The 112571-nt window shown below is 53.7% G+C and overlaps 7 protein-coding genes and 1 pseudogene across 8 annotated transcripts; 2 read left to right on the plus strand and 6 right to left on the minus strand.

Moving 5' to 3' along the window:
• Positions 1 to 500: 500 nt before the first annotated feature.
• On the plus strand, positions 501 to 18189 carry ERFL (ETS repressor factor like). The gene is made up of 6 exons (XM_008160243.3): positions 501 to 517; positions 13488 to 13567; positions 16420 to 16654; positions 16984 to 17179; positions 17299 to 17416; positions 17741 to 18189. The coding sequence occupies exons 1-6, from the start codon at positions 501 to 503 to the stop codon at positions 18187 to 18189; spliced, it is 1095 nt and encodes a 364-aa protein (XP_008158465.2).
• An 809-nt stretch (positions 18190 to 18998) lies between these two features.
• ARHGEF1 (Rho guanine nucleotide exchange factor 1) lies at positions 18999 to 38933 on the minus strand. Its single transcript, XM_054710750.1, has 30 exons — positions 38879 to 38933; positions 38576 to 38663; positions 34400 to 34445; positions 34229 to 34312; positions 33669 to 33782; positions 32091 to 32189; positions 31855 to 31897; positions 31402 to 31645; positions 30971 to 31000; positions 30625 to 30724; positions 30387 to 30483; positions 28910 to 28945; positions 28556 to 28693; positions 27710 to 27812; positions 25335 to 25480; positions 23466 to 23612; positions 23152 to 23234; positions 22877 to 23002; positions 22635 to 22749; positions 22423 to 22523; positions 22180 to 22257; positions 21889 to 21964; positions 21620 to 21787; positions 21021 to 21108; positions 20797 to 20883; positions 20390 to 20460; positions 20218 to 20304; positions 19698 to 19861; positions 19513 to 19615; positions 18999 to 19267 (listed from the first exon to the last, which is right to left on the minus strand). Exons 3-29 carry the CDS (start codon positions 34430 to 34432, stop codon positions 19532 to 19534), a joined length of 2742 nt encoding a protein of 913 aa, XP_054566725.1. The 5' UTR covers positions 34433 to 34445; positions 38576 to 38663; positions 38879 to 38933; the 3' UTR covers positions 18999 to 19267; positions 19513 to 19531.
• An 819-nt stretch (positions 38934 to 39752) lies between these two features.
• On the minus strand, positions 39753 to 43184 carry CD79A (CD79a molecule). Its single transcript, XM_008160235.3, has 5 exons — positions 42925 to 43184; positions 41166 to 41486; positions 40828 to 40946; positions 40278 to 40346; positions 39753 to 40148 (listed from the first exon to the last, which is right to left on the minus strand). The coding sequence occupies exons 1-5, from the start codon at positions 43001 to 43003 to the stop codon at positions 40035 to 40037; spliced, it is 702 nt and encodes a 233-aa protein (XP_008158457.2). The 5' UTR covers positions 43004 to 43184; the 3' UTR covers positions 39753 to 40034.
• Positions 43185 to 46711: 3527 nt separating this feature from the next.
• RPS19 (ribosomal protein S19) lies at positions 46712 to 54669 on the minus strand. The gene is made up of 6 exons (XM_008160236.3): positions 54575 to 54669; positions 54084 to 54154; positions 53712 to 53812; positions 48323 to 48506; positions 47749 to 47803; positions 46712 to 46779 (listed from the first exon to the last, which is right to left on the minus strand). Exons 2-6 carry the CDS (start codon positions 54152 to 54154, stop codon positions 46753 to 46755), a joined length of 438 nt encoding a protein of 145 aa, XP_008158458.1. The 5' UTR covers positions 54575 to 54669; the 3' UTR covers positions 46712 to 46752.
• Positions 54670 to 66946: 12277 nt separating this feature from the next.
• On the minus strand, positions 66947 to 72694 carry DMRTC2 (DMRT like family C2). The gene is made up of 8 exons (XM_008160244.3): positions 72470 to 72694; positions 72233 to 72387; positions 71871 to 71947; positions 71432 to 71603; positions 71161 to 71287; positions 68624 to 68684; positions 68305 to 68467; positions 66947 to 67151 (listed from the first exon to the last, which is right to left on the minus strand). Exons 1-8 carry the CDS (start codon positions 72691 to 72693, stop codon positions 67039 to 67041), a joined length of 1092 nt encoding a protein of 363 aa, XP_008158466.2. The 5' UTR covers position 72694; the 3' UTR covers positions 66947 to 67038.
• Positions 72695 to 74438: 1744 nt separating this feature from the next.
• On the plus strand, positions 74439 to 79555 carry LYPD4 (LY6/PLAUR domain containing 4). The gene is made up of 6 exons (XM_008160245.3): positions 74439 to 74515; positions 75144 to 75407; positions 77813 to 77958; positions 78125 to 78268; positions 78734 to 79057; positions 79287 to 79555. Exons 3-6 carry the CDS (start codon positions 77892 to 77894, stop codon positions 79526 to 79528), a joined length of 777 nt encoding a protein of 258 aa, XP_008158467.2. The 5' UTR covers positions 74439 to 74515; positions 75144 to 75407; positions 77813 to 77891; the 3' UTR covers positions 79529 to 79555.
• A 6620-nt stretch (positions 79556 to 86175) lies between these two features.
• Positions 86176 to 87020, minus strand: LOC103303231 (stAR-related lipid transfer protein 4-like; annotated as a pseudogene).
• An 11771-nt stretch (positions 87021 to 98791) lies between these two features.
• On the minus strand, positions 98792 to 106724 carry LOC129147044 (carcinoembryonic antigen-related cell adhesion molecule 1-like). Of its 2 annotated transcripts, none has more exons than XM_054710028.1 (5): positions 106661 to 106724; positions 105440 to 105796; positions 101279 to 101557; positions 100590 to 100844; positions 98792 to 99209 (listed from the first exon to the last, which is right to left on the minus strand). In XM_054710028.1, exons 1-5 carry the CDS (start codon positions 106722 to 106724, stop codon positions 98923 to 98925), a joined length of 1242 nt encoding a protein of 413 aa, XP_054566003.1. In that variant the 3' UTR covers positions 98792 to 98922. The 2 variants fall into 2 exon arrangements, with proteins under 2 accessions (XP_054566003.1, XP_054566004.1); XM_054710029.1 differs by having other exon boundaries at positions 98987 to 99084.
• Between the last annotated feature and the right edge of the window lie 5847 nt (positions 106725 to 112571).

Raw genomic sequence — 112571 nt, forward strand, 5'->3', positions numbered from 1 at the left:
CCATATATCTGCGCACCGAGCCGGGCCGGGCGGCCGCGAGGGCGGGAGGCTCACGGCGCGTGGAGGAACCCGGGGAGGAGGAGGAGGAAGAGGAGGAGGAGGAGGAGGAGGAGGAGGAGGAGGAGGAGGAGGAGGAGGAGGAGGAGGCCGCCCAGCCCGGCCCCGCACCCCGATCACCGCGCCGCCACCCGCCCAGAGCTGGGTCCCCAGCTTCCCGCGTCTGGGTCTCTCTGCGCGTCTCTGTCGGGCGTCTCTCTGCACCTCCCTGTCTCTGCTCGGCCCCGTCTCTGGCTGTCTCCGGGGTTGAGTCTCCCTCAGTCCCGGTCTCTCAGGGACTCTCGCTTCCTGCCCGCGCCCCCTCTTGCTGCGCTCCCACCCCCACCCCCGGGGCCCCGGGCCCCTCCCTTGCCCCACCTCCGCCCCGGCGCCCCCTCCCCAGGATGCCGCGGGGCATGGCTGTGGGACCCGAACTTTGAACACTTCTCTCCGGACCGGGGCGGATGCGCAAACCCTGCAAGTGAGTGAGAGGCCGGCCGCACAGGGGCGGGGATGGGGGGCGGGGATTCCTGTCCCGGGCCGGGCGGGCGCCGGGAGTGCTCCCGGGAGACCTGCGGAGGGGCGGGGGGGGGGGGGCGGGGAGGGGGGAGGCTGCGGGAGCCCGAGGCGGGAGGCGGGAGGCGGGAGGCGGAGGGGGGGTCGCCACCCGGGCAGTGGGGGCGGGTGGGGCCGCACCATCCCTGGGGAGGCGGGAGCGGGTGGGGAGGCTGGAGGTGCGCCCTCGGGCCAGGGGGCCGGGGGATGTGTGGGAGTTCGGGAGAGTGGGGCTGGGAGCGACTGGGGTCTGAGTATTTGGGAATGGGGCTGGCGGGCGACCTGAGGGCGAATGTGGGCTTTTGGCGAGAGCCCCGGTGGGGTTTAGAGGGCGCTGAGGGCTTGGCATTTGGGACCTGGGGCGCAGAGCCAGGGGACTGGGTGTTTGGAGTTGAGAGCTGACTGTTGGGGGCTGGGGATCGGGACGGGGGTGTGGCTATTTGGGGCTGGGTCGGTATGGGGGCTTGGATTTGAGGTGCTGGGAGGTCTCTATTTGGAACTTGAGTTCAAGGCTGCGGGTCTGTAAATCTGGATCTGGATATTGGTGCGAGGGGTCGGAGGGGCTGTGGGAAAGGCATTGGGGCCACTGTTGGGGTCTGCACAAGTTGGGGTGCGGAGCGCAGGCCCAACCCTGACTTTCCAGGCCATGCCCTCCGGGGTCCGGTGGCTCACCGGGCCGCCCGCTCCTCGCTGTGTCTGTCCCTTCCCGCGCCTGTGTCCACTCGGAACCCGCCCAGAACCTGTCTCTGTCCCTTTGGGTCCAACTCTTAGACCGTCTCCCAGAACCTCCTCGCCTCTCTCCCCTCTGCATCTTTCTCGGCATCTCTCCGTCTCTCCGTCTCTCGCTATCTCTCGGTCTCTGTCTCCCCCAGCATCTCTGTCTCTGTCTCCCCCTCGCTGGTTTCCGCTCAGATTAAGCCGGGGACCTAATTCCAGGCCCAGGATCGAATTTTCTGGCAACAAAGGGAAATAGCGAATCGATCGGTCGCTCTGGAGATTAAGAGACAAGCGGCGCGCGGATCTATCACGGCTAAACGCCCCCTCCCCCGCCCGTCCCCCGCCCTGCCGGCCGCCGAGGCCCGACGCGCTCCGAATCGCCAAGCAGCCGCAGGAGCTCGGGCGCCCGCAGCCAGGCCGGGCCGAGCCCAGAACTAACCGGACCGTGTGCCTGCTGAGGACGGGGCCCGGGAGGGGTGGGAGAGCCGGTCCCGACCCCCCGGGGGGGGGGGAGACAGGAGAGGGGAGGGAGTGAACCCCAGGCAGCACACCACCCGGAAGACTCATGCTGAGCACACCTGTGGCCTCAGGTAACACCTTTTATCCACACCTGTCCCCCCCCCCCCCCCTACACCTGCCACAGCAGCGTTCCTCCTCCAGTTCCCACACCGGGCCCTGCAGGTGACATTTCTCTCCTTCGGCCTGCCCCTGGCCAGGAACCCCTGTCCTCTGCACCGCTCCCCTCATCTGCCTCAGTGGGTATCACCTATTTCCTCTCACCGGCCCCCTCCAGGCAACACTTGTGGCCTTTACTCCTGCCCCAAAGATACCTGTGATCGCTCAGACCCGAGCATGGCCTCTCTTACCTGCTCTCCAGGTCACACCTGTTCTCCAGAAGCCGCCCTTTCCGCCTGAAGCCCGCGTCTGTGTCATTTCATATCACGTTGCCCCCTTCCTACCTGCGCCTACACCCTCCCACCCGTCCCCTAAAACTGCACACACACACACTTGTTTCTCACACATGCATATTTCTTCGCACCTGCCTCCCCCTCAAGCAGGAGCTGTTTACCATATATTCACACACACACACACACACACACACACACACACACACACGCACACCTTCCTTTGCACATAGCATTCACACGTGCATCCTCCTGGCCTGTTCTCCAGGAGCCGTGTCCTCTCCCACCCTCCTGGCTCTCTCCGGACCTCCCCCTGGCCATGCTAATCTTGTCTGCCCTCTCACCTGCCTTTCCAGAAGCACTTCCCACACGTGTGTCACCTAGGAACACACCTGCTTCACACCACGCGCGCTGCCCGGCCTAGCTCCCTCCCACTCCCACTGTTTTACATACATGTACGTACCTCCAGCCGTCCCCCCTGTCTTTCCCACTTGTCTTTGCAGGTGGCCCATCCCAGACAGCACCTGCACCCATCGCACCTGCCTCCCTGCCCAGCACCAGCTGGGTGCTCCAGGTGCCTTGGTCCTTGGGGATCATGGATGTCCTTCCGTGTCTCTCTCCGGCCGTGGCCTCTTACAGCCCTCGTCCTCTGAAAATCACACCTGTCCACCCGCACACTGGCCGCTCGCCTGTGTCTCACTCCTCACTGTTTCTGTCGCGCTGTCTTTCACAGCCCAACACCACTTCACACATACACAGGTTGGGGCAGGAAATCCGTCCTTGGACACAGGTATCTGCCTCACCTGGGTACCTGTGTCCCCATACCTGCCCCTCAGGTGCTGTCTGTCTACTTCTTTCCCCACATACCTACTATCTCATGTTTCTCGCTTCCTCTCTCTTGCTGCACGAGGTCACACCAGTACCTCCACACACCTGCCTGTTCCTCACCTGTCTCCCTCAGGCACTGTCACCTGCTCTGGTCCCAGGTTCACTCGTTTCTGCAGCAGATGGGTACTGAGCATCCACACTGCCCTCCTTAGCCTCTCTGCTCCCCGTGTCGCCACCTGGTCTCTGCCCTGGCCTCCCCGTCCTGTCCCCACAGGGAATAGCTACTCCTGGTCACACTTCTGCCCCACAGACAGGCACCTGACTCCTGACACGGGGTCCCCCTCTGTCCTTCTCCTTCCCCACATCCGTGTAACCCTTGCCCCTTCATAGCTTTTTCAAACCTTGTGTACCCATGAGCACCTGGTCTCCGCTATGCTTACCTTCACTACCTGCTCATGCAACCCGTCACTCGCACACCGTAGGAGGCAAACCCGCAGATCCCTCACACCTGCCTCCAGCCTGCTCCCCTCTGCAAACACATGTCTCTTTTCACAGATCGTGTCCCCAGCCATCTTTCTCCTCAAGGAACACCTTTTTGGTGAGCATAAGTGACACCTGCAGCCCTGGTTACCCATGCTACACCTGTTCCCGGCCGTCCACACACCTGGCCCGCTGCATCGCACGGAATCCCCTGCATCCGAGGGTCTCAGACCTCAGCGTGTCAGAAACACGCGGAGGGCTTGTTGGGGCACAGAGGCTGGGCCTCCCCAGAGGCTGGGCCTCCCCCAAATGATCTGGTGCAGCTGGTGTGGGTGGAGCCCGAGACCCTGCATCCCCAACACACTCCCTGCCGCCGCCCGCGGGGACCATCCTTGAGGAGACCTACTCCTGGCACCTTGCCGGCTGCCCCTTTGTCACCCCCGTCTCTGTGCCAGGCACTGCTCTCAGCTCTTCACATCCGCTGCCTCATCTCATCCCCACAAGACCCTTCTGGGGGTGGTGCTTACTCTTAACCCCGTTTTACCGAGAAGGAAACTGGGCCCAGAGAAATGGAGTCACTTCTTGGGGGTCTCAGACACTGGTAGCTGTTGGAGATTTAAGTCAAACTGAGGCCATCGGACTTCAGTCACCCAGGTGTTCTCGCCTCCCACACCTGCCCCGCGGGTGACCCCCTTCCTCCGAAGACTCTGTCCGCCTGGTCACCCACCGGGGCCACACTTGCTTCTCCATCACCTGCCAGCTCGCCCACACCTCAGCCTTATGGGCTCCCTCCCCTCCTGCCCTGGGACACACCGCCCTCCCTGCTGTCACACCTGTCACTGCCCCACACCGACTCCCAGCCAAGCTTGTCACCCGAATTTCCACTCCTACCTGCTCCCCACCCCCGGCCGCATGGAGCCAGCACAGCCACCTGCCACCGGGCACCCGTGTCCCAGACACACCTTGGTCTCCGGAACCACCGCCTCTTCACCCGCGCGTGTTTCCTGTGTCCATCGGCCTCTATCCCCTGCTCTGTCTCCCTCGGCCCATCTCTGAATCCGAGTCTCTTTTTCTGTGTGTCTCTCTCTCTTCCTCTGGCTCTTTTACTCCCTCCCAGTCTCTCTGTCTCTTTTTCGGTGTCTCTGTATCTCTTCCTTTTCTAGCTCTCCGACTCCCTTTCTGGGTCCTGCACTCTGTCTGTCTCCTCCTTTCTCTTCTCTGTCCCTTGCTGTCATCTCTGACATTGCACATATCGGGGGACTTGAAGCTATACTGAGCCCTATTTGAGTCCAGGCATCAACATTCACCCCTGTGAAACCTGTCTGAGCCTCAGTTTCCACGTCTGTGAAATGGGCACCGTGACAGTTGCTACCTCCCAGGTCGTGGTGAGGATGAGGTGCCGAGGGCAGCGAGAGGTCCCAGGCTAGATAGGGCTTGCTCTCCCGTCTGTGGGTCCCTCTCTGCTCCTGTCTCTTTCCAAGGGCTGTAGCCCCCCCTGGCTGTCAGTGGGAGTGTGTGTGGCAGGGGGAGGGGGGAAGGGAGAGAGAGGTGGGCAGAGGCATCCCGGCCAAGGCCTGGGCATGGGACCAGTGTGGGGCCGGGGACAGGGATCGATCCGCTCGGCGGCAGTGCGCGGGCCAGGATTGCATCTTGTCACAATAATTTATTGCTCTCATCCCGTCTGATCGATGGCGCTGAATTAGCACCGTGCGATGCCCCTGGAGCCCCAAGCCTCCCCAAGCCCCCTGGACCCGGCCCTGCTCCGGCCCCGTGGGGTCCCCGCAGCCAAGGCACCCCGTTCCAGCTGGCCCAGACCCCACCCCCGGGCCTGGTGGGTGCTCGGCCTGCCCTCTGTCCCTTCCCCTTCTCACCGTCCCATTGGCCCCTCAGGGTTGCCTTCCTGGGCCCTTGACCCCATGTGTCTGTTCCTCGTTTTCTCTCAGGCACCCGCTTCTCCCCCATTTCCGAGCCCATGTCTTCATCCATTTAAGTCCCCGTTCCTCTCTGCTCCTGTGTCTGTCTCCCATCCACCTGTCCCCCTGGCTCTCTGCTCCATTCCTATCTGCCCGTCCCTGTCTCTCTGCCCCCGTGTCCCAAGTCTTGCTGCCCCACCTCCGTTTCTGTCCCGTATTCTCTGGCTTCCTGGTCCCTTTGAGTCACTGTCCCTCTCTTCCGGTTTCTCTGCCTGGCTCCATTTCATCCGAATTCCATTGAACCCGTTTTTCCTGAGCACATACTTGGCACCAGGCCCCGTGAACAGGACGCACAGCGCAGTCCCTAGGCCAGTGATGGCGAACCTATGACACGCGTGTCAGCGCTGACACGCGTAGCCATTTCTGATGACACGCGGCCGCTGAGGCGGCACATGCCGAGGATGAAACATTTGCTGCCCTGAGGATGAAACATTTGCGAAATAATGTTTTTTTCCTCAAAGTGACACACTACCCGAGTTATGCTCAGTTTTTTGGCGAAGTTTGACACGCCAAGCTCAAAAGGTTGCCCGTCACTGCCCTAGGCCATCCCAGCCAGTGCTCAGCACTGTCTGTCTCTGGCGGAAGGCGTGGGCTCAGCAGGTCCAGCCAGCCAGCCGGGCAGCCTGGTGGGCCTGGGGGTGGGGATGAGGAGGAGGAGAGAGCTGGGATTGAGGGAGCACTTGTGTTGGGAAGAGGTGAGAGTTCAGGATGAGGCAGGTTTAGGTGTGGGAATGGGACCGTGTGGAGGTGAGGAGAGGGGGAAGGTTTGGAGTTGGGGTGGTAGCCCTGAGCTGACAGCCACTCCCCCCCCCCACCAGGACTGCTGAAGGGCCCTGAACCCAGCCTGAGATCAGCCGGCCTGCCACTCTCAGGCCTTTCCCACCTTCCTGCCTGCCCCCTGCAGCTGCGGCTCTGCCTCGGCCCTAATCCCTCAATTTTCCGCATCTCTGCCCCTCCTCTTCTTCCCCCCTGACCCCGGGTCTCTCTGGCAGCTCTCTCCCCTTCTCCTCCAGCGCTTTAATTCATTTTGTCAAGCCTCTCTGACTCAACGCCTCTTCCAGGGGCCCCTGACGCAGGTCTCCCGCCCCTGTCTCTGCCTCTATCTCTGCCTCTGCTCCTCTCTCTGTCCCTCTCCCTCCATCTCTCTCCCCCTCTCTGCGTCTCTGCCCCTCTCTGGGTGTCTCTCCTCTCTGTCTTCCCCTGGCTCCCTGGCCCTTCCTCCCTCTCTGGGCCTCTGGAGGGAGGGGCGGGGCTCCCCTGCAGAGGTTGGAGGAGCAGCCTGGTCCGCAGAGCGGCCTCCTCGCCTCGCCTCCCTCTCCCCTCTCCCCGCGCTGTTTGGTAGGCGGGGTGCGTGGCACTGCGGCTCCCACCTCCCTGGGGACGCTCTCTCACCACCCCCACTGACACCGTTCCTCGCGCTGGCCACAGCCCCGGGGACATCCGTGCAGAGCCTGGGACTCAGGGAGAGAGACAGAGACCCACCGCCCCAGACAGATGCCTGCTGGAGGGAGAGGCTGGAGCGGGGTGGGGTGGGCGTGAGGCCTCCTAATCACCCTAAACCAGTGTCACAGACACCTCCTCTGGCCGGGAGCCTGTGCCTCGCCGTCTGTCTGCACGCTGTCCCTCAGTCTGTCTTGCACAACCCAGCCTTGGCAGAGGTTCCCGTGTGTGTGCGTGTGTGCTGCGTGTGTAAGCTATGGTGACTGTCCATGTGCGTGTCTGTGATGTGTGACACTACGTATGCGTGCGTGTGGGTCTCGGCTGTCCCTGCGTGTGACTGTGACTCGTGGAGACGGGTGTGTTCCTGGGCGCCTTAGGTGACTGGCCTGTGTGCGTAGCAGAGCCACGCGTGTCGTGTGTGTGAGCGTGTGTGTGACCGTGTGAGTGTCTGGTGTGACTGACCGAACTCGAGTTGTGCCGTGTCTGGCGTTCCCCAGCCGGGTGGCCAGGCCGGCAGCCCCGGGCTGAGGGCCAGGGGTCAGGGCCTTTGTCCCAGGGAGCCGAGGAAGGCCTGAGTGACGCCGCCCCAACAGGACCCAGGAGCCCGCTGGGCGGGTGTGAGGAACTCAGTGGAGAACTGCCCGGGAAAAGGCCACAAAAATCCCCCAAATCTGTTACCCGAGCCCGAGCCTGCGTGTGAGCTCCTGTGGCGGCGTGTCTGTGATAAGGCGTTGCTGTGTGTCTCTGAGCCTGCGGGCGTGTGTCTGAGTCTCACATCAGACGTGCACGTGTGCGTGTGCGTGTGCGTGTGCGTGTGCGTGTGCGTGTGTGTAGTCATTTTGGGGAGTGGGATGTCACAGGCTGGGTAAGGAGGGCCCGCTCCTGATTCCCGAGTGAATGATGCTGTGTGACCAGCCAAATACTGGAGGCTGCGTGTGTGGTTGTGTATGTGTGTGTGGCTGTTGGCTGGTGCACGTGTGTGCTCCGTGTGTGAGCTGGTGCCTGTGATGTGTGGGGCTGTGTTTCTGTGCTGACATGTGAGCGCAGCATGTGTGTGGTGCCTCTGTGTGTGTTCTGTGTGCCTGGGTGGGGATGAGCCAGTTCTCAAATGAACCAGCCTGTTGGGGGTGGGGGGTGGGGGGACAGTGTGTGGCCTGGAGAGAAGTAGTGAGGGGTGTGTGTGTGTGTGTGTGTGTGTGTGCGCGCACGCCTATCCCGGGCACCCTCACCCAGGGTCGGGCCAGAGCATTTCATTGATGTGAGCAGGGGTAGGAGTGGGGGTGCCTTCAGGGGTGTGTGGTTGTGTAAGTCCTGGCAGGAAAGTCCCGTCACCTTCCTGACCCTGTCCTCCCCGCGATGGGACTGGGTTTGTGTATCCACGGACATGGCTCTAATCTGTATGGCCTGGCGTGCGTGTGAGCGTGCACACGTACGGAGTGTGACAGCAGGCAGCCAGGCTGCATGTGGTGTGGGTGTCCGGAGAGAGTGTGTGCAGGGGCTCCACTGTGTGTCTCTCCGTGTGCACGGCTATGGCCTGCACGGGTGTCTGTTGTAGGGAGGGCTGTGCCCCCGGGTGGGCACAGGCAGCGTGTCAGGGTGTGTGTGTGTGTGTGTGTGTGTGTGTGTGTCCAGGCGTAATGTGTGTGCCTGTTGGTATGTGTGTACGTGTGGGGGCGGCGGAGGGAGAAGGGTCTTGGGCCGCATCTCTCTCCTCTTTAGACAGAGCCCTGGAGAAGATATGAAATTTAAAAAAAAAATCAATTTTCATTCCACTTGTGCAGATTGTGTTAAGGGGAGCTGGGGGCTGGGTGAGGGATGAAGGGGCTGGGGGGGGGGGGGTGAGGCCCGAGGCGGCTCCCGAGGCGGCCGGAGCAGCTTAGAGAAATCAAAACAACTGGTTAAACCCCAGCCCGGGGCCCCAGTGAGGGGAGGCGGAGAGAGACATGGAGAGACAGAGAAGGACAGAGAGAGACAGAGATGCCCAGAGACAGAGACAAGGAACAGAGACACGGGAAGCAGGTGTCCATCTGGAGAAGAGGCGGCCAGAGAGATGGAGCCGCCAGACCGTCGGTGAGGGAGACGCTGATACCTCGTGGGGTCTGAGGGGCCAAGAGACCTGTCTCTGGAGAGACAGCACCAGAAGCAGGCCCGAGACAGGGCACAGCTCACATGCATGGGTGCACATGCAGAGACATGCACAACGTATACTCATGTGCTCACACAGAAACATGCAAACCTCACACACATAGGCACACAAGAAACAGCGTGCACCTTACATGCATGCGCACACACGCAGAGACCGCATATCTTACATGCATGTGCATGCACACAGGGACCATGCATCTTACATGCATGTGCATGCGTGCAAAGACTGCACATATTACAAGCATGTGTGCACATGCAGAGATGGCATACCTTACACGCATGTGTGTGCACATAGAGACTGCACACTTTACATGCATGTGAGTGTACACAGAGGCCACACACTTTACATGCATGTGTGTGCACACAGAGACTACCCAGCTTACATGCATATGTGTGCGCACACAGAGACTGCACAGCTTACATGCATGTGTGCATATGCAGAGACTGCACACGTGTGTGTGTGCGCACAGAGAGACATGCTGGAGAAGGGTGGGGTGGATGGGTGGACAGGCAGGCAGCTGGGCAAATGGCAGCAGGAGCAGCGGGGTCCCAGGTGGGGTTCCCTCTGAATGCTCACCCCATCCCCACGCAGCCCCTCACCCAGATAGCCAGGGGGTGAGTGCCACTGTGCAGACAGGTCCGTGTGTGTGGTGCGCATGTGCATCTCGTCTTCATGCGATGCAGCACATGTGCACGCAGGGTCTCTAGTACTTGCCTGTGTGACTCTGTGTGCTTGCATGTCACTTGTGTGACTGGCTGTGCTGGTGTGTGCCTGGGCCCGGGTGTGTCTGTTTCTGTGTGGCGTGGCGTGGCGTGGCGTCACTTAGGTCTGTGTATCTGCATTGATTGTGGACCGTGGTGAGCAGTTATGTCTGCTAGTGTGTGTCTGTCTGTGATTTGGGACTGTGGGTCTTTGTTTCTGTGGGAATGTCTGGGATCATGAGGTGTGTGACTATTTTGACAATCATGTCTGTGAGTTGTGTTTCACATAAGGCATGTGTGCCTGAGTTGCTGTGTGGGTCTATGTGATGTGTGTTGGTTGTAACAGTCTTTGTGCATATGATTTTGTTGACTCATGCATCACACATCTGCGTGGTGTGTTGTGTGACATTGTGGTGTGTGTCACTTTGCTGACCTGGGTCTGTGTTGTGTTGTGTGACATTGTGGTGTGTGTCACTTTGCTGACCTGGGTCTGTGTTGTGTTGTGTGACATTGTGGTGTGTGTCACTTTGCTGACCTGGGTCTGTGTTGTGTTGTGTGACATTGTGGTGTGTGTCACTTTGCTGACCTGGGTCTGTGTGTTGTGTGTGACATTGTGGTGTGTGTTATTTTGCTGACCTGTGTCTGTGTGTTGTGTTGTGTGACATTGTGGTGTGTGTCACTTTGCTGACCTGGGTCTGTGTTGTGTTGTGTGACATTGTGGTGTGTGTCACTTTGCTGACCTGGGTCTGTGTTGTGTTGTGTGACATTGTGGTGTGTGTCACTTTGCTGACCTGGGTCTGTGTTGTGTTGTGTGACATTGTGGTGTGTGTCACTTTGCTGACCTGGGTCTGTGTGTTGTGTGTGACATTGTGGTGTGTGTTATTTTGCTGACCTGTGTCTGTGTGTTGTGTTGTGTGGCATTGTGGTGTGTGTCACTTTGCTGACCTGTGTCTCTGTGTTGTGTGACATTGTGGTGTGTGTTATTTTGCTGACCTGGGTCTGTGTGTGACATTGTGGTGTGTGCTGCTTTGCTGACCTGGGTCTGTGTGTTGTGTGTGACATTCTGGTGTGTGTTATTTTGCTGACCTGGGTCTGTGTGGTGCTGTATGACGTTGTGGTGTGTGTGCCTGGGTTGGTGTGTGGGTCTGTGATCTGCTTGGCAGGGAGAGGAGGGAGGCAGCTGTGGCCTGCCCAGCCCCTCTCTAACTGCTGTGTGCACACGCACACGCACACGCGCACACACATTCAGTGCCGTGGCTGCGGGCGGTGGTGGAGATGGGGGTGGGGGGTGGAGGAAGCAAAATAAAATTAAAAATTAAAGCTTGCCCGGAGTCCCCATCCGCACAGCGGCCGTGGGGAGCCGCAGGGGGAGCAGCTCCCCCTCCACAGCCACCCTGGCTGGGCTGTCTGTCTGTCTGTCTGTCTGTGGAGCTGTCCTACTGGACCCCTGCCCGCCCCCACAGCCCCGGCCCGAAGGCCCCACTCTCTCCATCGGTCGATCAGTGATCAATGGGGCCAGGAGGGCGCCAGGGGCAGGGCGAGATCAAAGGGGCCCCCAGAGATGGACACTGGGACGGAGACGGACACGGAGACAGAGATAGGAGACGGGATGGGGAGCGGAGAGACGTGGAGGCCAGAGACATAAAGGCAGAGCGATGTGGAGACACAGAGCTGGGGGCGGGGGGGGGGGGGGCATGATCCAGAGACGGAGATATGGGGATCGGGAGACTCAGAACTCCAAACCTGGACAGTCCGGCAAAAACGCAGGGAAGGGGACAGGATGGGAGGAGGCAGGGACGTCCAGTGGGCCTGACAGGACAGAGGCGGGAGAGAGACCAGAGAAGTGGCAGGCAGAGACCACGAGACGGCAGAGACGTGAGAGAGACAGCGGGGGGGGGGGAGCGTGGGAGCAGGGCCTGGAGCGCCGATCCCACGGCTCCTCGTTATAACGTGTCCGGAGGAGGCGGCGGGGAGTTGAAAGCAAAGGGAAGAGAAATCAAAACCAACACGGAAATGAGAGGGGCCAATGGGGGGGGGGGTGTAGGGCGGGGGAAGGAGGGAGGGGACCCAGAGAGGCAGAGAGAGCCGGGGATGTGGGAGAGGTGGACAGGGAGAGGTGCGGAGTCGGGGTGATGGAGAGAGATGGGGAGACAAATGGGAGGGAGATGGAGAGAGAGACAGACAGGGACAGGGTGGGCGCAGAGACAGAGAGATGGGAGAGTTAGAGGGAGAGAGAAGGAGGAAAGAGGTGGTGGAGAGAGAGGGAGCGAGAGACGGAGAGATGGCAGAACTGGGGAGATAGGGGGAGAGACGGAAGGGTTGGGGGCGGGCGTGGAAGACAGAGAAACAGGGCAGAGGATTGAGTGGAGGCAGAGAGACCGAGAGAGATGGAGAGAGAGAGAGACTGTGATAGGGAGGGAGTCAAGAGAGAAGAGAGAGAGAGAGAAATGGGAGAGAGGGTGGGAGGAGACAGAAGGAAAGAGACCGAGTGAGGAGAGAGAGATAAAGAGGGAGAAAGTTGGGCAGAGGGAGACCGAGGGGCGGACGAGGTGTGGGGGTGGGGGCTGGCCCCAGAGGGCCTGAGCGGGAGGGGATGTGTGGGAGGGGCCTCAGGAGACTCTGGGCCATGGGGCTGGGGTGAGGGTGCGCGGGTGACCGGACAAGTCTGGGGGGAGTGAGCTATCTGACAAGTCCTGTCTGGTGTCCACGGGGGAGGTGGGCTTTAGCGGGGAGCAGGGTGCCTGTGGGTTTCCGAGGAATATGTAAGACCTTTGGGGAGCAGTGGGGGTCTTAAGAGGATTGGTGTATTTCAGAGTATGCGGGCTGAAGTGTCTAAGGCGGGGTGGGGAGGGGACGGGGTGGGGTGGGGAGGGGGGGTGGGTGCCTGGGTGGTGGGTATCTGAGGGGCGGGGCTGCCAGAAGGGGAAGGTTCTGAGAGAGGGGCCAGGAGGGGTGGGGCACCTTGGGGAGAGGAGGCATCTGAGGAGGGGGTGTCTGCGGGAGGGGGAGGCAGAGCCGAGGGAAGGAGTGCCCGAGGGGGAGGCAGATCTAAGGAGGAAGAGGCGCCTGGGAAGCAGGTCCAGGTGGCGGGTCCGCGGGCTGCGCCGCAGGTTGCAGGAGGGTGTTGGGGGGGGGGGCACCTGTGGGCGCTGGGGCTGCTCTGCGTGGGTGGGCGGAGGGCAGGGCTGGCCTGTCCCCTCCCAGCCCGTGGGGCGGCACCCGCCCTGGCCGGCTCTGGGCAGGCAGAGGAGAGGGATGGGGGTCAGCGGGGGGCGGGGTGGGGGCGAGGTTCCGAGAGAGATAAACCTGGGGCAGCCACAGAGAGACCGAGGGAGAGGTCAGGCGCGAGCCGGGGACGCAGGGACGGCGGCAGGGACCGTGTGGGGCGGCGGGCGGGCGGGCGGGCGGGCGCGAGAGCCGGCGCGTGAGAGTGAGCAAGTGAATGGTGAGGAGCGAGGAGGGAGGCTGGGAGCACCGGGTGCTGAGTGCTCCGGGCAGAGAGGGAGGCTGCCGGGAGGCGCCGGCGGGAAGGATCGCGGCACAGGGTCAGGGAAAGGGACCGGACGAGGGCCAGAGAGGTGCCGGGGCGGGATGTGGGGGGAGAGGCGGCTGGCGTCGGCGGGGCAGGTCTCGGCGCTGACCCGTCTGTCTGTCCGCCCGCCCTGTCCTGTCCTGTCCCCGCGTGTCTGTCCCGGCCTCTCCGCAGGGCTGGCTCCACCATGGACTGTAGCTGCGTCTCCGACCTGCTCTTCGCCCCGCCCGCCCTGCCGGCTCTCTGGACCCCTGGTAACTGGCCCGGCCCCCTCCCCCACCCCAGCCCTCAGGCCTTCCCGGCGGCCCCTCCGGGTCTCTCCCGCAGCTCCCTCTCCCTCCCGGGTCTCTGTCGGAGTCTCCGGAATCCAATTCCTTAATGAAAAACTTGGCTGAAAACTTCACAGCCAGATGTCCCTGCACCTGCCGGTGGGATGTGAGGGTCTTTGGGAGGGTGGGTGAGGAGGGGTGGAGGTCCAAGAGGAACAGGGATTCAGGGTCCTGAGGTCCCGGGGGTCTGCTGAGCACATCTCAGCCTGCTGTCACCAGGGAGAAGCGGGGGGGGGGATGGCCTCAGGGGTGAGCCCCTCCGCCTGGCCCTTCCCTGCCTGTGGCATGGCCCGTGGCATTCCTAATGGGGTCCCGGTGCTGAGGGTGGGCGCCCTGGGCCTCAGCGCTGGTCCCTTTCTTGCACAGGCACTGATGGAGGAGGGGGGGCGAGGGGGGGGACCAGAGGGCCATAGGCCGGGGGCTGTGCACAAGGGACAGACAGGGTCATCCAGACGGGGGCTTGGAGACCCGGCCCAGCCGCCGGAGGCCTGGGAGGGCGGCTTGGACGCTCAGGATGGGGACGTGGACAGCAAGACCGGCTTGGGTGTGCATTTGAGTGCGAGTCACACGCCCCACAGATGAGCAGTGTGTGTGTGTGTGTGTGTGTGTGTGTGTGTGTGCAGAGACCTGTGCCTGGTTATTTGGGGCTGTGGAGTGTCACACTTGAGTGTTTCTGGAAGAAGGGTCACACTGGGTTGTGTGTGTGTGTGTGTGCATGTGTGTGTGTGTGTGCATGTGCATGTGTGTGTGTGAGCGTGAGCTGGTGTGCCTCGCTACCTGGGTGGCTCCGGGCTGGGCGTGTCGCACTGCTTTGGCACGTCTAGTGTGTCTACATTTTAGGACTGGGGTGGGGTGTCTGCCAGCTTGCCGAGTGCACCTGCCTCCGGGGGGGAAGCCCCTGTGCCTGGTCCTCACTGGCCTGTGGCATTCCTAATGGGTGCCCGGTGCTGAGGGTGGGCGGCCCCGGGCCTCGCCTCAGTGCTGGGGCCGTGCGTGTGTGTGTGTGTGTGTGTGTGTGTGTGTGTGTGTTTTCTTGCATCTGTGCCACTGAGTGTGACTGAGTGTTGGAGGCTGTCTGTCACAGTGTGTGTCCTTGTGCTGAAGTGCGGGGTCCTCTCTCTAGTTGTGTGTGTGTGTGTGTGTGTGTGTGTGCCCGCGCGCGTCAGCAGTCACCACACATTGAGGACGTGCATTGGAGGGCTGGTGTGTTTCTGGGTTGGGTTGTGTACTTGCCTGTGTGTGGCCAGTTGCGTGTCATCTTTGGGGTTGTGTGGGGTGTCTGTGATAGTCGCGTCCCCACTAGGATGTGTCCTGGGCAGAGCCCCCATGTTGATGGGGCCCTTGGTCTGAGGTAAGAAAAACCCCAAATGGAGTTGAGAGAAAACTCTCCCTTTGGGGAGGAAACTGCCTGGCCTTCGGGTCCCGGCCTCAGGCAGGGAGGCCTTGGTGCCCACGTGTATACACCAGGCAGCCTGGCCTCCCGCCCCTGAGACCCTAATGAGCCAGAGAGGGAAGGAACGGCCGGACCACACAGCAGTGGACACAGGCTCGTCTCCCAGCTCAGCGCCGCCTCCCTCGCCCTCGCTAACCTCATTCCCTTCCTTGCACGGCTCTCGGCTCTTTACAGGCCAGTCTGCCTTCTGGTTTTTTTGTTTTGTTTTGTTTCCCTGCCTTCTGTTTGAATGCCAGGGCCTGGGTCTCTGAGGAAGGGGAAGCGGAGAGAGGATGTGCCCAGGAATGAGTATAGGATCTGGGGCTTCCTGGACGGTGAGGTTGAGGGGTGAGCAAGCACATTCCATTCCCCCCCAGCATCTGGGCGTATTTGGGCCGCGGGGTGCAGGATGCCATTGGAGTGTGGGAAGCTGAGTGAGCTGCGGGTGTTATAGAGTGTGGGTGCCTGGGGGGGGGGGCTGTCATGGTGTCACCCCGTGCGTGCGCGTCAGGTTGATACGTCTGTCTCGATGCTGCCTGTCTCCCGCACCCTCTGTCGCATTGGATCTTTGGGGGCCTGTGTTGGTCGCCGTGGCTGGTTGCAGTTCCGAGGGGCCCGAGGAGATGTGTGATTGTGTTGGGGCGAGTGTGCAGTGTTGGGTGCTGGTGTGGCACGTTGTGCTGGTGCGCTGTGCCCAGCAGGCGTGTGCCAGGCTGGTGCATCCGTGTCCCACGGTGTAGCAGGTGCCCTCGCGGGGAGTGGACGTCTGCGTGACATGCTGCACCGTGTGGGGAACTGCAGACACACTGCTCTCCGACCGGCGCACGGATGCAGGGAGGGAACCCAGCGGCGTGAAAGGCATACATACATGACAGACGCGGAGACGTGTGCGCAGGCCCAGCCTGGATGTGTCAGGGTGGGGTTGGCCACGAGGGGAGCTTTGGGGAGAGATGGCACAGGGAGGCGGGAGCCGGCAGGAATGGGGCTGAGAAATCAGAGACCAGAGACCATGGGAGCAGGCCAGGGCGGAGGTGGGGTGCCACGGAGGGAGAGGGCTCATGCCTTCCCTGCAGGCTGGGCCTCCCCAGCTCCTCCCCACACTCAAGGACAGGAAGCTGGGCCTCCTACCCTCCACCCAGGACGCTGAACCTGGGAGAGCTGTGCCAAGACAGGGACCCAATGCTGAGTTCTCTCCTATTATTGGGAGTCTGGGGACTAGAGAGCCAGTGGGGTATGGAGAGGAGGAATTGTCCCTGAAGATGCCTGAGGCTGGACAGCTGCTCATCTGGGGAGGGCGGGGTGCCTCTGGGGTCCAAGCAGGGCCACTCCTGCCTGCTGTCCCCAGGGTTTGCCTTCCCGGACTGGGCCTACAAGCCGGAGTCGTCGCCTGGCTCGAGGCAGATCCAGCTGTGGCACTTCATCCTGGAGCTGCTGCAGAAGGAGGAGTACCAGGGGGTCATCGCCTGGCAGGGGGACTACGGGGAATTCGTCATCAAGGACCCCGACGAGGTGGCCCGGCTCTGGGGCATCCGCAAGTGCAAGCCGCACATGAACTACGACAAGCTGAGCCGGGCCCTGCGGTGAGGGCTGCGGCCTCGCCCCTTCTCCCCTCGTGGTCCCTCTGGGCCCGCCCCGGGAGCTTCTGGACTTCCTGGGCAGAACCCCCTGATCGGGCCAGGGCTCTCCTTGGGTCTACGGGTCTACGTACGCCCCTGAGTGCGAGGCAGGCGAGGAGGAAGGGCCCACTCCGGGCTTTGGAGCCATACAGGCAGGACCCCGGCCCTGCCTCACCCTGCCTTGCTCTGGGACCTTGGTCAAGGGGTGAGCCTCAGTTTCCCCAGCTGTGCTCTGTGGCTGGCAGAGCATGGGCCCGGGACCCTCCCTCCACCCCGCCCCCCTCTCCCTACAGCTACTACTACAACAAGCGGATTCTGCACAAGACCAAAGGCAAGAGGTTCACCTACAAGTTCAACTTCAGCAAAGTCGTGCTCGTCAACTACCCGCTCCTGGACGTGGCGGCAGCCACCACGGGCTCCCCGCTCTTGCTGAGCCCGGGTCCCTTTGGGGGGGGCCCGGGGACAGATGCTCCTCCCCTCACCCCCGAGGTGAGTTGGGATGCGGGGGGGGTCTCAGAACTGGAGCATTTGGCGTCCCCCAAGCCATGGAGCCCCTGGGGAGGGGTGGCCAGTCTGAGCAGCACCGCCTCCCGCACCTCCCCCTCCAGACCCTGCAGACCCTGTTCTCTGCCCCACGCCTGGGAGAGCCGGGGGCCCGGGCACCCCTGTTCACCCCCGAGACGGACAAACTGCGTCTGGACAGCCCTTTCCCATTCCTGGGCTCTGGTAAGGGCCTGGGGTCCCAGGGGTGCTGGGTCGGGGGATGCTGCACGAGTTTTAGGGAAGAGGATGGGCAAAGACAGGGAGACAGGATGCAGGAAGGAGGCGGCCAGGCTGCTGTGTGTGTGTGTGTGTGTGTGTGTGTAAAAGCTGGAGAAGGATGTGCAGGGAGGGGAACTGGAAAGGGGGAGGGGCTGGGAGAAGGGCTTTCAGGGGCGCTGAAGGAATGGGAAGCCTCATGAGGGTGGAGGGCACCCTTTGCTCAGGCCCGGGCGGGCAGCCCTGACTGTGGGGCAGTGGCCCAGCCCGGTGCACCCCCCATGTTCCCAGGTGCCACCGGCTACTCCAAGCCCCCTGGTCTGCTGGGTCCGTACAGCCGAGCCTTCCCAGAGTACCCCTGGAACTTTAACCCGTACCTCGCCGGCCCCTTCCCCAAGCTGCCTGCTTCTCTCTACCCCCCCCACTTCTACCCCAACCCTCTGGCCAGCTCCCTGGGCCATCTGCCCTCGGCAGGGGCAGGGGGAGGCCCCACGACTGCACCCCTACTGGCTGCCACAGGGGAAGGCCTGGGCCCCGAGCGCCCCTCGGGCCTGGCAGCAGCCCCCCGCCTGGCCCTGCCAGGGGCTGGGGGTCCAGAGACCACGCTGGGAGGGAAGGAGGACAGCGACTCGGAGCTGGAGATCACGGATGTCAGCGGCTGCAGCTCCGACAGTGAGGGTGACGAAGGCCTCCCCGTGCCCCCCAAGCCCAAGGGGGGCAAAGGAGGGCTTGGCAGCTGAGCCCGCGTGGGGGATGGGTCCTGCCGGGGCAGGGACCAGGGCCACTGCCTGTGCAGCCTCTGTGTCTGGTTTGCCCTCGATGCCCTGCCAGAGGCCAGGGACAGCCCTCAGCCCCCGTCAGGGCAGGACACTGGCTGCCCAGTCACTTCCCCAGCCCCAGGCTGGGCCTCACCTCCCCCTCCAGAGGGCGAGGGAACATGGCCTCCAGCCTCCTCCTAGGCTCCAGTTGGAGGGGGCCCCCACCTGGCCCCACTCCCAAAGTGCAATACGGCGCCCAGCCTCCCCGCCCGCCCCTACCCCCGTGCTGTGACCTGTGTGTTCGTGTGGCTGTGTGTCCCCTGTGCCAGCCCGTCCTGACACCCTCTCTACACCGGCCCCCTGGGGACAGGGTGCTCAGAGCAATAATCCCGCCCCCAGCCCCCGCCCAGGGGGGCTCCCCTCCCCACCAGCTCCCCACGGCCCCAACAGCCACCTCCAGAGTTTACTACAAAAATAAAAGAACAGAAAGGAGTGTGGATGTGGGGTGCCCAGCACTGTGGGAGACCATGAGGGTTGGGGGTGGGAACTGCGAGGGAGGGGTGGGGCGGGGGTGCCTGGGGGAAAACTGTGAACACGCGGAATGAATGAACAAGGGGAGAAAGGCAAGAGGCACAGAGGCAACGTGGCGGGTGTGACCCAGGCAGGGGATGCCGGGCAGGGAGAACGGCAGACACCACGCCAGGGCCCCCCCTCACAACACAGAGCTCTCCTTAGATAATATATATTAAAAATAAACCTCCAATTCAGGATATAAAAACAGCAAAGGCACTTGGGGGTGGGAGATGGGGGGGTGGCCCCCCAGGCAATACTGGGATGGCCCGGGAAATGGTGATCACCGTGGTGCCCGGGGAATGGAGCCCTGAGTCCCCCAAGCAGAAGGCCAAGGCCCGCGGGAGGTTGGAGGCGGCAGTGGTCCCAGCTGGACCCCCTCAGACTTGGCCCGAAAGCCCGCGCCCTGTCCGTGGGCCTCGGTGCGGATGCTGCGGCAGCTGTGCAGTAGTGGGTGGTGGTCCCCCCGTCTCTCCGTCGTGCAGAAGGCCTGGGGGCGTGGAGAAAAGCAGGAAGGAGAGAGGTGGAGAGAGGAGGGGAGAGGAGGACGGAGAGAGACGTGGAAAAAGGGGAGAGATAGGGAGGGTGGGGAGAAAGCAAAACACGGCCTGAGAAACAGAAACTGACAGAGATGGAGAGACGCGAAGGTAGGCTGGGGAGATTCAGGAACGGATGTGGAAGGGACCCCTGGCACCCCTTCTCTGGCAGTGCTCGGCCCCCAGGCTCCCCACTCACCTGCCGGGGGCAGGGAGCCTCAGGTACAGCCGGACTGGGGGACAGTGTTCTCTCCCAGCTGGGACAAGGTGAGTCGCAGGCGACAAAACTCCTCCTCCACCTCCTGGTTGGGGAGTCACCCATGAGAGGGGCCCTCGCTGAGCCAGCCCCCCCCCTGCACCCCCTTCCCACCTGCCCGCCACCACCTCCAGCTGTTTAATGGTCTCCTCCAGGCCAAGTAGCTCCTCTCGGATGTCCTGGGTCTGTGTGGGGCTCAGGGGGCCGCCCCCTGGGACCCCACCCCCTTCAGGGGGAGGCCCTGCCCCGCTGTCTTCCTCTGAGGGGAGCAGGAGCTGCTTCAGGGACAGCACTGGCCGGGGACAAGGGGTCAGAGTCAGAGGCTGGGCTGGGGCTGAGATGGGGGATTCAGAGGGGAGCAGGAGGGGGAGAAGCCAGGGGCCTGTGGGTGGGAGGGAGGGTGGGCGCCAGCCAGGCTGAGCTGGGGGTGAGCAGGGCCTGCAGATGGAGCTGGGATGCAAAAGGGAGTGCACAGGCGAGGCCGAGGCAGGGCTGGGACCGGGTGGAGGGCACCCAGGATGGAGGTGGGTCCAGGGGGACTGGACTGAAGGGACAGAAGCTGCAGAGGGGCGTGGGGCGTGCGTGTGGCTGGCGCAGCTTGTGGTGGCTGAGCACCCGGCCGCAGCCCTGCAGGGAGTGGGGGGCTACCTTTCTGAAGGGCTTTGGCAGCGAGCTGGCCCTCGGGGCCGGGCCTGCAGAAGGGCAGGAGGGCGCTGAGGGTTCTCTCAATCCGGCCTGGGTGGGGAGCAGGATGGGTGGTCAGATTCTGCCTGGTTTCCTGTGGTCACCCCCACCCGCACTGGAGGCCCCCCAGGCTCACCATCCGTGGGAGGCATCTCTCGGCTGCCACCGTTGCCATTCTCAGAACTGCTGAGCAGGGGTTCGCGGGTGCTGGGGGCGGAAGTGCTGGGTGACCCCCACACCCTTGACCTCGGGGGAGGCAGGGGCAGGGAGGGAGACAGCGGGAGGTGGGGAGGTCCGGAGACCGAGACAGAGGTCAAGGCTGGGAGGCAGGGAGACAGAAACCCGGCCAGTGGAAGGCAGAGGCCTGGGTGGGAGACAGGTGGGCCATGGTGGGGCAGCGCGCACACACACACACACACACACACACACACACATGTGCACACAGGCATGCACATGGACCAAGGCTAGAGCTCAAGCTCTGGGGACACACGAGAAGCCAGGCCCAGCCCCCCAGCCCTCCAGGTCCCTCCCTGCCCCGCTCACCTGCTTGGACTGGGCCGGGGTTTGGGGCGGGAGGCAGGGGCAGGGACCTTCAGGGACCCGGCGGTCTCAGTGATAAGGGCGCACCAGCTGGGGAGACAGGCCAGCACCTGGGCAGTCAGAGCCCCCAGACCTTGTGCCAGGGCCTCCCCCCCTCACCCTGTCCCCAGGGACTCCGAGACCGGGCCCTCCTCCTCCACCTGTTTGTGGACTCAACCCCCCCTTACTTCTTCCGCTCTGACACGGTCTGCGCCACCAGCTCGTATATCTGGGCCTCTTGGTCCCAGGTAAAAATGACATAGAAGGCTTTGTGATCTGTGAGGGGAAGGAGGGGGCTCAGAGCCAGGCAGCCCTCACGAAGGAGGAGCCCTCAGGCGCCCGGACTCGATCCCCCTCCTGTGTCACCCAACACCACCCCCAGTGCCCTCCTCCCAGCCTGCCCTCTCATGCTCCCACATCTAGCCAGGGGGGCCCTGGGGCAGCTTCCTGGCAACACGTTTGCAAATCCCTTGTCCCCGGGCTCCCGGCTCCCACTCCTGCACCCCTACAGCCCCCAGCGCAGTCAGGTGTCTTCAAAACGGCAGCAGAGCGGGCCCGCCCCGGTGAGCTCCTCTGCGCAAACCCAGGGCAGTTGCCCATAACATGGCAGGGCCCTGCCCACTTCTCGGGCCTCCCTCCCACGGCCGGCCTCCAGCCTGCCACGCCTCCCACTTCTCAACCTCTGCTGTGGCCTCCCCTTCGCCGGATGGCGAGATCCCCGGCTCTTTGGAGGGTTCCCTGCCCACTCCCTAGGCGGCCATGCCTTGCGCCCAGGGCCAGGCCTCACCGGTGGCCACCTCCCGGGTCATGGCGGAGGTGAGCCGCAGCACCGGCCGCAGCATGGTCTTGCCGTCGGGGGTGGGGGTCAGCGTCCGGCTGTGCGACTTGAGCAGCAGCCGCTCGTCCTGGCGCTGGAGCAGCAGCAGCAGGTCGTCCAGCAGCAGCACGTGGACCTCTGCAGGGGCACGGCCCTGCTCAGCACCCCGGCCTGAGCGCCCCCCAACCCCCCCTCCCCGCCCCCCCGCCGAGGCCCGGCTCGCCGCCCGGGGGGCTCACCCACAGCCTTGTCCTTTGTCACCCGCCATGTCAGTGGGCCCTCGTGCACCAGCTTCTTCTTGGTGATGTCCAGGTTCTGGAGGCGGAAGGAGTGGCGGTCAGTGCAGGACAGGGCGGGCAGGGTGGGTGGAGATGACCAGGGGGCTGGGGGTCAGTCAGGGGTCAGGGCGGTGCTGGGGGAATGGGGAGGGTCAGCGTGGACGGGCCTCTCTGGGTCCCCGGGACCATTAGAGAATGACTGGGCAGCGGGGCCAGGGCCGAGGGAGAGGAGGCGAGGGCAGGCAGGGTCACCTTGAACTCGCTCAGCATGGGGTCACTGCTCTGCCGCAGGTGGGACAAGTCCAGGCGCCTCTGATAGTCCTTGAGCCGCTGGAGCAGGAGCAGGGTCATAAGTACAAGCCAAGGGCTGGGGCCACCCCACCGTGTCCCCCAGGGAGACAAGCCCAGGGTGAGGCCTGACCTCCAGTAACCCTGAAAGGGAGGAGCGAGGGTTCCTCAGCAGAAATGGCCCCGCGATGGCAGAGCCAGGCTCACCAGCAGGTCCTCCATGTCCCGCACGGCCTGGTTGACGTGGTGCAGAATCTCTCGGCAGCACTCGGCCGCCAGCTCCACTTTCTCCCGCTCCGCAGGCTCTTCTGTGGGCGAGGGAGGGACCAGCCCCGGTGAGCTCCAGGCCTGGACGCTGCTGGTCCCTGGCCAGGGTGGGAGGCGGGAGCGCGGGGCCGGCAGAGCGGGCGGGGCCGTACCTGTGTTCTGCGCGATGCTCTGCAGGAGCAGGGGGTACTTGGTCAGCCGCTGCATCTCCGTGGGGATCATGTCCTTCAGCTGCAGGCGGCGGCACCGCGGGCGGCTCTCGGCCTCCTAAGGGGACAGCAGCGCTGAGGTGGCCCACGCTTGGGCCTAGCCTCTGGGTCAGGGCACCAGCCCCTCCCCCCTGGACCATGGCCCAGCGCCCGCCCCCCCCGCCCCGGCCCCCGGCCTGCCTCACCTGCACGAAGGCACAGAAACGGGGCTCCTTGCGCTGCTTGGCTTTAAGCTGCTCTAAGGCGAACGACTGGCGGCTGCAGAAGCGGGAGGAGATTTTCTGGAACCAGGAGCCCTCGGCACCATCAAACTATAGCGAGATTCAGGCCAGGGGTGTCTCAGGTGGGACATTGAAGCCCAGACAGGAGGACAGGGCTGGGGGCGCGGGCCCTTGGCTTCTGGGTCCCTGGATGGGGTGGGGGGGGGGGTGGCGGGCGGAGCCGGGCTGGGCGCTCTCACCCGGGCCAGCAGCACATCTCCAATCTCCTCAATGAGGTAGCCGCTCTCCTGCCTCCGCTTCATCAGGCGATCGAGGAACAGAGCTGTGGGGGGGACGGTCAGGATAGGGGGTGCCGTCAGGACCCCCAAGATTGTCTGTAGAGCCTGGTGGGAGCTGGCAGGGGTGGGGCTGCAGGTGTGTCTGCCTGATCCCTGGAGCCAGTGGGCTGTCCCCCTGGAATGTGAGCTCCAGGGGTCGGGGTGGGGTTGACCCCAGTGCTCGACTTGGGGGTCCAGGAGAGCGGCGGGCAGGAGGGCGGCGGCCCTGCACTCACAATGCACCTCGATGAGCTCGTCCAGGCTGGGGAAGATGTTCTGCAGCTCCTCCAGGGGGAAGAAGCCGCCGTCGGCCATGGGCTGGTAGAAGAGGTCGTGCAGCACCCGCAGCATACGCACGTGGGCCGCCTCCGTCACCAGCAGCTCTGTGGGCCGGCAGGGAGGAAGTGTGGTTGGGGAGGGAGCCAGCTACGGGGGGCAGTCTCAGAGGCAGGCTGGGAGGATGAGGAGAAAGGGACAGATGGGGACAGCCCTCTCGGGGTTGAGGTCATCTGCCCGAGATCGCCACTGAGGATGCGTCGACCCTCCGAGTCGCCACTGAGGATGCCTCCTTTTGGGCAGGGGCCGCCAGCCAGGGCGACCGACGTGTCCCAGTCTGCTGGCACCACAGGCTTCCAGGCCGTGGGGTGTTAGTGCCCAAACGGGGCGAGTCCCGGGCAAACCAGGACCACTCGGTCACCCCACGGCCAGCAAGCGGGCAGCTGTGTTCCGTGCCTCACCGCCCAGCGAGGGACTCGGCCTCGGTCTCAGGGACCACCACCCCCTCTGCACTCAGGGTGGCAGCTCAGACGCAGGGCCCGTGGCGCGTGCCGAGCGCCCGGCCCCGCAGCCCCTCGCGTGGGCTCTGCCTCTTTTTCTGGTGAGAACCTGCTATGCTTCGGATGTGGTAGCCACTAGCCCCGTTTCGATCTTCAAGTATTAACTAAAAGGGAACGAGAGCCGAAACCGGTTTGGCTCAGTGGATAGAGCGTCGGCCTGCGGATTCAAGGGTCCCAGGTTCGGTTCCGGTCAAGGGCATGTACCTTGGTTGCGGGCACATCCCCAGTGGGGGGTGTGCAGGAGGCAGCTGATCGATGTTTCTCTCTCATCGATGTTTCTGGCTCTCTATCCCTCTCCCTTCCTCTCTGTTAAAAATCAATAAAATATATTAAAAAAAAAAAAAAAAAAGGAACGAGACACAGATGTCAGCCCTCAGGTGCACTCGCCATAGTTCAAGTGCGCAGCAGCCACTGTGTGCCCGTGTTGCACAGGCAACATCGGCATTGCCATCATTCCAGAAAGTTCTGAGAGCACTGCTTATGCTTCGAGCATGTTCTTAGGAGGATCTGTGACCTAAAAAGCACTCGCCTACTGCTTTAAAAATCCCGACTGAGGCCGAAACCGGTTTGGCTCAGTGTATAGAGCGTCGGCCTGCAGACTGAAGGGTCCCAGGTTCGATTCCGGTCAAGGGCATGTGCCTTGGTTGCGGGCACATCCCCAGTAGGGGGTGTGCAGGAGGCAGCTGATCGATGTTTCTAACTCTCTATCCCTCTCCCTTCCTCTCTGTAAAAAATCAATAAAGTAGATTTAAAAAAAAAAATCCCGAATGAGTACCTTCTCCAAGTAAACTTCCAAACGAGCTTCCAAAAGCATCTCTTTTTGCCAGATCTCCTTCATACACACAATGCAAAACCACAGAGAACAAGACAAAAACGGGACTCCCTCACCTCTGCCCAGAAGCAGCCCTTCCCACACCTTCCCACGGACCCCCAGCGGCCGGACCGCGTAACAGCAGCAGCTGCGCTCGCGGCTCCCACTCTGCCCACGTGCGCTCAACACCCCACACCAACGTCATCCTCTGACAGCCCTGAGACAGGAACCATCACTGCCCACGTCTCACAAACAGGGAAGCAAGGGCCACGCCAGGAACACAGCTGTACATACAGCCCCTGCTCGCAGCACCGCACGAACGCACTCTCCCGCCCTCGGGACCGTCCCTGCGGGCAGCACCCTGGCCTCCAGTTGACGTGACGGACAGCTCCCTGCACCGCCTCCTCCCTGCGGAGCGGGACTCGTCCGCGGTCACACGGCTGCAGGAGGGCACTCACCGCTGATGACCTCCTGCCGCTTCACCTGGCTCTTGGGCAGGCTGTGCAGGGTGCCGGGGGGCACGAGCTCCCGCCAGCCGGGGGGTTCTTCTGGTTCCAGCTCCAGTCCTGACCGTCCCGGCTCGCCCTCATCTCCGGGCTCGGGGCTGTGGGACAGAGGCCTGGTCAAGGCCCGGCTTAGGGCGGCCAGAGAGGAGACGTGACTCCTAGTGCCTCCGCCCACCCCCTCTCATCTTCAGCATCTGTGTCCCCAGGAGGCCCATGCTGCAGAGCAGCCCCAGATTTCTAGAAAGAACTGTCCTACCCTCCCCTGGAACCACTGCAGGCCCTCAGGACCTCAGCGTCGATACCCATTCTCTGTGACTCTGTCACTGACCCCCCGCCCCCTGCCCCATCCTCCCTGACTCTCCAGGCTGACATGACAGTGGTGGGGCGGGTGTTGGAGTGACGTACGTGGCTCGTCGGGCAGGGCCAAGCACGGCCGTGGCAGAGCTGGGGTCCATGTCCACGTCGCTCCGGGAGCGGCCCCCACCCCGGCCCTTAGCCCCGAGGCTGCCCCGGGCAGGCCGGCGGCGGTCACTCACCCGCAGGCTCTCCGAGCGCCCCAGACGCCCCGATAGCCTGGACCCCGAGGCCAAGGATAGAGTCAGGAGAGGCCAGGACAAGGACAGAGACAAAGGAAGACCAGGACAGGGACAGGGAGAGACCAGGACAGGGACAGGGACAGGGAGAGACCAGGACAGGGACAGGGACAGACCAGGACAGGGACAGACAGAGACCAGGACGGGGACAGGGAGAGACCAGGACGGGGACAGGGAGAGACCAGGACGGGGACAGGGAGAGACCAGGACGGGGACAGGGACAGACCAGGACAGGGACAGGGAGAGACCAGGACGGAGACAGGGAGAGACCAGGACGGGGAAGGGAGAGACCAGGACGGGGACAGGGAGAGATCAGGATGGGGACAGGGCCAGGGGCAGACCAGGACAGGGACAGGGAGAGACCAGGACAGGGACAGGGAGAGACCAGGACAGGGACAGGGAGAGACCAGGACGGGGACAGGGAGAGACCAGGACGGGAACAGGGACAGGGACAGGGAGAGACCAGGACAGGGACAGACAGGGAGAGACCAGGACGGGGACAGACGGGGAGAGACCAGGACGGTGACAGGGAGAGACCAGGACGGGGACAGACAGGGAGAGACCAGGACAGGGACAGGGAGAGACCAGGACGGGGACAGGGAGAGACCAGGACGGGGACAGGGAGAGACCAGGACGGGGACAGGGAGAGACCAGGACAGGGACAGGGAGAGACCAGGACGGGGACAGGGAGAGACCAGGACGGGGACAGGGACAGGGAGAGACCAGGACAGGGACAGGGAGAGACCAGGACAGGGACAGACGGGGAGAGACCAGGATGGGGAAGGGAGAGACCAGGACAGGGACAGACGGGGAGAGACCAGGACGGGGACCAGGACAGAGATCAAACATGCAACAGAAGAGAGGAGTCAGAAGGAGCAGTGGCATCTAGGGGTGCTCAGTAGGGGGTGGTCAGGAGGGACACGGAAATCTGGTGGGGAAGGGAGGGGAACCCAGTGTGGAACTCAGGACTGACCCCTCCCTTCCCTGAGGTGGGGGTGGGGGCAGAGCCAGGAGTTGGGGTGGGAGAAGGGGGATTTTAATACTTAGCTCTTTGGCTGGGAGGGTGATGTCCCCACCCACCCCTCTTAGGGGTGAAGGGGAGTGGGTGGCCCGTGGGGAGAGGGGAGGGGCTGGGAGAAATGGGGGAGGGGCTAGCCCTGCCCCCTGACCCAAGGCCCAGGCACCCACCTTTTCCACCTTCTGGGGAGAGAGGGGCACAGGGTCAGAGGTGGACCCAGAGGGAACCCAACTCACCGCCCCCATCCACCAAAGGGTCCCCAAAGCGGCTGCACAAGGACGGGCAGGGGGCAGAGCCTGCCCCCCCAACTGTGAGGGGGACAGGGCCCCCAGGCACGGAGCACAGAGGACTGGGGGGCTGAGGGAAGGGGCACCAGGAAGCAAGAGCAAGGCCGCGGGGCTGAGGCTTAAAAGAGCAGAGGGAGGGATGGAAGTGAAGGGGTGGGGGAGAGGGGCCAGCTGGGGGGTGAAGGGTGTGGGGAGGAGAGGAAGAGTGGGAGGAGCAGAGGCAGATGAAAGGAAAGAGGGAGGAGGAAGGAGAAATAATTGTAAAAAAGAAGAAGAGGAAAAGGAAGGAAAGAGACGACGACAGGGGGCAGAAGGAAAGAGGAAGACAGAAAGGGAGAGCAGGGCAGGTGCAAATGGCAGCAGGACCCCACACCCGTCCCCCCAGCCCCGATTCCTGCGCTCAGCACCCCCAGACCCCTGCCTGGGTACCTCTCTGTATCAGGACCCTCCTCGGTGCTCTCCAGGGGCGCGGGGGCCTCCAGGCTGGCGGGGCCCTGCGGGGGCGGGTCCCCCAGCTCCGGGGAGGCATCACCTGTGGTGGGGGGCGGGGGGGGGGGGAGAGCAGGGCTGGCTGGGAGGCCCTTTGGCACAGAGACTCCACTCTGGGGGTCTGTGTCTCCCGCCGTGGAATGACGGGCGAAGACCATCCCCTACAGCCCCATCGAGTGCCGGGCAGACACCAAGTGGCTGTTCTGTACGCTCGTGGGGGACGGACAGATGGAAAGGCCTCTGAGAACACAGCTGGGGCCCCCAGAACTGGTGGGGAGACTGGATGCTGTGCTCGAAGCATCCATCTGTTCTCCTGACCCTCAGCAAGGACTTTCGGGAAGAGGACACATACCCCCCCTGTAGAGATGAGGAGACTGAGGCTCGGGGAGGGGAGCCTGCCAAGATACAGCGAAGGTAAGCCTCAGAGCTGGGCTTTGAACGTGGGCCTGGCCAAGCAGCTGAGGTCCCAGGGGCTGAGCGCCACACAAGGACTGAGAAAGGAAATTAATGGGGCTGGCGGCTCACCATCTAAGGGGGCTGATTGGCCATGTACTCAGAGAGGGTTCTGGGAAATGAACTCATGGGGGTGATGGGAAATGTAGTCCAAGGATGTGGGAAACGTCACCAGGACAGAGGTCAGGGCCTGGGAGGAAAGCTGAGGAAGGGGTAAACTGAGGGAAGGGCGGTTCTATGAATGGCACTGGTGCCCGGGAGCAGGACGGGAGCAGGGAGGGACATGCGGGGAGAACTGAGGGGTGCTCTTGTCATGGGGACCAGGAGACTCACCTGGTTCCCGGTCAGGGCTGTCCCCAGACACAGGTTGCAGTGAAACTCCAGGGGAGTCCTGCCCAGGGGCCCCAACATTCCGGTCCCGGGAGGGCACCCCCAGGCCTCCCTTCCGTTCTGTGAGGCCTGGCTTCTCAGCTGGGGAGACATTGAGGGAGAAAGGGGGAGATGAGATCCAGTAACTCATCCACAGCGGCCGGGGCATCGAGATGCTGTGCTCCAGCCGTTCCTCTCCACCTGGAGACCCTCCTCCTCCCGCAGCCCCAGGAGCCCAGCCCCCAGCCCCCTCCGCCCTCAGACCCATCTTCCCCTCTCAGGTTCCCAAAATGGATGCTCTGGCTTCAGGAGCATTACCATCAGCCTCCGTTTTGAGGTGTCGAAAATCTGGGGCTGAAACGAGAGATGGGACCAATGGGACCGTGAGATGGGGGGAGGCGGAGTGGTGGGGGGAGGCGGTGTGGTGGGGGGAGGCGGTGTGGTGGGGGGAGGCGGAGTGGTGGGGGGAGGCGGTGTGGTGGGGGGAGGCGGAGTGGTGGGGGGAGGCGGTGTGGTGGGGGGAGGCGGAGTGGTGGGGGGAGGCGGAGTGGTGGGGGGAGGCGGAGTGGTGGGGGGAGGCGGAGTGGTGGGGGGAGGCGGTGTGGTGGGGGGAGGCGGAGTGGTGGGGGGAGGCGGAGTGGTGGGGGGAGGCGGTGAGGTGGGGGGAGGCGGTGAGGTGGGGGGAGGCGGTGAGGTGGGGGGAGGCGGTGTGGTGGGGGGAGGCGGTGTGGTGGGGGGAGGCGGTGTGGTGGGGGGAGGCGGAGTGGTGGGGGGAGGCGGAGTGGTGGGGGAGGCGGAGTGGTGGGGGGAGGCGGTGTGGTGGGGGGAGTGGTGGGGGGAGGCGGTGTGGTGGGGGGAGGCGGTGTGGTGGGGGGAGGCGGAGTGGTGGGGGGAGGCGGAGTGGTGGGGGGAGGCGGTGTGGTGGGGGGAGGCGGAGTGGTGGGGGAGGCGGTGTGGTGGGGGGAGGCGGAGTGGTGGGGGAGGCGGAGTGGTGGGGGAGGCGGTGTGGTGGGGGGAGGCGGAGTGGTGGGGGAGGCGGAGTGGTGGGGGGAGGCGGAGTGGTGGGGGAGGCGGAGTGGTGGGGGAGGCGGAGTGGTGGGGGAGGCGGAGTGGTGGGGGAGGCGGAGTGGTGGGGGAGGCGGTGTGGTGGGGGGAGGCGGAGTGGTGGGGGGGGGGTGGGGGGGAGGCGGAGTGGTGGGGGAGGCGGAGTGGTGGGGGAGGCGGAGTGGTGGGGGAGGCGGAGTGGTGGGGGGAGGCGGAGTGGTGGGGGGAGGCGGTGTGGTGGGGGAGGCGGTGTGGTGGGGGGAGGCGGAGTGGTGGGGGAGGCGGAGTGGTGGGGGGAGGCGGAGTGGTGGGGGAGGCGGAGTGGTGGGGGAGGCGGAGTGGTGGGGGGAGGCGGAGTGGTGGGGGGGGAGGCGGAGTGGTGGGGGAGGCGGTGTGGTGGGGGGAGGCGGAGTGGTGGGGGGAGGCGGAGTGGTGGGGGAGGCGGAGTGGTGGGGGAGGCGGAGTGGTGGGGGGAGGCGGAGAGGTGGGGGGGAGGCGGAGTGGTGGGGGGAGGCGGAGTGGTGGGGGAGGCGGAGTGGTGGGGGAGGCGGAGTGGTGGGGGGAGGCGGAGTGGTGGGGGGAGGCGGAGTGGTGGGGGGAGGCGGTGTGGTGGGGGGAGGCGGAGTGGTGGGGGGAGGCGGAGTGGTGGGGGGAGGCGGAGTGGTGGGGGGAGGCGGAGTGGTGGGGGGAGGCGGTGTGGTGGGGGGAGGCGGTGTGGGGAAGTCAGGGTGCGCGAGGCTGGGCACCTCACCCTGGGGCTCTCCCCGGTTCCATCGGGCAGCGTCCAGGAAGCTGCTCAGGCCTTTCTTGGTCTTGGTGGGCTCATCTGACCGCCGGTTTCCCATCACCTGCGAGAGGGGGGGGGAGGGCAGAGGGGGCTGGTATTTCTGAGCCACCCACACAGAGGAGCTGGACCAGGGGCAGAGTCAGGAGGCTCCCTCGGGCTCTCTGGGGAGGAACGGTCCAGGTTTGATCACTCAGGGAAGCACCTTTTTCCGGAAGAAATTCCTCCCTGACTTCTTGTCCCCGCTCTTGGTCCGCACCCCGAGGTGGCGCATGTACAGGCTGATGGCGCTGACCACAGCGGCACTGTGGGGAGGGGATGGTAAGGACCCCGCACACTGACCTGCACACTGCGCCCCCACAGCCTGACCCTCCGAGTTCGCTTCCCACCCCCACCCCACAACCACTTCCTGCTGCACTTCTCAGGAAAGGGGCGAGGGCCCCAGGGGGCAAGACCAGAGACGCGGCCGAACCCGGACCCCGCGCCCCAGCCTCCTCCCTGGGGCCCAGGAGACTAAGACGCCTGTCTTGCTGTCTCTCTGCTTCCATCACCTCTTCTCCTCGTCGGTGGAGATGGTGTGTCTGTGGGGAAGGGAAAGAGAGACAAGCTTGCTAAGCCTGGGTCCCTGTCCCCCCAGCACAAATGTCCAGTGGCTGTCCCTTTGAAGCTGGGACAGGACAGGGGAGAGGCAGAGAGGGCACTGCCGAAGCAACTGGGAAGGAGAGAGATGATCTCATCCGGGTGCAGCCAAGGACAGGAGTGACAAGGACGAGACCCAAGCGCCAGGCCTTGGACAGGCCTGGAAACTGGGAGAGACCCCACAGCTGGGAAGAGAAGACGAAAAGCCAGATGAACTAAAATGCCAGGCTGTGGGACCCAGAGGTCAAGGGGAGATGCTAAGACATGAATGTGGAGCTGCAGGGGGCAGGGGGGGGGTGCCCTGAAATGGATGGGGCAGCTGGGGAGGGGCCGGCCCACTCACTGCATCTCCTCCAAGTGGGCCAGCAGCCGCTCCGCCACCAGCCGCTCCCGGGCCTCGAAGTTGGCGCCCCGCCCCACCCAGGCCTCCAGCTGCGTCAGCTCCTGCTCCCAGGGTGTCATGCCCATGAGCCGCTTGGATCGGAAGTCCTCCAGCTGCCGGCTGATGGCTGCCTGCTGGCTCTGCACCACCTCCTGCACGAACTGCCGCTGGCTGTCCTCGGAGATGAGGTCAGGCCGCGTGCGGTCTGCAGGGATAGGGGTGCGGGCTGGGGGCCGGTTTCCCGGGCCCCGGTTCCCCACCCACCCTCGGACTTGGGCTGCTGCTTCGGGAGGAAGACAGGAATCTCCACTGACCAAGAGCACGGGGCGTGGCCTCCCGCCCTGGGCCCCCCCGGAGGCCTGGCCCCTGCTAGAGCCCTCTCCCCCATCCCAAAGGCCCCTCTCGTCTCCTTACCAAGCTCAAAGGCGACGGCGGGAGGGACAGACACCCGCAGAACCTGCTCAGGAGAGAGGATGGGGTGAAGGGGAGGACTGGGCAGTGCCGGGAGGGCAGCCTAGGTGCCCCAGGAACAGGGGCTCCCCGGCCCAGGCTGTCCTTCCCACTGCCCTCAGCAGGATGGGGGTTGGGAGGCACAGGGGGCTTTCCGGGGCCAAAGGCGGAGGGGACCGGGCCCTCGAAGGCCCTCTCACCGCGGTCTTCTCCAGGAAGCTGTGGTAGAAGTCGAGGAAGGCCTTCCTGGCTTCCTTGGGGCCCAGAGAGCCCAGCATGTCCGCGTGCAGGCAGCAGAGCTGGGGAGACAAGAGGCGACCTGTCCTCTCTCCCAGCCACCCAGCCCGCACCTCCGCTTGGGAAACCTCGGGGCCCGGATCCTCTAGAGGTGTGCTCCCCGACCCCCACCCGCCCCTCACCCAGGCCCGCCTCCCTCGGCGGCCTCCCTGGCTGATTCATCCGTGCCTCAGCAGGGCCAGTGCACGGCAGGCCCCGGAGAGGGGGCTCCCTTATTCATTCATGAAGCATTTCCTTGGACTGCCCTGTGCTGGGAGCCGCTGGCAGTGCGGTGGGGACTCCAACCCGTCCTGACTCCTTGGGGGCTCTCGTCTCGGTGCGCTAAGGACTCAGCCCAACTGGGGGTGGGACTCCGTAAACACCTGCAACAACTATGTCACCGCCCGCCCCCAACCCCAGGCAAAAACTCCATGGAAGGCCGCTGGGCAGCAGCCGGGGACCACAATGACCCCTCCGCTGCTCCTCCATGAGGACCAGTCCCAGAAGGCCGAGGCCGTCTGCATCACCTCAGCCAAGCCCTGGCCCTCGGGCCTCGGGTTCTACGCTGCGGGAGGACATGGCAGGCAGCACCGTCCCTGGGCTGAGTCCCGGGACCTCAGTTCTAGAAACCCCAGGCTCAGGAGGCCGGAACCTCCATGCACCAGGCGAGGGTCTGCACTTCCCTGGAGAGCAGGCAATTTCCGAATCTCCTGCCAGTTTCTGAAGCTTCTGTGTCAGTCTCCGTGCCCTTCTTTCTGCATCCCCGGGCAACCCTCCCGGGCACTTCCGCAGTCTCCTTGTCTTCTGGAGGGACCTGCTGGGCATTTCCGGTACAGCCCGGTGCCCTGGGCTAACCCTGCTCTCAGCCTGTGCGGGGCTGCACGGGGCTTCGTGGGAGGGGCCGCTGTCCAGCGAGCTCCTTCCTTCCTACATCACCCGCGGGGTCCTCTGGACTCCCAGGTGTCTTGCACAGCATCCCTCTGCACCCGTAGCTCGCAGGGGGTTTTCGATACGGGAGGCTTCCGGATCCTCGATTATCTGCCCCGGGGGCTGCTTGTGGTGGCTGCTTGTTTCTGAATCAAGGCTGGTGCGCCACCTAGATCCGAGGAGGCTGATGGGTGCGCCCAGCCCGCCATGACTGACTGGCGGCACCTCCAAGGCTACGGAGAGAAGGGTCCCATTTCTGGAGTCCCTGGGGAAGTCCGCATTGATGGGTGACACGGCCACAGGCACCGGAGGGGAGGGGCGTGGTTTCTCCCCGACTCCCGGATTCTGCTGCTCCCTCACGGCCCTGCGGTGTGCGCTCTCCCAGCCTGCACTCGGAGCTCACAGATTCCTACGGGCACCTGCGGTCCTGTCTGGATCACACGGTGGTCCCTCTGGCTCCCTAGTTCTAGGTCTGCTTTCTGGATCTGTTTTCTAGACCCTCCTGGCCTGACACTCTGACCACTCTGGCCGGGCCCAGCCCCAGCCTGCCTGCGCCTGCCCTGCCCCATCCTCACCAGGGGTCCTGGCTCGAACTGCAGGGCCACGTGCTGCAGGAGGGCCATCAGGTGGGCTGGACGCCGCTTCACCTGCTCCAGGCTCTGGAACTGGCTGTTTTGCTCCTCTGCATTCTGAGGGTGGGGATGGGGGTGAGACTGTGGGGAGAAGAGGGGCCTTGGGCTTGACCCTGCCCCTTCCCTGGCACTTCCCGATGGATTCAACCTGGGAGGTGTTTATGCTGTAGACGTGGCAGCAAGGCAGGTGAGAATGGAGAAGGTTCAATGTTATAATGAGAGGAGATGAGGACATACGTTACACGAGGTGGGATGGGGATCTCTGCTGTAATTGGGGAGCAGTGATAAAGTCGGGGTTAGAGTAAAGAGGGTGGGATCAAGAATGGGATGGGGAGATGAGGAAGAAGGCACCACAAAGACGAGAGAGAGAAGGGCACTGAGAGGCTGCAGCGGGGCAGCATCTGAGGACAGAGAACTGGACCTGAGGTGGGAGGGGACACTGAGGATGGGACTTGAGGGGCGGGGGCCCCAGGGACAGAAGCTTTCCCACTCCAACTTCTCACCGCCTCCAGTTCGTTCTCAAAATCCTCGTCCTCGGCCCCAATGATGCTGACGGGCACCAGGCCAGGCCGGGGGGGCCCTGGGGCCTGTGGGAGAGGAGGGTTGGCTTCAGCCCACGGTGCTCCCCACTCACAGCCCCCCAACCTCCTCACGCCTCGGCTCTCTCCACTCACCGCCCCTCGGACCACGACGTTGTCGGCCTCCATGGGCTCTGCAGCGCTGGGGGAAGAGGAGGGGCCGTGGTTAGGGGATGGGAGGAGGTGGCACAAGAGGTTACTCACAGATTCCTGGCCCAGGTGTGAAGGTGAGTAAACAGCCTTTCCCCATCTGGGCCTCCACAGCTCAATGGGGCCTCTGTGTGGCGACAAAGAGCCCTTCAGAGGCCAGCCAGGGCGGGGAGCCCAAGGACAGGGAGACTGGTTGGGGGAGAAGCTGGAGTCCCAGGAGCCTGGGTCCATGAGAGAGCTGTGGCCACGACAGCCTGCAATTTTGGGGTCCCTAATGCAGGAGGCAGCTGGAACTCAGACTCTGGGATCTCTGGGAGGAGGAGCTGGGGGCCTGGACTCCTAGGTCTGAGGAGGAGGAGGCAGGGCGTGCAGGCCAGCAGAGTTGGGAAGGTTAAAGGGGAGGTAGGAGGTATATAAATGGGGTGTGGGGGGGCCCTCTTCTGATCTGTGACAGGCTTGGGGCAGGATGTTGCCTCTGAACCCACCAGCCCCACTTCCTGTGACAGGAAGTCACAATGGCAACCCCCCCAACCCCCAACTCTCTCCGCATAAGAAAACAAACTCTGAACTCTTCTCCCTCAAGGACCAAGAGTCCCTCAACCCAGGACTTCTTTCCCTCGAGGATCTGATATGTTTCTGGCCTCCGGTCCCAGAAAAACAAGGAACAGTCCTCAGACAGCTCATCCCCAAGGTGTGTCTGTCTCCTTCGCCTATGTCCGTCTGTCTTGCTGGCTCTCCTTTCTCCAGACAGCCCTCCCTGGCTATATCTCCCTCGAATCTACCTCATCTTTGCCTCTCTTCCTCATCTTCTCTCTCCCTTCCTCCAGACCTGTCTCATTTCCCCACTGTCCCTGCCTCCTCTCCCTCCTCTCGACCCCATCCTGCGTCTGTTGCTCCCTGCTTTCCCCCTCATCTATCTCTGCCTCTGTCTTCCCACATTGGGTTCTGTAGCCACTGTCCCTGCACTTCGCTGAGTCAATGCTTCCTATCTCTTCTTCCCCTGTCGCCTCCCTTAGTCTCCACTTCTCCCTGAGTCTTTCCACCGGTATCTTCTGGGTCCTTAATCAATCTGACTAATGTCACAAGAGCCCATGTCAGGCAGGAAGAGCTGTGGAAACAAGAGTGGGGTGGACCAGTGTGTGTGTGTGGGGCACTTCTCCCCACAGCCCAGAGCTATTTATAACCCTAGTCGCCTGAGACCCACCCTTCCCCCTCTTCCATAGGCCTCCTCCCTACCCCTCAGTAAACGGTAGCTACGATTGTGATTCTGATCACTAAACAGTGATGCTTCCTCGAGTGTCCAAATGCCACCCCCTGGGTTCACCCACGCAGGCATCATTTTTATTCTTTTCCATAAAGGGTGGGTGTCCAACATCCAAATTTGAGTAACTTAAGATCTGAGCACTGTTAAATGTTCACATAAATAAAACTGCAAACCAAGGCAGGAAAAAAATAATAGCAATTATTTATTACGAGAGCTAAACTCACATAGCACGTACAGGGTGCCAGCACTGCTCCGAGTGCTTCTCACACGGTACCTCAGCCCTCACAACCACAAGCAGCCCATGCTACTGTTACTCCCACCAGAGGTGGAAAACCTTCACTGGGCTGCCGGCTGCAACTTCTGGGCTGGAAAACATGACCATGAACATGGAGAGGCCATGCTCGGCCCACTTAGGAGTGGACAGGTTCAACAGAAGCAGGGAGATTCCAAAAGAGCACAGAAGATGCAGGTTATCTGAGCGAATGCCAGCCAGGCCCCCCCCCCCAGCCATGCACTTGGCATGCATTATCTCCTTTATTCCTTGCCACAGCATGAAATAATGACTAAGGCTTAAAGTGCACTAAGTGCCATTAAGTGGCAGCATTACTGCTTTTATAGGTATTAACCAACTTAATCCTCTCAGTGACCCCAAGAGGTCATTATCATCACCCCCATTTTACAGAGGAAACTCAGACACAGCTCGTAAGGATAGAACGGGACTCAGCCCGGCAGCCTGGCTTCAGAGTTTATGCAGTTAACCGCCAGAATGTGCTGCTTCAGAGCATGGGGAACCCCCACCTTAGGAAACTAAAATCTGAACCGAAGCCGAGACACATGAGGTCTCTTTATGGTCTGGGAAAGTCAGGGATATGTAGGCACTGTGGCCTGGCAGGAATGCAGGCTGGACTCTGCTGTGCCACAGAGGGTTGGGGCTGAGGGAGGATGGGGGAGCGGGGTTGGCTGCTTAGGGGATAGGGGGGGATGAGGGGCTGCCACAAAGGCTGAAGCTGTCAAATGGATCGGTAGGCAACTGACAAGGCCTGAGGTCCAGCAGAGGGGGTGCTATGTGCATGGGGCTGGCGGGGTGGAGATCCTAGAGCAAAGCTGGCACATGAGGTGGGCAGCATGGGCACCTGGGTTCTATGCAGGGCTCAGAGTCTATATGATATTGAATGGATGATCCTGGTCTCTAAGAACCTCTGGGAGACTTGTAGAACCTAAAATAGAGTAGTCAAGGCGATTCCATCAGGGGCCCCGATTCCATCGGACACATGGTGGGTCACACATGATCATGAAACCATGGAGAAAGTAGCCAGTCTATGGGATCTCTGGAGACTTAAATGGGGACCAGAATTCTCTAGGGGCCTGTGGTGGTTCCTAAACCCAGGATCTATAGGGCCCTGGATTCTAGGGGATGCTACTGGTCCCCTAGCTGGGGACCCCACGTCTGTAAGGAGCCGGGGCTCCATAGGGGGCTAGCAGAAACTTGGGGCGTCTGTAGAACCTTGTATCTGCATGGAACGTGGCGGGTCTACATGAGCCCCAAAACCTATACGGGACGTGGCGGGTCTACATGGGCCCCAAATCCTACAGGGAACGTGGCGGGATGCACTTCCAGGGATGCTGGGGCGGACGTGCGGAGTCAGGGTCTGACGCCCGCGGGGGCCGCGTCCCTCACCTGCTCCGGGTCGGAGAAGCCACCGCAGCTGCCAGGACCGAAGCCTCCGCGCGCCGGCTCCCGGTGCCCCCCTCCCCTCCCAAGCCGCTCTAGCCGCCTCCGCGGCCACCTTTGATTCTCACTCCACTCCTCCCACCAGCCGCTCTAGCCCGGCTCCTGACAGGTGACTCTATTCCTCCTGCCGGACGCTCTAGCCCTTCACTGCGCCACGCTGGCCAGAGGGGGCCGCTCTGGCCTGCCTTGGAGGGCTGGCGTTTCCGTATCTCGACTGCTCCCGTCACTCCCCTGGGCCCCGCCTCCTCTCGGGCGGGAGGTGAGGAGGGTTCCAGCCCGACAGCCCGGGCTCAATCTGAGATCTCCGAGTCACCTCGGCCCTTGGGCTCCCGGGCGGGGCTCCCCACCCTCTCTCACCTCCCTAACTCGGAGATCAGTTCAATTCCCCACGCTTGTACATGAAAGTCTCCCCGCATCCCCACCCCCACCCGGCACACTTCCCGCTGCTCTGGAAAGCAAAAACCCCGGGTTCGAGCGCACCTTTCCCTCGGACATGCAGTGTAACCTGGAATAAGCAATCACTTCTTTCCGAGCCTCAGTCTTCCCGTCTATACAATGGGCGAAGCTCGCCAGCTCTGCCCCCCCACAACCCAGCTCTCAGGGTGTAATTAGTGGCCCAGAAAAAGAGATCTCCAAACACGCTTTCCAACAGCTCTCTGCAACTTTCAGCTTCACAGCGGCCTACGACGTAGTTAACGGCCGTGTTTTTTTCTCACGGGGTCCTGAAGCAAGCGGGTTAGAAGGCGGCGCCTAGCGCGGAAGGCACCTGCGAGTTCAGAGCCCAGCTCCACTGTCTCACGTGGGGTGCCCTGGGCGAGTCGGCTCTGCTCCCGGGCCTCAGTTTCCCCACCCGCACAGTGGGAGTGACCTCCATCCTCCGCGGGACAGTTGGAGGCCTTGGCCCCGCCTCGCACGCCTCTCCCCCACCTATTGCACTGGACAGGTCTTCGTTCTCCTCTTTTTGTCCCTTTGACAGGTGGGAAAACTGAGGCCCGGGGAGGGGTGGCCGCCGGCTCGGCGGCGCCGAGGAGGCCCCTCCACCGCCGGCCGCGCCCCACCCCCTCCATCCTCCTCCCCCTCCCCCAGCCGCCGGGGGGAGGAGCGGGCGGGGCCGCGGACGGGGTACCTGTTGTCCGCGCGGGGAGGTGACCGGCGGGCGCCCGGGGTCGGGCTCGGCGATCCCGGCCCTGAGTCCCGGCTCCCGCTTCCTGGCTCTGGCGGGGCAGGAAGTTGGGGCGTTTTTCCGGAGGCCCCCGCCCCGCCACCCCTCCCCGCTTCCTGCCCGCGCCCCGCTCCCGCCCGGCACCTCCGCTTCCTTCCCCTTCTCGCCGCCCGCCCGGCCCCGGAGGGCACCGCCCCGCCCCGCCCCGCCCCGCCTCGTCCTGCGGGTCCGGCCGCGGGTCTGCGGGACGCGGCCTCCACGTCTCACCTCTGCCCGGTGTCCGCCGTCCCCTCCCGGCGGGCCGCGTCCGCCTCCGGCCGGCAGCCTCCCCCTTTCCGTCTGCCTCTCCGTGTTTCTGTCCGTGTCCCGCCCTCCCTGTGTCTGTCTCTCTCGGTCCCCAGTTCTTCATCCTGGTCCTCCCCCGCCCGTCCCCGCCCTCTCCGTCACTTTCTCCCTCGGAGCCCTCTTCCCCATCTGGGTCTCTGCGGAGCCATCCGACTCTGTGGCTTTCCCACCTGTTGCTTTCCTCTCTGTGTCCGTTTTTCCGTGGACCCTTCCCTCCATCTCTTCCTGCGGTCGCTCTGATATCCCCTCTCGGATTCCCTGTCCTTCTCTCGCTCCGTCTCTGTCACTCTCCGTGTCTCAGTCTTCCTCCCCTCTATCTCAGACACTGCCTGTCTGTGCCTCTGTCATTGCCCCTCCGTCTCTCCCCTTCCCCAAGCTAGGGCCACAGACTCCCCAAGCCCCCTGCCACAGCCCACTCCCCGATAACAGGTATGGCCAGACAGTCCCCTGTGATTCTGAGACTTAAATGTGCACAAATAAACGTACGTGGTCACCTCCATTCCCTCCTGTCCCCCCACCCTGCTCAGGGAAGACATGCCTGGGGTGGAACCCTCTGCAAGACACTTCTGTCTCTTTCAGGGGGCAGCCAAGATGGGCTCCCTGCTCTCAGGGAGTGGGAGAGGCAGAGGCGGGTGAGGGGAGTGTCAAGGGGTGGAAGTGGGAAGAGTGGGGCAGAATCCTGGGTCTGAGGGAGGAGGGGACGGATGAGAGGCCTGGATTCCTGGGTCCCGGGGGGGGGGGGCAGGGGGGGTGGTCCCCATGAGATCCATGACTCCTGCCCAGGTTTGCACTTGGGAAGCATTTATTATAGCTAAGTGGCCTTGACAGAGCAGGGAGGGGGAGGTGACACCGAGGCTGCTGCAATCGGCCCCCTAGAGGCAGTGATTAAGGGCTCATTACCAGCGGGGTCAGTGAGTGGGTGGGAGCTTGGAAAGGGCAGCGGGGAGAGGAAGGAGGAAGAGCGGACCGTCCCCAGGGGGAAGTTGATGCGGGACCCTCCCGGGAATGACGGTGAAAAGAGCTGGGTCCGGGGAGCAGGGGAGACACTGCGGCTGGGAGCATGGCAGACAGGGGCTGGTCACGGCTTCTCCAGCTGGACATCTCCGATGTGGAGGCTGCCCACGTCCTGGTAGGTGCCCTGGAGGCCGCGGGAGATGTCCTCGTACATGGAGCAGTCATCCAGGTTCAGGCCCTGGGGTGCACACACACGGGTGGGGGGGTGGGGGGCCTCAGTGTCCGGATGCCCGGGCCCCTCCCCCAGAGGCCCCTCAGGAGGCCCCCCCACGCACCTGCTCCTCACCTGTCCCCGCCCTCCACTTACCTCATAAAGATTTTCGTCTTCATAGTCATCCCGGGGGTCCATTCCGAACTTCAAGTTCTGCCATCGTTTCTGTGGGGGATGGGGGGGTCTCAGTGGGTAGGGGGTACGTGTTCAGGCCCTTCTAGATGGCAGGAGGTGCTTTCCCAGAGCCAGCAAGGGACCTTGCTCAAAGCCACGTAGTGGGTAAGTGACAAGGCCCTCTGGGTCCAAGCCAGTGTGGCTGTCTCCACTGCCCAATTGTTCCCCATGAATAACAGCGTCAGTGGTCAATAGCGATGGTTGCCCTGTGGCCTAAAGAAACTGCAGGTCACAGACGCTGGGAGGATGGATCCCCAGCCCCCATGGGGGTAGAGTGAGAACATCCCTAGAGAAGGGCCATGATGACAGCCAGAGGGGAGACTGAGCAAGGGCAGCGCCCCAGCACCATGTAGAATCCCGTCGTTGTGCTCATGTGTTTACCACCCTGCCCCTGGGTGGCGGGGGGCTGTCCTTCTCCCCAGTTTTGGGTGGGGACCCTCAGGCTCCAAGGGCCTGGCCCCAGGTGGCTCACCCTGAACAGCAGCAGTGTCCCGGGCACCACGGCGCAGAACAGCAGGATGATCCCCTCCGCCGTGATGATGTTGTTCTTGGTGCCCTCCCCCATGTCCAGGAAGGGTCTGGGGGCCGGCTCTGTGAGGAGGGGGTGCTGCTCAGAGCCCTGGCCCCTGGCCCTGTTCCCCGCCCCCCCCCCGGCCCCATCCCTAACAAGGCCCCACGGAAGCCCCCACTCCACAGGGGAGAAATGGGTAGTAAGTGTGTGGGAGCCGGGAGCAAGGATGCCCGCGATACAGGCACCGGCTCCCTCCCACTCCCCGGACAGGAGGCCCCGAGTCCCTGGCTGGCACTCACCACGCACGCGGAGGTAGGTGCCACAGGAGCGCCATTCGGTGCCGTTTTCCAGGACGTGGCACCTGTATACGCCTCTGTGGCTCTTGTTCACCGAGGAGAACAAGAGCTCACCATTGCTCTGGCCCCAGTCATGGAACTGAGAGGGCCACGTGAAGGTGCCTTGGTAGGTGGCGTTGCCTTGGAGGATTCGCCACCAGCTGATGTTAGGGCGGCTGCCTAGGCCCTTGATGTTAAGCAGACAAGGGAGGCGCGCCTCCTCCCCCACCATCGCCGTCACCGAGGGCGGGCCCTGGTCTATGCACAGGGCCTGGCCTCCTGGGCCTGCAAAGAGGCAGATGGCTCAGGGACTGCGGGTGGGGACACGGGCTCCAGCCCGAGCCTCTGCAGCTGCAGCACTCCTGGGTGTGTGGGGGGCGTGTGAGGACCCTCCTGGGGGAGGAGAGGGAGGTGTGGGGCACCGAGGACACAGGGTGTTGGGACAGGGAGTGAGGGGGCACCTAAGGAAGGAGGGAGAGGTACCCCTGAGAAGAGAGAGAGAGGACATACCTTGGGGGTGGGGGGGTTTGAGGACGTCCTGGGGGAGGAGAGGAAGACACCTGGATGGTGACACAGTGCCACCGCTTGCATGTGGATACTTAGTCCCCTGGTGGCAGAGTGCCTCCACCCAGGCAGCGACTGCCACAAGCAGTTTGGGCATCACCTCCTCCTGAAGGCTTCCCTGGTCTCCAGCCCCAGCCCAGCCCCACACGGGACACTATGTTTTGTCATTTTCAAAAAGCCCTTAGAAGAAGGTTGTCTCCTATTTCAGGTGGGACAGCAGAGGCCCAGGGCAGAAGGAGGGGGAGGGGGTAGCAGGAGGCAAACACCAGGCCTCCTGGGCCGCTTCCTGCCAGTCTGGCTCTGCCTTGTCTTGTGTCTCTGAGCCCGCCCCTTATTCTCTGTAACTTGCATGTGTCAACCTGGGGTCAGGGGTTGAGTTTAGTCCTTGGGCTGGGGGTTAGGGGAGCGTCTCGGCGGTGTGGGTGGCTGGAGGGAGCTGGTGGCTCAATCCCGCCTCCCCCCCACCTCCCCGGGAAGCCCCAGCTATCAGAGCCAGTCCATACGCTGCTCTGCCTCTTCTGGGAGGGAAGCGGGGAGCTGAGGAAGAGGCAAGAAGGAAGCCGCGGGGGAAGAGGCAGCAACCTCAGGGGCAGGGGCTCCATTCCTGGCTCCCTGTGTGACCTCGCGTGACCAGCTGCCTCGCTGAACTCCTGGGTCAAACAGGTGGTCAGAGCCCCGACAGCTGGCGTTGCTGAGGGAGGGTGGTATCAGGAGGCCCCCCTCCCCCAGCCCTGAGAAGGGGCTCCCTGTGCAGGGGGTGACTGGGATTCCAGGCAGAGAAAGGGAAAGCTTTTCTTCACTCTGAAGCTGAGTGCACCCCAAGGTCCCCTCCTGCCCCCAGCTCTGAAGCTCAGTCAAGGGCAACCCTAGTTCCTCATTTTGAGCTGAGGGACAGGGTAGGGGAGGCACTCTGGCTCCTGCCTCCCTCCATGAGGCGGTGGGTGCCCCTTTAACAGCGCTGAGCGCCCTCCAGCCTCCTCTAGGCCTGTTTGGAACCGCCAAGCCAATAGACAGATGCAGTTTCTACAGAGGCCTTTCCCAGCTCCCCTCCTGCTCTCCTCCCTGCCCCCGTTCCTGAAGCCCTTCTCTCTGCCTGTGCCCTCTCTCCAGCCTCGCAGTCCCCCCTCCTCTCCCAGGTACCCGCCTGTTAGCCACATACCCAGGCCAGCAGCAGAGATCAAGAGGAGGAAGATGGTGCCAGGCGGCGGGATGTGCAGGACTCCGGGACCCCCAGGCATCTTCTCCCCGTGGGTTGTGGGTTGGTTCGTTTGGCTTGCAGCAGTCCTGGGGTACCAGATCCCACCTCCGCAGGCCCCAACTCCACCCCACTTCCTGCCCAGCCTCCCGGAGATGGGCTCCACTGGCCCCACTGCTGGGCAGCTCCTGCCAGTGTGCTTCCGACGTGAGCTGAGAGGAACTGCTCCCCGCACCTGTGCTGGCCACAAGTCCCCTGAGAGGAGGGTGCTTGGGTGGGGGGAAGAGGCTAATTTGGGGTCTGGCTCCTCATTGGGTGCCTGCTGTGTGCAGGCAGTCAGGGCAGAGGCTCTGAGCTGTCTTAGTCTTAGTCCTTACTGGCCTTGGGCAAAACCTGTGCCGTCTGAAACTCTGTGTGCTCCCTTCGTGGGGTTGGAAATGAGGATTTAAAGGCGAGGTGTTGCACATGGACAGCACTGAACATAGCACCCGTCACATAGCAGGTGCTCAGAGTTGGTTACTGTTAATGTTCATGAGGAATAAATGAGGCAAGCCAGCGGGCTCTGTGACTAAGTGGTGACTTCCCTTTCCAAGCCTTTTGTTGTTGTTAATCCTCACCTGACGGTGTTTTTTTCATTGATTTTTAGAGGGTGGGAGAGAGAGAGAAAGACAGAAATATCGAAGTGAGAGAAACACATCGATTGGTTGCCTCCTGCATGCCCCCTACCCGGGGAGGAACCTGCAACCAAGGTACGTGCCCTTGACCAGAACTGAACCCGGGACCCTTTGGTCTGCAGGCCGACACTCTATCCATTGAGCAACTCAGCTAGGGCTCCATTGATTTCTTTAGAGAGAATGAAAGGAAGGGAGGGAGGGAGACACATGCATGTGAGAGACACATCGATTAGTTGCTTCCCAAACTCACTCTGACTGGGGCAGGGGATCAAACCAACAACGCAGTTAACGTGACTGGGAATCGAACCTGTGACTCTTTGATGTGAGGGCCGATGCTTTAACCACTGAGCACACCAGCCAGGGTAATTCTTGGCATTTTTAATCCGAGACTAGGATATCCCTCTGGTGTTGTGACATGAGGTGTTCCTGGTACCCAAGGAATTAATAGCAATGATGGGCTCTTTCTTGGCATTCTTTCATTCAGCCTCCCCACAGGCATCAAGCCCCCCTCCTTTTACAGAGGGGAGACTGAGGCCCAGAGAGGGAATGCTGTCACTGTCACCTGTCTGGTGTTATAGTCTGGTGGTGGAGCGGGTTCTTTTGAGCATCATTTTAGGTCAAATGGGAGGAAAATGAGGTTTGAGGGGAGAGGGTGGGGAATGATATGAAATTGTTGAGATGCTTCTGAGCAGTTAGGGGACCATCACATACACACACACACACACACACACACACACACACGAAAAACTTTTATTGCAGGGAGATTTCTGGTAGCAAAAACTGGGAAGCCAAACGATAAGCCCGTGCAGGGAGGATGGATGCATGCATTGTGGGGCAGTCAGCTGACAGAGTAGTACACAGCAGGAGAAAGGCAGGACCTCACGTGTCAACAGGGCTGCAGCAGAGAAAAAAACATGAAAATGAGAAGATACAGTAGCATGATATGGTTGACTTGTTTTCAAAAGGCAAAACAGTGCTGTGTGCTGTTAGGGACATGTGGTCTGTAGTCAAGGTGCAGGGGAGTGAACAAGTTCCTGAGAAGGTATCTCTGGGGGAAACCAGGGGGTCGGACTGGGAAGGTTACACAGAGGGCTTTGTCTAAATTTTATGTCTTATTTCTTAAATTAGGTGGTGGGCCTATGAGTCTTTGTTACACTATCATGTACAGTTTTGCTTGCTTGAAGTATTTCATAAATATTTTTTAAAAGGAACTGTTATGCTCACAGAAGAGCACGGCCTTCAGGAGTCACCATTCCTAGGTTTGACTCTCAGCTCTGCCAACTGCCTGGTCGTCTGAGCCTGTTTCTTCTGTAGTCTGGGCACAATCCCCCCACCTTGTGAGGCTGGGAGAATTATCAGTGTGTTTAGCACAGTTCCAAGGGCAAGTTCCTCTTCTCTGGCCAGGAGGCTCTCCCCCCTTTTCTCCAGCAATCCAGGTGTTCTGTTGGGTCACTGGTGTATATAGCAGGTCATTAGCCCCTCTTGCTTTAGTTCCTTCTTGAGATCCCCCTCCTAAGGAAGAAGCCTGGAATCAGAGGCTGCAGCCCTAGAAATTCACCTCCTTCCTCATCCATGAGTGGCTGAGCCGGTTCCCAGGCCCTCGACTGCCCCCTAGGGGTGGAGAGGCGCAGCTGCGGAATTGCTGGCCCTCTTAGGCCTGTCTGGGCATCTGCGCCTTCCATCACCCAGCACCCGTTATCTGGCGCTGTGCATGGGAACCAAATCCTTGGCATTTCGTTCTCAGGACAACTCTGGGAAATGTCTTCAATCTCAGTGGACAAAAGAGGTGATTGGGGCCAGAATGAGGAGTGACGCTGGGCCTCATTTCCCTCACTTCCGAGGGACAGTGCACCTTAGTACATAGAGCCCGGGGCTGGAGCCATCACCTGGGTTGATAATGGCTTTGCCACTCCCTAACTATGGAATATCAGACAAATTACCCCACCTGTGACTTACTTCCCCCTTCAAACTGCAGGTGCCTTTTGGCATTTTCTTCACAGGGTTGCAGCGTTAATGATACATATTTACTGAGTGCCTTGCATGTGGTAGGTTCTGTTTATTCAGGTTTCCAGCACTAACTGAGCTGGGATGAGTGTAGGAATCTGATTTGGCATTCTTTGACTATCCTGGTCTTAAACTGGGTAACTCCGAGTTGATTGGCTGTCTGCCAGATGTGCTGCTCTGAGCCACAGCACCATCTACATGGACCTCTGGAACCTCAGGAACCAGCAGTGCTACAGACGAGGATTGGAAGGTTCAGAGCAGGAGTTGCACAGAATTAGGGGCAGAGTTGCCATCCAATCCCAAGTTGTTTGAAATTCAGGCTTGGCACTGGAAAGTAGGTATGACTCAGTCACTTGGACTGGGGCCTTGTGCAAGCCAGCTCAGCTTTAGTTCTCCCCAACCAGGCAAGGCTGGTCACTTGGGAACAGTAATGGGCCTTTTCCAGGCTTGCCCACCCCTAGGCATCCTTGGATTCTACCACCCACACTAGGGGCTCAATGACAGGCAGAGCTCCTGCCCCGTTGGCACCAAGAGCCCATCACCATGCAGGACCACTGAAGCTAGGCCAGGTGACAGTACTCTGCCTCTGTGCAGGGCACCAGCCGGCCTCCTTAGCACCTATTACAACTCCAGGGCAGGCCCACCCTGCCCACACAGGCCAGGAAAGCCAGTGCATAGCAGGCACACAGCTCAACCAGAGCTGCAAGAGCCACAGGGAGTCAGGGTTCTGTTTCTGTCCGCTTTCTTCCAAGGAAACATCCCAACCCAGCCCTCCCCTCTCCCCCACCTGTGTTCCAGCAGGAGACAGAATGCCACTTCAGCAACCCAGGCTCCAGCTGGGGCCACTGCTTGAACAGCATTTTCTTTCAGCTTCTCATTTTCTGAGAACTACAAAGGCAGGATATGAGGGAAGTCCAAGGGTTTCCAGGTCCTGGCCCGCCCAGCCCAGGCATCTAGCCCCTTAGGGCAGAACTGGGAAGGCTGGGCTTTAGCAGCCACAGCCACCCAGGGACACCTGGCTCCTTCCTCATGCCCCCAAATGGAAGAGGAGCAGATAATCAAGAGACCAAGACCAAGATTATGAACGAGGCAATTTATTAACCCAGCATTTGTTCTAATGCTTCTTGTTGGCAGCTGCCACCTGTGGGGAAGGAAGATGGAAGAGTAAGTTAAGATCAGTCCTGGTGTCCATGTTCCGGCACTTGGCAATAGTTACCCACAGCCCAGAGGACACCAGGCATCCTGCTTTGTGGTCTCACATGTATTAATTTTCCTTGTCTAATCCTCACAACCCCAGGTATCTCCCCATTTTACAAAAGTGTCAACTGGGACTCAAGAGCGCTGGAGTGGGATTCCAATACTGCAAATGCCATCATACACACTGATGCCTGTGCCAGGCCCTCCTCTGGAAGTTTCCCCTCTCCTCTTAGGTCACCCAACTCTCAGAGGGCGACACCTTCCATTCCTCTGACACTTGACGTTAAGTGACTAAACACTCCAAGGTTCCTAGTAGGCCTGAGTCAATGATACAGAAAGAAGGAAACCAATATGGGGTTATGCCAGGCCCTGGAGGGCTCCCACTGCTTGTAGATCACGGAATCCTAACCACCACCCCAGGGCAGGCAGGAGCAGATTGCTCCACAGACAGGGAGACTGGCTGCAGCCGAAAGAACTGCCCCAGGGTGTCCAGCAGTCAAGTCACCAGGATGGAGACTTGAATTCTGAGCCAGCCCGCCTCCCGATCTCAGCAACTGCTGGGAGCCAATTCCAGCATGTCATAATTACAAGAGTTGCATCAAAAGGTTGATGAGATTGGACTAAACAATCTCATGCCCATTCAGCATGAAGAGTAGGGAGACATTGAAGCCAGAATCTGTGCAAGGCTGATGCCCTGCAGGAAAAGCAGCCCAACTGCACCACAGGGTTGGGTTCCCTTTACCTCAGCTCCAGCAAGCCACTCAGAAATGCCTTTTCCTGCCCACCCCAGGGAAGGCCTCCACCAGCCTGGACTGTGCCCTTCAGGGAAATTCTGATCTGACAACACCCAGGCCTGGGGAAACGCCCAGGCAGTGACAGAGGGACCCAACCCTAGCCCTCACCCAGGCCTCACCTGCCCTGCGATTCTGTCCAGATCTCTCTGTCCCTGAGGTGTCAATTTGCGGCCCCTGGGGGAGAAAAGGGTCATGAATCCCCCCCCCAAGTTAGCGCAGGTTCTCAACCCCTCCTTCCGGATGTGAGTCAGGCTTCCCCAAAAGGCACCTGGCCACACGACCACATGGCTGCCAGCCAACTCCCACTGAGGACCCCAGTGGGCTGCATTCTAACAAGCTTGGGGCAGGAGTGGGAGCCCCCCGGGAGCTGACAGGGTGTCGTTTGTGCAAGCATTAGATCAAAGGCCCCGAAAAATCAATCGGGCAAAGTTAACGAGCAGGCTAATGAAAGCGGACAGTCGCTAAATTACCTTCCTGGAGCCAGGGTAGTCAGTTAGAGAGGTCGGAGTGAGGCCCTTAGCTGTTTGCTTTTCTGCAGAATCCCCTGCCCACCAGAGGGTCAGGTACGGAGAGTGCAGAGACCTAGCCCCTCTCTGCGTGTGGGGATGGCCCCTGCTAACTTTATTATAGGTGGCTTGACCCCAAGGATCCTCCATCACCCCCCTTTCCCATCCATTCTGATCATTTGCTTACCCATCCTGATCCTTTTCCACCATTTTCAGCCCCTCCAGGGCTTGAAGGACTCTCCGGGCCACGCTCTTAGAGCCTCTGCTAAAGTGGCTGGGCATGACACCATTTCTCTGTCGTCCTCCATAGATCTTGGTCATGGAGCCAACCCCAGCGCCTCCCCGAAGGTACAGGTGCCGCGCTGTGGAAGCTGGGTGGGGTGAGAGGGAAACTTAAGGGCCCTTCTCAGGCAGAGAATATTCTTCCCCATAGCTGAGGGAAAGGCCTTGCCACACATACAGTCTGTGTGTGGCAGCTAACTCACCATTTACAGCCAGGGCAACTGTGCACACACTAAAACCCGGTACCCCCCTCTCCCACCATGGCCAAGTCATGCTGCACTCTGGCCCAGCCTAGGAGACAGGACACCCAGGCAGTGGAGGGACTGCCAAAGCCACACTGCTAAGGCTAGACCCGAAGCCCTGTAGATAGAGCCTGTCCACCTCCATATGCCTGAGGGGCAGGAGAGTGGAGAAGGGACCTATTGCCATTTTGAGTGCAGCTCTCTGAGCCCTCAGCCCGAGAGCTTGGGGTGGGGGTAAGGGGGTCAGGACTGAGATCCATGCAGTGGATATTCCCAACCTGGCATGTGTATCACCCCCCTCCATGGACACGGGGATCACTCTCCCTAGATGGGCTTAAGTCCTGGCCAGCCTCCTTGGAAATGCTCACTCCTATTCATGCGGAGCACTTAGTCGTCAGCTCTTTGCATCTTTCATGTTCTCCTCCCATGAGATACTAAGATGGCCTAAGGAGCTGGCCTAATGCTGTGGCCCTAGCAAGTCACCTACCCTCATCCAAAAGCCAGGAGTACCTGTCCCTCAGACGAGGGTTACTGTGAGGACTCCATGCAAATGTGTCAGGTGCTGTTGTCCTCTACAGAAAGGAAACAGGCTCCAAAGGGTGCTCACTGGCTTCATGCCACAGAGCTCTGGAGGGACAGCTCCTCCCGTTTTGGTTTCCTACCTCAGAGGCCACTGAGGGTTAAAGGCATCGCCGCTGCGGTGCACAAAGTGCCCAGACTTCAGTCATCACATGGCCCTGCCTGGCTGGGAGCTGAAGGGCAGTGACTCCAGGCCACCCCAGACCCTGGAGACGTACTGCTAAGAAGCAGGTGCCGGGCCATGTCCATGACCCTCCAGTGTTATGAAGTAGGGGTGGGTGAGACGGATCTGTGGGGTGGGTTCCGCCTCCCCTCCAGCTGCTGCTCCCAGAGCACTCTTCCACGCCACTTGTCCCCAGCCCTCCAACTGCCTCCAACAGCCATGGGCTTCTGGGGGTCAACAGCACAGCCCCTCTGTAGTCTGTCTCTGGCCTCTGCTCACTTAAAAACCACTCTCTCCTTGGTCCTTTCTACCCCAACCTTCCCCTCACCCTACCCCTACACTACTGCCCTCACCCTCTTCTAGGCATTAAGCCACCCTCCCCCTGTGGATTAAGAGACTCACTTGGTATAAGTCAATACCCACAATCTTTCTACTGTGAGAGACATCACTGGAAAACTCCACCCTTATAGCCAGTGCAAATGCCTAACACCCACCACCATCCCTCCTGTGCCCGTTCCTGGGCAGAGACCTGCTTTCTCACCCAGGCTGGGGAGAGGACTGTCTTAGGAAGGGGGCAAGGTGAACATTCCTAAGATGCCCAGAGGCTGCACACCTGAAACGAGATGCCCAAACTTGGCCTTGCCAAGCCAGGACCAGCGCTGACGAGTCCCAGCCTGGGGTACATATGGAAAGGGTGGCCCAACTCTGAGTTGTCCAGTAGACAGGATTTGAATTTCAACACTGCTCATCAGCCTGCCTACTTTCCAGGTTTGTGTGGTGGTACTGAAGGGGATGGCTTACTTAAATCTTGAGTAGTGATTGCAGAGAATAAGCTCCCATAAAACCTATTAGTTTCTTTTGGGGGGGGGGGGGGAAGGAGGGTTGGATTTACATTTCCTTAACACTGTATAAAATTATCTGGCCTGCTGTCAGATGTTACAAGGCCCTCACCGTCATCCGTTAGCAATAATTCTCCTAACTTAATAGGAAGGTTAACTTTACAAATTGGAAACTTTAGTTGAAATACTGAGCTCTACAAAATACGGGTATTTTTCACTCTTGAGCCCTTGTGGCCCTAGCCCCAACCACACAAACCCAGGTGCTGTCTGTCACAAATGGCCTCTCCTTCAGGCCCTCCAATGGCCTTCTGCTCCTCTCCTGATTCTTGCGAAACCTTGTCACTCTACTGCCAGCTGTGAAGGAGGAACCACGCAGGGCCCCTACCCATGGAGTCTAGTCAAAGTAGAGCAGGTACGTGTCCTGCTAGGCCACTAGGTAGGGCACACGCTGCACTGAGCACATGGCAGATCAAGGGAAGCCTTCCCAGATGCATTTTGCCCTTAACCCTTCTCTGCTAAATTCCTAAGGGGAAATTTAGACCTCGATCCACCCCTTGAATTGTTCCTGCAATGTCTCCAAAGCCCCGTTCTGGGATAGGACAGACCAACCGCCAACCTATAATAAAAAGCACTCAGGTGTCCCAACTTAGCAGCTGCTCACTGCCAGATGTCTTGTCCAGGGCCACACTGCACCACCTTCTTCATAGGTGGTCTTCCCTCGACACCATCCCTCCTCTTACAGCAGGTCTCCACTCTCCGGACAGGTTCTTTCTAGCCCTACCTCACCCTCACCCCCACCACTGCCTGGGGACTCCTTCCGGTACAGCTCTGCCCTTCTTCTAGACCACTCTCAGGAGGCCCCTGCCTACTCCACACTGGCTCCTACACACCTCCAGAACTTATACCCCCCACCACTGCCACAAAACTGAGGGGGCAAAATAGGCCAAGCCCCATGATCCAAAATAGAGAATATAGCACAGACCCTGCTGTGTCCCCTGGTAAAGGAGCATCTCCAGTGACTTCAACTTGTACAGAGAATAAGCTGACCACCAAACTAGGCGGGAGCACTCTGGACTATAGAAGAGAGGTTGGCACACGCTGTAAAGGGTCAAACAGCAAGTATCTTAGGCTTTGTAGGCTGTCACAACTGCCACTCTGCCTCTGCTGTGGATGTACACAGACGGGCTTGGTTATATCCCTGCCGGAAGCCAATTCCAGCATGTCAGCAGGGCTGAATCATCTGGAAATGGCTGAGGGCATTTCCCCAGACCTGAAAGGGATGCATGGATGATTGCTTGCTGCCAGACAGCTAAGGGCATCTTAATTTACATGTTACTGCCTCCTGCTGGCCAAACACCTGAACAGCCGAAGTCAATTTCTCCCAAATCCGATAATCTGACAATGGATTCTGTATACTAAACCCTGGCCTTTGAAGTGTGTATCTACCTTGTCTTAGGACAATTTGTGTTAATAAAAAGCAAGGGGTCCTGAGACAAAGGAGAACTTGGTTTCTTTAGCCAAGCTCCTCTGGCCCCCCCCCCCCATATGCCTTCCAAAATTATGTTTTGTCTCTGGACTTATTTAATTTACACACAGCGCCTTCTCCAGATTCCTGAACCCTTCTAGATGCTGGATTAAGACCTCCGGCATTATATCCCCAAGAAATATGCACATAATAAACCTCCGTCTAGAACCATCACCATATGCCAGTGATGGGCAACCTTTTGAGCTTGGTGTGTCAAACTTCGCCAAAAAACTGAGCATAACTCGGGTAGTGTGTCACTTTGAGGAAAAAACTAACTCCAAGACTCTAGTCGCAAATGTTTCATCCTCGGCATGTGGCCGCATGTCATCAGAAATGGCTACGTGTGTCAGTGCTGACACGCGTGTCATAGGTTCGCCATCACTGCCCTATGCCAATAGGGCAGCTGGGAAAGTAATAAGAGAGCTTCGAAAACCCTAAGGAAGGGGGACCAGGAGGGAAGGCAGAGGACACACCCCAGTATGTGGAAGGGACATGTTGGGCAGAAATTGGTCACAGCAAAATGAAAATTAGACAAGGCCTTTATCCAATTTTCCATTAATCTCTCCCCACCTAAAAAATAAAGTATGAATTTCTGTCAGAGATGAGATGAAGCTCCCCTGCCACAGGATGACAGGATGGGGTAAACTGTGGCATCACAAGCTGGCAGGCCCTGAACATGTGACACCGAAAGCACAAATCTGGTTGGGAAATTTTTGATAGGTGCAGATTAAAACGGAAAAGCTAGGATTCTTTCTCCTAATCTTAGATCCCAAACTGTCCTGACTCTTGGGGCATTGGCAAAGAACATTCAGGACCAGGTAGCTCTACTTCCCAAGACGGATGTGGTTTTGTCCAGGCCCTATCACTGTTGTCTGCCCAGCAAAGTCAAGTCAGCTTCTCTTCACCAACACTTCCCACCTCACAAAGTTGACCTTTTAGCCCTCAGGGGTCAGAGGTTGTGGCCGAGTCACATTAGCACATGTGTCCAGGCTAGGGCCTGAAATACAGTGACATCTGATGCATGAGTGCATGACCAACCTACAAAATACATGCTCTGATGTGCTGGGCAACTCTTCTCAAGGTTATTCTGAAGTTTTATCAATATCAAAACTCTGCTTTCCGCCAATTTCCCATATGGAGGGGCAAGCTTTGGCCTGGATGGAGCTCCCACTTCAGAGGAGGAAGGTTGGGGTGACAGTTTGGAGAAACTTGAAATGTCAAGAACAGGCGAGAACTAACACTGTGAAGTCAGGGGTTACACTTGCAATCCGTCCAAGTTGCAAGTTACTGTAAGATTAATAAGAGAGGGGGCTGGCAAATGATCAGAAGGTTTTCTTCTGAGCATTTGGGACTCAAGATTTAGAGCAAAGAGTGACCCGGCCAGATCGCCAACCACTTAGTGCGATGACCTGAGCAATAAAAAGAAAACAGCTGACTTTTCTTCAACGATTACTCTTCAACAGGCAAGCACATTTTAAAGCAGTTTGACTGTATTAGGCTAATTTGATTCAACAACACTTGGCACTGACACATTATTAACCCCATTTCAGAGATAGGAAACCAAAACACACTGGCAGATGGAGGTCACGAATTAAATGTAGAGGAGAATCTGAACCCAGGGAGTCTGGACCCCATGGCCATAAGGATAATGCCAGCCTCTAAAACAAACCACCTCTAAGCAAAATATGAACATCCATTTGTCCCCGGGTTTCCCTGGAAGATCAGAGGAAGCCACAGGTCCTCACACAAACCTCTTACAAAGGAGGAAACAGAGCCAGGGTAAGAAGTTATTGAATGTCACACAAAGCATGCAGGGGGAGAGTCAAAGTCTCTTGCAATCTGGGGGGAGAGGGAGGCAAATAAGAGATCACAGAGGGGGCGGGAGTATGATCTGTGCCAGGAGTCACCCGTCTCCCCACTACCCAGCTACATGCCCCCGTTCCTACCAGCTCGTGTGTAGAACCAATTCTCATCGTAGGGAGCAAGCTCTTTGTGCTTGGCCAGCTTGACAGTGTCCACCCATTCAGGGACTTTCAGCTTCCCGGACCTGGGATCAAGACAGCAAGAAAGGCACAATTCACCAGTCTCCACAACCCCCTCATCCCCTCTCCTCAATAGGACTGGACGTTAACAGGAGCTGGACGTGTCCCAGAGGATAAACAAGCTGAAACTCAAACACAACCCAGGCCTCATGTAGAAAGGGGGACCCCACAGAGGCCCTCCAGTGAGTCTCCCCCCAGCCAGAAGAGGGCGCTGCGGACCGAGGGGCCAGCAAAGACCACAGCCTGCAGCCACGGCGAACCCGTCCCCACACTCACTTTTTGAGGAAGGCTGCCAGAGCTCTGACGAACTCCTGCTGGTTCACGTCTTTTACAGTAACTCCGGGCATCTGCGAGAAGGGCCACGCATGTGAACACGAACTGGGGGGGGGACCACCCACAGGGGCTGGGGCCGAGCCCCAACGCGACCTACACCGCCGCCCTCCCCTGACTTCCAAAGGCCCTACTTCAAGTAGGCGGTCCTAGAGTTCGCCGGCGCCCACGACCATAGCCCGACCGCATTTGTGGAGACGCTGTAGGACCCTAGTCCCTGGCCCTGGGGTCCCGCACTCCCGGCTGCCCCCAGGCCCGGTCTCGCTTCCCGGACCACGCCGAGCCAGCATGTCCGGGCCTGCCGCTCGCACGTGGCTGCGGCTTCAGGGGGCGGGGCGGCGCCGCGCGGACACCCCGGGCTCCGAGACACACGCTTGGGGCTGGGGAGTCGGGTCCCGGCGCTCCGTGCCCAGCACGAGTCAGAGAGCCCGCCTTACCGTGCGGCCTCCGCGCTGCCAGCCAGGGGAAAGGGAGCAACGGGGTTTCCCGGACGCACAAATCGGGCGTCAGGTCTCGCGAGGGTTCCGAGAGCTCGCGAGAACAGGGTTAGAAAAGGCAGCCCCGCCTATCTCAGGGCGAATGGGGCTTCGCTTCCGCCGAGGTGGGCGGGTGTGGAGTGAGGAGGCGGGAAGGCAAAACAAAAGGCTATGGGGACGGATGGGGAGGCTTGTTTCTTCGCCATTCCTCCTCCCGGAGTGTACTAGAGAGAGGAGAGCGTTCCCGTCTGGAGCTGGGGGCATCTGGTTTCGTTTGCATTGATCAAAACATCAGCGGAGGACACTGATGGCGGAAGCTATGAAGTTCGGTGGGCAGGAAAAGACGTAGCCACTTTCTGGCGTTTCCAAAGGGACGACCTCCCCCTCCCCCTTCCAAGTGGAAGTGGCTTGACTGGTCGGAAGTGGGGGTAGTAAGGGCGGAACTGTGATGGGGCACCCAGAGGAAGTGCTAAGAAGAAAGCTGTCCACTACCTTTCCTGTTTCGACCCCTAGCCCTCCCGCGAGCTGGAGACGGAAGCCCCACCCTTCTCAGGGCGGAAGTTGCTTCACTGGAGCCCGGGCGGACCTGGTGGGAACGAGGCAGTGGCGGCTGGGAAGAGATGAGGGCAGGGACGCAGAGGCGGAGGCGGGACCTTGGGAGAAATTAGTTTAGCTCTGCCTCCTAGCGTCTGAATGGGCTCGCTCAGGCCTTAGCCTTACTTGCTATTTATATTTACCTACTGACCTGTGCAACTTTAGGCTGTCCATTTGCTCGGTCTTCAGTCACTCCTTTAAAAAAAAAAAAAAAAAAGGGGGTGGATTTAAATGGAAATACCGAGATCCCGATTATTTGCCTCTTTTAAGTGACTGCTTCTGTACATAGTGCATCTCTTATGAATTCTAGCAACATTGTGTGTGTGTGTGTGTGTGTGTGTGTGTGTGTGTGTGTGTGTGTCTACTCTGTGCCAGGCACAGGTAAACATTATGTAGTATTAGTACATGTACACTGTTCAGAAGCGCAAAATCAAAGGTGCCAGCAGGTTCTGTGTCTGGTGAGGGCCCGCTTTCTGGTTTATAGACAATAATCTTTTTGTGCATCCTCATAGCAGAAAGCGGGAAAGGAAGCTCTCTGGGCCTTTCTTATGAGGGCACTAACCCTATCTGAGGAATTCACCCTCATGACGTAATCACCTCCCAAAGGCACCACCTCCAAATACCATTATATTGCGGATTAGGTTTCAACATATTAATTTTGGGGGGCACACAAATATTCAATTTATAAACTTTATAACAGTTTATAATATGTATTTAAATCAGGGGCTTTCTTACTTTCGTGTAGCATGTTGTCAAAGTCTATTTTGCATTGTTTCTAAAATTTGAGAATAGTTTAAGTATCTCAGATTCCTCCCACCCCTGAATCAACACTTGTGTTTCCATGTGTAACTGTAAATGTATCCTTGTAATGGCTATTGTTTTTCTTTTTTTTTTACATGCTGACTTTATTTTTAGTTTAAATCTTTATTGTCAAGAGTATTACAGATGTCCCTCCTCTTTCCCCCTTGTTCCCCTCCGTCAGTTTCTGCCCCACTCCAGGCTTTCACCACCCTATTGTCTGTGTCCATAGGTAATGCATAGCCTATGTAATAAAACCCTAATATGCAAATCAACCAAGCAGTGGAATGACTGGTTGCTATGATGTGCACTGACCACCAGGGGGCAGATGTTCAGCACAGGAGCTGCCCCCTGGTGGTCAGTGCGCTCGCTCCCCCTTTGGGAGGACCGCTCAGCCAGAAGCCAGGTTCATGGCTGGCAAGTGCAGCAGTGGTGGCGGAGGCGGGAGCCTCTCCCACCTCCACTGCAGGCAGGCGGTAAGGAGCAAGGAGTCCCGGACTGCAAGAGCCCTGGACTGCGAAAGGGATGTTTGATTGCTGGCTTAGGCCTGATTCTTGGGGGATCGCCAGTCTGTTCCGTGTTTCCATGCCTCTGATTCTATTATTTATTTATTTTTTAAAAATTATATTTTATTGTCTGGCTGGTGTGGCTCAGTGGTTGAGCATCAACCCATGAACCAGAAGGTTGCTGGTTTGATTCCTGGTCAGGGCATATGCCTGGCTTGCAGGCTCAGTGCCCATTAGGGGGCATGCAGGAGGCAGCCAATCAATGCTTCTCTCTCATCCATATTTCTATCTCTTCCTCTCCCTTCTTCTCTCTCTCAAAATCAATAAAAACATATTTAAAAATATATTTTATTGATTTTTTTTACAGAGGAGGGGAGAGGGATAGAGAGTTAGAAACATCGATTAGCTGTCTCCTGCGCACTCCCTACTGGGGATGTGCCCGCAAACAACGTACATGCCCTTGACTGGAATTGAACCTGGGACCCTTCAGTCCGCAGGCCGAAGCTCTATCCACTGAGCCAAACTGGTTAGGGTTCTGATCCTATTTTTTAGGTTCAATTGTTGATAGCTATATATTTATTGCTATTTTATTATTCATATTTTTATCTTTTTTGTTCTTCTTCCTCTTCTTAAAGAATATCCTTCAACATTTCATGTAGTACTGGTTTGGTGGTGATGAACTCCTTTAGCTTATTCTTGTCTGTGAAGCTCTTTATCTGACCTTCAATTCTAAGTGATAGCTTTGTTGGGTAGAGTAATCTTGGTTGTAGGTCCTTGCTATTCATCACTTTGAATATTTCTTGCCACTCCCTTCTGGCCTGCAAAGTTTCTGTTGAGAAATTAGCTGACAGTCATATGGGCACTCCCTTGTAAGTAACTGCTTTTCTCTGCAGCTTTTCTTTTACTGCTTTTAAAATACTCTCATTGTCGTTAACCCTTGGCATTTTAATTGTGATGTGTCTTGGTGTGGGCCTCTTTGGTTCCTCTTGTATGGGACTCTTTGGGTTTCCTGGACTTGTAAGGTAAGTCTATTTCTTTCACCAGGTAGGGGAAGTTTTCTGTCATTTTTTCAAAACCACCTGGCAGGAGGTTTTAAATATCTTGCTCTGACTCTTCTCCTTCTGGCATTCCTATAATGTGGATGTTGGTACCTTTGAAGTTGTCCCAGAGGCTCCTTACACTGTCCTCATATTTTTGGACTATTTTTTCTTTTTGTTCTTCTGATTGAGGTTTTTTTTTTTTTTTTTCCCTCATATTTCATCTCATTGATTTGATTCTCAGAATCCTCTACTCTACTGTTGAATCCCTAGAAATTATTCTTCATTTCAGTTAGTGCACTGGTATGCTTAATTTATGAATGGTCCTTTTTTATGTCTTTGAAATTCTCACTAAGATTCTTGTCTCACTAAGTCCCTTGATGCTCTCATTAAGGACCTTGAGCAACCTATTAAGCATTGTTTTGAACTCTGTATCCATTTTGCTTCCATTTTTTTTTCTTTATCTCTTCATTTTGGCTGCTTCCCTGTGTTTGTTTCTATGTATTAGGTAGATCTGTTATGTCTGCCGGACTTGGTAGAGTGGCCTTGTGTAGTAGGTGTTCTGTAGGACCCATTGGCTCAGCCTCCCCAGTCACTCTAGATGCACTTCTGTGTGGGCTGTGTGCAGAGTCTTGTTGTATTTTTGTTGTAACTTTTTGTGTGGTACTGTGTGCTGTTTGTGCTTTTTGGTCTCATAATTTTGTCTTCTTTTTCTCTAAAAGGCACTGCAAATTGTATAAATGTCAGACCTCACAAAACTACCCATACTGCTCCACTAGGCATTTCTCACAATGCTTTGCATTTGCTTACATATACTCTCCCACTCTAGATGCATGTCTCATTCTCCTTGCAGCCCTAAAACTTACCAGGGCCTGTTAAGCCCCCATTAAATGTGCATTGAATTGAATTAAATAAAAATAGAAATAAAGTCTTGTTACTAGTATTTTTCTGATTCCCTATAACCCATAGCTTATTGATTAAAATATTTAACTTCTCTCTTTTCCAAGCTTGACACTCAGTGAAAATCCCCTTTCTCTCCAAAAGCCCTAAAGAGTGGTGTGTACAGATTTCTTTCTGGATCAGCAGGAAGTGGAAAAGGAGAAGATGAATCGCAGTTTGCAGTGGGGTCTCATGGTGAGGAGTCCAAATGAAGAACTTAACCACCATGACTCAGCTGTAAACTTGGGGGTCAGCCTTGGTTCCCTCCTCTCCTTTCTCTCTCCTATCCATCCAATCCACTGTAAGTCCCACCCAAAAAGTTCTAAACTTTTTGTGCTCTGAATTCTTTGGTGTCTCACAAAACCTACGGCCCCTTCTCAGAATTAGAAAAATGCATAAGGTAAAATATGTAGGATTTCAAGTGAAATCAATTATATTGAAATAGTCATCACAAGTACTTTGAATTGTGCTAATAGTAATCTATGGGCTTATTTAGCACATTATTGTTTAAGATCAAGCAAAGTTCTGATGACTACTGTCATCTCAAAGCCACAGTGAGTGAGACAGTATTTTCAGAGATCTGCAACAACTGTACAGAATATGGAAACAGCTGTGCATTCCATTGGTGACAAAGCCCAAGTCCTGCTGTGCCACTGTCGTTTGTTGCCTACATTCAAGATAGAAGGAAATACTAGGTTTTTGGTCAGAGGATAGCAAAAATCGAGTCATAATTCCAAGTTCATGGACCCCCTCCCCCTGAATTCTATCCACAGACCCCTTGAGGGGTGGTTTGTGGAATCCAGGTTCCTGTTCTAAAATATTAATCGAACCAGAAAACCTCCTTTGGGTTTCATCACATTTGTAATAGAATCTAACACCTTGTTGTGGCCCTGCATGAGCCAGCCGCCTGCTTGCCACTCCTTCCTCACCTCCCTTGACTTCCTCTCTCCCTAACTCTAATCCAGCCACACCGGTCTCCTTCCTGTTACTCAACCTAGAAAGAAGTCCTCGCCTCAAGGCCTTTGCACATGCTGCTGCTTTGTACCTTCCTTTCCTTTTTGGTCTGCATATGACTGGCCCCTCCTCATCACTCAAGTCTCTATCAAATGCCTCCTCCTCAGGGAGGTCTCCCCTGGCCACCACTCTGGTAAGCAGTCTTCCTTTCTCTTGATCTCATTGGTAACTTATTCATCCTAGCTAATAAAGAGGGAATATGCTAATTGACCCTCATACTGTTGCAAAGATGGTGGCACCCACAGCCAATAGGAGGGAATATGCGAATTGACTTCCCTGCCCTCAAATATGGTGGCGCTCATAGCCAATAAGGGGGGAATATGCTAATTGACTGCCCTGCCCTCAAATATGGCGGCACCTGTAGCCACAAGATGGCGGCGCCCAGTCCCCTCAGCCCCGTCGGGATGGCAGGCATGTTGCAAGGCTGAGCCCGCCTCCAGGTGGGCCTGGCCACTTCGTGCACCTGCCTCTGGAGTCCCCCAGTCCCCTCAGCCCCCTAGCCGTCCAGGGTCACCTCGAGGCATAGGCAAGCCTCAGATGGCAGCTGCCCAGCCGCCCAGGGCCAGCCCGAGGTGCAGGCAAGCCTTGGATGGCGGCTGCCCAGCTGCCCAGGGCTGCCCGAGGCTTGCGCTACTGGCAGTGGCAGCAGCAGAGGTGTGATGGAGCGTTGTCTTCCCCTGATTGCTGGGTCACCTCCCACCCCTGAGGGCTCCTGGATTGCCAGAGGGAGCAGGACAGGCTGAAGGACCCCCCTCCAGTGCATGAATTTTCATGCACCGGGCCTCTAGTTGTTTAATAACATGCTATTTAGCCTCCATGTGTTTGTATGTTTTTGGGTGTTTTTACTGTAGTTGATTTCTCATTTCATGCCACTGTGATCTGAGAAAATGCTTGATATGATTTCAATCTTCTTGAACTTGTAGAGACTTGTTTTGTGTCCTAACATGTGGTCTAGCATTGTGAATGATCCAGGTGCATTTGAGAAGAATGTATATTTTGCAGCTTTGGGTTGAAATGTTCTATAAATGTCAATTAAATCCATCTGATCCAGTGTGTCCTTTAGTGTCACCGTTTCCTTGTTAATTTTTTGTCTGGAAGATCTATCCAGTGAAGTCAGCAGGGTGTTAAAGTCCCCTACTATGACTGTGTTGTTGTCAATCTCTCCCTTCAAGTCCTTCAAAAGTGTTTTTTAAAAATATTTTTATTGAAATAAGAGAGGAAGGGAGAGGGAGAGATAGAAATATCAATGATGAGAGAGAATAATTGATGGTCTGACCCCTGAATGCCCCTACTGGGGATCAAGCCCACAACCTGGGCATGTGCCCTTGACCAGAATCAAACCTGGGACCTTTGAGTCCACAGGCTGATGCTCTATCTAGTGAGCCAAACCGGGTAGGGCTAGAAGTTTTTTTAAAAAATATATTTGTGCCGAGACCGGTTTGACTCAGTGGATAGAGCGTCGGCCTGCGGACTCAAGGGTCCCAGGTTCGATTCCGGTCAAGGGCATGTACCTTGGTTTCAGGCACATCCCCAGTAGGGGGTGTGCAAGAGGCAGCTGATCGATGTTTCTCTCTCATCGATGTTTCTGACTCTCTATCCCTCTCTCTTCCTCTCTGTAAAAAATCAATAAAATATATTAAAAAAATATATATTTGAGTGCTCCTATATTGGGTACATATATGTTTATCAGGGTTCTATCCTCTTGTTGGATCAATCCCTTTAGTATTATGTAGTGACCTTCATTGTCTCTTGTAGTGGCTTTCATTTTGAAGTTTATTTTGTCAGATACAAGTATTGCTACTCCAGCTTTTTTTTCTTTTACATTTGCATTGAAAAAAATTTTCCCCATTCCTTCACTCTCATCCTGTGTGAATCTTTTGTTCTGAGGTGGGTCTCTTGTAGACGGCATATAGTTAGATCATGTTTTTGTATCCTTTCAGCTACTCTATGTCTTTTGATTGGAGCATTTAATCCATTTACATTTAAGGCTATTATTGGTAGGTACTTATTTATTGCCATTTTAATTCTGTATACCCCCACCCCTCCCCAACCTTCCCGTTATAATTTGAAAGTCTGTTTGATGCTTTACTTCCTCTGTATCTATCTTTTTGTTAATCAGTTTACAATGTTCTTTATTATCCATAAATGAGTGAGATCATGCAGTATTTTTCTTTCACTGACTGGCTTATTTCACTTAGCATAATTCTCTCCAGTTCCAACCAGGCTGCTGCAAATGGTAAGAATTCCTTCTTTTTTATGGCAGCATAGTATTCCATTGTGTAGATGTACCGTAGTTTTCTGATCCAGTCATCAACTGACAGGCACCTAGGCTGTTTCCAAATCTTAGCTATTGTAAATTGTGCTGCTGTGAACATAGGGGTGCACCAGTCTGCATGTCAGAATGGCTATCATCAACAAATCAACAAACGACAAGTGCTGGCTAGGATGTGGAGAAAGAGGAACCCTCGTGCACTGCTGGTGGGAATGCAGACTGGTGCTGCCACTGTAGGATTCTATCTTGAATAGCCCTCAAACAATCACCCACAGGTTTGGTGAGAGTTTTTTCAACTGGGTGGGGCAATTGTTTCTGCCTGCAGGTTAATTGTTATTCTCAGTCTCTTAATGGGCCTCAGAATGGGTGTTTTCCAATAGGGTGGGTCAACCTTCTTCCCCCCAGGCAAAGCTGCCCATATAGCAAATGTCTGAGTGAGAAAGGTGATCCCCGCAGCGTGAGGGAATGACTCAGCACAGGAAACCAGGGTGTCTGCCTTCTGAGTTCTAACCCCAGAGCCACCAATCCTGGCTTCTGCTCACACAGTTCCAGTCCACTGTGCCCTCCCTCTGCCAGAGCACAAGGCGAGTGGCTCCACAGGGAATTTTGTGCATTAGCCCTGTAAGAGGTGCCTGTATTTCCAGTTGTATCTCCCTGTCAGACAGCAACTATGCTACTTTTCATAGCCAGATGTTATGTGGGTACCATTTTCAGTTCTGGTTCTCTCTTCTGGGGAGCCCATCTTGGGGATTAGACCCCAGAGTTCGCAGTGGCAACCCCCACAGCTGAGATATCTCCCTGGAACTTCAGTTGCTGTCTGTGGGTGCCTGGCCAACCCTTTTGTGTCTCCACCCCTCCAACCAGTCTCTATGTGGTCTCCACATTCTGTGTTTGGTTATCAGAGTTCTCTCCAGCTAGTCTTCCGTTGATTATTCAGGAAGTTTTTCTGTATTTTAGTTGTAATTCCAGTTTTGTCCTAGGAGCATGTCTGTGCAGCATCCACTTACTCCGCCACCATTTTTTTTAAAAAAAATCTTCCTTTCCCTCAGTCACTCCTTAGTCCATTACATTCTGTTCTTTCCTTCATAGCAACTGTCAGCTTCCTGTCTGTCTCCCCAACTAGAGAGGGTGCCAGCTCCATGGGGGCACAGACTTGTCTGCCTTGTTCCTCATTGTATCCCCGGGTAGAAAGGTGTCTGGACATGGAGGATGTTCACAAAGTTTGCTGACTAAAGGAATTAAAGAAGGAGAAAGAGAGATGATTCTGAGTGAACAGTGAGCTGATTCAGGACTGGGGTTGGCCAGCAGGTGGCCCCATTTCTCCACAATTTAGAGAGAGTGTGAGATCTGAAGGCACTTGGGGACGCAATGTAGGCTTATCAGTTAGAACAAATGTACCCCTCTGGTGTGGATTGTTGTTAACTGAGGAGGCTGTGCATGTGTGTGAGATGCGAATATGGGAAATTTCTGTACCATCTTCTCATTTTTGCTGTGAAACTAAAACTGCTTAAATTTTTTTTTTTTTTTAATTTATTGTTTAAGGCAGTGGTCGGCAAACTGCGGCTTGTGAGCCACATGTGGCTCTTTGGCCCCTTGAGTTTTTAGCAAAGGCCAGCTTAGGAGTACCCTAATTAAGTTAATAACAATGTACCTACCTATATAGTTTAAGTTTAAAAAATTTGGCTCTCAAAAGAAATTTCAATCCTTGTACTGTTGATATTTGGCTCTGTTGACTAATGAGTTTGCCAACCACTGGGTTAAGGTATTACATATTTGTCCTCATCACCCCATTACCGCTTTAAAAAAATTGTTGCACAGCTGGTGTGGTTCAGTGGTTGAGCACTGACCTATGAACCAGGAAGTCATGGTTCTATTCCTGGACAGGGCACATGCCCTGGTTGTGGGCTCGATCCCCAGTAGGGGGCATGCAGGAGGCAGCCAATCAATGATTCTCTCTCATATCTCTCTCTCTCTCTCTCTCTCTCTCTCTCTCTCTCTCTCTCTCTCTCTCTCTCTCCCTCCCGCCCTCTTCCTTCCTCTCTGAAATCAATAAAAATATATTTTCAAAAAAGAAACTGTTTAAAAAATCATTTGTGGGCAGGAAGCTGTTCATGCTGTGATAAGGGGGAGAAGTGGCATCAGAGTGCATTAACTTTGTAGGAAAAAACCCTATTCCTAGGGATCAGACAGAATGTGTTTACTTAATTTATTCTGATCCCTGGAGAGAAACTGAATGCAGGTCCTGTCCAATGCGAGCACCCATTCTTGGGCAGGGAGACATAGTTGGACAGAGATAGGCACAGTTCAGGGTGATCAGGCCTGTGAAAAAGGGACGAAGTGCTCCTAAGGAATGTAGAGAACTCTGCCTAAGGGGCATATCAGAGACATTATTTTAAGTTAGAAGAAAAGGATGAATAAGCTCTTGGGAAGAGCTCAGGATCTCAGGGGGGTCTATGCAGGGCATGTGTGTATGCAAACATGTGCTGGAGACTGCAGACCCAGTTACACAATGGGACAGAGGTGCAGAATGACTACATGGACCAGGCAACTGGCATCTCAGGAGAAACTGGATGGAGATGGTGGTATGATGTCAGTTCTGCATTGGACAAGGAGTGTGGTCAGGCCTGGACCAGGTTCATGTAGGGCTGAAGTGAAAGAAGCATGGATTTCCAAAGGGCAGAATATGAAATGAGCTCCTGAAGTTATGGGGGAGAAGTCTTGTTTGGAGAGAGAGGAGCAGGGATGGTGCTCCAACTTTGGGATCTCATTGGTTATTTCTGCAGAATGTCAGGATGGTAAGTGAAGGAAGCTTGGAAGAGATATGCCCTATTGGACCAAAACACCTTTCCGTGCCCTGCAATGGAAAATGGACAAGGGTGGCATATGAAACAGTGCTCACAGTCCATTGGCTGTAATATCTGAGGGCCAGTCAGAGGCCAGAAGCCCACTGGCTCCCTACAACTGCAGGTGAAGGTTGCTGCACCCAGAGGCAGGGACATATAGGAACATGAGCAATTCTTAAATCTGCCCCTTTTCCCAAAGCTGACTTCTGCAGAATCTAGTCCCCCTCGCTCAGCACCAATGGGAAGCCCTAATGATTTGATAGACACATAGGCCTAACCAGTCGTGTGAAAAGCCCTGCCAGGTCTGGCAATAAGGGGAGATGAGCTGCAGAAAAGGGCCTGCTCCTAGCTTCTCCCCGCAATTCCCAAGTCTGCATCCCTTTCTCTTTTTGCTGCTGTTAACCTTTAACCCCAAATTATACTTTTCTTTTACTGTTCTCAGCTGTAGGACCTTGGTGTATTGGGGACCTTAGGTCCCCTGAGTAGCAGGGTCTTATCCATGTTGCATGTTGCAATGCTTCCCTCCTCTGTGATGATGTGGGCTCGGTCACTGGGAAAGCATGGTACAGCAAGGCTTAGGCAGGTCTATTAAGGGGCAATCATTATCTAAGTTATAGCAAGAGGAGGGAAGTAAGATGTGAAGCTACTTTCATACTTTGATTATCTCGCACTGAGAAGTGTTGCAGATTTGTTACTCTGTAATCTGTTGAGTAGTCCACCTTCCCAAAGCCCCAAACAAGAACAAATTGTAATTGGATGCCATTGCCATCAATAATCCTGAATAAAAAGAGTGGGATAGGTAACATCAGAAAAATGAATCGGTGATCAGGCATGTCCACTGCCCTTTCTACAGGTGGGCATGGGGATGGAGGTCTCCAGGTCTTAATATATTTGGAATAGCTCAATAGGTCTTCATATATCTGGAACAGTTCAAGGAGAAGGACTCAACAGCAGAGGACTAAGAAAAAAATGCAAGTAAGATCTTAGTATTACTTAAAGATATATTGAGTAGAAACATAAAATACTTTTTGAAAAACCCTTGAGACTCATGTCTGGCTCCTTGGAGTCCTGAATCTTTCACTCTATGTTTAATAAAAATTATCTTCTAATTGATTTTGGGCTTGACAAGGAGAAGGAAACTTCCCCCAATATTTGCCTAGACATTTTCCCTAAAATACTTTGGTAAGAGACTTTAATCTAAGCTTGTTCCTTTATTGGTAAAATGAATGTAATCATGCACAGTTTACCAAGTTGCTGTGAAGATATAGGGGAATCACATACAGTGGGTACTCAGTAAATGGTAATAATTGTCTCCAACCTTTTAGGGGTCCTTTGAAACTTAAGAGACATGAACTTTCCTAGTTCAGGCAACACCCTTGATTATGACTAATTTGATTCTTCCTGTCCTGCTTGGCCTCAGTTTCCCCATTTGAAAAATGTTAGAATAACATTAAATTGGCATTCTATTGGCCTGAATATATGTTTTGTTTGACCTACAGAGAATTTAGAGAAGAAAACTGAGCCAACATTTGAAAATTAGAATGTTTTATACAGAAATCTAGTTTTCCAGATTCTCTTGAAAAAATCAGAAGATATGGCAAAACTGAGCCTACATTTCCTCCTGCCTGGCAATAATCTACTAGGGCCAAAAGGAGGCTTCCCGGTAAGGTAGGGCACATTTTCTAGGGCTCACCTAGCCTTCTTTACTCATTTATCTGTCCTGCTTGACCCTGTAGTTCACTTCAGTTTGTGGTCCTCTGGACAGCTGAACACTGTCTATGCCTGGCACAGAGCAGGCACTTAATTATTGAATCATGATTCTCCCACGGTCTCCCTCTAGCATTCCTTCTTATCTGGCCCTAAGAAATACATGTTTGTATGTATCTGTGGTAGTTCCTGAATAATCAATTTTCACTTTGAGAAGTAAAATGAACAAGTCCTTTCTGTCAGTCAGGATAGACTAGGTTTGGCTTTGGTAACAAACAATGCCAGAATCTCAGTGGCTTAAAACAGTAAAGCTTTATTTCTTCCTTACTCACACAAACCTAGACACAAAATGAAAATACTCTTCCGTTTTTGCATGCATGGAGATAGGTATGTACAGAATCACATGTCAAATAAATATCCTGGAACATGAATTCATGCAAAACCTATTTTGAAGCTTAAATTGCACAGTTCCATCTTTGTTGGGATATTAAAAAGGTCCCAAGACCCAAGGGGGTAAGAGAATATCCACCATTGGCTAAGGAAATGCCCATGCTGAAAAAGGAACCAAAAGATAACAAAGCACCTGAAGGCTTAAAAAAAAAAAAAAAAAAAAAAAGCTGAAGCTCCCACTGCACAAATCCCTCAATAAAATACCAAATATGCAGTGTCTGCAGGCTGTTGCACCTGCTCCAGTGAGGCCCCCACTTCTGGGCTTCTAGCTTAGGAGGGAGATGGAACCCAGATGCCCAATATGCAGAGCCACGGAGGGGGCTGGACTGGGTCGGAGAGAAGGGCCAACAGGCTGGAATCCTCTTCCTCCAGCAGGAGCTATAGGCAGGAAGAAAGGGGGCAGGACCAGGTTATATCTATTCCCCTCCCCAACCCCTTATTTAAAAAAATTTTTTTTTAAAATTGATTTTAGAGAGGCAGAGAGAGAGAGAAACATCAATGATGAGAATCACTGATTGGCTGCCTCCTGCACACCGCACACTGGGGATTGAGCCTGCCACCTGGGCATGTGTCCTGATTGGGAATTGAACCCTGACCTCTTGGTTCATAGTTGATGCTCAACCACTGAGCCAAGCCGGCTGGGCAGCAACCCCTTCTTTTTACCCCATCCAACCCAGGTCTCATTGTTCACCTGGATTACAGCAAACACTTTCTCCTCAATGATTTTCCCACCTCCAGTCTTCTCTCTTCCAATCCCTCCATCACATCCACCATACTTGTCTTTCTAAAGCTCAGGTTCTCTGATATGTCCCTGTCGAGCCCAGAAACATTTCTGGCTGTCCTTCATGCACAGCTGCGGGGCTAGACTCCTAAGACTGGCATGCCAGACCTCCGTGATCAGAAAAGCCTCTCCAGCCTCATCTCCTCCTGTTTTCTCAGTTCTTCCAGGACAGTTTCCTCATCAGCACACCAGGCCAGGCCACTATTTTGGACAGGAGAATTCTCAGTCTTCCCTCTCTGTCCCCATCGGTTTCTCATTCCTCAAGATTCCTGTGGTTCTCAGATTTGTCACTGAGCTTTGTGAAGGCATCCAGTTTTCCCAGTAGAATGGAAACTTCTCAAATGCAGTCATCAGATCTCCTTCCAGGCCAGACCCTTGTTACCTCTTCAGCCCCTCTCCAACCGTCAGCAGGTAACTTGTGTAGAGAGAGCCCTGGCCTGGAGCCAGGAGACCAGACTCTGCCACTGCCTTGCTTTATGCCCTTAAGCAAGTCCTTGCCTCCCCCAGGGCCTCACTCTCCTTGTCATCAGGGCACTGGGCATTTGCTTTTGAGCACCAAACTGATAAAACTGATCCACTGAATAACTCTCAACTGCAATCCCTAAGGGGCTAGGTTGAGAAGCTTGGGGCCTGGCCTGAGGACATTTAAACTGCTGACCTCCTGATGTCCTTGGTTAGTTCCTGCTTACTCCAGTACCCCCATCTCCCAACCATCTCTATCCCATCCTCTCCTTTTAGGAAACAGGTTACCTGGATGGAGCAGGGAGATCCAGGCAGAGTTAGTGGGGACAGAAGGGGTCAGGCAGGGAGCCTGGGATGAATCTTTCAGCCCCACAAGAGCCTCAGCTGCCTCCCGCTGCAGCTGCCGCTCTGCGGAGGCAGAGGTCCAGGCCAGGCGAGAGACTCTAGGGGCCTGCAAAGGAAAGGGAGAGAAACAGAGTGGGAACCCCCCACTTCTGCCTACCCTTCAAGTGCTCCCTTAGCCCCCAATTACTTAACTATCCCCTACTCATCCCTTTCCCAGGTCAACTTCCTCCCAGGGTCCTGGATCCCATTTCTTTCCCAGGACCTGTGGCTGAAGCAGAAGAGGGTCTGGAGTACCACAGGGCTGAAGTATCAAAGTTGAGCATCTAGAAATAGGGAGAGAAGATGCCAGGAATATTAAACACATGGACAGACATGTACATATGGGAAGAGGGGCAGGATTTTTCTACACAGCCATGCACCACATAACAATGATGAACCACATATACATTGTTGGTCCCATAAGATTATAATGGAGCAGAAAAATTCCTATTGCCTCACGATGTGCAGCCATTGTAACATCCTAGTGCAATGCATTACTGACATGTTTGTGGTGATGCTGGTGTAAACAAACCTACTGTGCTGCCAGTCATGTAAAAGTCTATAATTATGTACAGTACATAATACTTGATGATAATAAACCACTATGTTAATGCTTTATATATTCACTATACTATTAAAAAATTAATCCTCACCCAAGGAGTAAGAATGTTTTATTTATTTATTTATTTATTTATTTATTTATTTATTTATTTATTGAGAGCGGAACAGAGAGTGTAGGTGAAGAAGAGAAAGAAGAGAAACATCAGTGTGAGAGAGACACATTGATTGGTTGCCTCTTGCACATGCCAACCGGGGGCATGAATCTGGGAATCAAACCTGTGACCCTCCAGTGCCAGGCCAAGCTCTAACCACTGAGGAAAGCTGGCCAGGGTTATACTATACTTTTTTAAAAATTTTTAAATTTTTTATTTTTTTAAAATTTCTTTATTGATTAAGGTATCTATACTATACTTTTAAAAAATATGTTTTTATTGATTTTTAGAGAGAGAGGAAGGGAGAGGGATACAGAGATAGAAACACTGATGAGAAACATTGATCGGCTGCCTCTTGCATGCCTCTTATGATGGAGCCTGTAACCCTGGCATGTGCCCTGACTGGGAATTGAATCAGCAGCATCTTGGTACCTGGGTCAATGCTCACCCACTGAGCAACACTGGCTGGGCTGTATTATACTTTTTAGTGTTATCTTTCTATTCATAAAGCAAAGCTTGTTGTAAAACAGTTTCCGCAGCAACCTCATACATCTCATGTTTACCCCATCATTTTCTCTTGATCTTGATTTTGTTTAATAAATGTAGTGCAGCTTAAGTGTGAAGTGTTTATAAAATCTACAGTAAATACAGTCATGTCCTAGGCCAGTGATGGGCAACCTTTTGAGCTTGGTGTGTCAAACTTTGCCAAAAAACTGAGCATAACTCGGGTAGTGTGTCACTTTGAGGAAAAAACATTATTTCGCAAATGTTTCATCCTCAGGAGCAGCAAATGTTTCATCCTCGGCATGCGGCCGCCTCAGTGGCCGCGTGTCATCAGAAATGGCTACGCATGTCAGTGCTGACACGCGTGTCATAGGTTCACCATCACTGTCCTAGGCCTACGCATTCACTCACCACTCACTGACTGACTCACCCAGAGCAACTTCCAGTCCTGTAAGCTCTATTCATGGTAAGTGTCTTATACAGTTTTTATCAGTAAATTAGAGACACTATTACTTCTCAGGTTGTCATGAGAATTAGCAATAATAATACCTAATACTGTAGGTTTTACAAACACTTCACACTTAGGCTGCACTATACTTATTAAATAAAATGAGATTACATGGTAACTGTCCTATACACTTTTTTAGCTTTCATGCCATATTTTTACTGTACCTTTTCTATGTTTACATACATAAATATTTACCATCTTGTTACAATTGCCTACACCAAGCATGTCAAACTTGAGGCCGGTGGGCTGCGAGTTTAACATGCTTGGCCTACACTATTCAGTACAGTAAGAGGATATACAGGTTTGTAGCCTAGGATCAATGGTCTATAACACATAGCCTAGGTGTGTAGTAGGCTGTACCATCAGGTTTGTGTAAGTGCACTCTATGATGTTCGCACAACAATGAAATGACTCAGAATGTATCCCTGTTGTTAAGTGGCTTGTGACTGTATTCAAATCTGGGAATCTGAGTGACTGCTGGGTCATTAGGCTTTGTGGCCTTGGACAAGTCCCTTCTCCCGTGTTAGCGTGCTTTGTTTTCTGTGAAATGACCACCCCTGCCAGCTTCTTTCTCCAGGGCTGCTGTGAGGATTATAGGAAATCATTGGTGTCAATTTTGTAAAAACTGGCAAAATGGGATAACTGCTCCTGCCCTACCAGAGTCTGATCTTCCTCCCCCTGGTTCCCTAATCCCCATGGAACTTGAGGAGCAGTCTGGCCCACCTTTAGGAAGCTTTCTCTAAGGCCTCTGACCTCTCTCCTGGCCTCGAAGGCTCTCATCATCTGGTTTTCCTGTTCTTGCCCCCATTTCAGCAGGTAATTTTGACCTCATTTTATCTGTTTAAGCCGATTTAATAGCTACTATTTGTTCAAGGCCAGGGCCTGTGCTAGGTGTATTAGATATTATTACTAATTCTCATGACAACCTGAGAACAGTGTCCCTTATTTGCTGATAAAAATAGGCTCAAAATTGGTAAAAACACCGTACAAAGGTTCACAGGCACAATAAACACATTATCTTCTCTCCCTACTCACGTGTGGGGCAGGGCAGAGGGCCCCTGGGATTCTCCAGGAAGAGGAGCAGTCAGTATTGGGTGAGATCCTGGGCAGGTTGGGAGGGGTCCATGAATGGGCAGCCGGAGGGAGGTGCCAGGGTCAAAGCCTAATGAGGGGCAGAGAATGCAGAGTGTATAGGGGTCAGAGGTCATGATTTCTGTCCTCCCTCTTCCTAGTCTGTATCCTCTTCCTCTTCTCTTTCTGATACAGTGGCACACTGGCATTCAAACATTTATCAAATTCATCTTACCAGGGAAGGGATGCAGAGGGACAACAGGTTTTTGGCATAGCAAGCGGCACACTACTGGGGCCGGCATGGAAAGGCCTGGAGGCAGCCAATGTCCAGGGGTCCAAGCACTTGGAGTCCAGGGCAAAGGCAAGGGTTCTGGGGGACGGCTAAGCAGCAGAGTTCCCTGGGAATTCTCCTGCAAGGGCAGAATACACATGGAGTCAGGTGCAAGGCTGGGAAAGAAATGGGTATATTCTAGGATGAGGGCAGGACTCCCAAACTTCAGAGCTTGGAGGGCCGTGAAATCCCACTCCTCATTTTGCCCATGGAGAGAAGAGATTTGCCCAGGATGATACAGCAAGTCAGGGTTGACCTAGAACCCAGGTGACAAGGACAGAGAGAAAGGGGTGTGGGCAGGGGCTAGGAGAGGGTGACTCCCTCAGGGCCCGGCTCTCCTTACCTTCCCAGGGGGGGTCAATGCCAGTGGGACTGCCCCACGGGGGGTCTGAGGCTGGGGCGCTATGTTCTCCTTTCCGGCTGTGGGGGACCAGGGAGAGCTTTGGTGAATCCTTTCTCCCCACCCCATCCCACTCCAACTGAAAACTGAGTTCTCCTCTTTGCCTGGGCCCTTTCCTACCCGCAGATCTCGGCGCAGCCTCCCAACACGTGATCACATTGTGAAGGTGGGGAGGCTAAGGCCCAGAGAATAAAAACACCTTGTCCGAGGTCACACAGCAACTCAGTGGGATGCCTGGGACTCTTTTCCCTCCCCATGCTTTCTCCACCCAAATCCCAGTCCCATCTGGAGCCAGAGACACTCACGGGGGAGCCCTGGTCGCGTGGCTGCCTTCTTGACGTGGCTGTGAGCTTTAGGAGAAGCCGCCCCTCTCATCAGCTCCTGAGCCAGGTGCCTCTTTAGCTGTGCCTCCTGCTGCCTACGCAAGGCCACCTGGGCAGCCATGACCCTTCGGCGCTCCCTAAAAGGAGGCTTGTGAGTAGAACATCGGCCACCCTGGAGATGGAATGCATCCTCCTTCCTTCCCGGGGCCCCCTGCTCACAAGATGAGGACGCATTTGTGACACTCGCAAGCCTGAAAGAGGCAGAGGCGCTTGTGGCCCTTGAGGTGAGCAGTGACGCCGTGGTTGCGGCAGCGGGCGCAGGTTGGAGAGCGACTGACAGCTCTCCTGGGCAGGAGCTCGATGCCCTGGGGGACTCTGGTCTCATCCCCTGCGGCAGAGTCTGAGGAGCAGCGGCGGGCAGCAAGCATTTCATTAGGTTCCATGGCTCTGGGGGCAGGAGTGGGGGGCCAGGAGGGCCAGGTGAGCCGCCTCCTGCCCAGCCCTCCTGCCCCGGGAGGCCACACCTGGGCTGGTTCTCCATCCTGCCCTCTGGGCTCAGCTTTCACCCTCCCTTCTCCCTTCTTCACCCCACTCCCTTCCTCCGGCACCCTCCTTCTCCCCAAGAACCCCTCTCCTCTTTCCTTACTTACGTATTCCTTCTTTTCTTTTTAAATGTGTTTTTATTGATTTTTTACAGAGAGAGGAGGGGAGAGGGATATAGAAATAGAAACACTGATGAGAGAGGAACAACATCCATCCGCTGCCTCCCGCACGCCCCCTACCGGGGACTGAGCCTGCAGCGCGGGCTCGTGCCCTGACAGGGAATCGAACTGGCGACCTCTTGGTACCTGGGATGCTCAACCGCTGAGCCACAAAGGCCGGGCTCCTATGTATTCTTTCAATGCAAGCATTATTCTCTTCTGCTCACCTGTACTTCCCATGCACAAATCCCGGTTTTAGGCATGCTCACACACTCTCATGCTCCCTGCAAGGAATCCTTCATGCCTTTCCACAACCACCTGTTCCAACAGGTTTTCTTGAACAACGACCCCCCTCTTCCCGCCTGCATTTATCCAATTCGTACACAGAGTTTATGCTCCCCTTTCAGCTCATGCATGCCCTGCAATTCAATGTCCCCTTTGCAACCCTTTGGATTAGTTCACTCTCTTGCACCCACAGGAATCCCATGGAGTTCTTGCCCCACTTTCAATAATTATTTTTTATTCTCTCCACAAATGCGTTTCGAGCCCTTTCCACGTGCCGGGCCCTGATTTACCATTCCCCTCCCCAGAGGAATATCCCTATTGCACTCAACACAGTCTCCAAACTCGGATGCAAATCTGCGCATCCCTGTGCCCCACACTTTCTGTGCCATTGCTCACACCCAACAACTGGGGGGCCCATCCCAACTCCCGCAGTGCACCCCCTCATGCAGCGGTTGCTCAAAACCCCGCTTGTCCCTCCAAAAGCTGTGCTGTGGCCGGTCCCAGGGTTCCAGGGAGGGGGCGGGGCAGCGAAGGCCCACAGGGTGGGGGAGGGGAAGCGCGAGGGGGAAGCCCGGGGTAGGCGAGGGGATGTGGGGGGCGGGGAGGGGGGGTGTCCAGCGCAAGAAAGAGGGAGGTGGAACAGGGAGGGGCGGGGTCGTGTTCGCACCCTCGGCCCACAGTTACCACAGTCTCGAGCTGGGTCAGACTCCGGAGGCGGCGAAAGGACGCGGTGAGGAAGTGACCTAAGGAACGGAACAGCGGCGCTCGCTCCTGTTTCCCCCCGCCCCTCCTCAGAAGGACCAATGAGCTTCAAGTGCCGCTCCTTGTCGCGAGGCAAGCGGCCAATGAGCTTCAAGATTCTTCGCGACTGGCCTGCCCCTGCTCATCCCGTGGGCTAGCAAGCCAGCCAATAGCGCTTCGAGTTGAGACTCACGCCCATTTCCCCTCTCCCCGTGTCTTGCCTTTTCCAGATGGTTCTTATGCTTTGCGGGGGAGGTGGCCCGTGGGGCGTAGAATTCGGCTTCCAGGACAAGGCTGGCCCTCCCCCCTCTTCCCCCCTCCCCCCCACCTCCCAACAGCCAGCGCAGACCCGCCCCGCTGGCAAGCGTTGACCGGGATCCGTTTGCGCAGGCGCGGCCTCGCCTTTGGCCTGTTACTGTGTCGCCCCGCGCGCGTGCTCTTGGCCTCAACGCTCCGGGTGGCTCCCCTTTGCTGCGTGGACGCACCTGCTTCCTCTCCCTTTTCTCCGGGCGCCCCGCCTCCCGATCTGACCTACCCTGTGATTTGTTTTCCTTTCCCAGTCTCCCCTCGATCGCGCCCCTTCCCTGTGTCTCTTCTTGTCCGTGTGGGTGCTGATTTTCCTGTTCTCTCGGAGTCCCTCCGCTGGTCCGGGCCGCTCATTTCCGGGCTTCTTCCCTCCGCTTGCCTCATCCCTGACCGCCTGGCCCCTTCCGCACGGCCGCCGCCACTGCAGTGTTTCTGTCTTTCGGCCCGGTCCACCCTTTGTGTGCATCTGCCCCCCAGATTTCACTCGCTGCTCCTCCCTGGACTCGTTGCCTTCTCTGTGTGTCCCGGTTAGACCCATCCCACACGTTCCCTTCCGATCCTTCGTGTGTTGTCCGCTTTTCTCGGCGTGCTCTGTCCGGTCCCCTGGCCCGCTGAGACCCTGGTCCTTGGGCCCCACTCCCCACGTCCCTGCAGCTCAGGCTGTGCCCTCTGCTGGTCCGCCTCAGTGTCTCTCTCTCTCTCTCTCTTGTAGGGGTAGCATCTCCTCCAGCCGCCACTTAAATCCCCCTTTTCCTTGAGGATTTAATCCCGTTATTTTATTTATTTATTTATTTATTTATTTATTTATTTATTTATTTATTTATTTATTTATTCCTGGTTGTGTCCCTGCTTCTGCTCAGGTGGTTGGCTCCTGCCCTTTTTGCATCCCAGGCTGGTTGGTGTGTGCTGTCTCCTCTGATTGGATCAACCCCTTTGTGCGATCCTTTGTCAGCCTTGATTTCTGATCCCCGCGTCCCTGTTCTGCTGGTCATCGTCCTCTTATTTGCCAAGATTTCTGGGCTACAGAGCCCGTGTGTCAGACATTCTGGACAGAAGAGTGTGGCCGTCCGTGACCTCTAGCTGGACTGCTGTGCAGGGGAGCAGTACCGGATAAAGCGGGAAAGGTGGTTTGGGGCCAGCCTAGGGGCGTGGGGTGGGGGTGGGGTGAATGGGAGACTTAGAAAGTCAGCTGAAGAGGTTGACCTTGATTCTTTAGGTAAAAGGGAGGAGGAGCCACGCATGGAGAGCTTAGCACTAGCCTGGCACTTTATGTTAATAAGATGCATTATAATCCACTTTATAAACGTGTTCACAGAATTGCACACTTGAGATGCACTTTGTAAATGTGTTCAACAAGTTGCACAAGGTTGAACAGCTAAGTGGTCTCTGGACTATGTACAGCCTACATTGTCTTAGTTATTTTCAGTAATCCCCATCCCCCAGCCCTTCCTTAGGCACTCATTTCAGCTGGCTCATGTGTATCTTGTGGTTTGTGTGTGTGCTTGCAAGGGGTGCAGCATTTTACTTGCATGAGGTTTTGATATATGTAAGGGATAATTGTATTCTTTACTATTTAAAATAATTTGCACTGTGCTTTTATGATCCATCCACGTACATGTTATGTGTACATGTAATTTGTTTCTTCTAACTGCTGGGTGACATTCCATGGTGTGCAGCCTCTGTGTTGCGTGTTCACTAGGTCTCTGGGAAGGATGCCACCTTGCCTTCAACTTCCTGCCACCACAATCATGCTGCAGCCTCATGCTTGTTCCTTTGTAGATGAAGGGGGAAATCTCTATTATGTGGACCTAGGATATACCAGAAACGGGCATTTGTAAACCTAATTTAACTAATTATTGCCAGAGTCCTCCCCACAATGGTGCTTCGGGCCTAAGACACTGATCAGAGCTCTTCTCTCTTCCTCAGGGTCCAGAAGAGTTCAAGTGTCTCTTCACATGTTTGTTAGCCTTTTGCTTTGCTCCTCCGAGAATTGCCTCTTTGTGTGCTTGGGCCATTTTTTGACTGGGGTTGCTCTCTTTTTCTTGTCAATTTGCTGGAGTTCCTTAGTCATTCTCATTGGTTTAAGACACTGCATTAACTCTTCTATGCCAATTCTGGCGTTTCATATTATTTTAGAAATTTATCTACTTCGTCTGGGTTTTTCCATTTATAAATGTAGAGTTATTAATACTTTTATTATTTTTAAAACATCTGATGCCTGCTACTTCCTATTTTTCTTTTTTAATATATTTTTATTGATTTTTTACAGACAGGAAGGGAGAGGGATAGAGAGTTAGAAACATCGATGAGAGAGAAACATCAATCAGCTGCCTCCTGCACACCCCCTACTGGGGATGTGCCTGCAACCAAGGTACATGCCCTTGACCAGAATCGAACCTGGGACCCTTGAGTCCGCAGGCCGACGCTCTATCCACTGAGCCAAACCGGTCAGGGCCCTATTTTTCATTCTGCATTTTATTTGCATCTTCTCTTTTTCTCTTAATTAGATTTGCTAGTGAATTATCTTACTTTGTCAAGGAATGAATGTTAGTTTTTTGGTAATGATTTATTGTTGTTTTCTATTTTGTTGATTTATACTATCTTCATTTCAATCCTTTGGGGGGGGGGAGGATGCTTTGTTGCTTTTTATATAACTTCTTGAGTTAAATCATGAACTTAAAAAAACCTCACCCGAGGATATGTTTTTATTGATTTTTGAAAGATAGAGGAAGAGAGAGAGAGAGAGAGAGAGAGAGAGAGAGAGAGAGAGAGAGATCATTTCAAAAGAAAAACATATATCAGTTACTTCCCAACCGGGAATCGAACCGAAACCTTTTGGTGTATGGGATGATGCTCTAAACAACTGAACCTGGCCAGGGCCATGAACATATTTTTAATGCTTCTTGTTTCTTGATAAATGTATTTAAAGTATAAATTTATTTCTAAATGTTGCTTTAGATTTGTCCCAAATTTTGATCAATAATTAAAAAAAACTTTTGATTTTGAAATTATTGTTAGCTCACAGGAACTTGCAAAAATTGTATATAGAGTTCCTTAAACCCTTTCTCCCTCTTCCCCATAGGGATATCTTATATAACTGTAGTTTATAAGAAGGAAATGGACATTGGTACAATACTCTTAACTAGACTATAGACCTTAATTCAGTTTTCACCAGGTTTTACATGCACTTGTGTATGTGTGTGTGTAGTATGTTCAATATTATTCACTTCTAAATACTTTTAATTTTTGGGGGGGAACCAAGGATTATTTAGTAATATGTCAATTAATTTCCACACATGCATTTGTCGTTCTGATCTCATTGTCTCTGGAGAATAGTGGTATTTGAATAAGCCAGTATCCTCTGCTCAACGCCCTGTCTAATGGGGAGGACCTAAGCAGGGGAGTGAGAAGCTAATGTGATGGGTCCAGGTTAAGCTGGAGGGGAGACTATGGAAATGAGAAGATCTGTGTCCCTGAAGGTCTCAGGGAGCCTATGTCATAGAAAATAATAATCAATTTTCTGCTCTAGAAACCGTGACTCAGCTTGAGACCTAGATTGAAATTGGCTCCAGACTGACCACTAGCATCCGGGACCTTGACATAGGACCATGAGACTTCAGCATTTGAGACCTGTGCAGCTGCTCTGCCTCGTAGGGGCCATCTCCACTCTGCCTTGTATGTCCTGTGGTACTGGGTGCTTTGGGACCCCCGGAGGGAGGGGGCTGGATATCTGTGTTCCTCAGGGGGACAGGATCTGTGTAGGCTGAGCTCTTGGTTGGCAGTTCAGGGGCGATGTAGGTATTGTGAGGGACAGATAACTGGAAGATCATTCTCTATTTAGGGGCTCGGGCTCTTTTGTGCTATGAAGCAACGTCCTCCCTCTTCAGAGCTGTTAGTTTCCAGAACTGGAAATGGTTACTGATGAGGAGCATGGTGTGTAAGCTGAGTGAGGGCTGCGAGGAGACGCTGGTGCTCATCAAGACAGGTGAAAGGAGAAGCTTTTATTTTTTTGGTGGTTCTTCTGACTTCTAGCTTTATTCCCAGCACCCAGGGACTCTAGACTGAAGTTCCAGATATTTACCACATTATATCTTTGGGAATAACCTCAAGACACTGGCAGGCGAGGGGCAGGACCCAGCTGGTTGTGGTGTGGGCTGGATAAGAGGTGGGCAATCCCAGGAGGAGCGGGGCAATCTGGGCACAAAGAAAAGGATGAGACACAAGGAGAGAGGAGCAGAGGGACTTCTATGGGGAGGGAAGTGATAAAAAATAGATGGTGACCCCAACATGTGAATCCTGTGAAGCTGCTGTGAGTGGACACTGAAGGAGAGGCAAAGTTGTTCCTGGGGCAGAGCGAGTAGGAAGAACTGAGTGGAGGGGAGGTTGGGAGGGTTGGACTCTGGGTGTGGCCAACAACACTGATCAGAGCTCTCTATTCTCTGCTCCTCAGGGAACAGAAGGGGAGTTGTGGGTTTTAAAGGCTGCAGCCCATCCTCATCTTACCCCCAGCAAGTCTCCTACCTCGTTTCACCGCCTGGATTGTCCATTGCCTCCTATAGCCGCGTTTGCCGGACATATCTCTGCAATAACCTCACTAACTTGGATCCTTTTGTGAAACTCAAGGACACTCCTAAGCCTACAACATTTTCTTCCCTTAGTTGTCCAACCTGCGTCGGGGAGCACTCTCAGGATTGCCTCCCCAATTTTGTTACCACCGATTCTTGCCCCCACAATGCACCCACGTGTTACAGTTCCACCATAAAATTTCAGGCAGGTGAGAAGAGAGAAACTTTATCAAATGCCTGCTCTATACCAAGTGCTGTCTGACTCCTTCCCATCTGAGAGAGGCTGGTGGGGTCTGGAGAGGGGGTTGGGGTTGTGGGCACCAGGCACATGAAATCCAAGGAGGAAGGTGCCTGGTGCCCAAGTTTGGTGGGAGAGCAGGAGGGGCAGGGCACCTGAGTCTTGAAAGTGTCCCTGACTCCTCCCTCTTTTCCTTGCAGGGCTTCTCAATACCACCTTCCTCCTCATGGGCTGTGCTCGTGAATATCGCAAACTTTTAGCAGATTTTCGCTATATTGGGACCATCAGAGTGACTGAGGCCCTCAACATCTTACAGAAGGCCCAGATTGCTGGTGCAGAGCCCTCCAGTCGGGGTCCTGCTTGGGGCATCCTCTCAGGCCTCCTGCTTGCCTTTAGGGAATATTTAACTGGACCAGACAAACACCCAGACCCTTTCACATAACCAAATAAAGTCACAGAGTTACCTTTTTGCTTTGTCCTGTGGTCCATGAGGGTTATGGAGGTGTGGAAGGTGTGAGGAGGGCCAAACATGTCCAGGGAGGTGGAGATCTGGGGTAGGCAGTGGGCAGTGCTCATGGTGAAGTGAGCAGGAGCAGGGGGTGGAGGCAGGAGGATCACTGGCAAAGTGACAGTCATGCTCAGCAACCGGGGGAACCCAAATACTTTTTTTTCCCTCCTCCTTCCTGTGGGGACTTGAGTGCTAGCCTGGGTTCAGCCACTGACTAAGAAACCCTGGCCAAATCGCTCTGCTTTCCTGGGCCTCAGTTTCCTCCCCTTTAAAGTAAAGCATCTTATGAATTAGAGCTGAGTCTCCTTAGGGTGATTTAAGAACGTGATCCCTATTGTCTACTTGGTATGTGTCCCTTGCAGTGCTAGTATTAGGACACATAATTTCAAATATATCCAACCTCATTTAAATCCTCACAAGACCCCAGTGAGATAGCTTTTATCCCTAATTTGTAAGGAAGAAACATTCTTGGAGGTTAAATTAGTTGCCCAGAGTAGAATCCCTTTTGCCTCCCCTTTTCCTGTTGATCTCTTTTCCTGTTGAGGAAATTTTGAGAAATTTGGAGACCTAAGCTGCTTTCCTCTGCACAGTATTAGTTTCTTTTTTACATGAGTCTAGAAATTTTATTCTGATTTAAAAAATATATACACATTTTATTTATATTAACACATGCTCTTAGTATAATAAAGGCTCTAGTTTTACAGATTGGCTCATAAAAGAATTATGAATGTCTTAAAAATAAAATCTATATATACTATAGCTTTTATTGAATTGCAAGAGATGAGTTTTTATTATACATATAAGTCTTTGGAAACAACAAAATAATGAAGACATAATTCCAATTTCCTGTGCTATGGGATTAATTTAATGTTTCTTCTATGCTCAGATTCCACCATCCCCTACCTCTAGAAGCTGAATAAGGCAAGGGATAAAAGTAAAAAAAAATATATCAAAAAAAATCTCTCTGTATAAAACCCTAATATACAAATAGACCAAATGGCGGAACAACTGAACAACTGGTCGCTATGACATGTGCTGACCATCAGGGGGTGCACACAGAACATGGTGGGCATCGGTCGCAGTGGGATGGTGGAGCAGGTGAGCAGGGACACCAGACCAAGGTGCCAGTTGCTGTCATTGGGGCGAGCCTCTGGTGGTTACTGAAATTTCTTTGCTACCACATGTTACGGTCCCACCAGGCGCTTGCACCTTCTGCTGGTGCCTGGCACCGGTCCCAATCGCTCAGTGCTGTCAGCGGGTGCGAGTGGTGGCTGCTGGCCCCGATTACCCCTGAGGGCTTCTCCACCTCCCCACTGTTCCTGAGGGGTGATTGGGGCAGCAGCCGCTGCTAGCACTCGCTGCTGGCACTGGCCTCAATCACTGCTCTGTCAGTGGGTGCGAGCAGGGCCGGTGCTATCAGTACGTGGGAGTGGTGGCAGGGGAGCGGAGAGGGGCTGCGGTGGGAGGGGCTGGGCGGGGGCGCAGAGGATGGGCCGAGATTCATCCCTACGCCCACTGCAGCCTCGCTGCCCACAGTTCCTTTCAAGGTGCACAAATTCGTGCACTGGGCTCCTAGTAAAAAAATAATAGCTAGGGAGATACATCAGACAAATAATTACACAATACAGGTGTTTTTTTTTTTTTTTTTTAAATATATTTTATTGATTTTTCACAGAGAGGAAGGGAGAGGGATAGAGAGTTAGAAACATCGATGAGAGAGAAACATCGATCAGCTGCCTCCTGCACACTCCCCACGGGGGATGTGCCCGCAACCAAGGTACATGCCCTTGACCAGAATCGAACCTGGGACCCTTGAGTCCACAGGCCGATGTTCTATCCACTGAGCCAAACCGGTCAGGGCCACAATACAGGTTTTAATGGAAGTCTGGTCAATTTCCCAACCTTCCCTGAGTTCTGTTCATTTGTCCATAGCTGTAGCACCTGCTAAATAAAAAAGACACTGGGTTTTAACAACACATTTTAAGGATGCTAGTGTAAAACTTTTATCTCTATGAAAGGGAATTACTAAAATCTAAAAGCTTTTAAAAAAGATATTTTTATTTATATCAGAGAGGAAGGGAGAAGGAAAGAGAGAAACATCAGTGGTGAGAGAGAATCATTGATCGGCTTCCTCCTGCACGTGCCACACTGGAGATCGAGCCCACAACCCAGGCATGCGCCCTTGACCAGAATTGAACCTGGGTTCCTTCAGTCCACAGGCTGATGCTCTATCCACCTAGCCAAACTGACTAGGGCCCTAAAAGCTTTTTTTTTTTTTTTTTTTTTTTTTACGGGGAGATGATTTCAGGCATAGAAATCTACAATTTCAAATATATCCAACCTCAATGAACACAGTGAAATGAGAAGATTTTTTAACATTTACAACCTTTAATACTGTAGAAGTTTCTATTACACATAACTGCAGAACACTAAATTCTCATAATTATTTTTGCTGATTCTTGTGTCAAATGTCAAGCGTTAGCCATGACTTATCAATAAAACTAGTATTTCATGCAAAAGTATCACTTACGATAAATTACCTTTTCTAGTATGAAGTTAATTTCCTTAAAAAAATAGGTACCATGTACTAAAAACAGCACTATGCCAAGTAGTATTCCTGCATACATGTTTCTAATACAAACTAGCTGTAAGCAAGAGAAAATAATCAACACAACAACAAGGCAGATTATATTCTTTCATTAATTGCCCTATGAAAAGTTATTTTTAAAGGAAATTTGGGAGGGCTATAATTTTTATTTTATTGACAGCTACTAGGTGATTTATTCCTAATGTCCAGAAGTCCCAATTTAGTAGGCATTGAAAACTGGTAATCAGAAAAGATTTTGTATTTAACAGTAATTGCATGAAATTCCATACTTCATATTACAGAATAACAAGTTAATACATATACTATAGAACTGTGCTATTCAGTACAGGCCACTGGCCTCATGTGGACAATGAGCACTTAAATGTGGCAATTCCCCATTAGTAAAATACATGCCAGATTTTAAGGAATTCATATAAAAGAAGAACATAAAATATCTTAATGATTTTAATATTGATTGCATGTTGAAATGATAATATTTTGGGTCTATTGAATTAAATGAACTATATTAATAAAATCAATTCCAGCTGTTTATTTTTATAATATTGCTGCTAGAAAATTTAAAATGATACATGGCTTCATGTTATTTTTCTATTCTACAGCAATGCTATAGAAACATCAGACTCATTAATCCCAATCCACATCCTTAAGTTTCAGCATTACAGTACTGAGATATCTATACTAATAAAAGCCTTGGGGGTGATCAGGCCAGCAGGGAGGGTATTTGGGGGCAATCAGGCCCGCAGAGGAGCAGTTAGGGGGCAATCAGGCCAGCAAGGAAGCAGTTAGGGGGCAATCAGGCAGGTAGGTGAGCGGTTAGGAGGCAGCAGTCCCGGATTGTGAGAGGGATGTCCAATTGCAGGTTTAGGTGGACATCCCCCGAGGGGTCCCATATTAGAGAGGGTGCAAGCTGGGCTGAGGGACACCCTCCCCAGTGCACGAATTTCGTGCATCGGGCCTCTAGTTTTAATATATTAACACAAGGTTCCTGAGCTTAGATTGAAATACAACTCTATCTTAAAAACAAAACAAAATCCTACTCTATAATCTTTTTCATCATCTTCTGTATACTGGCAACTGTGCAAAACTTTGATTAGTTATGTCTGCAAACAGGCAAAGGGGTCTTTTTGGGAGATGAAAATGTTCTAAAACTGGATTGTGGTAATGGCTTCACAACTATAAATGTATTAAACTATCACTGGACTGTATACCTACAACCTGCAAATTGTATAGCATGTAAATTACACCTTGACAAGGTTGTTTGTTTTTAAGTGTACAGCTAGAGCCCAGCAGATCTGAAGTGCCATTTAGAAACTGCATATAAATTTCAGGTAATTCAAATATAATTTTTCAATCCATATGACTCAATATTGCAATGAGAATTTTTCCATGAGTATCTTTTTACCTGTAGTTGGTACACAGTAAACAGTGGGTTATGTAATCACTAACTGGAGGTATAAGTGGAAAAGGACAAAGGGAACATTAGAGTAACTGAAAAGTAGACAGTTCATTTGTGTTTAGGGGCACCCAGATCAGGCAATCATAGCCCTTATGTACAACATTGCTCCAAATCCTTTACCCAATCTGGGCACCTTATAATCAGTTGGTATTTCTCCATCTTAGATAGAATACTTAAATATAAGAAACTTCCGCCGAAACTGGTTTGGCTCAGTGGATAGAGTGTCGGCCTGCGGACTCAAGGGTCCCAGGTTCGATTCTGGTCAAGGGCATGTACCTTGGTTGCGGGCACGTCCCCAGTGGGGGGTGTGCAGGAAGCAGCTGATCAATGTTTCTCTCTCATCGATGTTTCTAGCTCTCTATCCCTCTCTCTTCCTCTCTGTAAAAAATCAATAAAATATATTAAAAAAAAAGAAAATAATCAAGACTAGTTCAAAAAAAAAAAAAAGAAACTTCCTACTCTACACTAAAAAAAACAAATAAAAAATACATGAAGTCAAAACTACATTTAACAAATTTCCATGGGAAACTAAAAACTAAACTACTGAGTTTTTTCTCCTATTACAAGAAGAAAAAACAAAAGTGGGAGAAAAATCCAACAACTCAAAGTTACAATCAATTTAGGAAAAAATATTGATTAGTAAATTTCAAATTAAGAAAATAGGATAATATACACATTGTTTCTGTCAGATCTTGAAACAAATTATTTTCAATCTAAAATCTGTGAGATATTCTCATGGATATTATTGTGCTACAATCTTTTATTTACTTACTAGAGGCTGGATGCACAAAAATTTGTGCAAGAGTAGGCCTTCCTTCCCCCGGCTGCCGGCACTGGCTTCCCTCTGGCACCTGCGACCTGGGCTTCCCTCCTCTGGTCATCGGCAGGCACCTTGGACCCAGGCTGGCTTCCCCAAGGCCACCCACAGGCACCCAGGACCTGGGCTGCCCCAGCTTCGTCAGGAAGGACGTCCAGAATGATGTCCAGTCTAATTGGCATATTACCCTTTTATTATTATAGATTTTTAGCATCATTGCTAATAGCAAAAAAAATAAAGACAAAAGCCAGCTCAACTTTTTTCACTTTATCAAAATGGATCTGAGGATCTATGACTTATGATTCCTTTAAACTTGGGAAAACAGCAAAGTAAAACACAGATCAAACCTTTATGTACTTGAATCACCATATGCTCTTGTGCTTTTTGTGGCCTATCTGGCATGCATTTCCAGAGTTCACTTTACCCCATATTAACCACACACACACACACACACACACACAGGAAATAAAATGATAATAATGCAGAAAGAACCCACATTGAACAATGAAATGGATTTCAAGCTGTGTACATGTACACAAACAAATACATACAAAAATTTGCCTGGACACATTGAGATGCCTCAAGTTCTCATGTTAGAAGTAAACTAGGTGGACAGTTCAAAAGCTAGAGTCATTTGGAATGTTAAAATAATGTAAAAATATCCCTTTAAGGCAGCCATAGAATCAAGGGACCAATTATTATTGTTCACTCTAGTTATAAAATGACTCATCTAGCATTTGGATAAATCTCTGAATGCATTTGTTATAGTTCCAGACAAAAGTTACATCACAATTATGAATGTTTATGAAGAAGTTAATAATACTTTACGAGTTGAGTGATACTTTTAAAACTGAAACATGTACAGAGCTTTCATTGAATTTGACCTTTTAGAGAGATGACTCCCTGTTGCTAAATACAGGATATCACCAGCTACTTCACAAAACCCAGACTACTGTCCAATCAATGGTGTGTCCCCATCACACAGTTGGAAGTTTTTGTACCGTTTCTTTCATGCATAAATGTTTTAAGACTTCCAAAATAAATGCACATAAAGATATAACCACATTTTAAAATATATCCACAAAATATGCTAGCTAGGTATAAAAATTGAATTGCATTTGATTTGAACCTATAGTTACTATAATATCTACCCATTTATTTCTGATCTTCTCGATACTTCAAGCAGTGCAAGTCAATTGGCAATGAAGTTCCTTTTTATAAAATATAGAGAAGAGCTTTTTCTTTAGTTCAAGATATTGGCAAACTCACAGAGCATAACAAAAGTAAAGCACTAATATTTAACTTAAAAACATTAAAACTTTTAAAAATGTTCATAAAGCTCTAAAATAGATTATTTTAACCTAACAGCACAAAACTTGTGCTCTCTCTAAATTCCAAGCAGCCAAAAAAATTCACCCTGAGGCACTATTCATTTTCTTAAGAATTTGAGTCAAAGAACTGTTATCTACTGCTAGGTAGATTTCTGTCATACTCTCCATTCATAAACACATGGACTGCCATACCAAACAATGTGCAAATAACTATTTAAGAAAACTACAATGCCCTCTCTTAGATAGCTATTTACTTTAGGAATAAAACAACCCCCAAACACTCAAATGTTTCTACAAGCTATAAAGATGAGAGAAAAGGGTGATGATTTTTATAGGCCATGGAGTTGAAAGAGGAGTTGATTCAGAGGGTCACAGTATTACAAGTTTAAACATTTTATACCTTTTATAAGGATTTTGTAAATCACCATAGAAGTTGATTAAAGTGCTTGCCATGGCTGTATCCACTGCAGACTGAGGAATCATCCCACACAGATCCGTCTGAACAAAGCTAGTCAAAAGACTCTGGTTTGCATTATCTTTAAGTGGGACACAAAACCAGCCACAGGGGTGGTTATCTCTGTGAATGCCGCATCCATTTGCGGCTAGGGTTCAGGATCTGGAAAAGGGGCCATGCACAAACGAATACACTAGACAAGAAATATGAATTTAGAAGGCATGGGGTGGGGGGACCAGACAGAACACTTTTCTCTATTGGAGAGGCTCCACTGGGGCCCAGGCCCTGTTAGCTTTTATTCAATTTTAGAATACACATCTTGCCCTTAGTTAGGCAGGCAATCCAGTAGCAGACAGACTATCCTAAAGGTCAATAAATATTAGTAAGATGTAGAAGAAATCAACAAACTCTCTTGAGGAAATGATATTCCAAAGCTGACCAGCAGTAGTGTAATGCATCACATAGCAATTCTCTTCAAAGTTCTCCAAAATGTTCAATTAAGTCATTAAGCTGTCCCAATCCAAGCAATAGGGACCTGGGCATAAATGGTCCATTATATCATTAACAACACCATCTATAACACCTTGGGCTTTGAAAAGATATCCATTAAATTCTTCTGAAGGTTTTCTCCAAATTGTGACATCTCTCGTGTTTGTTTTTTTTTTTCCACACACCACTTATCATCTTCAATGCTATGGTACTGAATGAGAGTGTTTTTAAGTTTAGTTGCAAAAGTAGCAGCATCAGGCAGGCCTTCCATTTTTTATTTTTTTCCTTAGAAGAAGCGAGGAGTGAGGGGTAAGAAGCTGGGAAGCATCAAACTAGGAATCGACTCTATAAAATGGGCAGAGGACCTGAATAGACATTTCTCCAAAAGGAACATACAGATGGCCAATAGACATATGAAAAGATGCTCAGTGTCACTAATTATCAGAAAAATGCAAATTAAAACCACAGTATCACCTCCACCTATCAGAATGGTTATCATTAATAAATCAACAAATAACAAGTATTGGCCAGAATGTGGAAAAAGAGGGGACCCTTGTGCACTGTTGGTGTGACTGCAAATTGGTGCAACCCCTGTGGAAAACAGAATAGAGTTTCCTCAAACAATTAAAAAAACAGCTACCAAATGACCCAGCAATCCCACTTCTGGGTGTTTATTCTAAGAAATCCAAAACACTAACTTGAAAAGTTATATGCATTCCCAAATTCCTTGTAACAATAGCCAAGATATTGAACCAACCTAAGTGTCCACAACAGATGACTGGATAAAGAAGAGGTGGTACATATATACAATGGAATATTTCTTGGCTATAGAAACAAAACCTTACCATTAGCAAAAACACGAATGGACCAACAAGTTATTATGCTAAGTGAGATAAGTTAGACAAAGACAAATACCATACGATTTTACTTATATGTGGAATCTAATGAATGAAATAAATGAACAAACAAAACAAAATCAGATTCATAGATACAGAGGACAAACTGATGGCTACCAGATGGGAGGAGGCTGGGTGAAAAGGTGAAGGAATTGACAAGAACCAATTGGTAGTTACAAAATAGTCATGGGGCTATAAAGCACAGCATAGGGAATGTGATAACCTACCCAGTAGGAGAAGATATTAAACAATGACACATCTCCTAATGTCACCCCAATACAATGAAAATCAACACACACACACACACACAAAAAAAGGTCACTATGTGAGGTGTGAATATGTTAATTGCCTTGAGTGTGATGATTATTTATCAATGTATATAAAATCATCAAGTTGCATACCTTAAAGATATATAATTTTCATTGTCAACTATATCTCAAAAAAGCTGTGGGGGAGAGAAAAAATAATGATAGATCTGATAAAGGGTTAATATCCAAAATATATAGGGAATGCATACAACTTAACAGCAAAAAGAAATAGGCTATCAGGAGTAACTTGCACTTTACCTGTATGTTGCTTCCTCCCATGAAGTAACCACCATTTTAGTTGCTTGGATTTTTATATACTTTGATCACAGATGTAGAATATGCTCGAGCAACAAACATTGTTTAGATTTGCTTGTTTTTGATCTGTGTAAAAATGGCATAGTAGATGTAGTGTTCTGGAACTTGCTTTTAAAAAACTCATCATCATATTTCTAATATTCACCCATCTTTCAGTGTATGGTTTTGTTCTTCCATTTTCCCTGATGTAGAACCTCTGGTGGCGTTGAATCACAGCGCAAGCCTTGTCCATTGTGCATGCGTTCTCCCCCCTCCCAGTTTTTCTGATACTTATGGCCATGGATGCTGTGACTATTCTTGTACATGTACCCCTGTGGTTGTGTGAGTTTCTCCTGGGTCCACACCCAGAAGTGGAATTGCTGGGCTGTTAGGTCTGTTCACCTCTGTGAGACAGTTTGTGGGTGATAGATCCTCCCTTTCCCCAACTGATGGATGGAGTATGACGTAAACTCCACCTGCAGCTGGACATTCCTGAACACCTTATATGGACTGTACATTGAACCACCAATCAGCACCTGCCATATACCCTAAACCCCCAATTCCTAAATCCCTAGGCCCCTAACCATGTACCTTACATGAAACCACCAATCAGTGTGGGCTGAGTGCCCTAAGCCCCGTCCCCTTTTCCTCCCCTTAAAAGGCACTCTCACCCCGGCAAGCTCTCTCTCTCTCTCTCTCTCTCTCTCTCTCTCTCTCTCTCTCTCTCTTTCCCCTCTGGAAGGCGGCTGGCAGGGTGATCGCCAATAAAGCCTGTGTCCTGGTATCACATGGTCTCCGGCCCTCTGTTATGCAGTCAGTTCCTGCAGTGATGCCCACAACACCTTTATGCCCCAACTGACGGGGACAGAGGCCATTCCACACTCCCCGCAGCCCCGTCCACCTCCTCCTTGTCAGTAACGCTCACTGTTCACAACGAAAAGGAAGCAGACTCAACTCAGAGCTCCAAGATCAGAGCTCACAAGCCCTGGCTGGTTGCCCTCAGCACCACAGACGGTGTCTGGGGGATGCTCCTCCCTCTGCTGCAGCAGGGCTGGCACAATGAGAAGGGACTGCTGGAAAGGCCACTTGTTTCCCTTCTCGGTGAGAAAGTCACGGCCAGGCGGATGTTATTCTAGGGATGACCCGACTCTGCTCTATTTATAAATTGTGAACCCTTTGCGTGTGTCTGGAGGTTAAGTTGTGGTTACCAAACTGGCCACGTGGGGGCAAGAGGGAGGCAGGAAAGGCTGAGCTGGAGAAGGAGATAGGATGATGGAAGCAGAGCAGGGAGACCAAGGAGCTCAGCTGCAGGCTTTGAAGATGGAGGAGGGGCCACAGCCATGGGATGCAGGTGCCTCTAACAGCTGGAAAAGGCTAGGACACCCAGAAAGAACCTGCAGAAAGAACTGCCATGAGCACGCCTGGATTTGTGTTGTCTGACTGCTAAGTGTGTGGTAATTTGCCACAGCAGCCGTAGGAGACCAAGGAGAGGCGTCACCTTGTCTAATCCAACCTTGTGTGATTGCCATAAGGAGTGACTTGAGCAAAATCACGATGTGAAACTTTGAAAGTTTGTTACTGCCGGAAACCCAACATTGTCACTAATAGAGAAAAATGAAAAGGGAATCCGGAAGGCTGGTCAACCTTAATTGCTCTGAATGGTCGGAGCTAATCACTCATTGTTTAGCTGAGACATTGGTAGTTAAAGCAACCTCCACCTGTTAATCATATGTAAATTCTTGCTGATGGTCTATTATTGGAATTTCCTGCCTAAAGGATATGCGTGTTTCCCGTAGCCTCAATAGAAGGGATAGCAAGGCCAGAGCAGTGGTAGTCCTCCCCCTTGAGGTGGACTCCCGCCTGGCCCCCCATTTTCCCAAATTAAATCTTTTCTAGTCTCTCTCTTCATTTTGTGTGCGGCCTTCTCCAGAACCTGGAACCCTGAACAGGAACCCTGAACCACGCGGGACGTGGAAGGGGCTCCCACAGTTTCTATCTCTCATCTCATGAAAGACAACGTGGAACATCCTCCTGAGCTGTGGCTCTGTGCCTCAGTGTTGGAGGAGCTTTGGTTGTGTGATCCTGGGCCCTCCGGGAAGGAATGAGAACTGCTGGCCCAGGTGTGGAGAGGGGGCTGCCCGTGAGGCATGCCTGGGGGAGACCCGTGGGCCAGGTGGAGAAGGAGACACTTTGTCCAGGCGCCATGGAAGCGTGAGTGAAAGACCTGGACGCTCATTGTGAGAAAGAGGCCTGTTTCAATGAGATCTGTGTCAGGTAGGAAAGTGGAAACCAATGGGAAGTGGGGGCTGCAGGTCATGGATAGCGCCAAGGAGGACCTTGCTCAGGACAGCAATCGGGGGTCCTCCCCACCTCGGTTACTCTGACAGCCTTTCTCTGTGTCCCCTATGTAAAGATGTCCTGAGGGCCAGCCTTTGGGTCAAAGCAGAAACTCATGGACAGAGCCCAGCACCCTGGATCCTGGATTTGGGGATAGGCAAGTTTATTTGTGGAGGACACAGGGGCCTGGGTGAGGAAGGATGGGCACAGGATACTGGAAGACTCAAGGGGCCTCACCCAGGATATGTGCCCTAAACTAGGGTACAGGAAATGACCCCAAAGAAGGATCCTTGTTCATCTTTGTGAGAACACAGGATGGCCCCTATTCTGTGCTCCTGAGACGCAGGGCCCATGTGCAGAAGGCGAATGTGGGAGGTGTCCATGGCCTGATCCCTGGGCCGTGTGAGGACAGCTGACCGCTCTCCTGGCCAGGCTGCAGCCCCTCTCATCTCTGTCTTTCCTTTAGCCTGTCCCCCCATCTCCCACCCACACCCCTCCTTCTCCCAGGAAACAGAGACAGGCGCTGGGGTAGCTTAGACAGATGTTTTCCCTGTGCGACCCCAGAGAAAAGGGACCCAGAGTTTCAGGCAAATTTCTACTAAAAGAAGTTCCCATGGGTAGAAAAAAAGCAAAGGAGGGGAAAGTTCTCTATATTCAGATCACTCAGGTGGTCCAGGGTGGCACACAGGCCGGGTCACATACTGTAAGATGGGAACCTTTATCCGGGTCCATCAGGACTCAGGGTGGCCTGTCAGGGTCTCCTGTGATCAGGAGGGTGCCCGACCTCAGGCCCAGGCCCAAACATCCTCAGGGCTCAGAGCTGGTTCTCTAAAATATTTTCCCCGCTCTGGCTCTATTTTGTTCATGAGTTTATGTTGTTCATTATATTCCACAAATGAGTGAGATCATATGATATTTATCTTTCTCTGACTGGGTTATTTCACTTAGCATGATGCTCTCCAGGTCCATCCATGCTGTTGCAAATGGTAAGAGTTCCTTCTTTTTTTACAGCAGCGTAGTATTCCATTGTGTAGATGTACCACAGTTTTTTAATCCACTCATCTGCTGATGGGCACTGAGGAAGTTTCCAAATCTTAGCTACGGTGAATTGTGCTGCTATGAACATAGGGGTGCATATATCTTTTCTGATTGGTGTTTCTGATTTCTTGGGATATATCCCTAGAAGTGGGATTGTTGGGTCAAATGGGAATTTCATTTTTAATTTTTTGAGGAAACTCCATATTGTTCTCCACAGTGTCTCCACCAGTCTGCATTCCCACCAGCAGTGCGGGAGGGTTTCTTTTTCTCCACATCCTCTCCAGCACTTGTGGTTTGTTGATTTGTTGATGATAGCCATTCTGACAGGTGTGAGATGGTACCTCATTGTCGTTTTGATTTGCATCTCTCAGATGATTAGTGACTTTGAGCACGTTTTTATATGTCTCTCGGCCTTCTGTAGGTCCTCTTTTGAAAAGTGTCTATTAAGGTCCTTTGCCCATGTTTTGACTGGATTGTTTATCTTCCTTTTGTTAAGTTGTATGAGTTCTATGTAAATTTTGGAGATTAAACCCATATTGGTGATAACATTGGCAAATATGTTTTCCCATGCAGTGGGCTTTCTTGTTTTGTGGATGGTTTCTTTTGCTGTGCAGAAGCTTTTTATTTTGATGTAGCCCCATTTGTTTACTTTCTTTTTAGTTTCCATTGCCCTAAGAGCTGTATTGCTACGACATATGTCTGCTATTTTGCTGCTTATGGATTCTTCTAAGATTTTTATGTTTTCCTGTTTTACATTAAAGCCCTTTATCCATTTTGAGTTTATTTTTGTGTATGGTGTAAGTTGGTGATCTAGTTTCATTTATTTTTTTGCATGTATCTGTCCCATTTTCCCAACCCCATTTATTGAAAAGTCTATCTTGACTCCATTGTATGCTCTTGCCTCCTTTGTCAAATAATAATGAGCATAATGGTTTGGATCGGTTTCTGGGTTCTCTGTTCTGTTCCACTGGTCTATATGTCTGTTCTTGTGCCAGTACCAGGCAGTTTTGAGAACAGTGGCTTTGTAGTATAGCTTGATATCTGGTATTGTGATCCCTCCAACTTTGTTCTTCTTTCTCAGGATTGCTACAGCTATTTGGGGTCTTCTTTTATTCCATATGAATTTTTGGAGAGTTTGTTCTAGATCTGTGAAATACTGCGTTGGTGTCTTAATGGGGATTGCACTGAATCTATAAATTGCTTTGGGTAGTATGGACATTTTAATGATACGAATTCTACCAATTCATGAACACAGTATATTCTTCCATTTGTTTATGTCTTCCTCTATCTCTTTTTTCAGTGTCCTGTAGTTTTCTGAGTACAGGTCTTTTACCTCCTTAGTTAAGTTTATTCCTAGGTATCTTAATTTTTTTGGTGCAATGGTAAATGGGATTTTTTTTTTTTTTAGTTTCTCTTTCTGTGAGTTCATTATTGCTATGTAAAAAAAAACAAAACAGATTTCTGGGTGTTAATTTTGTATCATGCTACATTGCTGAATTTATTAAGTCTAGTAGTTTTTTTGATGGAGTCTTTGGGGTTTTCTAATACAATATCATGTCATCTGCAAATAATGACCATTTTTACTTCTTCTTTTCCAATTTGGATGCCTTTTATTTCTTCTTCTTGTCTAATCGCTATGGCTAGCACTTCCAATACTATGTCAAACAGGAGTGGTGAAAGTGGGCATCCTTGTCTTGTTCCTGTTCTTAGGGGAAATGGTTTTAGTTTTTGCCCATTGAATGATGCTGGATGTAGGTTTGTCATTTATGGCCTTCATCATGTTGACATATACTCCCTCTATTCCCACTTTCCTGAGAGTTTTTATCAAAAATGGGCGTTGGATTTTGTCTAATGCTTTTTCTGAGTCTATTGATATGATCATGTGATTTTTGTTTTTCAATTTGTTTATGTGATGTATCACATTTATTGATTTGCAAATATTGTACCAGCCTTGCATCCCTGGAATAAATCCCACTTGATCATGGTGTATGATCTTTTTAATATGTTGGTGGATGCGATTTGCTAATGTTTTGTTGAGAATTTTAGCATCTATGTTCATCAGGGATATTGACCTGTAATTCTCTTACTTTGTAGTGTCTTTTTCTGGTTTTGGAATTAGGATAATGCTCCCTCATAAAGAGTTTGGAAGTGTTCCTTCCTTTTGGATTTCCTGAAATAGTTTGAGGAGTATAGGTGTTAGTTCTTCTCTGAATGTTTGGAGAAACTCTCCTGTGAAGCCATCTGGACCTGGGCTTTTGTTTGGTGGGAGTTTTTTGATTACTGCTTCTATTTCATTGGTTTTTATTGGCCTATTCAGGTTTTTTGATTATTTCTGATAAAGTTTTGGGAGATTGTATTTTTCTAGGAATTTGTCTGTTTCATCCACATTGTCCAGCTTGTTGGCATATTCATAGTATTTTCTCACAATCCGCTGTATTCCTGTGGTGTCTGTGGTTACTTCTTAACTTTCATTTCTGATTTTATTTATTTGGGTCCTCTCTCTTTGTTTCTTGATGAGTATGCCTAATGGCTTATCAAATTTGTTTATTCTTTCAAAGAACCAGCTCTTAGTTTCATTGATTTTTTGTATTTTTTAAAAAGTCTCTATGTTATTTATTTCTGCTCTAATCTTTATTATTTCCTTTTTTCCCTACTTACTCTGGGCTTTTCTTGTTCTCTTTCTAGTTCTATAAGTTGTAAGGTTAAATAATTTATTGCTGATTTTCTTGTTTTTTGAGGTATGCCTGTAGTGCAATGAACTTCCCACTCAGGACTGCTTTTGCTGTGTCCCAGAGATTTTGGGTTGTTGTATGTTCATTTTCATTTGTTTCCAGAAAGTTTTGATTTTTTTCTTGATCTCTTTGGTAACCCATTCAGTGTTTAATAACATGCTATTTAATTCCAGTTGTTTGAGTGTTTTTACTGTAGTTGATTACTAATTTCATTCCACTGTAATCTGAGAAGATGCTTGACATGATTTCAATCTTCTTGAACTTGTAGAGACTTGTTTTCTGTCCTAACATGTGGTCTATCTTTGTGAATGATCCATGTGCACTTGAGAAGAATGCATATTCTGCTGTGTTGGGGTGAAATGTTCTATAAATGTCTGTTAAATACATCTGATCCAGTGTGTCCTTTAGAGTCTCTGTTTCCTTGTTAAGCTTTTGTCTGGAAGATCTGTCCAGTGAAGTCAGAGGGGAGTTAAAGTCCCCTACTATGTATTGTTGTCGATATCTCCTTCAAAGTCCTCTAGAAGTTTTTTTAAATATATTTAGGTTCACCTATATTGGGTACATATATGTTTACCAGGGTTATATACTCTTGTTGGATCAATCTCTTTAGTCTTATGTAGTGACCTTTGTTGTCTCTTGTGATGGCCTTCATTTTGAAGTCTATTTTGTCAGATATGAGTATTGTTCCTCCAGCTTTTTTTCTGTTCCATTTGCATGGAAAATTTTTTTCCATCCCTTCACTTTCATCCTGTGTGTGTCTTTTGGTTTGAGATGGGTCTCCTGTAGACAGCATATAGTTGGGTCATGTTTTTGTATCCATTCAGCTACCCTATACCTTTTGACTGGAATATTTAATCCATTCACATTTAGGGTTATTATTGAGAGTTACTTATTTATAGCCATTTTAATTCTGCATGGCTAGGTTTCTCTCTCTGTTTTTTTTTCTCAACAATCCCTTACAGCATTTTATTTTATTTTTTTATATCAAAAGAAACTATTTTTAAATGTAATAATTTTAAATGCAATAAACATAAATTATTCAAGAAAATGTTCTTAAATATAATATTACATGCAATAAACATTAATATTTCAAGAAAATAGGATTTTAAATATAATAATATTATCAAAACTGTATAACATAGTATGATATCACAAACATTGTAGGAAATATTAAAAATCTGCCAATAACAGGATTACTACTATTATATTCTAAAATATTATTCCCCATCTGGCTCTATTTTTGTTCATCAATTTATGTTGTTCATTGTATTCCACAAATGAGTGAGATCATGTGATATTTATCTTTCTCCCATTGGCTTATTTCGCTTAGCATGATGCTCAGAGCTGGTTCTCTGGCGCAGGCCACATCCACAGGATCTGGGGTCTCAGGTCCTGGAGGAACTAAGAAGCCACGTCTGCTCTGGGGATGACCCGGCAGTACGCCTCTGTGTTTGGGTTGAGTAATTCCTGTCAAAGAAAGAAGAGAGCTCTGAGCCCTGCAGCCTTCTCAGAACTAGTGCCATGATTCACAGACGCCATGGGGGCTGACTGTGCTGGGGTGTCTGTCCTCAGGCACCTCCCTCCTCCCACCCTCTGGTGTCACTTTGCACTGCCCTTTCCTGAGCTGGAAGCACAGCCAGGGCTGGGCTGGGGGCAGGTCCTGGGGCCCCTGGGACCTGCAGGACAGAACGTTCATAACCCACACTCACCTCGTAGATGTGGCCTGCTGTCCTGGGGTCGGGTAGGGGGCCCTGTGCAGGGGGGAGAGAGGGTATCAGAGGGCGGGGAGGGAGGGTTTTTTTCTGCAGGACTGACAGCTCTGCCTCCTGAGCAGCTGTTTTCACACCTGTAGCCTAGCACCCCAATTTCTGCCCACACTGAACCCCACACCCTTGTTAGCCTGGGACCTCTGACAGGTGTTCACTGTGCCCATTTTGCTCCATGCAGAAATCCAGGGTTCCCCTCAGACCCAGTGAGGGGTCCAGGAAAGACTCAGGATGGGATGTGGGGGCCCCACCTGGCCATGCGGGGCTCCCCTTGTGCTGGCTGTTCTGGGGAAGGGGTCTGTGCTGTGTTGCAAGGTTAGATGGTGCCCCTGCCCTGAGGGTGGGTCGCTGAGGCCCTGGGTGAGGGAACAGGGAGGAGTTGGACTTACCGGGAAGGCAGAGGTTCCAGTGGGACCCTGGCCTGGGAGCAGAGACAGGAGGCGTTAGCACTCGGGGGGAGGAAGCTTTAGCCTGTTCTCCCAGGAGGGGTGGTTCTTTAACTCCCAAGAGCAAGGGGTGAAAGGTCATTTCCCAGGGCAAGACCCTCTTGCCATTTCAGGGTCCAGTAAGGGAGAGGTGGTGACACATGACACAGCCTACAGGTCAGGGCGATTGGCGAGTAGGGGTCCCCTGTGCAGAGTGGTGATGAGAACCCACCTTAAAGCCCAGGGAAGGGTCAGAGCTTGAGGGACAAGGGCAGGGTGGACACTGTGGGGCAGGCCCAGGGGCTCCAGGCTGAACAGACACTCACCAGGGGCGGCCGCTGGGGATGGGTGCTCTTGGAGGCCACGGGGGTCACTGGCCCTGGGAAAGGTCAGACTTACTTGTGAGAGGTGCAGGGGAGCTTTGGTGTCACAACAGGGGGCAGGGAGGGTCTCCTTTCCCAGCTTAGGGTGGAGGCCTCTCTCCTCCGTTTAGGGGGGACGGGCCCAGGAGAGGGGAACTGAGGCAAGGCCTTAAGGATCCACGGCTGGGCCCACAGGGGAAGGACCTATAGGCAGATGGGTGTCTGGGAGGAGTAACAGGGAGGGGACTGAGGACCCAGGACAGGAATCCACCCCTAGGGTATGACTTAGTGGAAAGGTCAAGGCCGCAGGGGGTAGCAGTGCCAGCCTCATGTAGCAGAGGGATGAGCATGGTGCCCTGCTGTGGTCAGACCCGCCTCTCAGGCCTACAGAGCTCCACTGTGACAGTGGCCTGTCCTGCCTCCATCCACCTGACCTAGAGGCAAAACCACACCGCAGGCTCTGCTGTCGTCCTGTCTCACACATCAGGGTTGTGGTTACCACCCCAACCTGTCCAGGCACTTCCACCCTCAGCTGTGTGGCCTTGGTCAGGATGACTTTGAGACCCTGAGGCAGCCCATCCTCTCACCTGGGAGGGTGGACTCAGATAAACAACAGGAGGTGCCTTACTGAGCACTTACTACCTGCCTGCACCGCAGTAGGTGTGTGGAGAGAACCAGGACAGTCCTGAGGGCACAGTTCCTTAATCATGCCTCATTGATAGGTGGGGAAGCTGTTGAGCAAACCACCCTGGTCAGCATCTGGTGAGGGAGGAGCTGGATGGAGGGAGTTAGGGGCATCCATGGGGAAGCGGGGAGGCCACAAGGAGCTGGACCAGAACCCTCCGAGGACGGGGTCTTTGTCCTCCTGGCCTGGGCTCTGCTGGGGGTCAGCCTGGGTCGGGGGCCAGGATTAGGGTGAGGGGGAAGGCAATGCCATGGTACCTCCTAGTCCTCCTGAGGTACAGGAAATAGCCCAGGGAGGCCCCCAGAGCCACCACGACGAGGACCCCGATCACGCTGCCAATGATGGTCCCCACTGAGTAGCCAGTGTAGGTTTGTTCTGCTGAAAGGAGAAGGGAAAGGGGGAAGGGTGAAAGCCCAAGTCCATTCAGGGGAAACCAGGAGGGGCCTTACAGGGGGAGGCCTGGTGAGGGAGGAGGGAATTGCCACCTAGTCTGTGCGGTTTGGGAGTGTCCGTCCTCCTGACACCCCACTTCCTGCGGTTGCATCATTCTCTGGTTTGCACATTTGAAACCTTCCATTGGCTCTACCTTTGCATGTACTCTCACATCCACCATTCCCATGTCCTGGTAATTTTCCTCTTAACTCCTCTTTCCCTCACATATTCTGTCTCTTACCCCTGTTTCTTCTTTTCCATCACTATGGACAGTCTCAGCAGGCACCTTACCTGCCAACTCAGTGCTGATGAGTAATAAGAATGTGCTGAGTGTTTTTGATGGTCCTAGTAGGGTGGGAAATACGCTACCTTCATGTCATCTGATCCTTCCACCCCCACGAGGGATGGGGGGTGTCACCCCCATGAGCACAAACAGAATCTGGGATGGAAGGTGCTTAATAAATGGTTGGAGGTCACAGAGCTGGTGAGTGATAAACGACATTTTCACTGAGTTCTGCTTGACTACAGCTACTGACACCAGCGTTCATAAAAATACCAATAATAATTGATACACTGACTGAGTCCTGACTGAGCATGGCCCTGGAGGAGGGCTTTAACTCATTAACCTCACAATAAATATCCTAACAACGGTGTTTAGGTCCAGGTGTGTTATTCCAGTTTAGAGATGAGGAAACTGAGGCCCAGGTGGGTGAGAGCCTTCCCTGTGGTCAGACAGCTAATACTCATGGAACCGAGACAATGACGAGATTAGTCTAATCCTGGGGTCCTTACCCATGTGCTCTATAGGCTCTGAAGGAGGCTCCCATCTACTCAAGGCTTTCATCCATCTCATCCCCTGCCCGTGACATATACAAAGGCAAGTGGGAGAGGTCGAGGGTCACTCACATTGCACATCCAGCCTGAAGGGGTCACTTTTGCCGGTACTGACAGGGTTGAAGACCTCACACTGATAACCCCCAGCGTCCTCCCTCCTGACAGGGTCGATGGTGAGGGTGCTGTTGTCCCGGGACAGCTTCATCCTGTCTGTGAGCAGGAGATTCTGGTTCTTGAAGAGCCACCGGCTGGAGATCCCAGTGTCATTTGTGAGGCAGGTCAGGACCACGGTGTCCTTCTGCTCTGTGACTATGGCATTGCTGGCTCGGAGGGTGGGCTTCCCCACTGGCTCTGTGGAGAACAGAGTAGGTGACTGACTGAGAGTGGGCTCCTTCTTCAGAGATGTCAGCCAGTCACAGGCCACAGAGATCTCTGTAAAGGCAGAGGAGGACTCTTACCGCTGCAGGGTAAGGACCTTTGTTCAGGTGACAGTCTGTAAGGAGAGGGCTACGCCTTCCCTCTTATCTCCAGATCACCTCAGGGTGACCCCTGACCTGTCTCGTTGGACATCTGAGGTATTCGCACTGGGAGCCTTCGACGTGTGTCCGGCATCTTCATCACCAGGTGGCATTTTCCACCCACTGACTTTTGTGTGACTCTTTCCCAGACCTTTCTGAAACTTTCCAGACACTCACACCCATCTCTGGTATGGTGGCTACACACAGAGATGGGAAGGAATTTCCTTTTTGTTACATAATTTATTAGAGAATGAGACTGGCCCAGCCATGACCTTAGGACTTGGAGAAGTTTCAATCTAAAGGATTTCTCCGTCTGAATAGGATGTTCACTTCCTGGCCTGTGGAATGAATATCAGGGAGAAGGAAGTCCCTAGAGAGAAGTAGTCAGTTTTAACAACAGCTGGTACTCTTAGCTTCCTCTGTAAACTACACATGTTGTGACACTGCTCCTTCTGTCCCATGAATCTACCTACTTGTCAAGTAAGCACCATCATTCACTGCTCTCCGTAGGCATGTCACATAGGCTTGTGTTGCACACTGTTGTACAACTGGTGACTTCAGAGTCAGGACACAGCTCAGAAGGGTCTCCCCTGTGGCTCACTCTCTGGTCTGAGGGAGGCCATGGTGTAGATGGGTGACATGATTTGGCCAGTCAGAGGACAGTCACCCATGCCCCTTCACCAAGGACCCCTGTCCCAAAACATAGGGCACAGAGCAACCAGTCACCAGGTGAGCCTGAAGCAGAGCAGGGAGCAGGGGTCTGTCCTGCTCACCCCTCCTCAGAGGTGGTGTCCTCCTTTAGTTTGGGGAAAAGAGGTGAGCTTGTTCAAAACCTTGTATGTTCCTGTAGCACATGGAGCAGGTAACAGACAAGAGGTGACAGAAGGAAAGCGTTAGTGACAGAAGCAACTTGGCCTTGAGGACCTTTGTTTTCCCCTCTGGAAAGCCCCCTCCCTCCACCATTTCACACTTTCTGGGGCTGAGAGAACCCTCTCCTCACTTTCCATAGCTGGACCCCAGCTCTGCCATGAGAGATCAGAAGAGCAAGGGAGGGGAGTCTACAGAGATGTAGTGCGAAGGCTCAGGGGAAGACTTTGTGATTTGCTTGTGTCCATGGCCACAGGATGGGAGACAGCACCCTCCAGGCTCTGTTCTGAAAACCAGACAGACCTGCACCCCACAGCCTGGTGCCGATGGTCCAGGAGGCACTTACCATGGACTGTGATAGTCTTGACCGTGGTCCCTTTGAGGCCAGTGACAGAGTTCTGGGCGAGGCAGGTATAGAATCCACTGTCATGTGCAGTGATGTTGGGGATAAAGAGCTCTTGTGTGGGTTGCTGGGGCCTTCCATTGATAAACCAAGAATACTGTGCAGGCGGGTTAGAGGCTGCATGGCATGTGAGGCTGAGGTTTTTCCCACGTAGATAATGAGAGTAGGAGGGGGAAATGTTGGGGGTGTCCGGGCCATCTGGAGCAGAAAGAACACAGCCACACATGATGTAATCAGAGGGAAGGGGAAGGTCCTGGTCTGTGTAAGGGCCACACTCGCCCTCTGAGCTGGGTCACAGCCTGGTTTTAAAAAGTCCCAACTATATCCCCTGTGTTCACTGAGCCTGAGTCTGAGACATTAACCTGTTTGTCCCATGAAAGCCTATTATCTCTGAACTTCTCCAGACAGGAGCATCCCATCCCCACCGTCCCCCCGCCCCCCCCCTCCCCGCACAAGTCTTGGCTCAAGGCCGAGCCTGCCCAGATGTGCCTGGTACAGGAACAGATGGCCACCCTGGGTGTTCAGAGTGTGGGTGTGTGTACATTGACCTGAGAGGGAGGGCTGTGGCCTGGCCACTGGCAGTGTGGATTTGGGTGGGCAGCCTGGCCCGGGCAGGGACAGAAGTTACTCACAGAGAACATTCAGGGTGAATGGGTCACTGCGGGCGGCACTCACGGGGTTCCGGGTTTCACACTCATAGGATCCTGTGTCATTCCTTGTGACAGCGAGTAAAGTGAGAGTCCTGTTGTCCATGGACAGCTGCAGCCTGGCACTGGCAGGGAGACTCTGACTGTTGATCAACCACAGGTAGGTGGTGTCCTGAATCTGAGGTTCACAGGTTAACACGACAGGGTCCTTGTGCTCCTCAGGGTTGGAGTTGTTGCTTGTGATGCTGGGTTTGGGTAACACCGCTGTGCAGAAAACAGAGAGAACATTGCCCATTGAGGCCTCCAAAGGCTTCTTCAACCAGAATTGGTGCCTTTCAGATAACTTGAGTTCTTAAAGAAATAAGGCAGGTCTGTGCATCACAAGACAAAGAAATGCATGAGGAGCTGAGCGCTCAGAGGATGTAAGGCCGCCTGCTCTATGTCTGGGAGAAAAAGCACAGGCTTTCTCAGGTGTCAGACAACTCTCAGGGTTTGATCACAGAGAGACACAGGACTCGGAGTCAGAGACCACCTGGCACCTGTCCTGGCTCCTCACTGACCAGCTGACTGCCTGGCTGACCTTGGGTCTCACCTGGAATGTGCAGGTGCTGAGACTCTTCCAGCTACACAGACCTACACTGCCGGGTGGAGATGTGTTTCCACTGAAGCCTCATATTCCAGGGTTCACCCAGAGATGAGTAATGATGGGCCACCCCATAGTCCTTAGACCCCGAGAGGACTGGGCAGGGTGTCCCTGAACTGGGTGTCTGAGCAGAAACAGTACACGGGAGACCAGAAGCAAGTCTGGCGGTCAGTTTAGTACCCAGGCTGCAGGGCCACGAGGTGTGTCCGTCTGCCCAGGAGTTCACTGGTGACTGACTTGAGACAGTGGCCCCAGAAAGGGCAGAGCAGAGTCCAGGAATTATTTAGAAAAGATGAGGGACGGCGGGAGCTGGCTGGCGGAGGCAGCAGAGCCATGCTCTCTGCCCTTGGTCTGTAATGTCCTTTCTGCCACTGCAGAGGGCAGGGATCCTTCCTCAACACTCAGACAATAGCACGTACAGAAGGGGGCTTGTGGAAGGTTGGGGAGCATGAACTTGCTGAAAATATGGCCCTCATGGCCCATTTGTGTTGGCAGTTATGAGATAGATTTTGAGTTAAATTGTGAAAGAATATGTGAAAATCATGTATGCACCAAAGTTGTAATTCCAGATTTTGCAGGAATTTCTGTCTGAGAACACGAAGGTCATAGACCAAGTTCTGCCATCCAATGAGGTCACACTGTGGCCAAAGGGAGATGCCACAGTGGGTTTGAAATCAGGGACTCCCTGAGATAGAGAGAAGGTGAGTCTTGCTAAGAGAACAGAAGTGATGGGGTGGGGGGTAGGGGGCGAGTCCAGCTGTCTCTGCTGTATACAGGGAGGGATGACACCATATTGGTAGAAAGGACATGTGCCATGTTAGTAAAGTTAGGGAGAAGGTCCCTCCCTGTTTCTAAGGACAGTAAGGCAGCGGGGGAGGAGCCCCCACATGGGCATGTGGCATGTGCTCTTCCTTGTCTTTCTAACTCAGGAAACAACTGGAGTTGAATCAAATTCATTGAAATTGGGCAGCGTCTAAGAGAAAGGAGAGTGGCTGGTGGATCTCACTGTCTGAGAGGATCCCACCCTGTGGTCAAGGTGTCATCATGAGAACACATGTGTGAAACAGGCAGTGAACCAGTCAGATGGTGCAGGGTCACCAGGCCCACCCTGGGAAGGTCTCCGGAGCCAGTGGGAGGAATGGGAGCCTCACACCAGGACAAGGGTATAAGTCACCAGCCAGAGGTGAAGTGAACCTGTGAGCTTTGGGGACTGAGACCTGTCCTTCTGCCTTTGACTCCCTGGTTGAGTCATGTAGAGAGTAGGTCAGTGGATTACATGCCCCTGTCATGTGGTCTCTTCCTCTTGTTGGCCTCATGGAGAAAAGGAGCCCTGATGGGGCCCAGCAGAAGCTCTTTCTCCTGATGACCTGGGAAACTGGCTCATGATGGAGCCGAGGCTGGTGCTCCCACTGATTTCTGTGTCCTCTCCTATTGCCCGGGAGGTTGGGCCTGGACACAGGTGTTAGCAGGACAATCTGGGGAGACTGCATGTTGGGGGAAGCAGAGCAGAGCAGGGCCATGTGTCTGGCATGAAGGAGGAGACAGATAAGGGACATGGAAGGAGCAGAGAGAGGCAGAACGTCCTTGGTGAGCAATGGGGGTTACAAGTGACTTCAAAGACCCCAGGGACCAAGAGTCCACAGCTGCCCCAGGGCAGGAGCAGTGCAGTCTGGGAAATCTTCTCACAGTGGAACAGCCCCACAGTCGCCAAGGGACTTGGCTCCTGAGGGGGCTTCAGGGACAGGTGGTCAGAGGGATGGACATGGCTCTCAGCACCTGTAGGGACAGGGAACAGGTGTGGCCAAAATGTCTTAGGACACTGCATTGAGGTTCCAGTCTTTCTAGCCATTATGCATCATTCATTTATTCAGTCATTCATTCAGCCATCATTCACCATCATTCTTTCCCTCCTTCATGAGAGAGCATGTGAGTGCTGTTTTTTGAGCTGGTAGCAGCTGTAAGGTGGAGAGTGAGAAGGCAAAGTCCTTTCCTTCACAGCTAGTGCAAGTGACGCCAACACATCAGGAAACAAATAAGTGGTTTCAAGTCCAGTGCAGGGAGGGGTGGATCGGTGGTAACCTGAGGGGAAGGCCTGGGCATTCCCAGCACTGACTCTGAATGTTATTGTAGGTAATTTGATTCTAGAGTGAACATTAATTCTCCACTTGCTTAATCACCAGACCAGGAAATCTACCTTGAGCTGAGGACTGCTAAGAAAAAGCACTGGTACCAATGACTGGTCTCAGGGTCCACAGGCACCTAAGACCCTTGTGGTGGAGGAGAGGGTGGGCTGTGGCTGTGCCAGGACCTTGCTGTGTCTGTGTGAGCCTGATGCAATGACTGTATCACACTGTGCCTCAGTTTCCCCTGAATAAAAACAGAACAAATGCTAAATGGACTCTGGATTACCATGTTGTCTGTGAATTGACCTTAAATCATCCCTGAGTACTTGACCTCAAGCCCAGTATAGAGGAGACACTGACTTAAATGGCCACTACCATCATTTGCCTCCATGAGAGAGAATTTGGGCTGACCCCTGGGGGACGAGGAGCTGTCAGGAGCATCTTCTCTCCTGTGTTCCTTCCTGGAGACCTGACCTCCCTCCGGAGTCTCCTAAGTCCCTCAGATGAGTCAGCTAATGATACGGGGTATTTTGTTTATCTGTGCTCTCCTGACACCGCCTTAGCTGAAGGACTAGGCTCTGTCCCTGTCCTGATGTGGCTCTTGGGGCTGAGCCCTGGCTGGTGAGCAGGAGTAGAGGCACTGTTCCCACCCAGCATGGCTGTCCTGGTGGGTGGGATGTGCTGTTCCTCCTCCCTGTGCACTGAACCTCCTCCAGGGCCAAGATCACCTCCTTGGTCACATGGGTCAGGGGCGGAGTGTGTACCCAGGTTCCTCCCTGCCCTCTCTTTATTCCTGTTGCCCCTTTTTTTCCCTCTACATTTGCATTCCCTGTAACTGCTGAGGCTTCTACCTTCTTTTGCAGTGACTCTTCCTCATGTACACACACACACACACACACACACACACACACACACACACACACACACAGAAGAGGTCAAACCCAATCTGACACAGGCTCCCCAGGTTCCCTGAAGTCAGGAGCCCTGGGACAGGGGTCTGGGAGGGGTTCCTAGACTGAGTTTCTCTGTGAGGATTCCAGGGTCCCCTCAGGCCAGGGTGTGACCGAGCTCTGCTGGGTTTTCTCAGTGTCATGGTCATAGGGAGGGGGCCAGGAGATGGACTGAGACTCTGCTGAGTCTCCTTCTGCTGAGTCACTCCCATCAGGCTTCTCTCTGTGGACAATGTCTGCAGGGCTGGAATCCGGGAAGGGAACTCTGACCTTAGGAAGTTTGTCTCCACTGTGTGTGTCCTGCACCAAATGCCCAAACCCAACCTGGGAGATGATGCAGAGGGGGATGGAGGAGAGTCCAGGGCTGTCAGTCCTGTGTGAAGTAGAATTCACCCACCCGGCACCCAGAGGTCAGAGAGCAATCACTCACGGTGTACACGGAGCTGTCCAGTTACTTGTTCGCTCTGAAAATTTTTGTCTATGGCATGTAGGATGTAGTATCCTGTGTCGTTCAGGGTGACGTGCTGGAACAGGAGGGATCCATTGTGGTATATTGTCTCTCTACCACTGTTTGCAGGCCCGGGGATAGTTGTTTGAGTGTCTATTACATATGTTACAATTTTATTGTTGTTTCCTGTTTCCCCTTTGTACCAGTTATAGCTTCCAAGATCCCCAGGCAGGTTGTGAACACGGAGAAGCACGTCCTTCCCTTCGGCAGCATCGGGCGGCACTGATTCAATAGTGAGCTGGGCAGTGGTGGGCAGGCTCCAGAGGGTGAGGAGTGAGGCTAGGAGGGAAGAGAGAAATTGATCAATATTTGGAGCTCTGTATTGGGATGGAGAGGTGAGGCCCTGGGTCCTGAGCAGTTCTCTTCATCTCTCAGCCTTGGTCAGATTATGTGTATGTGTCTCCTGTGGTCAAGGTCAGCAGCATGGCCACCATGACTTCAGCACCTCTGACCTTATTTCCTTTGTTTTGAATACTGTTACCCAGGTGTCTGCCCTCAGACCCCTGCTGACACTCAGGGGTGTCCTTGGGAGACCCCTTCCCTGATCACCTCCTCTAAAGACCTCTGTCTTCACTCTCTGACCTGTCCCTGGGCTGTTCCCTGCATGGCACCAGGGGCGACCTGACATCACATCTAGATCTTCCCTTGTCTGCCTCCTCCCATAGAACATGAGCTCCATGGGGCAGGGGCTTGTCCGATCGTGTTGCACCCCCAGTGCCTGCAGCAGGCTGTGAGCACCTGTGGGTGAATGAGTGAGGGTTGCAGGGTCCTGCACCTCCTGGGAGGTATCTGCCCATTTCTGAGCTTGGTGGTGAGGACAATGTTTAGTGCCCCTGGTTAAATCTCCTCTGTCCTCACATGAATTGTTATTATCTGAAGTTTTCAGCATTCAACTCTCAGTGATGAGTAACTTGGGAAATGAGCAGCCCTTGAGGTTTTCCTGTCCCTCATCGTTTCCACATCATTTTCCTGTTGCTGAGTCCCCTCCCCCATCCTACTCTGCTCCCCTGTCTTCTCCCCTCAAGTCCAAACAGAAGCCCCCTCCCCCTTGTTTTCTCTGAGAGCCCTGTGCTCTCCAGGAGTCCCCAGCTAGCCTGTGCCTGTCCTCCTCCCGTCCACCACCAGGTAGTTGTCCCCTCTCACCAGCCAGCAGGAGCCCCTGCCAGGGGAGAAGTCCTCTGTGGGCAGGGGCTGAGGGGGACTCCATGGTGTCTGCTGCCTGCTCTGTCCCTCCCTCTGTGGGAAGAGCTTGGGTTCCAGAAATGCTCAGAAGCACGGCTGTCCTGGTGGGTGGGATATGCTGTTCCTCCTCCCTGTGCACTGAGCCTCCTCCAGGGCCAAGATCACTTCCCTGGTCACATGGGCCAGGGGTGGGGTGTGTACCCAGGTTCCTCCCTGCCCTCCTGTTATTCCTGCCTCCCCTTTTCTTTCCTCTACATTTGCATTCCCTGTAACTGCTGAGGCTTCTCCCTTCTTCGGCAGTGACTCCTCCCCATGTACACACACACACACACACACACACACACACACACACACCTTGTTTGTGTAGTAGGCAGTTAGGCCTGAGCAGAGGAGGACAATAGGCCAGTAAGGAAGGTCACCAGAATGGAAAGCCCCAGGTACCTAGCAACGTGCAAAACTTGACTGGGACCTTGCCCCCTGGGTAACCTTTCATCCCAGAGCATATCCTGGTTTTGTAGTTTAGACCCCCTGACCTTTCATATCACTGGTCATGTGGTTCAGGCCCTCCCTGACCTTTCCTCCCCGGGCATATTCTTAGTCATGTGGGTTAGACGCCATTAGAGGGAAGAAACCAGAGACATAAGAATAGCCCTTCAGCATTAAGCCCCCAGGACAGTGAGGTTCCGACTGGCATCAAATACATCTCGGCCCCAGTTGTGTTTCAGCTCTGGGCCCAGAAAAGCAGCAAAACCAGATGAGTGAGAACATCGCTGATATCAGGATCTACTGCATTGACCTTCGACACCTGGAAAGCTGATAAATATTTTATTGGGATCCTCCCCTGAGACCTCCAGATAACTGCCCTCAAGAAGTAGGACCTTCTTCCAAAGTAAGAAGGAACTTGGCTTCTGAGGTTTATGCCTTAGTAAGAAAGGATCTTCTCCAATAGTTCCAAGAGGGAATTTTTAGTTTACTGATGGTTCCAAATGCTCCCCACCTGACAAATCCTAAATGAAATCTATTTAGGGGAGTCACACTTTCATAACTTTATCCTAATTCACAATATAGGATCGTTTTACAAGTATCTTAGATAATTACTAGTATAGAATCAGCATTTTAGAAGTCAAGGGTTAAAAATCCTCTTGTAGGAGCCATACTACATAAATAGGAATACAGGGAGGGGACCTGCCCAAGAAGGGTTTTCATGGCCTTATTCCCTCCGACCCCCTTAGTTTCATGATAAAGTATGGAAAGTAAACCACTGTTTGACCTACCTAAGGTAAATTGATGCTCAGGGAACCCTCTCCTGGTTCTTGACCTTGCACAAATAAATGTGGTCTTGAAAGTTAATTCCCTTTGGCCCTGGAAGCTAGAGACATTTTATTTCAACAATGTAGTTTAAGGACTTGAATGTCACAATATATGACCAAGACTGGAGAAAATGTCTCTTCTCCCAACTTTTATAGGATGTGATTCTTAAATGCTTTTGTAATGTCCAACGTATATATAAAGATATGTATTGTAACAATTATGGGTGTGTATTTTTTGCAAAGATTGTAGTTTCTCTAACTTGAAAAAGGAAATATTTTCATAATTTTATTTTATTTTATTTTATTTTATTTTATTTTATTTTATTTTATTTTATTTTATAGGTACTAATAGAGTGAAAGAAAGGCCCTCATCCCCCCACCCCCCAAATAAAAAGAAGTAGGACACAGTGCAGCTCTTTCTGTCTAGAGCACACCCGTTCCTTTCCCTACCTAACCCCTTCTTTTATCAAGGTGCTTAACTTTGTTCTATTTCTCCTAAGCTTCAAGAGTCCTTCTTTTGCCTCTATAACTAGTTTCCTGAGCCCATTTCTTCTACAACTCACTTTTACCTCTACGACTTTCTAAATAAACTCTCTTATGATTTGAGTTCTTGACTCTGAATTCTTCTCTTAGCTTGTAACGCCCGGAACGCTGGCCGCACTCACAAAGCACCAAGAGATGCCTCTCATGCAAAAAGCAAAGGGTTGATTGGTACAGGCATGCCCGGTCCCACAACATACTCTGAACACAGAGCAGAGGTTGTGGGCCCCGAAGCAGGGTTTGAGCACAAGTTAAATACTTTTCTAGTGGGTGAGGGGTTTTTCCATTACACAGCCTGGGGGATTATCCATTGTGATTTTTCCGGATGCCGTCGTTTCCTGGAACCCGGGGAGGCCTGCGGTTAAACATTAGCTCTGAATGAGTTCCGGGTATCGGTGTCCGGAGGACACCGATGTCTTTCAGGCTATTGTCCTTAGGTTATTTCAAAATGTTACTGTCTTTATAATCCTTCAAGCTGAACTCAAGTACCGAGGTTGCTGAACTGAGGGCCTAACTCCGTAGGTTAACACCTGGTGCCATTCCACTGCTCACAATTGGACAAGCAGAAGCTTGGGGTGCACGTATCCAGGGTGTGTCCCACAGCTCTGTGTGGAGTGCACAGTAGCCTTCTCACCGCCTTCTCTCTTCCCTATTTGCCTCTTATCTTCAGAGCAGAAGCCTGAGGGGACATCAGGAATTCTAGTCACAGGGATGCCACCCCTTTGTGTCTCGTATCATCTATGGAACTTTCTAAAGGTTTCAATGCCCAGGTGACCCCTTAGAAATCCTGCTTTGGCAGCTGCCCAGCTAAGGTGGATGCCCAGCCAGAATGAGACCCTGTGATGTGGGGATGGGGAAGCCCCTCCCCCTCTCCTGTGCACAGGGAGGGTCTGCAGGTCCTATTAAAAATGCAGATTGTGACTCAAAAGGTGTTTGGTGGACCCGACAGTCTCCATCTAACAAGCTGTCAGGAGATGCTGCTCATACTGGCCTGCAAAGCACTTTCATTGGCAAGGTTGAAGGGGACCTCTGCTCCCTAAGAGGACAATCTACCCATTTAACCCCACCCTTGGCCTGTGCTGTGTCCTGGCCTTTGGTCTGTCAGCACCACACAGAGAGCCCCAGGGACCCCCAAACCCAGGGGATTATTTATTTGTGTGACACAGAAACCCAGCTGGCACCACGCCTTCCCTGTGTTCTCAAACTGCTGGGAAGGTTGCATTTCCTCCCAGCAGGAAGGGCACAGAGGTGACTCTGGGGGTGAGAAGGGGTTGTCTGAGTGATGACTGGTGAGGGGATCCATCTTCTGACTTTGGGTGTCACCACTTGGTTTCTGCTTCCAGGGACAGAGTCCCAGGACCAGGAGTCTCGGTAGGATCTTCAGTTGGGGATGAGGGGAGAGGGTCCTGTGTGTCCTGGGAAGAGGGGACAGTGGTGGGAGGTCATGTGGTTGTGAGCTCCTGGCTCTTGAGGGCCATGATTTTAGGGAAATCTTCCCTCTCTGTATCTGTTGGCTAAGCTGGTCCATGTGCTCCCTGACTCATGGGGCAGCCTCTGTCCTCTGCATGAGGAACTTGTGGTCACCCCGCCTTATCCATGGTTGTATGCAGCAGGAATTGGGGAGCTGCACAAGGTCCCCACTATCCGTGAGAGAGCAGGTGCTCCTAGCCCCCTAGGAGCCTGTGGGACAAAGTGGACACATGGGAGGGGCCCAGAAGGGTCTGTGATATGGAAATCAGGCTCCTTTCCCATCTCCTACATCAAAGCCAGGTTCCTATGTTAATTTCCTGTGTTTTTGATGTGTTCCAATGTCGCCCCCTGGAGGGCATAAGGTGACCTGTGGCTGCATCAGGGATGCTGACAAGGGAGCTGACCCTGAGCCCTGGGCAGTGGTGGGTCTGACCTCCAGGCTGAATGGCCAGTCACTGTGTGTCCCAGGCTGCCCAACTTCATCCCAGTGTAGGGTGAGTGCAGGGAGAGTTTGATAGTTGTCCACAGAGGACTCCGGTTCCAGTGTCAGAACTACCCACCCAGGAGGAGCTCGCTGTCCCTGAGGTTTCAAGGAAGGGACTGGTGAGGGCTCCTGTTGGGCTTCCAGGAGAGGATGCTGGCCTGGGGCTCTGATGCCCAGGATGCACCGTGTGTCCCCATCACAGCATTGGGGCACGGCATCCAAGTCACCTGTGTCCCTGACTGTCATCTGCTCTAGGCCTTCCCACCGGGCCCAGGATCTGGAGCAGCTCCATCTGGAAACTCAGCAGGGGACTCTGAGAGGAGGCCTCCCTGGGACCCTCAGCCCCTCTGAGGTAGAAGCCCCCTGGATCCTGGGTTCTCCTGACCCAGCCTGCTCGGGAAGTTCCCCAGGACATCATGGGCTGGCGAGATGTTTTCAGAGACACAGCCAGGTGACCCCACAGATCAGGGCCTTTGGGCGCAGGGATTTGCCCCCTGACTTCCTTTGAGGTAAAGGTGGGCTCCTTCCTCCTGTGGTAGTAACTCCACCTGGGTCCAGAGTCCAGAGTTTGTGCCAGGTCAGGTGTCACTGAGAAGAGGAAGGGCACAGGCTGTCCCCAAGACCCACCTGAGGAGATGAGATGTCACTCACCAGGCAGAGGTGGGGAGGGCCGTGATTTTGGAGGAATGAATGAGGGTCTGATCCCTCACTGTTAGGAGAGTCCTGCCCTCCCTTTTGGGACAAACAAGGGCGCTTGCTGGCCCCCTCCCATGCTGACACCAGGCCCTGGTCTCCAGGGAACATGCTCTGACCACAGATGTCACAGGTGGTAGGATAAGAGGGCAGGTGCCAGGCTTTAATTGTGTGGTTTCCATCATTTACTTAAAGGTGCCTGCGAAGCCATGTGAGGGTGCAGACAGGCAGAGCTGGGTATCTTTCTGTCTGGGCATCAACCTGGGCACAAGGCCTGGACCTTCCCATCTGTCATCAGGGGTTCTCTTAGATGTCAGTGCCCTGGCTCTGCCTCCCGCTCTCACCGCAGGTTCCCTCATCCTCAGACTCCTGATTGCCTCCTTGCTCAGCATGACCTCAGATGTGGCACAAGGTCTGGGTGCTCAAAGTGCCAAGTGTCCAAACCATAGGCCTCATAACCCTCCGGATGTCAGAGGCAGGTGCAGGTGCTGGGATCAGGGCCGCCTCATGGGAAAGGGCCTCCAGGTCTGAGTAACCACCACCTGTGGGGACTGGCTTGTCCTATTATGGCGGGTGGCATGTGGTCTCAGGGTGCACCTGGGAGCACCCAGGAGCTGCCCTGAGAGCTGAGAGTCCTGTGGGTGCTTTCATGCAGCGATTTGGTTTCCAGAGCTTCCTGCTGTCCGTGGACTGGCCCGAAGGCCCGGATTGGACCATAAAGAGTGGCTGGACTCATCCAGCCTTGGGCCAGACCCACCAATCAGTGGCGGTGGATGCAGGGACATCAGGGCTCAGGGACAGCATGCAGGGCGCACACCTTTGTCTTGAGGGCCAGGGGAGCTTAGGAGTTAGCTCATCCTTCTGCTGGTGGGAGGTGCTGGGATCTGGGTGAGCATCCCCTAGCCTCCTCTAGTTTTGCTTTTCAGATTTAAAAGGATAAAGGGTAATAATTCCTATTGACAAACAAAATAGGTGCAGAGGCATGGATACTTGGACCAGGTCTCAGAGGGGTGGGAGTGGGGGCGACCAGAACAGGTTAACCAAAAAACATATATGCATAGCCCATGGACACAGGCAATAATGGGGTGAAGGCCTGGGGTGGGGCAGGGGCTGGTAGAAGGGGGGCGGGCATGGGATCCGGGACATCTGTAGTACTGTCAACGTGAAAAATTTTTTAAAAAATGTAGCTAGCCTCTTGATAGAAGGGACCCCTTATATCATTGTAAAATGAAAACATGCACTGGATTATTCTTTAGAGGAAAGCAAATAACCATTTTCAATTTATCAGTAAGTGTGATGCAGCTTTTACTTTTCTAGTTCATCACTGATAACACTTTTTGTAGTTTAGCTCTTAGGAAATAGTGGAAGCCACCCA

The sequence above is a fragment of the Eptesicus fuscus genome, chromosome 21 (genome assembly GCF_027574615.1).
Source record: "Eptesicus fuscus isolate TK198812 chromosome 21, DD_ASM_mEF_20220401, whole genome shotgun sequence".
Classification (NCBI taxonomy): Eukaryota; Metazoa; Chordata; class Mammalia; order Chiroptera; family Vespertilionidae; genus Eptesicus; species Eptesicus fuscus.

Bases quoted from the DNA above. Each gene is read 5' to 3' on its own strand.
- ERFL (XM_008160243.3), top strand. The intron at 16,655-16,983 runs GTGAGGGCTGCG...CTCTCCCTACAG, and splicing joins AAGCTGAGCCGGGCCCTGCG to CTACTACTACAACAAGCGGA. The intron at 17,180-17,298 runs GTGAGTTGGGAT...CTCCCCCTCCAG, and splicing joins CTCCTCCCCTCACCCCCGAG to ACCCTGCAGACCCTGTTCTC.
- ARHGEF1 (XM_054710750.1), bottom strand. From the start codon at position 34,432: ATGGAGGCCGACAACGTCGTGGTCCGAGGGGCG. The intron at 22,524-22,634 runs GTACGGCCCCGC...CCTCGCCCACAG, and splicing joins GAGCATCGCGCAGAACACAG to AAGAGCCTGCGGAGCGGGAG. The intron at 19,616-19,697 runs GTGGTGGCGGGC...CTCCCCAACCAG, and splicing joins AGACCATTAAACAGCTGGAG to GAGGTGGAGGAGGAGTTTTG.
- CD79A (XM_008160235.3), bottom strand. From the start codon at position 43,003: ATGCCTGGGGGTCCCGGAGTCCTGCACATCCCGCCGCCTGGCACCATC. The intron at 40,347-40,827 runs GTGAGCCACCTG...CATCCCCCACAG, and splicing joins GGACACTGCTGCTGTTCAGG to AAACGATGGCAGAACTTGAA. The intron at 40,149-40,277 runs GTAAGTGGAGGG...TGTGCACCCCAG, and splicing joins AAGACGAAAATCTTTATGAG to GGCCTGAACCTGGATGACTG.
- RPS19 (XM_008160236.3), bottom strand. From the start codon at position 54,154: ATGCCCGGAGTTACTGTAAAAGACGTGAACCAGCAGGAGTTCGTCAGA. The intron at 48,507-53,711 runs GTAGGAACGGGG...CACCCCACCCAG, and splicing joins TTGGTTCTACACACGAGCTG to CTTCCACAGCGCGGCACCTG. The intron at 47,804-48,322 runs GTAAGCAAATGA...TTTCTCCCCCAG, and splicing joins GTGGAAAAGGATCAGGATGG to GGGCCGCAAATTGACACCTC.
- DMRTC2 (XM_008160244.3), bottom strand. From the start codon at position 72,693: ATGGAACCTAATGAAATGCTTGCTGCCCGCCGCTGCTCCTCAGACTCT. The intron at 71,604-71,870 runs GTAAGGAGAGCC...CCCTTGCAGGAG, and splicing joins CATTGACCCCCCCTGGGAAG to AATTCCCAGGGAACTCTGCT. The intron at 68,685-71,160 runs GTGAGTAGGGAG...CCCTATTTCTAG, and splicing joins CCCTCTGCCCTGCCCCACAC to ATGCTCAACTTTGATACTTC.
- LYPD4 (XM_008160245.3), top strand. From the start codon at position 77,892: ATGAGACTTCAGCATTTGAGACCTGTGCAGCTGCTCTGCCTCGTAGGG. The intron at 77,959-78,124 runs GTATGTCCTGTG...TTCTCTATTTAG, and splicing joins GGCCATCTCCACTCTGCCTT to GGGCTCGGGCTCTTTTGTGC. The intron at 78,269-78,733 runs GTGAAAGGAGAA...TCTGCTCCTCAG, and splicing joins GCTGGTGCTCATCAAGACAG to GGAACAGAAGGGGAGTTGTG.
- LOC129147044 (XM_054710028.1), bottom strand. From the start codon at position 106,724: ATGGAGTCCCCCTCAGCCCCTGCCCACAGAGGACTTCTCCCCTGGCAG. The intron at 105,797-106,660 runs GTGAGAGGGGAC...CTTCCCTCCTAG, and splicing joins GCAGGGGCTCCTGCTGGCTG to CCTCACTCCTCACCCTCTGG. The intron at 101,558-105,439 runs GTGAGTGATTGC...TTTTCTGCACAG, and splicing joins TGGACAGCTCCGTGTACACC to CGGTGTTACCCAAACCCAGC.